Raw genomic sequence first — 113,278 nt, 5'->3', positions numbered from 1 at the left:
ATTAGTCAATGGGCATAATAATGTGTGTGGTAAGCTGTGAAAAAATAAATAAACACAATTATATATACATAATACTATGTTGAAATGACTTGACTATTCATACGAGATATTATTTGAAGAATTGATATCAAATATAAGCAATTACAATGGATTGTAATTAAAAATTGTCAGCTATTTTCTGATGAGCCAATTTTGACTACACACAAGTCAAAGCAAAACACGAGTAGTATATCAATGCAGTGTGTTACAGCAGAGTTACATGTCACTGTGCATGTGTGTGTTCCCTGTCTTCCCATAAAATGTAACTCAGAGCTGTCAGTGTTGGAGCCTTCACTTCTTTTCCACAAGACAAACTGCATGTCTTTGCTGCAACAGACAAACATACAGCAGGCCAAAACGGCGGCGCCAATGGGCTCAACGAGGCAAGTGGTTAGATTTTGTTTAGTGCATGAACTGAAGAAAAGACATTAAATGCAACACTGTTCCAGTTGGAGTATATATCTATCCCTGCTGTACAACTGCTGGTCACAGGAGACTGAAGACTATCCCACCTGACCATGAGTAACACAATGCACACCCAGGACTGGACGCCAGTCTAGTGAGTTTGTCAAATCATGCGTGCTCCAGACTGCAAAATTTTTATGGCCTCCAAAATGACAAGCATTTGCCAGTAATCTCATTAGTCTGGAAAGAAACACAGCATTATTGTTTCATTTTGATTTTACCCAAGGAAATTCAGATTGCTAACATGTTTTTCTCTAAATGAGGTCTTTTAAATGTGAAGATTTTCATTACAGTATGTACTCAAATGTATTTGTATTTACAAAGTTGTGAAAACTTGGCATTGCCTGGTCCAACCAATATAAGATCAGATAGGGCTGTATGTGGTCACTAAACTAAAATGGCACCTCTGCTCGTTGCCCATTTCTTTTTTGCAATGGAAAAACAGAAAGTATGAACATTGTCAATAGGACTGACCATCGTGGCTTATCAAACCCTTTCAGTCTTGCTTCTTGGCCACAGGTTTGTTGTGAGTAAAACACATATGCGGGTAAACAGATAAAAATGCACAGGACATATGTTGAGCACTAAAAGTTTACGCCTGTTTAAATTCATAAATAAATGCAATTCAAGCTTTATGTAGCCCTGAGACATATCAAATTGCCCAACCTGCATTATCATACTGGCTGTCACTGCTTTCCAACATGACCTGAACAGATCAGATGCTGAGGGAGAGTTTTTGTTACTTTTGTTAAAAAAAAGAAGAAGCTCCAATTAAAAATAATATGCAACTTTCATTAAAGTGGGTGCAATTACAAGCACAAATTAATGAACTTGTGGATCAGCACGCATTGAAAAGAAAAAGTTTAACACTTGTTTGAAAATGGAAACAAACGTCACTCTCCCCTGATAAAATTCGGCATTTTGTTGACTCATCATTCCACTCTGATCTCCTTTCCTACGCAAATTATGTGGCCTCAATTGGATCACCTCACTTCCTTCTCTGCTCTCATGATGATTACTATGCCCACTGAAGTGGTTTGGCTCAATAAAATATGGCTCTGGGTCATAATAAGCTGTGTATACAATTGATGTATGTGGTCGCTGTTTGTGTGTTTTATGGGAGGACAGCCTCTGTGGGCTTCATCTCCACCCTGCTTCTTATTACAATATTACAAGCCAATTGTCAGTTTTGTACACAACATATAATATATAAATGCTTATCACGCCCACTTCACTGTCACCTCATCAAACTGTTGATGTTTCATTTCTTCTGATCAAGAAGGCTATGAGTCGCCCTCCAAGGAATTTCCATCTGTGTGTATATCTTTTGAATATGTGTGAAGCTGAACTGACAGCAGTTTGTTCCACAGCTGCCTGTCAGCACATCTGAAAGATGTTCATCTGCTTCAAGCGCAACCTCTGCTATCATATTTTCCATCGTTGTGTTGCTGTGCTCTCCACATAAAACCTATCACCCTTTCTCAGTTGGCCATTTGAGCCCTGCTCGCTGTCAGTAAGCCCAGCATGTTATAGACTCCTGGAGAGTATTGGATTTTAATTGCGCTGCGCCTGCGGTGACACAGGTATTAAAGAGGCTTTTATTGCAAAAATCGGTGCATGTGTGTAAACACAAACACGTGCACTTTGCATTACTTCCAATTCCCTGCTAAAACCAATCACTAAGAACAAGATACATCAGTCAAAGCATGCATATTTCATCAGTTGGGTCAGTGAAACTGGAACAAAAACGATTCCTCTCTGGTTGTAATTGTACTTTTTGTGGTAATCACAGTAATTAAAGATAGGGCAACCTTTTTTTCACTTGATGTATTATTTTTGCCATGTGCTATTGTAATTTAACCACCGTTTGGCTCATGCACTCTAGCGGTAGTATTATTTCCAGCTGGCACAGTTACATTTACATCAGGAAATGTGCACATGCAGTTTAGGCAGCTGAGGCACCTGTATGGGTCTTTAGGGGCCCTCAGGCTACAAGCTATTCAGTAGACCAAAGTGTTTATGCCACGTAGCAATGCCTCAGCTGCTGTTGCTATTACTGCAGGTGAGTAAAAATTGCAAATACACACAGTTATTGAGTGGAGTATACGGTAAGTATCACAGTGTGTGAAAGCGTCGCGGAAAAAATAGATGCCCATATCAACATGAATTGTAGCGTACACGATAAGCATGAAACTGCATTTGTAATGCTCACGTGTTTAATAGTTAATGAAAATGAGCTGTGTTAGTTGCTTGGAGCCTAATTCAGTGTGAGCTATGTTCGTCTGCCAAGTAATGTTAGCATTATTGTGTTCTGGACTTGGAATATGGGTCTGGTCTACTGAATTATTTTTATTCCTGGGTGTTAGTGAAATCTATGCCCTACGTGTTCCACTCACAAACACTCACGCAACACTGTGTGCCTTACAGAAAGCAGTCATTTTGGTTGTGCACCTCTACTTTTATCAGTACTGATATGCTGATAGACAAACGTGTAATTCCGACCCTCTTTCACCTCAGTTGAAAGGTGGATTTTTTTTCTCCCTCAATATATAATTTAAGGAAAGAGTATGTTTTTAAGTACATATTAATAGAAATAAAAGGGAGTTGTGTTGTTTATATTAGCAGACTGTTTCATTTATGGCCTACAGAAAATTGCAATATCCTGCTTCATTGACTCCTTAGTAATATTCAAACTGACTGACAACCACACTGTTCATTACGTTTGTGTTCATATGAGGCTTGAACCTTCTTGATATAATGAAAATAATTCATGTTTCTATCTCTTAATTCCTCACTATCCTTTATCACAACGTATTGCACATTTAGCGCAATTTCTGGTAAACAATTCCAATCAGAAACACTTTACCTGGTCACAGCGAAATGCTTTTTATCATGTAATAATGCTTGAAACAGATCTAGTGCTGTTTCTGTAATTGTGAAAAAGACATATGAAAGAGTTATGTGAAAATATATGTTCAATTCAGTGTCTCTGTTGTGCATAACCTGACACCCAACCAAAATCCAGTATATTTGTTTTTTACAAAAAGATGTTAGATAAGATTCAGTTGCATATATTTTAGTGACAGACATGTGATTGTCTTTATACCAGTTTGTGCTCCAAGAACACCGAACAGATGCAGAAGTCATGACTAATAAACAGTTCCACACACATGCTAATGAATCACACAGGATAAGTTTACCACATCATCAAGATTATGAACCCAGCTAAATGAATAAGAGGCACATGTCTTCAGAGGAACTGAGATATAAAGACTTTTGGGTTTAGATCAAGGTCAAGATGAGTTGTTCTATCAGCACCTCCTTTCAGTAACTGTCCAGGGAGTAACTCTCAGCAGCAGCCTGGGCTGTCCAGTTCGGCTCAAAGTCTGCTGTCAGCACACATTAACACACGCACACACACACACACACACACACACACACACACACACACACACACACACACACACACACACACACACACACACACACACACACACATACACACACACACACACACAATGTCTCACCAAAGTACAGAAACACAATTGCACAGACTGAGACTCACATACACAGCACACATTAATAACCTCCCTGCTGTCACTCGGCGACAGGGGGGCTTTCACACTGAAGTTTGTGGCGGTCATAAGGCAGTAAGAAGAGGAACAGAGAAGCTGAAAGAAGGGATATGAAGAGGAAAATAGTTTAAAGTGTCCAACTTAGCCAATATTTCCAGATAGATTTAGACCGCTGTGTTGTTTTTTCTTTTAGTATCTCAGAGGGATTGAATGGAGGGGAATGATGTTTCCGGAGTGTGACTGCCAACAAAAAGAACTTCTCACTACATACAAAACAATTTTTTTCTTAAATCCAGGATAGTAGCATTATCTCTCTTTGCAGCTGCATTACTAAATGATGAGGCGCCATACAAAATACAACATTTGGTGTGGCAGTAACTGGGCATAAGGGAGACAGAGGCAATATCAAAGGAAGGTTGAACCAACAATCTACGGACAAACTCAACATGTTCCTGACTTTCCTGACTGTTATACATACTGCTTTGACCATAATCAGGACAGGTTACATCTCAGCTGGCAGCTATTAGTGAGTACCATTCAATAGCATTTAGCACAGAGGTATCACATGGGAATTGTCTGAATACTGCTTTCCTTTACCTCTCCTCTCAGACATCTATAGTAACAAATCTCTTTAAAGGCCTCGGTCCAGAGTCAGGTTTTGATTTGTCCAGGCAAGGCGACAGTAGAAACATCCAGCACAATACAAGAGAGGGAGAAAAAAATGCACCTCATCCACTCACATAGGTTCCCACAACAGGGGTCTCCAAATCGTTGATTGTGAAGGTAGTGCATATAGAAAAATGTGTCCCATCATCTGATGGTTGGCCAGTTTGAGATCTCTCCTCCTCTAACACACAAGCCACAATGTAGCCTATTGGTTAAAAGCAACGATGTCCCAATGACCATTTGCCACTTCTTGTTTTAAGTGTCCGTACATGTTATCGCCACACTGTTGCGCAGCTTCAGTGGTGGAAAATGTGTTTCTCTGAAACTCACTGTCAGGACAGCAGGACATATTGGAGATCCAAACGCTTCAAAAGCTTCTCGTTCACATGGTTTCACTACAGATATTTTTTGGGGGGTGCTTAAAGCAGCAATTAAAGCCTCTCTCCGCCAGCCATTTGCTGACAACCACATACGCACCACAAAAAAGAAAAAAAGACAAATTGTGATGGGTTCAGTGGTTTTTGGTGAGCATTTTGTTTTGGTACTCTAAGCAACCATTCATGTAGCTGCATTTATCACCAATGTGGGTTTATCCAGTTTAGCTTTCATGTAATCTGGAACTATTCTAGATACACCCAAGAAGAACGCTCAGTACATTACCGTATTTACCGGTACACAGAGATAACTTATCTCACAGAATTTCACACCTGAGGATCATTCCAATCAGCCTGTCTCTAGATTGTTGAAGAAAGCCGGACAACATCTATGCAGCCACAGGGAGAATATGCAAACTCCCCACATAAAGTACAAAGTTTACAAAGGAACCTTTTCGCTGAGACGCCTCCACACTGAGAGGAGTCTGTTAAAGTGGTTCAAAGCATGGATTGAAATAGCCAAGGGTCTGCTGTAGGCCTTGTATGTCTTTTATTTTATCTCTGGGTTGGCCTTGGAGGAGCTTTCGGTCCCATGACATGCTGCATGAATTTACGGTGGGCTAGGTTGTCCGGGTTTCTTCTCTCTTCATCATGCCATCATAACCCCATGTGAACCAAACAGGATTAAAAATATAGTCGATGGATAAAATAATGATCACTGACTAATATTCTTCATTCAGCCATGGTTGGTAGAGAGGGTTATCTTCAAATCTTAAGGTTGCGGTTTAATCTCTCACCTTAGCCTGTGTAGATGTCGACGTGTCCTTGAGCAAGACACTGAGCTTCGTGTGTTTGTGACTGTGTGTGTGGGAATGGATGAATGTGAAAAACTGCTAAACAAATTAAATCAATTTTCAATTCCTCTGAGTTTCTAAAGAAAATTAATGAGTCTATATGATGTGTCATACCATATCTTTTTGTCCTCACACAGTTTCATCTCTGTATGACTGCATGCAATTTTTTTTTTTCAATTTTCTTCTTTTCACCCACTTTACCTCACACTTGGCGGGTTTATTCCCAGAGGCTGAAGTCAGTGTTGTGTTGAATGTGAAGTTGTTTGGATGAGCAATTCTAAAGATATCAACAGAAGAGAAATCCATTGTGGACAGGTATTTTTTTTCAGCAGGCACACTCTCACTCTTCTGAAAACATACACTTTCTTACTTTGCTCATTATTTTGTATAATACTTTCATAAACATTTATTCAAATCGCACATGTGGAACAGATATCTCATCTTTCATGGGTTTATTTTTGTGTGTCTTCCTGTGTGTTCTCTGGCCTGATTGTTTTTCATGATTATCAGTAAGTACTTCACGGACGTCATGAACGCACGTACGTACGTCCTGCCTGTCAGGCAAGCGTTTTCTGGTGGACTCCGGCTCGCCCTCCAGCCGGCACAGATCTGCCGGCCCGGGACACAGGACCTCCGTTCAGCGTGGCCAACGGTTCCCCATCTCATCTTTTGGCAGTAGGTCAGCGACTGTATGTTTCCACAGACGCCAGTTTAAGTGGGACTTTGTGATCGCCTCCATTGCTGTTCCCATTATCGGTGCTGATTTTCTCTTTGCTTATGATTTGCTGGTTGATGTCGCGAACCGCCGGTTGATCGATGCAGTGTCTTTTGCTACCTTTCCGTGTGAGACCGGGGGACCTGGGCCGTTAACCCGCGCTAATTTTTTAGCATCAGAGAATGTGTTTCAGCGTTTGTTGGGGGAGTATCCGTCTTTGACCAAGCCTGTATTTTCCACCACGGTGACGAAGCACGGCGTCGAGCCTTTCATTGCTACCATATATATATATATATATATATATATATATATATATATATATATATATATATATAAAAGTGGTTGGATAGCTCAGGTGGCAAGGCAATGGACTGGTACACGGGAGATCCGGGTTCGATTCCCGCTTGGGGCACTCAGCAATGAACAGCATCCAGTGTGGGTCCTTGGGCAAGACCCTTCACGCTACTGCCTACCTCATAGCATGATGAGTGCCGGCTCAGACGTCGCCCGGCCAAACAAGGTCTGCGTGAGGTGCTGGGGAACCACTGCTACTGGAACAAAGCACAGATGGGCGAGATGCGTGAACAAGGCTCTGTTGAAATGCTGCTACTCACGTTACATGAAAAGTATGTGGGCTGAATGGTTACTTCGAAACCCACAGTTGACTGCGAAACAACTAGTAGCTCAGTTTTCCAACATCCACAAACGGCAACTGCTATCACACCTTGAGATTGAAGAGGTACAACACAAATGGAAGGGGGAGCCGGACACCAGGTCAGAGGTCATAATACCAACTATTGGGAATGGAACCAACAGCGCTGAGCAAGGCAGCAGCTGACCTGAAAGATAAGATCATGACTAGAATGAACACTGACAGAGGCCCAGAGAGGTGCAATGAAAAGACCATTCCACAAGAGGTACACCCAGATGCCCATACTTGAAGCACTCGAAACTGCCAAACAAAGGCTCCAAGCCTTGGCCAGCCGCCTAAAGAGGTACACGAAAGACATTGAAGCCAGGCAAATAAACAGGCTGTTCGCAACGCAAACTGCGAAAGTGTACGCTCTGTGGCAGGGTAATAACAGCAGAGTAGACCCACCAAGGCTGGAAACTGAAAGGTACTGGAAGAGCATATGGGAAAAGGAGGCAGCACATAACATCAGTGCTCAATGGCTGGTGTCTCTGAGGGAGGAACACAGCAACATCCCTGAACAGAATCCAGTTACCATCCAAGAAAGTCTCAGGTATGAAAAACTGGACAGCACCAGGCCCTGACATGATCCAGCTAAAGAAACTCACAGCTCTCCATGAGCGCCTGGCAGCACAAATGAACCAGCTGCTCAGAGATGGGACTCACCCAGAATGACTAACCGAAGGGTGAACAATCCTGATCCTGAAGGGTTCCACCAAAGGTGCAGTCCCATCCAACTATCGGCTAATAACCTGCCTCTCCACAACATGGAAGCTCATGTCAGGTATCATCGCGGCTAAGATAAGCAGGCACATGGATCAATACATGAGCAAAGCACAGAGGGGCATTGGTAGAGATATCAGAGGAGCCAAACACCAGCTCATTGTTGACAGAACAGTCGCCCAAGACTGCAGGTCCCGTAATACCAACCTGTGCACAGCCTGGATTACAAGAAAACCTACAACTCGATGCCACACACATGGATCACTGAATGCTTGGAGCTGTACAACATCAACAGGACTCTATGAGCGTTCGTTGCAAACTCGATGAGGTTGTGGAAAACCACCCTCAAGGCCAATGGTAAGCCACTTGCACAAGTGTCCATCAAATGTGGCATATACCAAGGTGATGCTCTGTCCCCACTGCTGTTCTGCATAGGTCTGAACCCCCTAAGCCAAATAGTGGGAGCTAGTCACAGTGGGAGACACCCCCAAAGGTGGTGGAGAATGACCGGGCGAAGATTCTGTTGGACTTCCAGATACAGACAGACAGGATGGTAATGGCGAACCAACCAGACATTGTAGTGGTTGATAAAGGGCAGAGGAAAGCCATCATGGTGGATGTAGCAATACCAAGTGATGGTAACATCAGAAAGAAGGAACATGAGAAACTTGAGAAATACCAAGGGCTCAGAGAGGAGCTGGAGAGGGCTTGGAAGGTGAAGGCGACAGTAGTGCCCGTGGTAATCGGAGCACTCGGGGCAGTAACCCCCAAACTGGAGGAGTGGCTACAGCAGATCCCTGGAACAACCTCGGACATCTCAGTCCAGAAAAGTGCACTACTTGGAACAGCAAAGATACTGCGCAGGACCCTCAAGCTTCCAGGCCTCTGGTAGAGGATCCGAGCTTGGAATAGAAAAACAACTGACCGCCCGCGGAGGGCGAGAGGGGAATTATTTATACACACATTACATTAATTTTTTTTTTCTTTGTTCTTTTTTTACTCTGTGGGAGTGTTTGTTCATTTCTTTCTGTCGAGAATGTGGTTCTTTCACATTTCAGTACAATACTTTCTTTGTATAAAATACATTGAAAAAGTAATATCTTTAAAATAAAAAAAAAAATTCAACAGATGTCTTGTGAAAAACAATAAACACATAATTGGATTGCAGCGCTACATCCTGAGCATGCTTATTTGCTGCTAACACCTTAGATTTCCTTTCTTTTTAACATTTTTTATCCACAATCCTTTGCTTTTCTCATGCCAGTTCATGTTGAATTCATTCATGCTGAGCACATTATTGTATAATTTTTTTGTCGTCAGCGGAGCCTTCTCATGTCATGCGCACCCCTCAGCAATTCCAGTTTTTCATAGGTTTAATTCACTGCAATAATTGAGGTTTTTAGATCACCTGAGGACCAGATGGTTCAGTTTATGTGAAACAGTTGCTTGTAGTAATGAAAATATCACTCATTTAACTTTACTGTGTTTTAGCCCCATTGAGTTTTCTGCTTTTGCTCCAAATATGTTGTTGGTCCACTTTCAACACTGTTTTTTTTTTTTTTTAACATTAGCAGGTTGCTATTTTCAGAAAGTCTATTGTGTGGTAGCTGCCTTTCAGCAAAAGGCAGACTGAAGAGATTACCATCCATCGATGAATATAGAGGAATGCCTAGTGCATAAAAAGACAGTGAAAGCTTAAACTGAAGTAGCTGAAATGTTAAATCAGAGTGTTGATTCAGTGCTGTTTCAAAGTGGGTGAAATCTCGATGACAAGGATAGGACACTTTGTGGATAGGACACTTTGTTTAATCATTTTTGCTTGGATAAAGAAAAGCTGGTTTATCACTGAAATAAGTTAAACTTGTGAGGTAAGTCCTTCCAAACCACACTAAAAATTGGTCCACACTTATTTCAGTTTACTAATGGACTCAAACAGAATGTCTCCCGGGTAAGAGTCCTGCATTCGATCAATCTGACTAACAATGACCGCTTTACCATGCAAATCTTCTAGCTTCTTCACAACCTCACTTGACTTCCTTCTTTGGGCGAATCAATGAAGCCCAAGGGCACCATGTGCATATCTTCTCAATGCTGGCGGCATCGACAAAATGGAGGCATTAGACAGTGAGTGAATGAAAGTGCATTGGCGGATTCATCAGGTGGCCAAAAACATGACTACAAATGGATTGTGAGGTTGCTTTGCTTGCTGGATGAGTAAACAGAGCACTGTTTGCTAACAAATTGGATGTAAACAATGAATTCAGACCAAAGGTAGGCCTGCATTAAAGCACTACACTGTTGTGCTGATTGGGGTCTGCTGCAAGACAGTAAATGGAATCTGACAGAGTGGATACCTATAAGGCAATAGCATGATTTTTTAAAATGCAGATAGAAAACTGCTAAGTTGTATTTTCTGTCACAATGACTGATGAACAGTATAGTCCCTCAGTTTAAGAAGAAAAACATCCCCCTGGAGTGTATGGGGATGTAATTTCTTGGGAAAGGCACACTCAAGAAAAAGTTTTTGCAGAGCAACCATGCTTTGGTTTTTCAGATTGCTGCATTGGCATTCGTCCCCACTGTGAAGATGGATGGTAACCATTCAATTGAATGAGAGCCGCATTTTATTATGCAGCGCTAGTGTTCATCTGACAGTTGCACTGTGTGAAGTGTTAATATATTTGTGTTGTTTTGCTTCACCCAAATCTCTACATTGTACTACATGGCAATTTCCTTGCTTGTGACCACCCAGTCAAAGTGTTGGAAAACAAAACAAGACAAAATGGGTGAAAAAACACAAAACCCTTTATGTGTAGTAGTCTAGTAAAGTTAGTAAGTGCACTGTATGTCTCCGTCCAATTGTTGATGCTGCATGCTCTGACTGGAGCTCAAGTCCAGGTTTAGAGGTTGTTCCTCATGCAAAACTTGCATGTTCTCCCTGTGCTGGCATGAGTTTTTTTCCCCCAGTGCTCTGGTTTTGTGTCACAGCGCAAAACCATGCAAATGAGCCTAATTTCTGATTCCGGATTGCCTGTTGATGTTTGCTTGTGTATCTGTCTCCAGGGTCCCGCAACCCTGAACTGGATTAAACAGTATAGACAATGTTCAGAACGATTTACATCAGCAATTGCAGAAAGGAATAAAAATAGCAATAATGAATGATAAAACATAAAAACGAAAAAATGAAGAAAGAAAAAATTAAACAGAATAAAACCTGAGTGTAATATAAAAGTTTAAGACACATTACTGCATAAACTGAGAGTTTGATTTACTGAATGGCAGCAGCACAGATAATGGTATTTAGCATTGTTTGAAATTAATTCATCTGCATGCTAGGTTCTGACTGGGAACAAAAAGAAGGAGTGATCTGAGAATAAATGTACAAATTTGTTTCCTGAATTCCGGGTGTAAGATATCAATCTTAAACACTTAATATGACTCAGCTCAGAATTCATAATCACACTAAGTTTTCTGGCTTTTAATGAATTGTTTTTTTCCTTCATCGTTTGAAGTTGAGCACAAACTGGCTCTAAAAACATATATTTTTTTCTGTCTTTGTTATGCTGTAGAAAGTTCTGTCTAATCCAATTGTTGACCTTTTATATCCGTTCATTACATTGTGTCACCTTCGAATAAATGTAGCCATCCTTGTTTATAGAGCTCACATTGAGTTGGCTGTGTGGTCATAATACATAATCCACAGGAGACAATAGTCCATGGTTTGTTTGGGAAATGGGATGAAATAAACCCTGATGCATATCTTTTTGGGATACTTTAATTGCTCTTGCATGTGGATTGCACATCATTTGACCATTACTGCATCTTAGATGACTTAGGCCCTGTTTACATGACAACGTTTCACGTGACAACACCTAATCCGTTTAAAAAAGGGGAGTGTGTTTACACTGCAGCAGCGGACACAGAGACAATGATGTAGTTACTATGCCGGGCTACGCGAGGGCGCTGTTGCTTGATTTTGTAATGAGACCACAGACGTGTGCAGAAAAGAATATGCTATGAACGTGAAGAGAAGCCTCTGATCAAAGCTGGACGCTGCCTTTGGGTTAAAATGTAGAGTGTCAGTATCATCAGCCAATCAGATTTTGGTGCATTATTGACGGAACCCTTTAGGGCAAGCAGAGTTTCAAGCGTTAGCCTTGGTGTCGTCATTGAAATGAGTTTGACCGATTGGCCCATGGGTAGGTGCGTGACGATGCACTGTCATTATCTGCTAATCTGGAGGTGATGGCGGCTAATTTAACAGCAAGATCGGATGATGCGATAGCAGACCTGCTTCAGGGACCTTTTTCAAGGCGCGCATTTGCAGAAGAAATGCAAATTGTGACGAGAGGAAGACTGACGCCAGAAATGAATGGATGAGTTAACGCAGACCAACAAAGGCTTTATGCAGCATTTTACAGCACGATGGATTTAATCTACAAGTGATGGTGAGTGCTAGTTTTTTTTTTTTTTACTTCTCTTGATTAGATTGGCACTGCTGTTGGCACTTGGAGCTGTTTTGTTATTGTAAATAGTTTTTTCCCATACAATCATGCACACAGACAGACAAGCACGTATGCATGACAGTGGTGTGATTGAGACTTGTCGGACGCTGCGACCTCCCCCACCCCATCTTCGTGCAAACCTGTGGGAAACACTGGAAGATGATCTGATGGCGATGCTGCACAGTGGTGTCTTGATGTGTTGCGGTTGTTGATGAGATGTCATGTTGGAGTGGATTAAGTACTGATGCATAATAGTGGCCTGACATTGGATTCGGATTGTGTATTTACTGTAGGACATAATGTGCGGCGGAGGGGGAGTTGTAACTGCTGGCCCTGACTGAAACCCCACTGCATGCTACTGCTAATACCACCGCGGGTCGTCATGTTTGTTTACAAAGGATAGAAGGGGAAATGGGGGGGGGGGGGGGGGGGGGTGCGCATGTGCAGTAATAAGCTCTGTAGCCTCCGGCAATCTCTGCAGGAGGGATTAGTGGCTGTGAAAGAAACTTTCCATCTTGCGAGCTGGATTAAAAACTTTGCAGATACAGTGCATCCGCACACTGGTGCCATGTAAATAGACCCCCCAAAAGCTCTGATGGTTCTCTATGGAATTCTACACTGAGAGAATGTGATTGGTTCATCTTTTGTTCTAGGACGTGACTTAGAATAACTCCAATCACTTAGTGCAGACTTGATATTACTTAGTGAAACAAAGAAGTTCCTGTGTTTTAGACAGTCGGTTGTGACTAGGAAGACAATTTAGTCAGTCGGTGGCCTGGTGAGAAAATAAGTCAGACAAAGACAAGTGAGATTTATGCTTGTTTTGTCATTGTTCTTTTTCACAGCCACAGTTATGCATCTAGTCACCAGGCTATTGTCCACAGCAAATCAAGTTATGAAAATCAAAAGCAGGTTTCCATGTTGTGGAATTTCCTTTCCCATGATGCAACAGTATAGCAAATATTCTAACTGTAAGCATCCCATGGGCCTCAATTTAGCTAAGGAATGAGTGTGTTGGAAACACTGTGATTATGGAGGTGTTGGGAGGTGGGAAACTATTCCAGATGAGATTTACATTTTTAGTATATCCAATCGTGCTCAATATAGATTACACACCAACATCAGGTTGATCAGAATGAGAGCCGTTGATGCAGTGATGACACCTCAGAAAACTAGATAAGCATTAGAAAGACAAAGAGGCATAGAAAGTCAAGTAAACATTTCTATTAGGTGTAGAATTGGTAAAAACTTTCAAGTGCAGGATGAGTCATCAAACATTTAACATAATGCAGCACATACTGTATTTTATACATGAGATTTCATTTTCAGATGATTCATTGATCAAGAGATCAACGGAAAACAAGTTCCTGGACACGAGATAAAACATTATGTAAATGTTTTATCTCATTCCTTCAAAACTCTGCACAGCCTCCTCATGAGGCACTGTGCGGTAAGAATGTTTACATAAATCTCAGCCTTCAATAAGAAGCTGTTGTTGCTATCCTTGTCAGTCAGTCGCGCGAGTTGTCTTTAATGTAAAGCAAAAGAAACTTGCTGGTGATCAGATGCTTTGTTATCTGCAATGGTGTGTGTCCATGTTTAATCCACTTTTCACATTTATTCAGAGGTGTATGCTCTCTCTCTCTCTCTCTCTCTCTCTGTCTCTCTCTCTCTCTCTCTCTCTCTCTCTCTCTCTCTCTCTCTCTCTCTCTCTCTCTCTCTCTCTCTCTCTCTCTCTCTCACTACACACATACCAATGTCCCTCCAAAGACTCTCACATCTGACAGCTCTAGGTCGGGCGGGTCAAGTTGATTGCTGCTACAACAGCTTTGATCTCAGACTTAGTGTGATAATTTCCCCGACTGAGTTCTACTGGTCTGTGTGGCTCATTGGATTCCACAGTGTACCAGGGACAAGGCTCCTCCGCACCGAAAAATGTGACAGTCCCAGTTTCATTTTTGTCTAATTCCTCTCAAAGGTAGCCCTGCCATACTTGTCATTGGACTTTCTGGATAGCTGGTTTGGTTTCCAATGTCTTTTTGATAGGCTATAATCAACAAACGCATAAATAAAATGTCACAAATTAGCAGTCATTTTATTGTTTACTCCTTTGTTAAATAAATCATCTCTCATTGAGGACCAATTATATGTCACATGTGTGCCTTTTAGTGTATGTTGCACTTGATGTGTGCACTTTTCTGAATTGGTTTGAAGTAGACCTGGAGAAAGTCATCCTTCTTTCCTTAGCTGTATCACCATGGGCACTTAACGTGTCTCTGAGTTCGTTCTCTTACTCTCTGACACCTCTGTGTCAGACCAGTTTTATAAGTGACACTGCATGATTTGTCTTAGTATACAAATGATATGACAAAAGCCGCTGATAACCCTTAAGTACCATTGATCTTGTTACGTTACCTCAGAAAAAAAATGGGTTGAGGACAAAAACTGTTCAACATGTCTGCAGCATTACAAATTTTACTGAAACAAAGAAAAAAAATGTTTTCAATACTAATGTGAGCAAGAAAAAGGACAAGCATGAAAGCACCAATTTTTAAAAGGTAAGCAGTATTAGAGTGCTTTCGTGTCATACGGTCCAAAAACATCCATCAATTCATCCATCAAGGGGTCCATCTTCTTAACAGCTCAATCCATTTGGGGTCACGGTGGCAGGGGAGAGAGCAAAGAAGCCCAGGTCTCTCTGTTCCCTGCAATTTCCTCCAACTCTTCTTGGTGGACCCCCAAGTCATTCCCCGACCAAGCCAGCGATATATTCTCTCCAATGACTCCTGGGTTGACCCTGGGCCCTCCTCCTACACAAAAGATTGTGTTCCCTGCCCGAACTACGGTCACCGGTACACACCCCTGGAGCCAGCCCCTAGGGTGGTATTCACTGGTGAGTGCCTGATGACCGGCTACCACAAGTGTCCTGGTAAGGCACTGATTGAACAAGCAACATGAGGAGGCTATGAGGGTCAACCACATGCGAACGCCAACATAGGGAAGTGGTGCAATGCTTATGCAGCGAGCGTGATGGGCTCCTGCTACAGAAATGGGCTCCTGGGACTTCTAAAAATATTAATTTGTGACCATTAAATGTCCATTGGTCTGAATGTCTGGTACTGTGTAAACCACCTTCACACATTGTTTGTTTGGGATCCACTCCAGCACTTTGTAATGCTGAACTGGATAAAGGGGTATAGAAAGTGGTTGGATTGATGCATGTGATCAGATGTTATGGCAAATGTGCAGTGAACTGTTAATTTACACCAGGTGTGGCCACAGCCATCTGCGGACTACTTTTGTTTCCACCAGAAGCACAGTGGAGAATGAACCACACAGAAAGTAGCCACAGAAGAGACACAGCAACTCCATCTTTTTCCAAAATAAATCATCTCTCATTGAGGACCAATCTCATTTCACATCTTTATTTAACATTACATCATACCTCATGGCAAAAAGCCAGGTGTCAGGGGCACAAAAGTAAAAAGAAAATCCAGATCAAATATTCCAAATGAACAAGTCTCCGTACCTGCATGCACACGCATGTGTAAATGGATGAATGTGACAAATCATGTAAAGCACTTTAAAGATTGCTGATGCCTTAAATATTTGTCACATAAGTATCATCCATTTACCACAGCACTGACACGGGAGAAAAGCATTAGTAAATTACTTATTTATCATACATGAGTTGCAAACAATAAACTTTGTCAGATGTGACATCAATAGCACCTTCTGACAAACGATTCTGTGTTTTCTGTATCTAAGGACATTGTGAAATGAGCTGTCACATCCTGACTTACTTCATTATCAGTGTCTTTCCAACTCAGCAATGCTGTCAAATATGATTACTGTTTTGCTTTCAAGAAGTGCTTTATTCAACCTTGGCTTGAAGTGGAACGAAAGCATGATGATATGCTGTAATCTCTGGATTTGGATATAGCAGCATGGTAACCACGAAAAACATTATATTTCTGTTCTTTTCACAAAAACCACAGATTCCAATATAAGCCTCAAGCGCAGACAGCAGTATTTATTCAGCTACTGAATACGTTTAGAATCTGACACTTGACTAGATTCACAGAATGTGAATTGATTACGACACAGATTATGTCCTTTTGTATCTTTTATGTTTATTCTGTCATCACTCAGCATGTTCCAGCAAGACTGTGGATGGCACAATGCGGGAATGTAACAATGCTGATACAATCGCAATGTTTGTCTTAATCCTGAGACTGAGAAGAGATTTAAATGAACAATGTCAAAATGTTAAGGCATGTCTTTAAGATTAATTCCAGACTGATTTACATCCTGGGAGTATCCCATGGTTTCATTGCGGTAATGCTGTTTTAATTTGAGGTTTAGGATTTTGAAATATCAATGTGAAACTGTATTTTGCAATATGCCTGCCGAGGAGATGCAAAGCTGACTCCTGAGGTTAACTTTTTGTGTGGCGGTCTGTTTTCCGCAAATGGACATCAGAGTGTTTCAAGTGACGATATTTGTCTCAACCTGCCAACAGGACCTGTCGACCACTGCTGACATTCCTGCTCCTCTATTTGAGTTCACGTGCTGTGTTTTCTACCCACTCTCTCTCTTGTCTTGTCTTCTCCTCTGTCCTAAGTACTCTGACAGGAGACATGTTTACTTTACTTGACTTTCAACATTGAGCACAGGCATGAACAAATTGTTCATTTCTCCTATTCACTCTGGGTGTAACAGAGGGCTTGGACTCTGGAATTTGTTTTTTTTTTTTTTTTGCTTCTCTGCAGCCAGTGAGCATAAGCTGGGTCGTAAAAAAAATTAGGCAGCAAAGGTCAAGACAGCATGAAGGTGAAATACACAGCAGTGTGCAATGGCAGATTAGTTAACACTCATTTCTGTCTATCTCCTCTGAGTATTTAATTTTATAAGGCTCTGGTTGACATGGAATCCACTCTGGCGCTTTATGTAAAACCACTGCCCTCTAATGTTCCGTAATGAAAGCACAGCAACATCTATTCCTAGCTATAACCCCAGGTGGTGAAGCATACTTGTTATTTTTAGTCATGTTCAAAAGTAAGGTTTTTTTTTTCCCGTTTCTTTTTTCCCAACCCAGCCAAATTTTTCAAACTGCTCATCGCTGTCTCAGATGCGCACTGGATTGGAAAGCCCAAGATTGAAAACACACTTCCCAAGATAAAATCTTCTGCCAGTTAACTTGCTGGGGAGTCACTGCACTTCCATAGTGTTTTGAAGAGTGCTCTGGTTTGATAGCACAGCTCCTTGAAAGGTTTTTAAAAGTTTGCCCAGCCATGCTTGTCAGCAGCGGACGGATGATAGCCGAGCTTGTGCACAGATGTCAGTCGAGAAAACCTTTCAACCGCAGGCCTCAAAACATGTTCGATCACTTTGCTTTGAATAATTGAGACATTTGGCTGTGGGGTTTAAATGCTAGATGCTGGGATGTTCTCTTAATGAACATCATATCTCACCACTTTCCCCTTCTTTTTAACCCGTTACCGCCCCCCCCTCCCACACACACACACACACACACATACATAGACAAACCTTTTTTTTTTCTAAAGAAGTCTTCCAATGATTGAGTTTATTCTCGAAGCGGTGCCACATATATTTCAATTTGCTGTATTCCTATGACATCCACTCTTTTCTAACTCTCAATGGTTATTGCATCAGAAGAATGAATGAGCGCACAGTGGTGGTGAGATGGGGCCCAGAGGAGAAACAGTGCTGCTAATGGGGCCTTAATGAAAATCTCAAGTCTGCTCATTAATATAGAAATATACACACATTGTGCACATGGGCAGGGAAGCTGATCAAGTCTCTGTTGGACACCCATATGCAAACAAAAAGAGAAAAACAAATGGGTTTATCACAACACCTCACATTCTATGGTCTGCCTTTATCTCTCCTCTCACACACATCACTTAAAGCAGTTTTCTGTGTAATTAGAACGGAAACAAATAATAGTTTGTCCCCATCAATCTCTGGATAAATGATGATAAGACAGTTGGTATAGGATTGCTCCTGTTCTCTTTGCAACCCTCCTGGTTGATTAGCAGGTTGTTTTCTTAAAAAAAAAAAAAAAAAAATTCTATTCTACTACTAATTGATTCCATTAAGTCAGGCATGCTGGAGGAATTCATTATGCTGATTAGTGTGGTGCAGGTTGTTGGGATGGAGTCTAGAGATCACACAGTGAGATGGTCAGAGAAACAGAAAGCTAATTTGTCACAATTCTTCACAGTCAGATGCCTTGATGATTTTTATCTCTTACAGGACTGCAGTGGTGGTGACCCAGTGGAACCTGTATTGGATCCTCTGGAGTAATGGTGTGTGTCATACCACAGTCTTCATAACACTCGCAAAAGGGCAAATCTGAAGGAAAGCAGAATATGAGTATTGAATATAAATGCTAGTATCTCTCCGTCCCTTTTTTGTGGAGTTTTAGAAAAAGTTGTACACCTCCTGAGCGATCAATTATCGTTTATGTTTGACTCAGCCTAAAGATGAGTTGTCTACAAAACGGCCTTTCCACGGTACAATGGGGCCATCTAGTGGCTAAATCATAAACGTCGTCATCATTATGAACCCCAAGAAAATTAATTGTCACAACTCTGACAACTAATGGGGATCCTGAAACAGTAAAAAAAATAAACATACTGACCTTGGAAATTATGCTTTGAAACTGTAATGCATGGTTTAGATGTTTGCATTGCCTTCTCACAGTGTTCATTTGTGAAGTTTGAATGTTTTCCTTATGTATGGCTGAGTTTTCTCTGTCAACTCCTACTTCTTCACAGCGTCCAAATGTATTTAGAGGTTAATCTAGGTCTCAAAATAGGCTGTACATTTAAATATGTGTGTAATATTGTCAGCCTCTCTGTGTTTTCTCTGTGATGGACTGGTGGACTGGTGGGTGACCTTTCGCCGTCGTGCCTTCGCCTTGCTCATCGTCAGCTGGGATTGGCACCAGCCCCCAGTGACCCTAAGTTGGATGAAGTAGTATAGAATTTGAATGAACGTCTGAAATTCTAAGCCAGTGCTGTCCAATCAACAGCCAATCCTGGCCCTGGAGGGGCATCAGTCCTGCATGTATTTGACATTTCTCTGCTCTAACACTCTTGGTTGTAATGAGTGACTCATTATCAGGCTTTCTGCAGGGCTTACTTATGACACAGTCATCAGATTTAGTTGTATCGGAGCAGTGCTGCATGTTAAAATGTGTAAGCTGTGGCTCTTCCGAAGTAAGCGTAGACACCACAGTGGGACAACATTAACTAATTTTTCATCTACAAAAAAATATGTTCTTTTATATATCACGTTAATACTTTACTTTTTTTGAAGGACATGCTAACTGGCTATAATCTGAACTTAAAAACAATGGTTGAAGAATAGAAAAACAAACCTCACTAACTTTGTCTACTACCCAAAAATCTAAAAGATTGGAACAATATGTGAAATAATAATAAACAAAGATGTGTTATGCTTTAAAATTTGCATAATTAACATGAATCCATGACATTCAGGACTCTGTAAACAAGACTGTGATACTGGCTTATTTGCTAATTAACTGATTGAATCACAAAATCCTTCTTCAGCTGTTTTATTTTTTCAGTACCACTGCATTTGAAGCCTTTTGTTTGCTCAGTCCAAACTTGTGTAATATTTGCTGTTGCGATCACATTCAGAACAATCCAATACTATTTCTGAAATAGTGTTATTTTCAACAACTGATGTATCTATTTCAATGGATTTATGAGTATCACAAGTCATTGCATCCTGTTCAAATTCATACACACACCATTCCAACATGTACTAAATCAAAATCCTTGAAATAACTGCCTGCTTTCATAAATCCTTTCTGTAGAGAGCTCTAAAAATGATGCTCTATTTGCCCTGAATACCAGAACATTCAACCGAACACAACCCCAGATAGCCTGTTGCCATGAGATAACCTACACAAAACCTCTGGGAGTTTCTCAGAAATAAAATAAATCATGAAACAGCTATTAGTTAATAACCCTTTAAAGACTCTCTCATTTGAACACAATTAATCCTTGGAAGCATATCTAACAGAACCATACTTTTTTCTCACTACACCTATAATGAATATCTTAATTCTCCCTCAAGCAAGGTGTTGCTCATTTAATTATTTCAAAGAATATGGCATTATTCTATTCACAATTTCATTATATCGATATTTTCCTCCTAAAAAAGCACCAAACCAAAAATACAGCCCCAAGCTTTAACTGAAAAGTGATTTTAGTTAATAAATGATACAAGACAGTTAATTCCTAGCACATTTACTCTGACATATTCATATGCTTTAGATAGACTTTATTTAAATTGCACATTTTACTGCTGCAGCAGTAAGTTACACGACCAGTCTCATTCACAAACACATGTATTCACACCCTCACCTCACATAGCAGCAATGGGTGCTATGTGAGGTGACCTGGGAATCAGTGTTTCGCCCAAAGATTCTTTGACATGGTCCAGTCGGAACGGGAATCGAACCGTCAACCGTGACATATAGCATACAGACTGGAGGCTCCCTGGATGAAGGAACCAGACTTATATGTATACCTGTAGAAGGTTTATTGTCACCTTATAGCCTACACAATGATTGTGGATGCTGTCGTGCATACAGAATCAATGTGATCAGAATGAGATCATGCAAACTCCACACCCACTGAATCCCACTGAACCAGCAGACAATGGTGCTCACCACTGCATCACCAGGACACTCTAACACAACTGAAACTGCATCACTCAAATAAGATCATTATTTTCTTTCAGGAATGTTTTACGGATCACCCTATTAAGACTTTAACATAGTCTAAAGTAACACTTTGGAATAGATCACTTGTCAGCATGATGGACATACACCCCATTGTAGTGACGACCAGCTCATTTGCATAAGTCCACAAAAAGTGCCATTAATTTATTGGTCCATTAAAAAGGGAACTCATGGTGTTCTATCTAATTCTTCAAAAAGTCTTCTGGAGGCACCATTTTGCAACTATATTTACTTTATCTGGTCTTTGTAATAAAGTTGAAAAGAGCTTTCTATTAAAGAATTGCCCACTGTTGGATTCCCTGAATGAAGTCTCCATTATTGTCACACTCATCATAAATCCAGGTGCCTGTAAATGATAAGCTATTTTGACATCTTTTCTTTTCCACGCGTTCATTTTTATCAGTTCCATTAAAGGTGTTACAGCTTGACTATAGACATTTTGTGAATGTAAATTAATCTAACTGAATTAATCAAACTAAATATTTTTTTAAATGTTGATAGAGCTTTGAATAACTTAAAAAAAAAAAAAAAAACTGTGCCTCTTCAGAAAGTGTCACCTTTCTTCAGCTTAGTTGAATAATATTTTTCAAGTAGTTTTGATAGGTAGGCAGTGAAACGTTTTTCGTGGATGTTTCCCACTCATTTCCCATTAAAATAAAACAAAAAAACATTGTTACTGAGACAGAGAGAGACCTGAGTTTGGTTCACAGATCAGGATGTCACCTTCTGTCAACCACCTCTTAGTGGTCCATTAGTCACTTTTACAGCTCTTGAAAAGTATAAAACAAGTATTCAAACTCAGTCAATGTGTGTGGATTTGAAGTGAATATTGATATCTGTGTGTAGGATTATATAATCGAGGGAGTCTGTGTTAAAGGTGTTTGTGTATAACCCAGTCATTGTTTCCGTGGAAACAGGTCAAATTAATTGTATTTGATACGATGCCACAATGGTCAGCTTACTGCAAACTGAAATGGCACATGCACATGTGCACATAGACATGCACAATTAAAGCCTAAATGTTTCACTGAGCATAATTTTCAGATAAATAAATACTTTGAACTCACTTCTTTTTTTTTTGGTATAAAAAATGCATCGATAGTTGGGAGCAGGTTTGTATTTATGGATGTGCCACATACATTTCTTATAAATGAACCTTGGCTGCATATACCTATACCATATATACACTCATTTCCACACTGAAAATATTTTCATTTCATAGGTTCCTATTCAGCTTTCTGCATATTTCTCCATTTATCAGTATCTGGACCAGAATAATAGTAGTAAACCGAAAGAACTAACTTGAATTGCTGATCATGATTCACATTTCAATAATATTCTGAAATCCTGTGTGACATGGTGCAATATTACATTTTCTGTCTGAATTATAGAAATCGTATTATTTCTTTTAAACATTCATTTGAAGGTAATTATGATGTGACGAATCCTGGTGGCAGATGTGTTGCAATATGCCAGATACAATATAAAGCAGAGACCTTGGTTGCATTTTGCTCGTGTTGCATTAATCTTGGCACTTTCTGTCCAATTAGCGGAAAAATTTGAATATAACAGTGTTTTCAAAAAATGTTTGTGCCGTGCTACTAATACTACTGGAGGAGTGTTTTGCAACCAATTTGCTAATTGGCAAACAAACAGTAACATGATTTAAAAAACAAAAGTCAGAGAGTTTCACTGGTGAAGATGGGCAGAAGTCTGGGAGGTAGAACTTTGCATCTGCTGTTGCCACAGTGTATCAGGTAATGCTTCATGAGCAATTGGGAGTTATATATGGTTACCACTGTAACTCACTTATTATAGGTTATATGGTTATATGTCAGGTTATATTTAAGAAATTGAAATTGAAATATGTTACATTCTGTATGGACGGCATGGGTCGGTTTGTAGAGCAGTGTTCTCCCAATTTGAAAGTTGCAGGTTCGCTGCCTGTCTACATGCCAAAGTGTCCTTGGGCAAAACACTGAACCCCAAACTGCTCCTATTGGAGTGACAGCTCCTTGCATGGCTGCAGCCTTCAATGGAGTGTGAATAGGTGAATGTGATGATCTACATAAAGTGCTCTGGGGCTGCTTACACAGCTGAAAGGCATAAGTGAAGTCCATTTACCAGTTTTTGAGTAGTTTGTACTAAAATGACTACCTGATCTCAGAAACACTTCAAGGAAGCACCAAGGTCACCTTGAAATCCACATAATTCAAATAGAAGTACCGTTTGAAAACCCTCACTTGACACTGATTTGTTAAAGAAACCATGCAACCTTTTCCTAAGCAAAATTGAACACCCCTTTTCCAGCCCCAAACAATAACACACAATATGCATCAGCTAAAGGTGATTCAACAGACTGAATTCACATGTACAATGTGTAGCTGTTGTCCCTGAGAGACAATGTCTCATTCAAACTTCGTGCTGCATGAATCAATGTTTGCATATGTTGGGAGGTAGGCAGTTTGGTGCATGCATAGCTTCTTCCATAAACAGTGCTGACCTCAGCATTCATCAAACCAAATTATCTTTATCGACTGAACACCACTCCAAATGTAGCCATCTATGAAACTTTATTTTATGTCCCTACCGACTCAGACAACAAGATTTGTTTAAACTACTGACAATTTCTTAGTGTCTCAACCGTGATAGATGAAGATGTGTGTCTGTGCGAGTTTAAACGTACAGGTTGGAATATATTCAAAGCTTTTTTTTAAATATGTTCATAAAATAACACTCATGATACAACTGTTGGTGTGAGAATTATCTGAGTTTGAGGGTTGTGAACATGGTATCACAATTTTATTAATGAATCACAATTAATATATATAACATAATGATGTTAAATTAGATTTTATGCTGGTTTGATACTTGTTATACATGAGTGATCCATTAACTTATCCACTCATACTGTACGTGGCTATTTTTATTGACATCAGCAAATTACACTTCAATTCTGAGTCCAATTTCGAAACCAACATTTCAACAACCATGACATGCATGTTTACAATACTTTTAGGATGCTTCACCCCAAAGAGCACTTCAGCAAAGACTTGAGGGTCGAGATATTAGGAATTCATGGCACAAATGACTCATCCTTCTTTTCCCCATTCAGTTTTACTTCTCTATTTTATGCAAATACAATCTCCCATCCCATTTCTGTCTCTGTATCATTGTGCCAAGTACTGCTTCATTAATATTTGATGTGACTTAGAATAATGATGCACTCAGACACTCTGTCTATGTTTGTGTGTGTGCGTACGTGCGTGTGTGTGTTTGCAGTTCTACAATTAAAAGTTACAAATTGTGATGAATTTGGGATGCATCTCCAGAGACCCGTAAGCAGTAGACTAATATCAGAGTGCCTTGTGTATACAGTAACATTCATGTTTTACATATGCCCATCATGGTGCATTATTAAGAAGGGTATTTGTATAACATATTGCAGTCATCTACCAGTGATTGCTTGCATATTTCATGGTACAGATCAATTGCTGTACAGGCACCATGAGGTTTCACTTCATAGCATTCCCACGGTTTCATTTTCATTTCAAAGCTAATATCGCGAGATGAGTGATTTATTAGATGCTGTAAGATGACTGTAATCCTCAAATCAAATGTACTTACCGTACTTCATGAATTCTTAATGTTTGTTTGGCTTCTCAAGACTAAGTTAAATGTCCCTTGAAGTAAACAAAGCAATAAAAGTTGATGTTAGATGTTCAATAATATTGTTGTTTTTTTACCAAACATGTTTGCACGTGTTATTTGACCAAAAAAACCACACCAAATAATGACAAAAAATACAATACAGTTTGTTGAATGGGGGATTTCTTCAAGTAACCCTGTTTCCTTCCACAATCACAAGCATGACCTTAAATTGCCCTTAGATATGAATGTGTGTGTGTGTGTGTGTGTGTGTGTGTGTGTGTGTGTGTGTGTGTGTGTGTGTGTGTGTGTGTGTGTGTGTGTGTGTGTGTGTGTGTGTGTGTGTGTGTGTGTGTGTGTGTGTGTGTGTGTGTGTGTGTGTGTGTGTGTGTGTGTGTGTGTGTGTGTGTGTTTGTCTATCTATGATAGACTGGCGATTTGTCCAGCATAACTGCTGTGCTCTGCCTGCAGTTTGCTGGGATTTATTCCAGCGACCCTGAACAGGATTAATGATCTGGTTACGCACAGGTTTTGTCATTTTATTGAAACACAATACCACATTAACTTACACATCCATGGAATAAACACTGCAATGAAAGTAACTGTTCCACTTTATACAATATTGTCATTTTTGTTTCTGTGTTATCATCAAGAACAAAACAAAAAAATCATCAAAAAAACTCTGATGGTGTTCACCAACCAAACCCTACAGATTAGCACAGCTCTGGTTTCCTAAATCACCTGCAGGTATGAATGTAAGTATGAGGGGTTGTTTGTGTCTCTGTTTGATATGTGATGGATTGGCCACCTGCCCGGGGTGGACCCTGATTTCACCCATTGCCAAGTGGGATCGACCTAAATGCCATAAACTACATTTAGTTGAATACACCAGAGATAGGAATTGAATGAATAATGTTACGTTTATATTTTTATGTAAGCAATTGACTCACCCAATTGTTCCAAACAAGCCCTGACTGATGAAAAAAAACTAGATTTTCACTTAAATCCTTACAAATTTGTTTTATAATCTATGTGTTTTATTCATTAATGTTATGTTCATCAAGATTTAGCTTTAAACAAAGGCAGAGAGTATTTCGGTATATTCACAATAACTCATTGTACATCCATATAAATTCACAAACATTTGTGTCTAATTTTTCATATTTCTTTGTCATTGCATTGCTTTCCTTTTTTATGGATGTCTATTCCTTTCTATCTCTCCTTTCTTCTCCACCGATGATATATGTGTTTAAAGTCTTTGTTCCAATAATAGGTGATGGGTAGTGATGATGGGAAGTGTTTTGACAGAGCGTCAGTTTCCTATTTCCTGATAGAGCCATTACTTTTAGTTTAATCCTCACCAATGCACTTATCTGAGACATATCTTTAAAGAGCTGTACTCTCACCTTGTGGACACATGGAAAGAACTATGCGAACTATTGCATGCCACACACACACACACACACACACACACACACACACACACACACACACACACACACACACACACACACACACACACACACACACACACACACACACACACACACACACACACAAAACTAGGTCACCTTCATGTGTGGAGCTGAGCTCAGCTGTGTGTGTTTTGATGTGCACGTGTTTATACAACCTTGTGGTTTGTGTTTTTGTCCTATTATAGTTCCTTCATGGCCACATGACTCCAGAGAATTGACTCATTAGACTGGCTGTAAATCACTTAGCTCAAACTAATTGAATTGCAGGATCTGAAGGGAGATGCACTTACATTCTTGTTTGCATCTACGTCGATACAGTTTTTTTTTTTTGTATACAGACAAAGCAGAGCATCCACAGTTAGTATTTAAGAATAATTTACACTGAGTGAGAGGATGTGTAGTGTAAATAAATGAATACAAGCTGACATCCGCCTGTAATTTGCAAAGAGGGCGGGCATCCAAAAATCTATCAGCAATGATAAACAATACACAACTCTTGAAGGTTTCTTTTTCGCTCTTTAACATCATGAGTATCACCTTGAAACCATCTAAACAGAATGAAAAGTCCGTCAGCATTAAAATCCTTGAACACCACACGGAAGATGGGACAAGGTCAATGCCACACCAAGTTACAGGATTTGCAAGTGGACATGGCAGCATACAAACGATCATGTATTCTTCAACTAAGGATTTTAAGTTTATAATAACAACTTTTTAAAAATCAAATAACAATCCCTTTATTATCTCAATCAAAGTTTTATTTGGGTGGTAAACTACAGATTTTTAGATATGCTTTCTTTGCCTGTGGTGTGCAGAACAAGCAGAACAAACAGAAAACTGGCCTTACTTTCAACCTTTGTCCTCAAACATCCATTGCAGGTGGTCACATGACACCATTCAAGCCCTATCTAATTTATTTTCTTTATTATATTACAGCATTCACATTTAGTTTCGTGACTCAAGCTGGAGAATTTGTGAAAATGCAAAAATGAAATATAATCTGTTAAAACCGGTTCGTACACACACAGACATTCTCTTTACAACGTCATTTTGTGTACAAGTGAGGATGCTCCTTACATAAAAGCAGATATCTGCATTGGAGATTTCCTTTTCTTTTTTCTTTTTTCAAATTAATTGTTTTTAGGTAAAAGTCCCTCACTTGGAGAAGAGGTGAGTAAGAGTGTGTTAATACAGTATTGGACACACACACACACACACACACACACACACACACACACACACACACACACACACACACACACACACACACACACGCACACACACACACACACACACACACACACACACACACACACACACACACACACACACACTTGTAGTAGTAGTGGGCTGCCTTTGGCTCAGCCCCCTCCAAATGATTTCCGTGAAAGGAAACGGTGATGACGACAGCGCGTAAAGTCGGCATCTGGAGAGGTGCTCCGGTTGCCCGGTTTGAACGGTGAACACCGCCACCGTAGACCCAGAAGCTCCTCATCCAACAGGACAGGACCCGGAGAAAGCTGCGGTTACGCGCGCGTCCCCAGTTGGATCGTCGGATGTTGCGCTGTGTCTCTCTCACTGTCGCCACTGGCTCAGTTCTGTTAACCCTGCTATGTTTGCTGTGTAGTTTACAGAGCTGTAAACTTTATAACCCAACGGGTGGTCAGATTCGAGCAATTAAAAGTGGATAATATACCAATCCGGGTGAAAATGTCCACGACGCACCACAGCTCCGCGGCGCCGAACAAGAGCCACCTTTCCACGGACACCTACGGCGCGACAGACCCCTCCGGGAGACAGATGCGCCTCTTGCTTTTCGGTCTGTGCCTGGCCATCGCCGCCGTTACCTTAGTCGGAGGTGTGTATTCGCTGCTCTCCCTCCTCCGGATGAGGAAGAAAACCTCGCTGTGTGTCATCGTGGCATCCATGTCGGTGGACGACCTGCTCAGCGTGGTGCCGCTCTCCCTGTTCATGCTCCTGCAGTGGGAAACGGATGGAGGTGAAGGGTCGGCCAGCCTGTGCACTTTATCTGGACTTCTCTACGTTTTCCAAGGCGTTTCCAGCAATATGAAGGCTTGTCTTATAGCAGCCTATACTTTTTATGTCACCAAGAGGTTCGGTGTGCTTCGGTCCGTGCGCCGGCCGCTCAGGGTGATGTGGGCCGTCGCAGGTGTGTGGCTGGTCAGCCTGGCCGTCAGCGTGTTGCCTCTGTGTGGATGGGGCAGCTTCACGCCGGTCTCTCTCGGCTGTTTTCCGGAGAGCGACAGTTTTTACATTCTCCTGCTCTTCTCTTTATACTCCCTGTGCTTTTGCGGCTTGTTGTTTTTCTTCACCCCGCTCACCTATCAGCTGCTGTGCTCCAGAGAGCCCCAGAGGACTCTGCTGTACCCCGGCTACATGGACATGGCGCAACGAATGAGCGGCTCAGTTGGCCTGTGCGATCTCCAGTCCTTCTCTCGGGACAGCCTCAACAGAAGTTTCGGTGCGTACAACGAGCTGAGCCCCAGTTCGTACGAGACGGAGCTCAGGGAAAAGGAGGACGGCGGTCTGTCCCTCGGGTCGGGCAGGGGGAAGAGGGCGGCTGCTGTCGGAGACACGCCGGTGGTGTTTGCGCAAAAGCGCTTCTCCATGATCCTGGCTGTGGTCAGAGTTATTCTCTGGATGCCAATGATGGTAAGCAGCGGGATGGAAATCAAATCTTAAAATTTTAAACCTCAAAGAAATAGCATCGTAACTTGTAGAAATGAAGGGGAATGCATTTTCTGTTTACACTGCTCTTTATATGTGATATGTTTTTGTGTCTACAAAACTGAAGAAACATAAACATCTAATTGAAAGGTTACATTTGGGAGATATGAAAAAATTATTGAAGTGCGCCATAACTTTCATTACTATACAACAACAACAAAATAAAAATAAATCCCAATTTTCCTCCTCCATAAATAAGTGTAATTGTAAATAACATGGAATTGACCCCCTTCCCAATGGGAGAAATACTTCTACTCTTTTTCAAACTGGTAACCTTCCACATGAAATGTGTGAATGTTAGGGCAGTTATGGAAAGTCAATCTGGCACCAAACAACAGAAGGATGTTTGTAATTTCATTTGAGAAATTACATTTATGAATTATTTGACAAACCAACCAGCCTCCGTTCAAGTTAGAATGGGTAGATTTCATTGAAATGGTACACATACTAAGCTACCAACAATAAAGCTTTTTTCGTATGTAGAACTGATGTCTGATATCTGTGGATGATAATAAACTCCCAAACATCTGTTCATCCTTATATTGGGTTAAATTGCTCAACTTCGCCAAATCATAATATTCCCAGTGTGTCCTTAATCATAGCAATTGAATAAAAATGGGAGCTGTACATTGCTAAATTGAACCACTAATAGCTCACTTGTTTTTGTATAAGGTATATGTGCCATATTTATTTATAATGTGGCTAAAAGTCATAGATGATAGCATCCTGAAATACAACCAGGTTGTAATTTCAAATCATTTTATAAGAAAAATGAAGTCAATAAATTAAGCAAATTCTCTAAACTTAAGTACATTTTCAGACATGAAGAAGCCATTCATGTCACTTTAAGAATAACCATATGTGGAAATATCTCAAATAATGTGATGTCTTTTCAGTTTATAAAATATTTAAATGTCTCATGAAGGTTGAAAAGAAGTATTGTAGTTTTTTACTTCCAGAATTTTATGAAATACTACTTCATTATGGCTGTACGAGCATTCACAGTCAGGTTTTAGTTCACAGGTAAGCGTATTTCTTTTTGAGATGCATTCAAAAACACCTTGCTTTAGTTATGTGCTTATCTTTGCCATTTTTGTAAGCAATAGAGGTCGAGCCAACATCATGATATACCATATATCAAAAATACTATAGCAATCCAGAAAGCTTCTCTGGGTCTTTTCCCCATTAATTATACTGTTTTTTGATATTGCCTTTACAAACTGAATACATTTTTTTTTTATATCGCTGGGCTTTTGTTTCTGAGTTCATAACAAGAAAAATGCTTGTCTTGTTGCTGAACTTCAACATAACAGAATTTTCTAGTGAGAAATCTACAGTACGTAATTGTCTTTTGACAAATATCCATAGCACAATATTTTAAATCCATTATATTTGTATTTTGTAAGACCACTGATGAAATTGAATATAATACCCCCCAAAATTAAAACCCCCTAAGAAAATAGGAGGATAAAAAGCCCAGCATGAGTGAGCAGCGTGCGTAATTCCTTTTCATGCAATTGTCTCCCTCCCACCATTTCCCCATGTATATTAAATTGCTGACTCCTGGGTGAATTAATTTCCCCTACCCTTTCGTTCACAGACTTTGGTGCTCGTGCGCCATACAGTGAACGCACACAGCTCTTCCCTGGAGACCCTGAGCTTCTTTCTCACTCTGCTTGCCCCTGCGGTCACTCCTCTTTTCGTGCTGTCGGAGCGCTGGATCCACATGCCATGTGGCTGCTTCATTAACTGCAAACAGGATCCAACACAGGAGCCCTCAGGTAGATGATGACGATGATGAAATACACATGTAGTAGATATATGCACAGAAAAACCTTGGACCTTGCTTTCATTGTGTTGCTGAGTGGGAGCTAGAAATACAATAATTTCTATGAGGAGGCAGTAAAATTGTTCTTTCTGTTTACAGTGATGAAAAGAAGATTTGAGTTCAACCTTTCTCTCCAACAAGGCTATGGGGTGTATAAGTTGTCACATGCCACCATGTCTCACGGCAGCCCTACTAACGAGAAGACTGCTTATCACAGCCTTTTTAACTGTGACTTCCCAAATCCTCGCCTTGATGCACTCGAAAGTGGTGGTCTCGCCAACTTTGGGCCCAATTTTGATTTCAGCACCACCTGCCCGGTGGACAGCTCCTCTCATGCAGACCTTCTTATGGAAGCGGTGGCAGGTGGGGGGGAATCGCTGGCTGAATGTCCTCCACTTCCCCATGAGATCTACAGAGATGGCGAGGATTTCCACTGCATCCCCTCGCTGTCCTCTCATCACCGGGAACAGGATCACAATCTCATTGACACATCGTCAGTGTTTGAGGGGGCAGAGAGGAGGCTGTCACATGAAGAGTGTCGGAAAATTGAGCTGACAGACTGGGAATGGTGCCGGAGTAAATCGGAGAGAACACCTAGACAGGTACACCACTGTCCAGAGCAGTCGGTCCATTAGTCTTATCTCAAACCATTTAATTAAGTCATTTGTATCTGTCATCCTGAAGTTTATGGCTGACTTTAACCTTTTTCCACACTCTCACACTATTGCTTTCCAGAAGTAGCCAGTCGTGGCAGTGTACTTCAGTTTTGAATGTTGATGATTTTTTAGTCTTGGTTATTCTGTTTAGACAGTAAAAAGAAATTAAATGTGGTTTGATTACAGTGCACCCATGCAAAGAGGTAGGCACATACAGCAGGTATATTTATGCCTGTGTGTTATCATTTTGCTGTGAGTTCACTTCAAAGAAGAGATTTAAAGAGAGAGAGGAGACTGAGTGTCTGTTTGTTGGTCTCTCTTTCATCTTCTTATTACCCTCTCTCCTCTCCTCTCCTCTCCTCTCCTCTCCTCTCCTCTCCCATATCTTCATCTGTGCGATGGTTCAATGGGTTCTGACTAATAGAGCAAGTGATCGAGATACTATCAGATGCTTACCCTATCTTTCAAAAAGCAGCATGCATTCTTTGCTGCTTAACAGAGCGTAAACTCAGACCATAAAGTTCAGTTTTATTCATTGGTTTAGTCTGTGGAGGGCTGTTCAAGGCAGTTTTACGTAATACAGTAGTTTGCAGTTTCAGTAATCATGAACTATATCCACTGAAGGTTGGTGTCAATGCTTTCGAACAAATGTGTCATTGATTATGAGTCCAAATGAAAACAAGATGAAAAATGAAGAGGCTAGTTTTAGATTCACGCTTTCGTTAAGATTTAATCAGACACACATTGTATTCAATAATCAGAATGAAGCACTGTCTGTCTGCCAAGACCTAAACTTGTCTCATTATTCAATCATTAATTCTTCACTTTTTACAATGGTTGCTAAATCATAAAATGTAAACAGAGGAGCTCAAGACAGTTTGCTACAGACACACAGACCTCGGTCTTCTAATCCATTTTTAATCCTTTTTTTTTTTCTTTTTCGTTGACATTGTGTGCTGTTGTAATACCACAAGCTTAATTCTCTTTGTATTTTGCTACACCCAACTGAATTGTTAAACAAGGACAAAACAGCAAAGGCCTAATGATTAATGTATCCTGGCACGGGAGATACCAGACACAGATGAGAGAGTAGCCTTCACTCTGCTCCCTAGAAACAACAGACAGGCATTACCTTTCAAAGTGAATTGTGACGTTTACAACAATCGCACGATAAGGTTTTGTTGGTCTCGCAAAAGCTTAAATGGGATATGAACAGATGTTTCACTCCATCTCTGTCCCTCTTTTTCCTCTTCCTATGCTGCTCTACTTATACGTTTGAAATGTTTTGGTTTGAAAATCACCAGAGGGTGGAAAATCCATGGAGCATGCATCTACACTTGGCTTTGGCACTCATTGTGCATCATGTATAAGTCTGAGATGTTCACTGCTGTTGTGTGTGTGTGTGTGTGTGTGTGTGTGTGTGTGTGTGTGTGTGTGTGTGTGTGTGTGTGTGTGTGTGTGTGTGTGTGTGTGTGTGTGTGTGTGTGTGTGTGTGTGTGTGTGTGTGTGTGTGTGTGTGTGTGTGTGTGTGTGTGTGTGTGTGTGTGTGTGTGCGTGTGTGTGCGGATGTGCATGCTTCCCACATGGAAAGAACCTATATAAACATATATGTTTTAATATAGGTTTTGATATAGGTTTGGCATATATGTGACATATATAAAATTGGCCGTTTTCCTATATGTTATGTACATATATGTATGACAATGTATGGGCTGCATATATGCACATATATGACAATATATGTGCATATATGCAGCATATATGTGCATATATGCAGCATATATTGTCATATATGTGCATATATATGGTCATATATGTGCATATATGCAGCATATATGTGCATATATGCAGCATATATTGTCATATATGTGCATATATGCAGCCCATACATTGTCATATATGTGCATATATGCAGCATTTATGTGCATATATGCAGCATTTATGTGCATATATGCAGCATATATATGGTCATATATGTGCATATATGCAGCATATATGTGCATATATACAGCATATATATTGTCATATATGTGCATATATGCTGCATATAGGTTTCATATATGTGCATATATCCTCATATAGGTTCTTTCCATGTGGGTTGTCCTACTTCTATGTATTTTAGTTGCAAAGTTAGTTCAGTATATCTCCTCAGTCTTTATTTATTGATTGGGGTATAAAGAAAAACAAAGTTAATTATGAGTTTGTAAATGCATCAACACACCGCATGTATAGCCGGACAACTATAACAAAATAATAAAATTAATATCACTGTACCCACAAGCCTCCAATTCCCCACAAAGCAGCTAAAAAAAACAAGTAAATTCTACAGTACATACACGAACAGAAATCCAAACAACAGATGAACACACAACTGAAAGACTTGTAATTTATAATGTTTCCTGCCTCTGTTTTGTTCCTTGTTAGCAGACCAGATGTCATTACTCAGCGCCTTTTCTCTTTACTGTTAGACCCTCTGGCCTTCTGCATCTACAGGGAGAGGTGGAATTAAGGCTTAAAGACATCTTTACCCTTTCTGTGACTTTATTGTCTGTTAGTGAAGCACAGAGCTGGGGGCGCACTCACAAGCCTTCTCCCTAAGGGGAAATGGAGAGCTAATGTGCATTCAAATGTAGAGACCAGAAACCCACTCACTCTCCTGAGATCACTGTAAAATAAACGTTTCTCTCATAAACAAGACTAGAATGTATGCAATTACAACAACAAATATTGACTTTTGAATAGAGTCAAGAATAGCACAACCTCAGTCAATATACAACAGCCTCAATAGGATCTGTAAAAATCAACAGAGAATACCTTATGGGTCTGTAATTATCATTGTTGTTGTTGATGTTATTGTTGTTGTTAGTTGTGGTGTGCTTTATGTTGGCATGCTGATACACAAATTAAAAATAAAAATCACAGTGGGTGAAGCAAATTAATTTAATGTACTGTATGCCATTTTGTTTTGGGAATTGGCAGTGATATCTTGGAGGTAAGAGAAATGAGCATATTTTCGGAGGTTTGTGGGTCTGAATCTCACTGCCGACTGGTTACCACTGTGGCTCCTTGAGCAAGGCACTTAACTCCACTGCACTACAGCAGCCGACTCCTCCTGATATGTGTAAAGGTTAACTATGAACATAATGGGTTAAATGCAGAGAAATTATTCCCAAGGGGATCAGTAAAGCGTCTAAAATACACACGTATAACCCAACAAGGAAACATAGGATAAAGTGCTCAGCACTCACGTCACAGTGAGAAGAAACAAAACAAAAACATTTGGGTTTGCATGTTCTCCATGTTGCCCGATTTCCTGCCTCAGAGTCCATAAACGTGCAGTAGGTGAACTGATTGAATTGACTGCAGGAGTGTATGTCTGTGTGTGTCTGAATTGATATACAAGGTTGTACTCTGGCTTTGTGGGATCACATAAGATCAGCTACAGGCCTCCAGTGACCTGAAGTTTGACCGAGCAGCATAGATAATTATAAATATCCAGCCAGGAGTGGGTACAACTCATCATGTCAGCTCCTCTTCAGATCTCCAAAATCCTCCCAGGGCTTAGTGAAAAAGGTTTTTCCTAAGCTGCACCTTGGTCATGAATCAATTTGAAAGACTCACAGCAGCTTTTTTTTCTCCACATTTTTCTGAGCAAATTTTAAATTCCATTCGCAATCTGTTCCATTCTCAATCTAATAGAAGAGTTTAACTGCTATTCTTAACCTGGTATTAAATGTAGATGCCATTGCCAAATCTTACAGCAGTTCGAACAATACTTCCAGACACACTTCAGGTATGACCACAACTATCAACCTGTTGGTAGCTCTCAATGCCAATTTAGAGGCTCAGGGATTTTTTTTTTTTTTTTTTATTTGCACACCATGTCATTTAGTGTTGACTTAGCTTTAATGGGTTGCTTATTTTACTGGATGACAAGGCAGTGAAGAAATCACTGTGGGTGCAAGATCAGCATTATAATTGTGCTTGTAGTGATGAAGTTTCTAACATGAACCATGATTGAAGACTTTTCATAAAGAAACATGTTGATATCACCACCACAATCAACTGGACTGGCCATTTGGGGAACATGAGTGCTTGATAATTTTATGATCATTCATTCAAAACATGTCTCTCAGTCCCTCACACATCAATACTGTAAACAGAGACAATGATTATCTTCTTACCGTGCGTGCTTGTTTCAAAATAGCTCACATTAGTGCAAAGTTACATTATATAAAATATGTTTTGGATAAAACTCTTACATCAATTAATGTCCTTCCCACACTGACAGGTTCAGAATATTATTAGATTTACTTGACAGTTTGTTGTTGGCTCAACATCATAGCTTCTCTCTCCCTCCCCTCTCACAATAAGGCCAACAATGACAGGGAAATAGACAGAGTCAGAGAGAACAAGAGATTGACATCCTCTTTGTCTCTATTGTGCGTCATAGTCCCAATCAGATCATTACATTGAACTAATCTAAATAATTTAGAGGCTTGATGAGACCTGCCACAGTTTCCCCATTGTTGCACCGCAGGATGCGTCTCCCTTTGCCTGCTGGCTTAATGTATTTTTACAAACACATTTCCTTGACAGAGGCTCATTTTGAGACACTCCACAGTCGCTTAGTCCCTATCAAACATTTTTTATAAATATGAGGAAACTCTGTACAATGATTAAAAATGTGCCCAATATAAATAAATCCTCTCGGAAGAAATAAGGTAAACCAACACGAAACCCTGATGAAAATGGGATGATGCATTTGCATCAAAATTCTATTATTCAAATCAAATTACAGAATGAAAAACTGATAACAGCTCAGTGAGGAATCATTCATGCCTCCCAGGTTTTTTTGTTGTTGCTGTGAACCTGAGAGATCTGCATGGATCCCGACTATCTAATTTTAGCTGCAAGGCACTGTATTGGTCTCTTACATGTAAGCCTCATTAACTCTTGGGATGGAAACGACACATCCATCTCGCTGCACTTGACATCATGTATGTGATGCATCTTCAGTTTGCTCAAACAGCTGTAATGAGCTGCATAAGAATCTATTCAATGATCTAATGCATTACACACGTTCCAACATGATCAACCCAGGAGTAGAATAGTGTGTTGAGGTATTGTGTTCATCCAAGTTAATGTGTGAGGATCTTGCTGAGATGTTCTCATAACATTTTCTTCCTATCGTTTCTTCTGTGCAGAAATCGTCAGGTGGTCTGTCAATCCCTCTATGTGCCTTTCAGGGAACAGTATCTCTCCAAGCACCCACAGGGAAAACACTGTCTCTTTCCACCTATGAGGTCAGCAGTGATGGGCTCAAAATATCCCCAAACAATGCCAAGAAGGTAACGACTCTCACAACACTGCTTCTTCTTCATGTCTTTTCAAACACCAGTAGTAACTCATTTGTAAGGCAGATCAGCAAAGTCCTACAGAATAAAAAGTTGTTTGTCTTTGCAGTAAATGCAGCCATTTTTGCCGCCATCTACCAAATAAAATTTGTCTGAAGCCACAAAACATGTTCAACTCTTAAGCTGAGGATAGCAAAGGTTCTATATTTCTACTATAAAACTACATTTTAGGTCACGTTTATGATTTTATTTATGCCTAAAATTTTTAAATGTAGATAGTTTAATACATTTTTACTTATTTTTGTTTTTGGAGCTCAATTTAATAGTTTCAGCAATGTTGGCCATTTTAGCAGTTTTAGCTGATTTAGCTTTCTGGACTCTTTTAGATATTTGGTTTCCTTTTTAGACTTTTAGGGAAATTTCTGCTTCCTTGGCTGTTTTTCCAGCTGATGTTTCCATTTCTATTGTTTTAATAATTTGGAAATTTAGATAGTTTGTTTACATTTGTATGTTTTATTAGTATTTATTCTATTACTATATTTCTTTAATTTCTTTGTAAAGCATTGGGAATTGCCCTGTGTTTGAATGTTGCTTTATAAATACATTTCCCTTGCCTTGCCTTGTAGTCTGGCAATAAAGGTCCATTCGAGAATGAGCCGAGTTTGGAATAAAACAAGATTGAAAATAAAGTCAATGTAGACATTCTGAATGCTAACGGCACATGTGGCTCCAGAGTTGTGGGTTACAGACTCCTGCATTAGAATCATAAGCAAAACAATGGTGGTTGTGAAGGAAGAGTTCACATGCAGCACATTTTTATGTAAATGAGGCTGGAGCAGTGAAAAGATAACACGCTATATATGCACTATCGGTCAAAGTTTTTTATTGGCAGTTATCAGTTTAATGTTCCAGTGTAATCTTTGATGAAACTCATTAACAAATAAGCAATTTGGACTAATCAAAGTAGCCACCTTTGGCAGATGTAACAGCTGACTGCACCCGTGATCTTCTTTCTACAATAGAAATCAAATATTATTCAGAAAATTCGTCCTTGTTGCAGAAGCTCAATTAAATGTGTGGCACTTATAGCTTGTTTTGCTTTAACACTTCTGTCCAGTTCCTCTCAAACCAGCTCGAAGGCGTTTGAATCTGGCCACTCCATGTTTTCAAGTTGACCATCTTGTTCTGTTTTTCCTATCTTAGTTCTGTCATAGCTGTGATCTAGAGCTTGAAATAAAGTTGTTTTACAAAATATAATTATATTCCTTTGATTGTCACCTTCAGTTAAGCTAAAGATTAGACTAAATATCAGTAGATACAGTTGGATTCTTGACTGGGGAAAAACTGCAGAAAATAAATAAGGACATTTATTTTATTGGTCATGGTGTAATTATTGCTTTTCACTTTATTCCAAGATAAAAGACTTACAAGATTTGAATAATCTGATGCTTAATTTAATTTCATTGATAATGAACAGCTATTTAATTTCACAGTCATCATCAGTTTTTGCATTGCTCATATTTTGCCCTTCTCTGCTTCAAAGGTTGAAGTATATCGCTCCAAGTCAGTTGGACATGAACCCAGTGCAGATGATCCAGCATCAGGCGGCCAAGCCGGAGACGTGAATGTCAGCCACGTTGGGGTGGGGATGGAGATTGGAATGGGGATGGGGATGGGAGGTGGGGTGGGGGACACCAATGTCAAGATCCACCTGGAGGTTCTGGAGATCTGTGACAACGAGGAGGCGATGGACAGTGTCTCTATCATCTCTAACATCAGTCAGTCCTCCACCCACGCCCGCTCCCCATCGCTGCGCTACTCGAGAAGAGAGAACCGCTTTGTCTCCTGCGACCTGGGTGAGACAGCCTCCTACTCCTTGCTCATTCCCAGCAGTGGCAACACAGAGGCAGAGACCATCAACATATCCATACCGGACACTGTGGAAGCTCACCGGCAGAACAGCCGACGACAGACACAGGAGAGCTCAGGGTATCAGGAGGAGATCCAGCTACTTAATGAAGCCTACAGGAAGCAAGCTGGGGAGAGAGAAGAGTGACAAAATAACAAGACGTAGGCTCTCTTAGGAGGTGGACGGGGAATGCTGCTTGATAAATTTCTTAGTCATTCCATATTAACCTCTCTCTGGTCATTCCTGCAATGGAGTTGACAGGTGACCTAAGTAGAGACTTAACTCAAGACTGTTATGAAAATATGTTTACCTGCTCTTGTACTTTCTCTTAAAGTCACATCTTGGGAGCACCCCAATCAACTGCTTTTATAGTACACAGAGATAGATTAGCTTGTATGAGGACAGCTAGTCATAGTTTGTGGTGAACGCAAGAGAAACTGAAAAGGTGGGGGAGGGTCTTTTACCACTGTATCTGTGTCCCTGCTGTGACTCACCATATGGCAGCCTGTCATCACGGAACAGAGACAGCACGAGAGGAAAAAGAATGACTTCGACGTAGAAAAGGAGGAGCTCCGGCCTGATCATGTCTGATATGGAACAGCTCCAGCAGACTACATCATTGGTGACTCAGCCGCGAAGGGAGGGGTCACCTGACCCATGTATCTGACTCATCCGACTGTGTGTTGTGCTTTTTAATGTATGAGAAGAAGCACTGCCCGTAAGAATGAAAGCCTACGTATGACAGCGATGTTTAATAATGTCACTGACCTGAATGAAATTTTGATGTTTCTCTCAAGCAAATGTGTTGAATCTTCATATATTTATTAGAATTGTGTTTTTTCCTTGCACCGATCTCTTATACCTATCATGTATTACGCAATTCTTGTCGCTACTATCAAATTTGAGATACATCACTCATACCTGTTGAAAATCTGAAACATTAGGGTGGAAAATAGATAGGAAGGGAACTTATTTGAGAAAGAGGTTGAGGGGATTCTTATGCATGACAGTGTTCTGCTTCGTGCACATTTGGCGCGACTGAGATGAGTGACTGTGCATATTTTACTCCAGCAGACAGCATATGAATGTACATCTCAGAGTCACTTTGGGGGTTCATCTCTCTGCTCACCAGGTTCATTTTCCATCCAATCAGCAAACCACTGGGACCTCTCATACGTGCATAAATACAGGGCTGGAGTTCAATGTTCTTTTCTGGTAATGTGCACTTCACCATTGTTTTACAGGTAACATGGACTGTGAACATCTCTCAGATTCATACAACTCTTTATTCTACTGGGCAACAATATATTTATTATTACTTATATGAACATTTACCTTGTCAATTGTGTACTGCAGGAAAATGATTAATTTTAGGACATATATGTATTTACGTTTGTTTTATGGAGGTGTGTCCTATATGTCAACAGTTAGGCTAGAGCTTCATCATCAGCACTGTGTAGAGTTTATTTGTACAAGCTTTTGAATTGTCCCTTAGCAAGACCACAAGATTAACTGTGACAGCTCCCATCATCCTGAAGAAGCTTATCATTAAAGATTCATACCAGAAAATTGCCTTCAACAATATTGTGATGTATTTCTGTTCCCAGTGCCCCCAGGCAAGGGGCACATAATGTAGAAGCATATGAATGACGATGAATGAAAAGTTGTATTGACTGTCAACATTTCAGCTGCTAATGGTGCCACAGGTTTACAGCTGAGCAGTGTTTCATCTCTGCTGCCTAACAGAGTGAAAATAATTCCATTATCTGCTTTCTCTCAGTATTCAACATGAGTACAGTTCAGATTCTGGTTAAGCTTTCACACAAACCAAACTGATCGATTAACTGTGATATGTCTTGCTTTATGAAACATGGGGAGGCACATCAGCTGTAGGTACTATTTTTATTCGGGGAATGATGCATTACTGCAAAGCAACTCATTTCGCCAGTAATGTGCGATAAACTGATCATTATGCATATTTAGTTGCAAATGCTGGTGTTTCCACAAACTCTTTTTGTATTTTTGACACACTTTTGTCATAGAGGAAAACAGTTGCAGAGCTGCTGTCTCTCTGCCTGCTTCCAAGACAATGTTTGAATTTATTCACAGGCCGACATAAAGGTTAGCTTATAAATCTGGATTATTGGCATTCCCCTACTGTGAGTTTATCTCATTTTTGTTACTGCTTTTTCAGTTTCAGATGTTATTAACAGCTATAAGCACTCCATAAAGGCATCCTAAACAAGAAACAATCAAAAGTACCAAGTTATTTATCCTAGTGATTAAACTACACAGAGAAGTAGGGCATGTGTTATATGTGTATTATATATTCTTTTTATGCTATAACTGCTTCTCACATCACTGAAAAGCCTGCTTATTTCTTTTAGAAATGGTGCCACATTGCCAAGAAGTATGTGTGGGATGAACAACAGCTGAGAATTGGGCCCATGCAAAAGTAGACAAATCTATACTAAAAGAACACAGATGGTATTTGCTTTTGAGTCTTGTTTGATGAATTGCATGAATAAAGTCTAAAGAAACAAGGCATGTTGGCAATTGAATGGTTTATCCATTTAACAGGCAAGAGCCTAAGTAGCGTGTGGAAAGCCCATATAGAGACACAACAGACAGGAACCTTGTCTTCATGGTGGTCACCAGCCTGCGCACACACTGGTGTGGACTGTTCTTCAACCAGCATTTTGTGGAAAGTCAGCGAACGTGGTTGTGTTGGTCATGTCTGGTCCAATTATAGTAGATTGAAGTCATCTTGGAGATGAGCACTTGGTTCTACACTGTGAAGACATGAACTGGTGGATTCAGAATCTCATCTTGATGTCTTTATTCAATGATCATTGATTGTCAGCACCAGATCCTCAAAGAGTCAATAGCAACAGCAAAGAGAAGCTGGCATTGCCAGGGGCTACATTTTCACGGGTGCTAAACGCACATCCAGTTTCGCTGCTCCTCCAACAAATGCATGTTCCTCACAAATGTGGCAGTATGCAAAAGAAATAAACAGGCATTCTAGTGATGTTGGCTTTTATTACCAGGAGGTATCAATACAACAAAAAAGTCATCTATAAAACATGCATTGCGTTGCTTTTATACGTAATATGAGCCAGATATCCCAGAACAACACTGGTCGTTGTGCCCAGACGATCACAGTATTGTCACCAATTCAGTTACTATATGATTTTTGTTTTTTTTGATTAGGTGATATTGTATAAACTAGGTAGTAAAAGCCCATCATTTTCTTGTCTTTGAAAAAAGGACCACTGGAGAAAAGGCCAGCCATCAGCAGAAAGAAATTATTAAAAGAAAACTGATAATACAGTTTTGACCAGCAGCAATTGTTAAAGTGTTATGATTTCTGTATGATTCAAGGACTTTTACCACCCACTCGCAACCTCTGATTCTCTGATTAGACCGTAGCAATCACACGCTTGTGAGCCTCCATCTAAATGTATAATCAGTGCTACTGCTTATGTTGACATTTTTTCCCCTCAATTTATTTGTTGAACAATTTCGGCTAAAACACAGGGACATGAAAAAATGTACAAAGGTGTATATTTGTGGTGTATGTGTTACCTATATAACCATATAACCATATATATATATATATATATATATATATATATATATGTTTATATATATATATATATATATATATATATATATATATATATATAGTCTGATTATACAGAGTTTGGATAGATTGCAAGTAGTCCACAGGTATGACAGTGAGATGTGGAAATCTGCTGCTTTGGTGAGAGAGAGCATTTGCAACACTTTCCTCTCTTTTAATATGAATTTGTTTTCACAATCCTTCCACTTCCCCAAAGGCTTTCTTCTCACACATCATCAGCTTTATTTTCAGCCTGTTCCTTTTATACCTTCCTAGCCTATTTTCACACTATTTTCCCACTTTGCTAACTCTCTGACACCGGTTCATTTCAAATCCCTCATCTTCTCCTGTTAGAGCATTCAACTGAGATATTGGGACCACGCGCTCATTTCAAAATAATGACACGGATTAGATATTGGCAGCTACAGGAAAAAACAAAAAAAACAAAAACACATGAGTCACTGTAAACTCAAACAAGGTTCACCTGATCACTGTTGATGTGTTTCTTCTTTTCAGGCTCATCTCAGCTCAAAAGCACAATTTTATACAGTATATTGTTAGAGTTGGACATTGGACATTTTTTAAGCATGTAAGCAGATACATGCAGGGACTGATGAAAAACACATTTTCAAAATACATAAATAAAAACAATAAATTAATTATAAATGAATTTGACTTTATTTTATTTATTTGAAATAATGTTTTCTATCTAAACATGTGATTCTTCTAAACCCTGTGATTTTTTTTTTCTACCACAGTATCTCTGCAAATTCTCTCAAGAACACAGCAGTTGGAAATCGGCACACTTCGCAACCTTTCATTTAAACGCATTGTAAAATAAAACATTCCACAGTCAGGATGATGACGGGTGTGAAAAGAAGAAGTTCATTTGAAGGTGATGATGTGGGATATTTCTCGACAGCAGCGCAGAGCTGCAGGGTGAGATTTATACCACAAGCTCCCAAGAGCATCATGCATGAACCGCTTTCATAATCACTCTTCATGTTCTTTCATCTGCACAATGCCCTTCACCACTGTATGTGTATGGATTTCACCTTATTAGGCAAAGAGAGAAATAGAGAGTTGTGTAAAACAGTGAAAAAGATACGAAATAACCACAGATTTTGATCATTTGGTATTTCAACTTGTTTTTAAAAAGAGAATTGTTCTGATGGTTGCTTTTCGGACAAATAATCAATAGCAAACACAATCTGAAGAGCCAATTCCCCCACCTCTTTATAAGTAAAAAATGTGTCATGAGCTGAAGAAAACATAAAGCCTACAATTTGAATGTTGCACAACTTATATGAAGCATTCTGATAATAATACAACAAAATATTGAAATATTCTATTTGTCACCTCAAATTTCTTTTGTCAAAATAGAACAAAATAAACATTCATGAAAATCTACAAAGCTCCAGTTCAGTGTGAATGTAGAAGTGAATACTTCTCCTGCAGAGACACCAGTCAAAATCCCTCAGCAAGGAATAATGCACAGAATGAAATTACAATAAAAACAAAATTTTCTTTGAGAGGGTCTCACTCGGGGACCTCAAGTGCATGTTTTTGGAAATGTGGGAAGACACCCACACACAGGGAGACCATGCAAACTCCATAAAGAAAGGCCCCTGGTCATATTTGAGCCCACAACCTTCTTGCTGTGAGGTGAGAGCAGAAACCATTGCACAACCATGCCAATTTATGCTATGCCATGTATTATAGGTGGCCATGGAGAACTGATTGCTGATTATTATCTAAGTGCATTCTCATTATCACAATTTCAACATAAAAGCATCTCATGAATCTGTTGTATCTGAAGGTAGAAGACAGTTGTACCTGAGTTCCATGATGCTTCACAGCTGAAAACCTTTAAGATGACAGCTTCCAGCCGTCATGGTGGATCTTTTCTATTGGCTGTAACCTTTAAAGACCAAATAACAGGTCACTCTCTAATGTTCTTGTGATGTCAGAGTGAACATATTGCAGCAGCTGCATTGACATCACTTATTGCCTTTCCCTGTGCATGGTCAGTACTCAAAAAATCCAATTGACAAACATCTACAGTGTGAGATACTTTGTATGAACCGTTTGATGAACTCACATTTGATTTATACAAAGCATTTTTAACACCTCTCTGAACAAAGGTGTTCAATTGTTGAAACAGATCGCAAGGACAAATCACATATGCGCAAAAAAAGGTCAAGCAGAGGGCCATTCTGTTCATTAGATCACCAAAAACTCAAATCTTCTTCCTTCCACAATTGAATACATTTGAAAATGTTCGGACATAAAAATTGTTTCGATGAGAACTGAAAGCACACAGGCCAAAACTGACAGCAAAATCAAAACAAATTGGTGGGAGAGAACAGCAAGAACTCTTCCAATATCAACAAGAACTACTGGATAAGATTCATTTCACAGAAAGGTGTTATTTCCTACTTATATAACTCTACTGTCTAGTGTTGCAAGATGTTGGAGCCCATCAGGAATGACACGCTTGTTACATTTATTGCCACTTTCATAGTTGCCAAAATGATATTAATTCCCATGAGAAAAACTCAAATATCCAGTGAACACCAACACTGGGACAGAGAAAATATGGAAAGTCCCCTTAAAGTTAAAAGCTTCTGCTTTTGAATGTTGGACTTCTAACCCTTCCAACTTTTATGCCACTAATTTCCTGATATCCTCTTCAGAATTGCAGGACATCCATCCAAAAATGTGTGTGGTGGTTGTGTCTGTCCGCAGGGTGTACCCTGCCTTCGCCCATAGTCAGCTTGGATTGACTCTCACGCCCTGGGACCAACTTTGTTGTTGACTCATTCCAGAGTCCAGGCTCTGCAAATTGTCTAACGTCCAGTTGTTCAGGTCTGGTGGCCAGCCTACCTGCAGCAGCACATTCCTAATAATCCTCAGCAGACAGAACAGTTGAGTGTGTTTTGATAATACAATGATGAATACCATGAAAACAATTGATTTATATACCCTGCACTTATATATACACTGGACAGGTCGGCAGTATGTCACAATTTTAGACCTATTAGATATAAAATAAAATGTTTCTCATTCTATTTAATTTTACCTTAGAAATCAAGGAAAATAATATTATATTCAGTAACTTTCCAGTTTACATGTAGCATGGGTATAAATAAATGACCCATGATTCCATAGTCTCCATGCTGGAATTGCGCTTCAATAACAAAACGAACACCCAATCAGAGAGCTTTACGCATTTAGTCATCTGGCGGCTTGTCTGACGTCATTTTCACGCGACGGGTAGGATAGAAAGGAGTATTCTGAGCATCCGTAGCTATTTATCATTTATAACTTTATATTGCTGTTTAATGAGTAAATTAGTGCTTCCGCACTCTATTGCTGTCAGTAAGACATCCATCGCTCGCTGGATACGCGCGATCACGCATTTTTAATGACAAGAATCTGGTGGATAGAGGGTGTAGCTCAGTACTGTTAGCACTTAGCTACAAGCTAACGTTAAATAGCTATTGGTTATCCAGTGCGATCACCGGTATGAGTTATGGATATGGCGGCGGGGGTGGAAGGAGAGGAGGAGGAGGAGGAGGGAGAAGAGGAGGTGGTCGCGGAGGAGGTCGTGGATATAGGGATGGCAGCAGAGAGAGATGGGATAGAGGAGGAGATGGTGGTGGTGGTGGAGAAGGAGGTCCAAGGGACAGCAATTCCGACTTTGATCAGGACCGAGGAGGAGGGCCACGGGACCGTCCTCCTCCGCATCTGAAGGGTCGAGAGATCGGGTTGTGGTACGCCAAATACGGAGCTGTGAGAAGAAAACAAGCCGACAGAAGATCGGTACGGAGCGGGTACAATCTTAATGCATCAACCCGATGTGTTGAACTAAGAACTGAGAGTTTAGCTTTCGCAATGCATATTAGTTTTCTCTTTATGTCACAAAAAAAAACAAAAAAAAAAACAGTCCTCTTCTCTGAACTTGCAAAACTCTGCACATCACCATTCAATCTGTAAAACAGCAGCCTTATATGCAAGTGTCCATGTTGTATCTTATTCTAACTGGGCAGTTGTGTAAATTTGTGTTCATATGGGTCAAAAGATTATATAATTTGAAACTGGTTCTAGATACTGGCTTCTACTTTTTTAGTGTTGTACATGCTGATCTTTGTTCAAACCTTTTGTGAGCCACCCAGATTCTGAGATTTCCTGTGTGTTAATAATAATAGTAATAATAATAACAATGCAATATATTCAGAAGCACCTTTAAAGGCTCTCAATTCCATCTTGCATAAAAGCACACAAAACCTTACAAGCATAAATATAATAAAATACAATGAAGTCAGAATGTGATATGCTACAAGGGGTAACTTAAATTAAGGTGGAGATTATAGAAATTGGAGTTCCAATGGTGGTGCTTTCCAAAGTGTGGGTGGAGAGTGGCTCAAAGATCTCAATTCTATAAAAGAGAGTTGGACATGAGGAATGGTGAGAGGGACCTGGTATAATTATTTTTCTGAATATTGCCCATCATATAAGTGGCTACCGGTCTTCAAGATGTTGGCATCATTATATAATGCTTTCATGTTTCATCACTCTTTGAAGAGAGATGCATTCATGTCTCGTGGGGCCTTTTGTTTGAGCAATCTGAACAAATTAACCGCAAAATGAAGTTTACACCTCTGTTTCATTGATACTTGTACTTGTACTTGTACTTGTACTTCACAGTTCCGGTGGGACAATAGTGGATTTAATTGTGGTTTCAGTGTTATATTGTATAAATTACACTCCAAAACCATGTTTCAAATGTATCCCAGTTTAGGTGCAATCAGGTCGGAAATTTCTCTTTTGTCTTTGTTTATTCAGCGGGCAGTCGTCCAGATGGATGAGGCCAGAGAGCAACACATTACTAAGCTGCTTTCCTCCGTCCAAAACGACCAGTCCGGCCCACGGAGAGACAGTAGGGAGGGAAGAGCTTCTACATCTGACAACTGGCAGACGGCTGCCAACAGTAGTGGTCATTGGTGAGAACAGCTTGGATAATTCTTCCATTTTGTGGCTCGCATGCTGTAGATTTAAGCTCACAGTAGGATAAATGGGAACAATTGAAAGTATAAAAAATTCTGCCCTCTCTGATTTTATTTTTCTGCTCTAACTGCTAGCAATTTGACTTTAATATGTTTTTTTGTTTTATTTTACCATCAGTTATTTTGATGGGGACAAGCCTGAAGAGGTTAAAAGAGAAAATGAGATCCATTCTGAAGATGAGGACAAAATGAATCAAGATGGGAAGAAAAGTTCTCAAACATCAAAAAGGTAACTTTTAAGAAAGAGGAAATGCAAACTTAAGGAGGTACTGTATCTTATAGCAAACAAAACCAAACAATCCTGGTCAATAATGTATCCTGCCCAAGAACAGTGTTGTCAGATAATTACCTTAATTATGGATAATAAACCGGAAATGTGTTTTAGATCCTCGAAAGCAGCATGTAAAGACGAGCCTCCAGAGGAGTGGGATCAAGAAGAACTGCAAGATGAAGAGAAACCACAGCCAGAGAGAATGGATAAGGATGCAGAGTTTTTATTCCACAAAGTCGTCAGAGACAAGTCACTGGATGAATACTTGAAGATCGATCAGCAAAACAGGAACAAGAACAATGACATGTTGGTGAGTGTGTTGACTTGTCTAAAGTTTGATCTACAGTGGCTTGCAAAAGTATTCATACCCCTTGAACTTTTCCACATTTTGTCACATTACACGCCACAAACATAAATATATTTTATTGGAATTGTATGTGAAAGACCAACACAAAGTGTCACACAATTGTGAAGTACAAAGAAAATTATACATGACTTAAAAAAATTTTCGCAAATAAAACACTGAAAAGTGCAGCGTGCAAAAGTATTCAGCCCCCTTTTCTCTGAGTGCAACCAATTGCCTTCAGAAGTTGCCTGATGACTGCTGACTGATTGAATGTTGACCTAATGACTAAATAGAGTCCACCTGTGTGTAATCTAATCTCAGTACAAATATAGCTGTTCAGTGACGGCCTCAGAGGTTTGTTAAGAGAATATTGGGGAGCAAACATCACCATGAAGTCCAAGGAACACGCCAGACAGGTCAGAGATAAAGTTGTGGAGAAGTTTAAAGCAGGGTTAGGCTATAAAAAGATTTCCCAATCTCACGGAGCACTGTTCAATCCATTATCCGGAAATGGAAAGAGTATGGCACAACTGCAAACCTACCGAGACACGGCCGTCCACCTAAACTTCCAGGCTGAACAAGGAGAGCACTGACAAGAGATGCAGCCAAGAGGCCCATGGTGACTCTGGATGAACTGCAGAGATCCACAGCTCAGGTGGGGGAATCTGTCCACAGGACAACTATTGGGCGTGCACTCCACAAATCTGGCCTTTATGAAAGAGTGGCAAGAAGAAAGCCATTGTTAAAAGAAAGCCATAAGAAGTCCCATTTGCAGTGTGCCAGAAACCATGTGGAAGAAGGTGCTCTGGTCAGATGAGACCAAAATTGAACTTTTTGACATAAATGCAAAAACTTATGTGTGGCGGAAACCTAACACTGCACATCACCCTGAACCCACCATCCCCACTGTCAAACATGGTGGTGGTAGCATTATGCTCTGGGGGTGCTGCTCTTCAGCAGGGACAGGGAAGTTGGTCAGAGTTGATGGGAAGATGGATGGAGTCAAATACAGGGCAATCTTGGAAGAAAACCTGTTGAAGTCTGCAAAAGACTTGAGACTGGGGCGGAGGTTCACCATCCAGCAGGACAACGATCCTAAACATAAAGCCAGGGCTACAATGGAATGGTTTAAAACAAAACATATGCATGTGTTAGAATGGCCCAGTCAAAGTCCCGACCTAAATCCCATCGAGAATCTGTGGCAAGGTCTGAAAACCGCCGTTCACAAACGCTCTCCATCTAATTTGACTGAGCTTGAGCTGTTTTGCAAAGAAGAATGGGCAAAAATCTCAGTCTCTCGATGTGCAAAGCTGGTAGAGACATACCCCAAAAGATTTGCAGCTGTAATTGCAGCAAAAGGCGGTTCCACAAAGTATTGACTCAGGGGGGCTGAATACTTTTGCACGCTGCACTTTTCAGTTTTTTAATTTGTGAAAAAAATTTAAAGTCATGTATAACTTTCTTTGTACTTCACAATTGTGTGACACTTTGTGTTGGTCTTTCACATAAAATTCCAATAAAATATATTTATGTTTGTGGCGTGTAATGTGACAAAATGTGGAAAAGTTCAAGGGGTATGAATACTTTTGCAAGCCACTGTAAATAAAATTAACAGGTCTTCAGACTGTCCTACCTGTTACTTTTCCCTGATAGTCACAATGTTGAATGAAATAATTGTGTGCTTTCAGATTACCCAGTGCCATAGGTTTTTGATTTAATTATCTAATCTGTATTAACAAAGTGGCTCATGAGGCCATACTAAAACAAGAAATTAAGTGGAGAGTTGCGTCTTAATATCTGTGTTTTTCCACCAGGATAATTTCCATGCTGACTATTTGCCATTCATTGCTTAACTGATGGGTCTGTTTACAAGTCTAAATGGTTTAGCATGACAAACAATGTGGCCTATGCATCACAAATATGTATAATAATGACATATTTGTCTATATACTTTCCATAACCAAGAAACCTAAACTGTTTGATATCCGGAAATTTCAAAACCATGTGAAAGCAGATGAATAAAAGCTTTGCACTCGTATACCAGTCACATCAGTATTCCCTTTGGATTTCACCTATATGACAATACCAGTGTCACCCAATAGTAACATGAGCTCCCCAGTAGCATTAAAACCACAGAGTAGTATTGAACAACTGCCAAATAATGGAAGCTGAAATTATATATTAACAAAAGGGACAGTCACTCATTCATTGCACATATGTTTGTTTATTCTACAGCCATAAAATGGAAACGATTCGAGGCGTGCTAGTTGTAAGGAGGTTGTATAGGTTGTTTGATTAACATGCAATTTTTTCACAGTGTAACAACAGTGCCATGCTTATTTATTTTTCTGTGCAAGCTAAGCATGATGATGCTAAAGCACCCAGTTGTTGTAATGATCAAGTCTTAAAGTCAAACACTGGCTCATAATTCTTCTTAATTTTATCTTTGATTTTGTTTGACATTTACTATTTTCTCTTTCAGAAATTCAGGGAAAAACTGCCATCGTATGCTAAGAAAGAGGCAAGTGTTTGATTTCATACTATAGTTCTTATTCAAACTTCATTTTCTATTATCTTTTGCCATCTCATCTATAATCACTCATCCGCTCTCTCTGCTTTTGTACTATCTACATTGCTTTTGCATTTTTATTTTACTTACACTTTGTTGATGAAAAATGTAGTACAACTAAACGAGCTTTCACTTTGCTTTTCTTTACAGGAGCTCGTGGAAACGATTAATGCGAACCGTGTCCTGGTGGTGAGCGGTGAGACCGGATGTGGAAAGACCACTCAGGTCACCCAGTTCATCCTGGACGACCATATAAACAGAGGCGTCGGCTCAATGTGCCGGGTGGTCTGCACACAGCCTCGTCGCATCAGCGCCATCTCCGTATGTACAATTCTGAACCGACTTAAGTTTCATTCCATAATCTGTGTGTGATGGTGGATATATTTCCTTCGTCTTTCATGATGATATAACAGAAAATCACAATACCAATGGTGTGTTCATGTGTGTGTGTTTTGTCTCTTGGCAGGTAGCAGAGCGTGTAGCAGCGGAAAGGGCAGAAAGTGTTGGGAACGCAAACTCTTGCGGTTACCAAATCCGCCTACAGAGGTAAGAAAGTCTTGTCAAACACCTGCTCATGCATAAAATGGAAGTAAGTGTGTTGCTTAAATATGCTCACTGTTCAACTGGCACCCAGAAACTGGTTTTGTGCTTATGATAGAAAATAAGATAGAAAATAAAAATTTATCTTCTGTTTAAAGTCCACACTAAATGTTGCACCAAAAGTTTATTAGATAGTTGGAGCTACCACAGGAACATTTCAGCTTTTCTCCAGCTGGTGTAGTTTAGTCTATTTTTCCTGGGCTGACGAGACACATATTTGAGGGTTTGACCAGAGGTTCTCACTTAACTTAAACACTCTGCAACCACCCAGTCTCCCAACCTTTAAACCTTTTGGGTTGAATGCCAAAATCAGATGCATGACACATCACATGCTAGTTGGATATTTTTAATGGGAAGTGCCCAGTAAATCTTGAAATATCAATTAGACCGCATCTTGTGGTCTAATTGTTAGTGTCACAATACATTCTCTTTCATAATTTTAATCTGACTACACCCACTATGAATTCAGTTGTAAGAATGTGTGCTTTATTAAAACAATTCATTCTTATTGCTTTTTTAATCTGATTTCTTCTCAAATATTTAAATAGACACTTGGAGGTGCTTGCTCAGGTGGTCACAGTGTGACAAAATTGAACATTGAAACTTGCAAACATTTGCAGTTATTTCAAGATTAAATTCTGTCATACCTGAATTACGTTGCATGTAGAAGAGATAGAAAGCTTGATGGACTCTCACATTTTAATGTGAAATATGCCTCTGTGACCTATGGCAGCTCTTCATTACTATCAGGACTATCTGATTTGGTTATCGAGTTTCTGAGTGCAAATTGGGGTAGATGGGGGAAATATAGCATGAATTAATTCCACAGGAAATTGTTTTTGAAGAAGAGCTGGATTATTTGATAGGAATTGAAATCTGAGAACACGTTCAGGAAGAGACGGACAAAGTCGTCTGCAGAGAAAGACGGCGACACAATCTGAAATGGGTTTTGTACAATGGACTTGCGGGGTGGGAGAGGAAGAGGGAGAATGAGACACATGCAATTGGAGGAGAGAAAAAAGGGAGAGCCGGGTCTAATAGAAGGGGAGATTGATGCCGGAGATTAGAGGCGAAGAGATGGGAAGAAAATGATTACTGTCGGAAGAAATGGTAAAGGTGATAGACCGAATGGAGTATCATTTTCCACATTTTCTCAATCTTTTCCGGAGCTGCTGGGTTTCTTTTCTTTGCATCTCGCTGCAATACTTTCAATTCACGGATCTCTTGTAAACCCATAACAAAAGTAATACTCATTGTTATCGTCCATTTATTTTAGATCAGCTTCAGTTTTTTTTTTCTTTTGTAAAGCAGTGCTCTGTGAACCCACTCTCACTGCCAACTAATAAGACCAGATCTTTTAGTGAGTATATGCAAAATGGCATCACCTGTCCAAAAGTTTATACCTCTAATTTTATTGTTTTCTTCCAGTGGATTACAACTATATTCAAATCGGGCCCAAACTTAGCCATAATTTATGTGATGTGCTCTCCTGCAAGCCTAACATGCACTGACTCCTTTAAATATTTATTCCAGGTCATTTGTTTTTGCATTATTGTAGAGAATTATTGCATTATCTTTAAAAAAAAATTTATTTAGATGTCGATTCATTTTTACTCTCCTCTGAGATTTGAATGGTATGATGACGTAATGATGAATATCACAGTTTAAGATTGGTTATGACAATAAACACATTTTGTTATTGTGTGAATGAAATAAACTATGTAGATGCCATTCTCCCATCAGCCAAATACAGGAAATAATACATACGGATGGTTATATTGATTGTGAAACATGATAAAGAAATGTCTGTAAAAAAAACAAAACACTTATATTATACTTGGTTTCTTTACATGACCATGAAAATATGATAGCAGGGAGGAGACAAACAACATTCCAGTTTATAAGCACTTCATAAATGGTGTAAACAACCCCCCCCCCCAAAAAAAACAAACAAACAACCAAACTGGTTTATGGGTTTCTGTCAAATTTTGAGTTCATACATATGTAATGAGTAGTGGTCGTGGTATTTATACTGCTATGTTTGTTGTCTTTTGCCTTCTGCACCCATCTGATTTCTGAGTCACCTCCAATCCCTCCATTTTTTAATCTTTATTTTTTTCTTACACATGCACTGATGTAAAAAGAGGACTAACAATAACAAAGTCAACACCTGGTCTGAGAAAAAAAAAAAAAAAAAGATTATGGCGCATGTGTGTGGTGGCAATTAGGTCCAAGAAGATTTTACTTGTACTGCTATTTCTAGGTACAAATTCTAAAGCACAAAAACATTAAGAACTTCAGTATTTGTCTACTTTTTGCAAGGCGTATTGCAATAGCAATACTCCACAACATTATCTCATATTGTGGCAGGGCGAAGGATGAGGCAGAGCCGAAGGTAGGAACACGTCTTTATTTAGCAACCAACAGAACTAGACTGAACAGTCCGCAACAGCCTGGGTGCGGGAGAACTCAAACCCCACCCCTTTTCCCTTAATCCTACTGGGTGAGAGGCCTGGATCCTAATGGCCGCCACAATATTACATATTTACTTGCTACCCGAGTTAACAAATATAAAGGCAATAGCTGCAGGTTGTCCTGAAGAATTGGTTACTTTTACTTCAGTTTAAGTTGCAGTAAAGAAGAGAGTCACTCGCATCAGCATCAAATATTCTGTATATTTGGAGTGTCGAGAAACTAAAGGCTGCTTCAGCTGGTGTGATTTTGATCTTGAACATGCTGCTGATGGGGTTGGTAGTTTTAGGTACAAACATTTAGAAAAAAATGTTTCAGTTCATATATCAGTACTTTCTGATTATTGTGGTAAAGCAGCAATGAAGTCAATGACCATAATCATTTTAGCCACTCTGATGTAATATGAAATGTGTGTCACTCTACAGACCACTGATCATCCTGGAATGACACCTCATGATGTAATTTATGAGCTCACATTAACTAAAACTCCTCATTGCTGCCTTGTAAGTTATGCAATTGCTCACATAGTAATGCGGGGTGACTGGGGTGACTCAGGATGTCCCAGGTCAACTTACCGACCAGAGGCCAGTGCTCTTCCTTTCGTTTATATTTTCCATTGAGGTCTTTTGAAGCTCGGCACAAGTAGTTGTGGATTGCATAAATTCACGTTTCCGCCGTAATGCCACGTGTGACCATTATTAACCGCATTATTTCAGATGCGACTGCAGTAGAGCTAAACTGACTTGGGGAAAAAGTCAAGAACAAAATCGTACTTCAAAGCAGATAGTTTGCGTCTATCACTAAAAACTCTCTCTCTCAAAAATGCTCCTCTGACTGTCTACACACCAATCAGGATCTTCTAAGTACAGGTAGGTCATTTTCCAAGAAATCTAATTGGTTAGGATGAGGTGCTGTTATGCTCATCGATATCTTATCCAGAACATAACCTGCTCCAGAACAGGTTAGTCGTTCAGCGTAAGTCGTCATGGTGATTTACCCCGGTAAGAAGTCAACCAGCATTGTAGTATGGAAAACCCTGAAGTTACCTCAATAAGAGAAAATCCCACTTCAGGCCTCAAGTGTAGCAGGCTGCTGTCTCAGATCTGGGAAACTCAGTTCTGTTTGTGAGTAATTGAATAACCACAGAGCAGCAAATCTATCTATGAATCAGCTGTGTGTTTATCAGGAGAGGCTCAGCAGCTCCTGTTTGTCCTCAGGCTTCCCAGCAGCTTGATAGCACCTAGCCCCTGGCAAAGCTGTCGTGCAGTGCATTATTGACTTTCTCATCCCGGCACAGACACTGTTAAATGTTAAAAATCTATTTGGGTATTAGTATAATTCACTGAAATAATTGATGTTTTATATTTATCATTACTGCGTTATTGTGTCACCTGTGTTTTACGCAGTCTCGGAGGCTCACTGTTTGTTTCACAGCTCTGTTTGTTTTCATTTTGTGTTGACTCTGTTGAGCAGTTTATGATTCTGTTCTGCACTTTCTGCCTCATGAAACATTTATGTCAGTTTTATCCCCTTTGCTATTTGTCAAAGTTTTCTTTTTAAAATATCACAATTGCATTAATTATACAACAAAGCCTTTGTTGAGGTTCAGTTGTTTGTGAAATGCTTTCCCCCAAGGACATTCCTTTTGTTTTTTGGCCAGAATGAACCTCATTTAAAGTCTTTCGATTATAATTTGTTGGATGATTGTTCTTGACTGATGAATCCTGAAGCTAAAACACATTATGACTATGGTTAATATATATAAGGATATTTTAGAGCAATACCAGCCTCAGCTTTATGCGATAGGATCCCTTTCAACGTTTAGCTGAGAGAAAAGAATGTTTGAACAGAGTCCACCAACTCCTCACTGTATCTCAACCAATTAAAAAAATACAGAAAAGGCAATTACACGGTTTACAATTTTAGGAAAAATACAGAGATTATCAGATGAACCCTGCTGTCACGGTGGTAACACATTCAATCACATTTAACCTCATCTTAAATCTGTGTCATTTGAGAAATGTAAAATCTTTTCCTCCTATTTCTTTTTTTTTTTTTACATTTTTACAGCCGGTTACCACGGAGACAAGGTTCAATCCTGTACTGTACAACTGGCATTATCCTTCAGTGGCTTCGCTCAGACCGGTGAGTCTTCTGCCCTCCCTGCTTTCTCATCCTCATCACATCTTCTGCATTTTTTTCTCGCTCTTCCTTTTCATACTTCCATTCCAGCTGTCCTTCCTTCTTCCCCCATTGATTTGTAGCAGATTCTACTGAAAGATTCATTAGTATGGGTTCCCATTGACATCCCGGAGAAATACACACACACACACACACACACACACACACACACACACACACACACACACACACACACACACACACACACACACACACACACACACACACACACACACACACACACACACACACACACACACACACACACACTCCCTTTGTTGACTCATCCCTGCACACTCATCCTTGCATTCAGAATGTCTTCAGAGTAACAAGAAACAAAGCATAAACTAAGTGAGAGCATCAGCTCTGCCTTATTGTCTTGTTGCTTTGCTTCATGCTCTTTGAGATACCATATTTGGCATGACTTTACAGATCTATTTTAGGACTGATTGTCAGGCACATTGCACGTTTTTGACTAGGTGATTTTACACCGAGCAACAAAAAAAAAAAAAAAAAGATTATCACAGTGAATTCTAATTGCCAAAGTGAATCCTCTTTGTCAAAATACTGTTTCTCTGATATCCTCCTCTCCAACACCAATTGCCTGTGTACTCTTACTCATTGCATCCATGAATGTCATCACTTGCCCTCCTCAACTCTTTCTCTTGTCTGGCAGCTCCATCCTCTCAGCTTCCTTTTCCTGACACATGACTACTTTCCAACCAAATCTTCAACCTTCATTCAAAGAGGGATAATCATGTCCAGTCTGCTCCCTCCCTGTGAAAACCTCCCCATCCTTTGCTCTGCCACCCTCAGCCCTGTGTCTTTTGGTCAGCACCACCATCACTAAACCATACTATCATTGTTTTTTAATGCCTGCCAGCCGTGAGATTCAAACCTCAAATCTCAATATTTTTTGTTTGTGCTGCAATCTAAAGTGTAGGAAATCTGGGGAAAATACTGAAGTTTTGCGTGTTTTCCTTGTGAGTTTTAATGGTGGGTGGCAGAGAAATTTGCAGGTGGAGTAATAGCACCTGGAGGACTGTAGTTTGGCAGAGTTAAAGCTGCTAAAATGCACACTCCATACCAGACGTGGGCAAGTAACAGCCCACGGGCCACATGTGGCACCTGCATCCATTTTGTGTTGTGTCACAGCCAATTTCCAAATATCAATATATTATTGGTTTCACAGGAGATCGGGGAGTATGGTCAATTTAAGCACATGCCAACAAGATAATAAACGTTGTTACTATGAAAGGGCTGTAATGCTTTTGTGTTACAAGGGGGAAATGTTAGGAAAATCGTGTTTTTGTCTCATGACGAATGATGTGTAATTTTGCAGTCTGAGTTTCAAGGATGGCCGATGTCTGCACTTTTGGAACCTCTGTGCTGCTTTTTGTAAACTTGAGAGTCTATGGTGCAGGAAGCACATGGATCTTTCTCAAAACAATTCAGCCTTTAGTAAGGCGCTGTCCAACTTCATAGTTAGACAAGCTCCTGGACAATCATGCAAAGGTTGTACTGTGACATTGTCTCTTCTTGCAAGAATAATGTAATAAAATTGTGTTAAACTTTTTAAATCACTCTGTCTAATTCCTGTGTATTCTGCCTGAGGTTTTTACAAGGAAATTCTCCTGACAGGAAAATTAATGTGTGCTGATTTATTCGCCTTATATACATTGACACAGTTGTTTTCACAGGTGCTGATTCAAATATTTGCCTCATGTGGGGAGGAGAAAATATTTGTGCTCCTCACAATGATCAGAGTTGCCTATTTTTCATTTTGACATGTCTTTGTACAATGAACTGGACAACAAAAACCCAACAATTTGTGGAATGGATCGAGCGCTGGAAATGCTATAGCTTAGTTATATAAAAAAAAAAAAAAAACTCTTTGTCAGAATGTTCCAGAAGTTAAAATTATGTTACTGAGGATTTCTAAAAAAAAAAAAGTTATTTATATGGTAAGATGACCCCACTTTTTCAGACTATCAAGAATAAAAGCCTGTCTTATATTCAGACCAATTTGGTATTTGACATAAGTGTTCAGAGGAAATACATCCATATGTAATACATATTAAAAAAAACCAAACAATCCATGTTAATTTATTTTACTTGGAATTGTTTTTTTAGGTCATTAGCCAGTGTCAGTCACTTGGTGTTGGATGAAATCCACGAGAGGAATCTGCAATCAGACGTTTTGCTCGTCATTGTGAAGGATTTGCTGAGCCTTCGGGACGATCTCAAGGTCATTCTCATGAGTGCGACTCTCAACGCAGAGAAGTTTTCCAAATATTTTGGTAAGTAATCCAACAAATTGCATATATTCTCTGCTGTTAACTATGTTAACTATTGCCTGAGTGCTATCAAAATAATTCTACTAGACAGACTTCAGCAATATATTGGCACCACTGAAGAGCCGTTTGGCTGGAAAAGTAATTGTGGAACATATCTGTGTTTATATGCTCTGAAAGAGGCTGTAAACAGCTACACAAGGTAGAATTCCACCATGTTTCTGTGCTTTTTGGACGCCTCCAAAGCATTTGAGCGAATCAACCTTGGGAAACTATTTGAGAAACAAGAGCAATCAGAGATTTCTGACTTCCGTCAAGGGTAAATGTGGACACGGGCAGATGGCACATATTCCACATCCAGATCAACGGCCTTTATCATTTATGTAGCTTTTCACAATTTGCAAGAACACAACATAAGACACTATATTGCGAATTGAAAATTTTCAATTGTTACTTTGACCTGGATCACGTATAAAATTTGATGGATTCTTTCTTTGATCAAAATGTACCTGTGTACCACTTTTAATGAAAATTAGCTTTTGAGATAGCTTGTTAAATGACATAAGGACAAATAAATGCGGGTTATTTTATAACCTCCTTGGCGGAGGGAATTATATCTAATACGGGCACTGCATTTTTGGTAAACAAACCAAACGCTGCATGTTAGATTGGGGCAAACAACTTCTGAACCTCATCAAGAGACAAATGGAGTACGACAGGGTGGAATTCTGTCCCCCATGCTGTTTAATCTCTATATAGACAATCTCAAGTACTAGGACAATGTAAGATGGAATGCATGGTGGGAGACCGACTCCTAAACTATCTTCTTCATAGCACATGATCTTGTCAATATCTCACCAATTCTTCTGGGCTACAACAACTGCTCTGTCTGCTTTGAATATGGGGAACAATTTGACATTAAGTTTAACACCAAAAAGTGTGTAGTTGTGATTGTGCCAATGAAGGAGAAACGTAACATTGTGTTTCCCGCATTCTATCCATCTGGAAGTGAGCTTCATATTGTGGACAAAATCACGTACCTTGGTCATGTGACCAGTAATGAGCTTTATGATGATGAGGACATACAAAGACACTATGGCAAGTTATATGCACAAACTAACATGCTGGCATGTAAATTTAGCATGTGTACTGATAACGTTAAAAAAAAAAAAAAAAAAACTTTATTTAAAGCCTTCTGCATGCCACTTGTGGTGTAGTTACAGAGGAGCCAAACTTCACAAACCTCAAGTTGCATATAAATGATACACTACGTTTGCTCTTGAAGGTCCTATGGTGGACCACTGCAACTCAGTTGTTTGTGATAAATAATGTGTCCACTCTCAATGCTGTGATCTGAAATCTTTTAACATGAGTCTCTTTCCCTTCAGGAAACTGTCCAATGATTCACATTCCTGGTTTGGCGTTCCCGGTGGTAGAGTTCCTACTGGAGGAAATTGTAGAGTTAACCAGGTAAAACTACATGACTCCTGAACACACTTGTTTAGAAAGGGCAATAGCTTAACAACATGCACGATCTCACAATCTGGATTCATGTAATGATGTCTGTCGGTCAGATATCGCCCACAGAATAAGGACTGCCGCTCCTCATGGAAGAGAGGATTTTGGCAGGGTCGCCAATCCAGACCTGAGAAGGAGCAGAAAGAGGCTGAATACAAAGAGAGCTGGCCTTGTTATGCCCGAACACTGCAGGGAAGGTGAGTTGATGTGAACAGCAGGCCCGATAATTTGGTAGAGCAGCTGCCAGGTTGATGGAAATGTTGTTTTTGTGGGAGATGGGACAATTTGGCTCTGACACTCACATTTTTTTATTTTTTTCAATAAACAGCTTCATTTTCCTTTGAATACAGCATTCCAATTGAGCCGATTAAGTGTGTAAAGGTTGAGTGCTGCAATTATTGTTTTGTCCTGCAGAAAGTGCAGAGAGAGTAGTTGACTGTCTGGTAGGTTTGTTACATAAACACTTTGTACATAAAGCAGGTCTAATGTGTATATAGGGTTGTGCCTACACAATATGCACCTGCAAGGTCTCCTGAAGGATGAAAACATTATTTTGTAGCTTACTGACACCAGCATGAGACGATATCACTTTTTTTTTTTTCAAAACTGTCACCATTGTTTAAAAATGGTAAAAAAAAAACCCCAAATAGTTAAAGGCTCTTTTTCAAAGAAAATCCTTCACAGTCTGAAGAAAACTTTGCAAATGGAAAAATTAATTGGACCTATATGACATTTCGTGACAGATAAAGAAAGTTATAGCTCTACTAAATCGAGCGTTCACAGTGTAATTTCAGAATCTACAATAATTAAGTTGCAAAAGTGGCACATTTGAAAATAATGTAAGCAGTTGGTATGTATTTTCTGGAACAAAATGCATAGATCAACATTAGTAGTTGACAAACTGTTGGGAAATGTTGTGTCGAAGCAAATCGCATCGATTCATTCACTCCTTTTTTAATGCAACTTGCAAAGTAGCCTTGGCTTTTTATGTTAGAGGGCCTTTCTGTTGCAGATGGGATTTAAACCTGACTCCTCCACTCAAGATTGCACCCGATGTGCCATCAAGTTAAAATTCATAATTGTGCATCCCTATTGTGATAAAACAGGTTTTCATACTTGTGTGTTCTTTTACAGATACTCTGACAACACCATTGAAGTATTGGAGATGCTGGACGGCGATGACAAGATTGACCTGGAGCTGATCCTTGCTCTGATTCGTCATATTGTGCTCAATGAAGAGGTCAGTGTAACTCCGTGTCTGCCTTCATTGCAGCAACCTGAGATTGGCAATTTTTATGAAAGTAAATTTGTACTGAGGATGGAAACGATATTTCAGGGAGCAGTCTGTGAGCTCTGAGTCACAGTCACTTGAATACGACTTTGAAAAAGCAAAGATCAGTGTTCTTGAACTCAGAATTCCTTAACATTTAGATCATAGACTCACAGAGAGCTACGGTCTATGTGGAGGATGGCTTGCGATGAAATGAAAGTCAATATTTGACACAAGCATTTAAGCCAATAAAAGGAGAGAAGTACATTAGATTCTTAGGTAGAGCAGATGGAAGGAACAGGAGGGATAGCTTCCTAACACTCTGACATTAGATCAGAGGAAGTAACACCAATCCTGGCAACAGATCTGTGCTAATGAGTGATGGAACAGATGCTCTCCCAATGCACACCCATTCCCTTTTTTTCTCTGGCCAATTCTTGTGAACGTCCCACTTTTTCTAAGCACCGTTTCCGTTTCCTTTCCAAGCTGTGGACATGTGAAATACAATGTCAACTAAATCAGATGAAAGGGAGAAACACTCTGTTTTAGTGAATCATGTTGCAGTATGTTTGCAGTGGTTACTAGCCTGGGGCCCGGCTCTCGGTGTGTCAAGTTATAACACCTGCCTTAGAATGCTGTATACAATCAAAGTCTATTGGTGTGTCTACTTGGCTTCATATGAATTAGTTGGCGAATCAGAAACCCAAAAGATGGCCCCGGGAAAACTCATGTAAGCCAGTACCAACTTGTGCTATCTGCAAAAGCACATTTATAAACAATACCATTCAATAAAGTGTATTTTCATTACAAAGAGGTGGAGAAGTCACCTGACGTAGTGCCAGACTGGGTTTCCATTATAGTGGTCCCATTCGCTACTGTTCACACGTTGAAGTGCCCTCAAACAAGAAACTGAACCCAAAGCTGCCCTCAACAGTGTGTGGGATCCTTGCATGACACCCGTCACCATCTGTGTTTGTGAGTGGGTGACTATGACTGATTATGGGTGACTATGACTACAGTGTACAGTGCTTTCCAGTGTAAAGCACTTTAAAACAATTAAGGGTACATTTGCTTTCCAGAAAATTTAATTCATTGGAAACACAATGTCCCCATAATTTAATTCACTCAATTAGATTTCCGCATATATTTAATTTATATTACATAAACTAAAATCCACTCATGGTTTCAGTTTATAAGTTATTCAAAGAAACAGCATCCCTCAGAATGGCACATTATTTCTTAACATGTTATGTTTTCCCTATTTTTATAATAAATATAACAAATGCTGGAAGCTTTATAATATATTTGTTCTGTAGGAATAATAGATGAGTGAAATCTATCTCAGAAAAGGAAAATACAACTGAAACATCTGCTGTCACGCTACAAAAATAAAGTCCCAACTAGTCCATGTTGTTTGTGTTAACTTGTTTGTCGCCTCATTTGTGACAAACACACAGCAGAGAGCAGAGGAGAAAGACGGTCCAGTCCCAGAATGAGGAGCGACTAACACAGACCGACAGAATAATTATCCTTTCACCATATGAAGCCATATCTCCATCAGTCACAGCCCCAGTGAGCCAGTCGACCAGTTGATTCGCTGTGGCACTGGCACACGGCTGAGAGCGAACCGGCTGATTTACCGTGACGGGGCTCTCAAGCGAGGATCTGGAGCGTCTGCCAGACCCGCGGCTGTGATGATTGCTTAATTATGTTGCGGGGTTCTATGATTAGACATCCAGGGGGTTGACATGAAAGCAGTAATGAATGCTTGCTGGGTACAACTATCAACTATATATGAGGGTATGTTGCTATGTCATTGGCTAACACCGCTGAGGTTACTATAGTGTTACCTAATTTTCAATCAGAATTGACCCGAGCCTCCTCCTATAGTGCATGGGTGCAAAACCTATTTCTGTCCAATAGGATACCTGTTTCTTGCTCCCTTTTCTCTTTCATAAGACATTAATGTCCCTTGTGGGTGCCAGTGGTTGAGCGTTGGTAATAATAATTAGTTTTAATTTAAAAGGCAGGAGTGCTCAGGGCCACTTTACATGTCCTGTGCCATTCAGCTTTTTCTATAAATGAATTGAATATTTATTTTTATAGAGTGATTATTTTTTGTCAGCTAAATTTTAAGAAAATGGGTTTGCTTCAAATGCATGTCATGAAATGTAACCGTGACATTTTGATCATAAAGATAGTTCACATATTTCCTGAGACTCTTCAGGAGTGCTTGGGCTTTTCCTCGAACTCTGTGACTTTTTAATAGGAAAACGAACACTACACTTAAGAATGTCTTCAGCTCAATATATTTAACTCTGAGAATACCATAAACATCTGTGTGGCGTTTGGATTGCCTTAATGTTTTTATTACAATATTCTTTACATTATCTTGAAATGGTTATTCAAAAACATTTGTCTAGATCATGTAAAATCATGATCATGCTACAAAGCTGTTAATGGCATGAAAAATTATTAGCATTGGTACCTATGAAGACTTGATGGCTGTTTAGCATCTTTACTTAATTAGAAGATGTATTACTCTGATTTTTTTTACTGCTTTTTTTGTTATTACAGAATTTATGTAATGCATATTTTAAGTGCATTTACATTTCAGCACTCTTGATGAGATAACTCTTTGTCAACTAACTGATTTTATTTTCTGTTCAAAAATTGACATTGGGAAACTAACCAGTCTTTTTTCCCTATGGATTGATTGAATTTTATGAGCTGCCATTCAAAAAAGATAATTTGTCAAACATCAATAAGAAAATGATTTAAAAGTATCATGTAAGAGGAGAAATGTGTTGAAGGGGGAGGAAAAATGATAAAATTTTACTGTTTTTATCAGTACTCTATGCAATTTTGTATTCTGAAAGAGACACTGAAACCTAATGGCAAGGTTTACTTGATGAAAACACATGCAGACTTGATATTGTATGCAAACACATGTGGAAGCAGTGCATTGACAGATGGAGAAAATTATGTAAAATATCCAATTAAAATTACTGTTGAGGGAGAAAGTCTCCCCTGGTCCTCAACCTAGATATTGTATTCTATCTGATCCCAGTCTCAATGAAATTGTGGACTTCTGTAACTCCATGGGTACAGTGGGTTTTCTTCAATCGCAAGGTTTGATCCCACATGTTCACCTGCCTGTATGCTGAAGTGTCCTTAATCAAGACTCTGAACCTGAAGTTGCTCCCAATGGATAGATCGAGTGCCTTGTACGACAGTCATTTGTGTGTGTGTGTGTGTGTGTGTGTGTGTGAATGGGATTACCAGTGTAAAGTGCTTTGGGGACAAATGAAAGAATAAGCACTATATATGTGAAACACATTTGCGAACCACTTCTTTTCAATGATGTGGGCCATAATCGAGTGTAATTGCAAAAGGTAGACCGGATTGAGATGCTTCATGCCGATGTTTTGAGAAAAATGGCAGAGCATAACCGATCAATACTGAAGATCATATTGAAAGTTTTTCAACTAGTCAAAAAGCTTGAAGGACATAAGATAGGGTTTTGCAGTGTCAAGAGAACCACAACAAGCTTGATAAGTCGAGCTCACGAATCCATCTTAAGCCCTGAAAAAGCTGGAGTGGAATCATGTGCAAAGTATCATGGGACTGATCCTCTTGACCAAATCGGGTGATATTCTTTGTGCATATAAAAATATCTGTTCACTTTATTCAGCTTTTCTTAATTTCTTCTGTCGTCGTTTTTCCCCCAGCGCATTGACATATTGGCAGAACATCTTTCTTATTGTTTCTTATTTCCTTTTCCTCCCCAAATTCTGGTTGTTTAGTTGCGTCTCTCCAATGTGTTTGTTAAATTGCCTTCCAACATGTCTAAATCCATGTTGCTTGAAATCACTTAGCTCTCCATCCATTCATCCAAAAAACCTTATTTAAGTCACATGTTGTCACTTCTTACTTTATCACAAGCAATCCGTACAGTACAGTCAGCGTTATTTTAGTAAATGTCTGTATATGTGTATGCAGCCAATCATGCCAAGCTTTTCTCACCATAGATGGAATACCAATAAGTTATTGTATTCAGGGATTGTTTGTTTTTTTTTGTCCATCTTTTTGTCCATCACAGCTAGCACTTGCACATGTGTACTTTTTTATGGGACTAATTGGTTTCATTATTTGTTTCTGCCGCGTTGTTCACTCGGTTCAGTCGTGATGTCATCGCTTTTTTGCAGTTTGTTTCTCGTTTTGTTACGTTTCTTCTGAACAGATGCTGCCTTGATGTCTTTCATCTTTGTTCACGGCTCAGTTGTTGTCGTTTTTTTTTGACAGGAAGGAGCGATCCTGGTTTTCCTTCCCGGCTGGGACAACATCAGCACTCTGAACGACCTGCTCATGGCGCAGCAGATGTTCAGATCAGGTTTGTTATCAGGGCGACACATGTCGACAACATTTATGAGTGAAGCACACACCATCGACTCACAGGGTAATAAAAGCTGAATTTAAAAGATCCTTACTCAACTAGAGTGTGTCTTGTAATTATTTTTAGTCCCCTTGCACTCAAAAATGTTTGATCGTCTACTTACCTCAATAATTGGTTCTTAATCTGCAGAGTTAGTAATCGGGGGAAACCCTGGAGGATCGCAAATGTTTCTCTAAGCTCATATATAAGCGCATAAGCACAAGTATGATCTATCAAAAGCTGGATAATCCCAGTCCAAAGTGCATCTTTACTTAATAAACATATTAAGGCACTCAATTTGCTCCACTTCAGGAGGTCCTTTTGTTGTAGCAGTAGTTATTTCTGTCCACTAATCCAATTATAATGATTCTATAATACAAAGCGTGACAACAGAACATTTTATGTTTTGATATCAGGTTTCGGTTAATTGAAACTGAATGTAATACTTGCATTTGCAGATTTAGTATTCAAGAACATGCAAATTCCATCCTTTTTTTCTAAATAAGTGAAATGAATGGAGTGTAAAGTTCAAACAGAATTTGTTCAATGTTTGCATGTAATTTTGTAGTTTGAAAAAAATGTCTGCCAAAGTTTAGTCGCTGCAATTGAAATCCTTTTGCGTCTTACCTTCATGGTGATATCCCTGGTAGAAGAGATGACCGTATGCAGCCTCATGCTCTCGTAGCTCTGAAGTGTATTTTCTGTGTGATGCTCTGTTTCAGATCGGTTTATTATCATCCCTTTGCACTCCCTCATGCCTACTGTAAATCAGACGCAGGTCAGTATCTTTCGCTTTCTCTGACTGAATCGGTAACTGACGGTTGTCCCGCTTTTTATTCCTTTTTCAATATTGGAAGAGTCCCGTCTCATCTTTCTCTCTACTTCATCTCAGGTGTTCAAAAGGCCTCCTCCTGGAGTCAGAAAGATTGTGATCGCCACCAATATAGCTGAGACCAGGTGTGTAAGCGTGTGTGCATGCTGATTTTCTTGTCAGGCCTATTCTAATCTAATCTGATTTGCTGCATTTGAAAATGTATTTTTGGCCATTTCTGAGTCGAGTTTAAGAAAAAAAAGGGCACAGGACGTTCTGGTCACATTTAGTAGTGTGTGTGTGTGTTTGTGTGTTAGTGTGTGTGTGTTGGTGTACACGTCATTTTCTGTGTCGCCATCATTAATGGAGATGGTGAATTTGGAGCAAATTAGCATATACTTCTCGGATTGATTGCAAACAGTGTAATGCTAGCTTTGATGGTGACTGGTAATTTGGAGACACATTCACAGCCTCACACACGCTGAGTAAATTAAGGCACTGCCTCAGCTCTGCACTCCCCTCACATCACTTCACTAAATATAGACTCTAAATCTACCAAAGTGCTACATTTTATTTTCTACTTCAAAATGAGTTTGTGTGTGAGTCTTGCAGATTCTTAACTTAGCATATTTGACAGACTGCTTTGAAGTAGACTTTTTTTAATTATTTTTTTTATTCCTTCTGTACTATTTGACCCTAATTCCAGCATTTATGTTTTCCTCCTTTCTCTCCACCTTTGTCTTTTCACTCATCTTCACAGCATCACCATAGATGACGTCGTTTTTGTGATAGATGGAGGCAAGATCAAGGAGACCCACTTTGACACCAGCAACAACATCAGCACCATGGCAGCCGAATGGGTTAGCTTGGCCAATGCTAAACAGAGAAAAGGGCGGGCTGGCAGGTGTGTTTGTTTTCCTTCACCTGAGCTTATTTGGAGCTATATTTAGAACAAGGGCATCCATGGAAGATGTTACTCGTCGCCGTCAATCTGCCCCTTCACCACTCTTTTCCTGCGCTCCCCATCTATAAACACTGAGGAAGTGTATCCACTCCCCGGTCGCTCCCAGCCTGTGACTTCAGACTGTTCTGTTGACGGTGCTGACATCAAAAGTGTAGCAGGGCCCAATTAGCAGAAGCTGCTTACTGTGTGCAGTTTCATCCCACTGATTTTAAATTAAGCCCTTGTTGCAAGTCTGATGCAGCATGTAACCTCTTTTTTTTCTTCTTCTTTTCTTCCCCTGCATATATTCAGAGTGCGTCCAGGAAAGTGCTATCATCTGTACAATGGTCTCCGGGCCAGCTTGTTGGATGCCTATCAGTTACCTGAAATCATGAGGACGCCGCTGGAGGAGCTCTGCTTGCAGATTAAGGTGGTGCATGAGGGAGGGAGACAGAGAGACAAATACATGCAGAGTAAAGAGTTGAGACGAGGATGAGTTTGCTGTGAATGAGGTTTTTCTCTCTCTCTCTGTGTGTGTGTGTGTGTGTGTGTGTGTGTGTGTGTGTGTGTGTGTGTGTGTGTGTGTGTGTGTGTGTGTGTGTGTGTGTGTGTGTGTGTGTGTGTGTGTGTGTGTGTGTGTGTGTGTGTGTGTGTGTGTGTGTGTGTGTGTGTGTGTGTGTGTGTGTGTGTGTGTGTGTGTGTGTGTGTGTGTGTGTGTGTGTGTGTGTGGTGGAAGAACGGCCTACCATTATTGCACCTGTGCAGAATTGCAGCCTCTCCTGCCTAACGAGAACTCTAACGCAGCCCCCCAGGCTGACTCATGCCCCCGGCTTGCCACCTCTTTCTCTTTTTTGCTGACAACATAATCACTCCTCTCACATAGCTTGTTTTCTCACATAAACAGGTGTTTCCTTCTCTGCTGGCTTCATTTGTAAATTTATTTATAAATTTTTTTGTACGCAATCTCTCTTTAAATCCTCACGCTCCCGTTAGACATATTCCAACCAATGCTAATGGAACATTAAGCCAAAGGTCGCTCATATCTAGTGGTAGCCGTGATTGTTCTCACCAGTGGTTTTATTGGATCTGCGTTTTTTTTCTTTCAAGCTTTAGTTGGATGTATTCAAGTATGTGTGTAATGTGTTTTTTGAAGCTTGTGGGTGAGAGGCGGACTGATGCATCAGGCTGTCCTTAAAGTGAGAGAAACACTGACAACATGCTAACTCTCTAATGCACCAACACTCAGCCTATTAGTCACACACGGAGATGCAGAGTTGTTTCCTTACTCTGCCGTTTGCCACAGATAGATGTGTCGTGTATTTAAAGTCTCTTCACACGTTGTAAATATGGCTCTTTACAACACATTTATTCTGTATCCAGTGTGAAGAGGTGCATGTTAATGCAGTTAACTCTTTGTTTTAGCCAATACTGTTGGTGTGCCCTGGTATCTACCGTATATATGTTCTCAACGGCAATTTGAGAGAATCAAACCTTCCATCCATCTTCCCCACAGCTGTATCTAACTCCGACTATGGAGTGTATCCCAGCTGACTATGGGCAAAGGCAGGTTACACTCTGGACGAGTCTTTCATTTAGAGACACACAAATAAAACATGTGGCTCTCCACAAATAACTTCACCCAGTCTAAGATTGAACTGCTATTTTCACTGTGCAAACCACTACATCATGCATATTTTAGTTGGTTTTTTTAAAAGTTTTTTTAACCCTCAATTATCTTCTGTCTCATCATCTCAGTCCAATATTTTGCCTGTGAATTGGTGTTTGCAACAAATGAGAGGCCAGTCTTCACACTCGTGCTGCAGTTCTTGGTGCAGACCAAAAAAAATGTTTTTCACGCATACTGACATCTTTAACAAGTCAAAAGATATAAACAGACTGCACAGTGGATGCTCCAGTGATATTAGGTTTGATTCCATTTTCAAGTTATTGCTGCATTTTCTCAATTCTTTTCAACTTACATCCTAACAACAACTTGTAAACCTATGTAAAGGAGGAGAATTGTAAGACGTGAGTATTTCAGAAGACATTATTCTGTGTCTGTTTAAAGTTTTTTGTATTGTATTCTGTTCGAGGTTTGTACATATATATAAAAAAAAAAAAAAATTGACATGTTTTTTTTCAATGTGATGTGTCATGTCTAGATATTGAAGCTTGGATCTATTAGTCAATTCCTGGAAAAGGCCCTGGACCCTCCGACGCCACAGGCGGTCAGCCTCGCCATCAAAAACCTCACTGACCTGGTAAAAAAAAAAAAGAAAAATCCAGTCCAGTTTAAAACAATTGAAGAATCTACAATGTCATGCAAATAGAAAGTCCTGCAACAATTCTCAGCAGCCTTTAATGGTAATATAACCTTAAACATACAAAGCATTTGTGCCGCCATTGATGAGCAAATAGTCTACTCAGTACTACACTCTTGGATGATTCTAGGGCCTAGAAGACTTGTGTTATTGTCTTCAGACAGCATCTCTATTTCCATCAATCAGTTAATTAACTTACTAATTGTTTTACCTTTAATTAAGTCAGTCGACAATAATCTGGAGCACAAGTGACAAAAATACAATAGCCCTGAGGGAAGCTGGAGTACTTTTTAAAAGAGAGAGCATCCGTTGACCTGAGTCTGTGGTGTTTATAGATCTGCTCGTTCCAGGGAGACCATTTTACTTCTTACCATTTATGGAGGAGGCACATAGAAATCAGTCATCATTAAAGAGAGCATAAAGATTAAAATGAGCAGTATTTCATGCTAACAAGGTTAAAACATGATGGATTTCAGTGCAACTGGGAAGCCTAGTTTGTATCTGACAATAACAAAACTCAGTTGATTTGCTTCTGGGTTTTTAATATCTTTAATATGATTTTCTAATTAAATAAGACCAGTTTGTACGGTCAACACACTTTCTTGGAGAGCAGTTCTCCCTTTTAAACTTGTTTCTTTTTCAATAAAGGCTTTAGTTTCTATATTTGAACCAAGCGCTACTTTCTAAATTGTGTGAGTGTCGTCGAGTTTCCTGTGGATGCGCTTTAAATCACATTACGCTGAGTCACAGCTGATTAACTGCCGCATCTTCCTTCCTTCTGGATGTTGTAACATCGTCTTGATAGAACGCTCTGGACCATGAAGAGAACCTGACAGCGTTGGGTTTCCACCTGGCTCGTCTGCCCGTGGAGCCTCACATCGGTAAACTCATCCTGTTTGGGGCTCTGTTGGGCTGCCTCGACCCAGTTCTCACCATCGCCGGTTCACTCAGCTTCAAAGATCCTTTCTTCATACCCCTGGTATGACACAGAGTTCACAAACATGAAAAGATACATAGGCAACGACACAAAACACATCTTTGCTTCTTTTTGAATGCTCCTTTTTTCTTCAGGGTAAAGAGAAGATGGCAGACATGAGGAGGAAAACGCTTTCCAGAAACTCAAAGAGTGACCACCTCACTATCGTCAATGCCTTCCAGGTAGAACGGCCCACACTGGTCATGCCTTGAATTTCCTTCATCTCCATTATTGATTTAAGCTTAAGTTATCATGCATTGAACGCACAGGGCTGGGAGGATGCAAAGTGGCGTGGTAGCAGGTACGAGAGGGAGTTCTGCTGGGACAACTTCCTGTCTGCCAACACTCTCCAGGTGAGTCAGGCTGGTTGTGTTTGTGCTCAATGTTGCAGTGAATTGATTCGATGGGGGAGGCTGTGCCTTTTTAAGCAGTTATTTGTCACGTTCTCATCCAGATGCTGCACAACATGAAGGGCCAGTTTGCAGAGCATCTCATGAGCACAGGATTCGTCAGTAGCAAGAATCCCAAAGACCCCAAATCCAATGTCAACTCTGGTAATTAAAGCTTCTGTCCATTCATTCTCAGAAATCCAATAAGCAATAAAACATGGTGTCGGGGCATGTAAATATGGCAGTCTTCATTTATTCTTTCTCTGCTCTCCTCAGACAACGAGAAGTTAATCAAGGCGGTGATTGTCGCTGGTCTGTACCCTAAAGTGGCCATGATCAGGCCGTCTCACAGCAAAAAGAGGCCGGGGTGAGTCTGGACAGGGATTAGCATTGACAGACAGGACAAGGGCTGCACAGTATGATAAACATACCCACAATCATTTCCATTGATGTCTTCACTGAGAAATAGGTAGGAGTTCTGTAAGGGTCCTGTAACTGTTAGCTGAGGCTTTGCAGAGACCATGCTAGAAAAGCAGTTTTAAAAAAAAAGGCAGGTTCAGATCAATGCAGTCTTCATAGAATCACCCCAAGGCAGCTGTCCTAGACAGTGGCTGTGACCTGTGTGCAGAAGTCTGACGCACACATCAGAGAGACAGAGACGCAGTCATTTTTGTTCGTCTTTGACAGTTTTAGACGAAGGTGCACAGTGAAAATCCCAGTGTGTTTTCCTCCACATGAGGGCAAAATAAACAAAATCCGAACCCACTTTAAAGGCTCTACGTCCACGCCCCAGCTTTTCATGAATTCGCTGCTCAGTTAAAGACTTTTTCTTGTCACTGAATCAGACGGCTGTCTGGTTCACGTCGCTCCCAGCAGTCAAGCAGTCGGTTCAGTCAGGCCGACACACGGCCGTTTGGAACATGGTGTTGCTTTCATGTTAGGAATTATCAGCTAACTTGCATCACAATTTCTTTTATGATGTTTCCGTGCCAAAACAAATGGCAGGAGGCATTCTGTCTGCCTTGTTTTAACAAGCCAACAGCACCTGACGTGTTGTTTCGAGAACAAATTTCTGTCATTCTGACAAAATGCATTCCGACAAAGGTGCATTTTCAGACAACTGGTCGAATAGGAGGAATAACAGAAGAAAATAAGTGTATATTGGAGCGATTTACCATCGTACTGTTCAGGTTTGACATGGTCATAGGAATAAACAGCTCAAATCATCACGATAAATAGAAACGTGTATTCTGCTTTTTGTTTTGCTCACCTGAATTGCCTACAATGGTTATCGTCCTGGTGGAACCTCATGTAGTCTTGAGCATCACGCAGAGCTGGGTAGATCGATACTTACAGATATCTGCAGTTTGTAAATAACTTTTTTTATTCCAAATAAAAAAATAAAAATAAAAAAAAAACAGGAGTCCAGAACTTTAAAAGGTCTTCTTCACTTTTTGTAGAAAAAAAAAAAAACATGAACACTGTGTATTTTAGCTTGATGACTGACTATTTTCAAATAGTTTTTCTGATGGTTATCCTTTATCTATTTTCAAGTTTGCATCTTTTTTTTTTTTTTTTCTCATTTTGTGCCTCTATAGTCCAGTCACTTATGATATTATGCCATAGATTAGTGTTTAGTAACAATATCCCTTGTGCAAGCAGATTCGGTTGCAGTTTGCTTCTTTTTTTTTTTTTCTCAAGCATTCGAGGTCAATTAAGAGTTCTAAATTGCCCCGAGGTTTAAATTTGAATGTGTGTGATTTTGTTTGCCCTGGAATGAACTGACCACCTGGGATTGGCTCCAGTGCACCACAACCCCCGGGATATTTAGATAGAGTGGCGAGGAGGATCAAAGCAGAATAATTTTTTCACAGAATTGTAGGACAAATGCCAGAATAAGTCAGAAAATAAGGCAGTTTCCCCATCATGCTGTAATTTATTAAGATATCAGTACATGTAATGATTTTCAGTTATGTATGCTTGAGATTCTAAAAGATTTCAATTCTGCTGGATTTTTATTTTAAAGGTTGTAAATCGCAGTGGTGTCTACAGGAATTCATTACATGACAGATGTTTCAGATTTTCTTGCTATCTCGTGTATGTTGGTGGTGTGGCGTTTCCCTCTGACATTAACACCCTCTAGCATGTTGTGTTTGTCAGGGTGAAGGTGTACACACAGGCCGACGGAAAAGTGTGTATCCACCCAAAATCTGTCAACGCTGAGGAGACGGACTTCAACTACAAGTGGCTCATTTACCACCTCAAGATGAGAACGAGCAGTGTGAGTAAGCAAAAGGATCCCAGAGCGTGCCGCATCCCGCCTCGACGTAGCTGCATGTTTTTTTTTTTTCCCCATTGGCGTGTGTGTTGTTGGATGGGTTTTTTGATCTTGCATGTCTCCCTTCGGAGGGTGCATGCGAGGGGAAAGAGGGGCCATTGGTTAAAGGTTGGCGGCGGTGCCACACCAGCTTTGCACTTAATGAATATTTGATTAAAACACTGCTTTTCAAAGGCTCTTGTGCTTCAAAGCTTCCAGACACAATGCAAGAGGCGGTTTGGGGGACTGTAAAGTGGTCAATGTGATTTCCTGACTGACGCCCTCTCCCTCTTTCTCTTTTCATTTCACCTCTCTTTATTTTTTCCTCCCTAACATCCGTTCTTCTAGCGCCTTCTCTTTCAGTGAGTGCATCCATGCTGCAGAGGGAAGAAAAAAAAAACACCTTTCATGTCCTCTCTGATTGCTTCCTGAGTCTTTGTCTCTCACTTTGCTGCTTTTGTCTTTATGAAGTAAACTGTTCAGCCTCATTTCGCTGTGATTATTTTCAACCATTATGTGGTTTGTTTTTTTTTCATCTTTGTGGCTTGCACAGTAAGCAGTAAGTGCTTTTGTACTTGATGATGGATATTTGTCTGTGTAGACATATGACGTGCTCAGAGTGCAATATTCTCAAGGTAATTTTTTTTTTTAACATTAAATGTATTTTTTTTTCACTGAGAGAAGCAAACAGAAAGGCTGTACAGAAAAAAAAAATTAAGAATGAAAGTGAGGAATGACGTTAAAGTTCTCTGACGCACTTGCCACTGGTGGTTCAGTACATTACACATTCATGGGGTAAATGTAGTTATCACGGCTTACTCTTTGCTTATTTTTTCCTGCCCACGCCTTCTACCTTTTTCTACCTCTTCTCGATGATGCTTTCCAACACTTCTGTCTGTTACCTTCAAAGCTGAATGAGGTTTTTGTTTGACCTCACGTCTACTGCTGATGCAGTCTCTGTGGCTTTTCACCTTAGAACCAAGCAGTTTTACCGACTGTGTGAATACGGATGATGGGATAGAATAACACTGTTAATTTCTGTGTAAGATTCTAATTTTGGGGCTTCAGCTCTCTTAAATTGCACATTTAAATTGACAGGGATACTCCCCCATACACACACACACGCACACACACACACACACACACACGCACACACACACACACACACCAGTGTTGATGGCTGCAGTGTGTTGAGGTTGCACACTGTAGCGGTCCCTCAGGGTTCAGAGTCACACCAACAGGTTGGGATTGGGGGTCGAACCACCAACCATAGAGAATGAAAGCTTTACCAGCTAAGCCCCTGTACTTTGTAATTCAACAAAAGAAAAGAAAACTATTCAAGCTCCTCGACATAAGCAGCTGTCAGTGAAGTTCAGAGAAGTGGAACGGTCGACGGTGTAACACATTATCGAGATGGGGCAGGATGACATTTCTCGTGACTCTGGAGGCTCTGAAACACGTTTTCCTCGCACAGCCTCTCGTCACTAATGGGACACTTTCAGCCCACACCGCAGAGTAGCTGTCGGGCACGGTGTGTCATAATGATGCCGTTCGCTTTCGCAGGATGTGTCATTGTGTTTCCTCGTGATACTCCTGTTGTTGTGTGTCGGTCACATCTTTGTGCCTCCACCCCCGCCCCTTCAGATCTTCCTGTACGATTGCACTGAAGTGTCCCCGTTCTCGCTGCTGTTCTTTGGCGGAGACATCACCATCCAGAAAGATGACGACCAGGAAACCATTGCGGTGGACAAGTGGATTGTCTTCAGATCCCCAGCTCGCATCGCTCACCTAGTCAAGGTAAACAAAGCTCACTCTCACACCAACAACTCCCTCACAATTAACTTTTACCCCTCTTATGAAGGTATTCAAGCTGTCTGGATTTACAAAATAAAAAAAAAAAAATTTTTGGAATTGTGGATGCTAATTTAATGAAAAAGACTATGTTGTTCATTTTAATCAGCAAGTATGTATTTGATACATTTGCATTAAAATCAACCCAGTTATGTTGCAATTTGCCCATCTGTGGTCTTGGAGGTATGTTTCAGTGAAGTACATGATTGTCATAAGAGGTAAACAACCCTCACTTTTGTCTTTTCCGCAGAGTTTAAAGAAAGAGCTGGACTCTCTGCTACAGGAGAAAATCTGCAACCCGGCCCCTGTGGACTGGCAGAACCGTCAATCCAAAGACTGCGCCGTGATCACTGCCATCATAGACCTCATCACCACCCAGGAGAAGCAATCGGGAGGCAGTCAGGGCCACAGCAGAACGTGGGCGTCTGCTCCGAAAGGATCCCACACGTACTACGATGACGACGATGATGATTAGAAAGGGGTCAGGGATTGAGATGGCTGTGAAAACTTGTCCCATCCTTGATATAATCATAATGAGCAGCTGACCTTCTGGATGGTTGCGCTTGGATGAAACCTCTGTGCTCTCTGGGTTCAACCGAATGCCAAATGCAACACACCGCTGTATGGAAAAAAGTTTCTGCACGTCAAAGGTTTTGCTTTGTTATTTAGGTGTTACACGAGCATCTTTACAATTAGGGTGTAATGGAAGTTATTTTTTCCATGATTTATTTTCTCACTATTTTTTGTTAATCTTGTTTTTAGTTTAGATGTTCAAAAACTACATGAAAAACTGTCCGTGATCAGATGTTTTTTCCTTTTATTTTTTAACTGGAAGCCACCCTTATTAAAATTATATCAATTAAAATTTTGAATTTTGAATTTTTTAGTTCATTCATTGCGAGTCGAAATAATTGGCAACAGAAAAGAATCTTATTCAAATTGTTTGCGATGCCGCTGTATTTTGCAACACAGCTTCCATGTTCTTTTAAGTTTGTAAAACAACAATTTGGGACAGGTCAGATGCTTGTTTCCAATCAGTGTCACTTAACAGCTTTAACAATAAAAATGAAGATGCACCATCACGTTGCCGAGATTCATTTGTCTGATTAGGCTTGAGAAATCATTTGTGTATCTTTTTTTGTCTGCTCTGAAAGTTCAAATTGAGCACATGGCTAGTTCATCATCCCAAATGTTACTGCAGGAATACAAGGGAAATCATTTTTTCTTGGCAGTGAGAATACAGGACATGACGAGCTTCAATCCATTAAGATTTTATTAACAGTGGAGCAAAACATTTTTTTTAAAAGAATATATACAGGGCATGAATGAGTGACAACATGCACGTAAAAGAGGCTGTTTTACATATTTACATCCACACAAATGCTTTACAATATGTACAAGGAGACGAAACGATTGAAGCAAGATGAGTCCATGCTGAGATGAGTGGTATGAAATAGCCCATTTTCCCTGAGAGCTAATGCAAATGCATCGTCCTGTGAGTGCGGTTTCCTGGTGCCGCCATGCCTCAGTTTGTTTTGCTCCACAGTTGTGGTTGTCATCTGGGCCGGGCTCAGAGTGCTGGGGCTTGATAGATGGCGTTATCATGGCACCATGTCCAAACCATTCATTCCCTTTCGCTGAGCAACACTAAAAGAGATGACTCACGCGGGACAATCACATTAAGAAGGGGGTCGGGCGGGACCGCTCATCTCTTCCGCTCCTGCCATCAGCACACAGATTAATTTCAGCATCCTTCTGTAACATGACAAATAGGAATCCTAATGGGGAGGCATTTATTAACACACTCCTCTGGGTAGTGCAAATCATGGAGAGGATTATGGATATTTTCACACTGGAATGATGGCGACATGATATATAATAGACATTTGGCACCTCTGCTTGAACCATGGATGAAATTCCAGATTATACTTTTGAAATTGCTGTAAATCTTATGACTGACTTTCTATTCACACAAAACACGTCATATAAGTAGCTTTCATGGTGTTCTTCCTTCTTAAAACCAGCTTGCAAGCTGCCATCCTCAAGGGACCAAGGCTCATTGACTTGTGTCCACTCCACTTATTGCTATTATCTTTTTTTTTTTTTTTAAAGGACATCGTGGACCTTCTAGTATTGTGTTATACTAGAATGGTGGACCCCACAATTCAATAAAAATCTGAAAAGAGACATTGAATAAACCTTTCTAGCCGGACTCCCAGGAGGGTTTTGTAGTCTGTATACACCAGCTATATATATATATATATATATATATATATATATATATATATATATATATATGCAAATAAGTGTATGTGCACAATGATATTTGTCCATTGGCAAGGTCCTTAAAACGCTGCTTGCTTACTTCATACATAAAAACCAAAGTAAAAGAGTCACACTGGCTTGAACGATACACAGGTTAATCAGCTGGTGAACTAGAACATCGGTCTGCAACCATTAAAATCAAAAAGAGCACCCCACCCTCTGTCACTTTAAAGAATATCAGCCCGGAGCTGAAAAACTGAATTTAAACTACTGAATTAAAATACGACACACAGCTCAGGCTTTTTTCCCCCTAGAAATTACTCTTGGTTAGTTACCTGAAGGCTGTGGCCCAAAACTCAACACTGATCACCTGCTGTAAAGTGTGCCATGCAGGTTGGAATCACACAGATGTGTTACACATTTCAGTTGGGCTTTTAAACGGGCTTAATTGTTGTGCGTTTACTGTTTGGCAGCAAAGAAAGAGTGTAGAACTGAAATACAATAGAAGTGAGTTTTACTTAGATGTAGATTTAATGCAGCCTGAGCAGCAGATGTGGGTCGTGCAGTATGGAGACCCATCGTCTTCACCAGGGGAGCACAAACTGCAGCCTGTCTAGAGTGGCTTCCTGTAGCTTCAACAAAATTACACACTAAATAAAACATTCAGCACAGCTGTGGTGTGACACTTGAATCGTCACATCCTCCTATGTCACCTGCAGATAGTTTATTTGGTACGATGGCGTCTAAAAAAGACTTCATTTTTAAGGTTGCAAAACCCCTGATATCGAAAAACAACCCCAGATGCATTTAGTAGCTGAATTATATCTGCCATCATGGCAGGAGATTAAAGAGTTAAAACAGAAAATGCGCAATAGTCCCGGAGAGACATAATGCTCAGAGAATATTACATTCACATGACTGAGAATTGAAAAGCTATCACATAATAAACTAATAGGGCAGTTAAGCCACGTGTTTTAACTTCATTCTAAAGCATAATTCCAAATAATATAACCATGAACAAATCTCATTAATCCAGAAACACGCAGATTTTTTTTTTTACACGTAATGTTGTGCAACAAAACTACACTTAAACATACACAAAGAAAGCTGCGTGGATGGTATTCACCTGCATATTGTGAGGTTTTCTAACGGTGGGAGGAAAAGCCCCCACTTTAAAAGTACCGTATATATATATCTATATCTGATAAGGCTTTATATATAGGCTGAAAGTTACAATAACGGTTTTGCTCTGGATTGTGTTATTCTCAATTACAATTCCATGAAATTCAATTTTAAAAAGTAATACATTATATCTTTACCCTCCTTTTGTTTGTTTTTTTAAATCATGCTTTCTCTTAAAACATTTTGCAAAATTAACTCTGCGGGGAAAAGTTCCCAGAGCTTCCTCCCTGCTACTGCTGTCCCTCTGAAGCTTTCTGGTGCCATTGATATATGGAATATATAAGCATGTATTATTTTCAAACCATCACCACCTTAAATATTGTTGAAGCAATGGTGTTTCACAACAGTAAACGAGCTGCCTTATTATCACCTTCACAGTCAACATCTTCATAGTTTCACTGATTCTGGCGAAGCGCCCGCCTACATAGCCCGAGCCTCGTTAACAGAGCGTTCACCAGGCTGCCGTCAATTACACACCGTTTGGTCTGTTCCGCCTCCTGCAGCGGTATCCAGTCATTACACCTCACATCACTTACGAGGAACCAACTGGAAATACTTTTTTTTTTTTTTTTATAAATTTCAAACAAAGATATATAGCAGATTGTTGATAGCAATGACTTTGGAGGTGGGTGTAAAGTTTTTTTTTTTTTTTTTTAATCCAGCCAGGGAGTTAATCAATGTGACAGATCCCTCTGTCAAACCATCCCGCCCACACAGAGACCAATCAGTAATTGAGTATATTCTCTGTTCTTCTGCCGTGTTTGTTCTTAACGGTCTCTACTTTGAACCTCGCGTCGCATGCCTGATATTTACTCAACGCTGAGCAGAAGTCCGAATCACGGCTTCATTTCCATAACACACGGCAGCCTCTCCCATCATGGCCCACTTGCTCCCCGACGGCAGGTTGCTGATGCTGTTACTGAACTCATTTGTCTGAGTTCAGTGCTTAAAAGGCCAGGGTCGCCTGCGTGTCGAGAGGTCGGCGGCGGCTCAGAGGAGCCCCTTCGTGGTTTTAAGCGTCCAGCTTAAACATCCCGTCACACATTAGTCTCCAGCCCCTGCAGGCGGTCCAGACGCTGCATGTTGCGTTCAATGGTGGTCTGGCATGTGATTGGTTCGGCGCACTCGGTCAAAAACCATCCTCTCTCTCCGTCACGCAGCCGCTCGCCCTCGTACCAGCCTGGAAGGAAACATTATGTTCAACACTGAAAACCGGAGAATGTGTTTTTGTTGAGTTACTGCACGCAATCCGCTGTCCCATCTTTTTTCATGCCATCTCTTGGTCTTCCACATGAAAGTCAGTTGCTATGGACACCAAAAGGTTGAATGACCTTTGGCTTTTGTGTGTGTTTGTGCAGATTTAAAACCCACATCTTCAAACAGACATCGTGGCCATTATGAATGATGAAAGGGGAGGCAGGAAAATGAGAGGAATATTAAAGAAGGCGAAAAGGAACTTACTAAATAGGATATACTGATAAGAAGCGGCGAGCGCCAACGTACCATCTACAGTCTGTGAGACCAGCACCACGTCCGCCACCTGCAGAGACAACTCGTCCGGCTGCTTGGCCGTGTAAGTACGGATCACCTCGACCTGCATGACATCTGGAAGAAAGCACAAGGAAAAAGTCACTAAATGTTAGATAAGGTATATCATTTTCTCTTCATTAACATCCATCTTCTATAAAGCCACACACACATACACTCAGTGAGAACATGCAAACTCCCTACCAAGAGGCCCCATTAGTTTGAATCCGGGACATTTCCACTAAATCCGCTTAATGAACATTTTTTTTCCCCCTTAAATTTTTAAGAAAAATAAACGTGGTTTCTCTGAGCAACCACAAGGTGGAGCCATAGATTAAGAGTTCAGATGACCATGAAGTGTGCAGAAACTTACTGGTTCTGTCCTGATTCTTCTCATTATTGACGTTATGGCCCAGAGCGCTGATCCATCGAGCACGCTCATTCCTGCAGACACACGGAACAGAACAGGATTCATTATGTTTCTCTGTTACAAGAACAACCCAACACTGCTGCTCACATATGAGCAACATATGGCAGGAAGCTTCAACTCATACAAAGGTGGAAAAAAAAAAAAAACTGTGAAAAACATCATCGAGTTTGCTGGACCTGGCGTCTGTATATTTGTTTTTACTGGGACAAGCCTGAAACAAGATTTGCCGCTACATAAAAGGTGCAAACAATTAGTTCTCAAAGTGTAAGAGGATGAGGGCGGGAAGATAAAGAGGGTGTTTGACCACACAGAATTGTGACGTGAGGGAGAATTAACACATTAAACACATTCTCTGTGCATGGCTTTGTCAAGGAGAAACTTTCTAATGATTACTAGAAGAGGAAGAGTGGCCAGGAGAAATGCTTGAGGAAAGCAGATGAATATGGATTTTTAATTTCACCATTTTTAATTAAGTATTTGTAAGGAAACACTATAATGGGTGGGCATCTGTGTCCTCTTATAGCAAATCCAAGCATTCCAGCATGAAGCTTGTTGTGACAGTTATGCGACGAAACTATCTTGTTAAGACGCCTTGTGCATATTTGCATTCATTACCATAGCTTTCACACACCTGTATGTTCTAATGATTACAGCCCCCCATCTTGTAAAACAGCTGCATTTATTTTAATCACTCTGATACTGAACGTACCAACTACAAGGAGTCCTGAAACTTCCACAGGATTGAGATAAACCGATAATGTGGTTGCCGAGCAAGTGTTGAGTTCCCTCCCTCTTTGTCCTCCAGACAGAACTGAGGTGTGTTTTCAGCCTGAGAGAGAGCCGAGGAGAACAAGCACAAAAGCCGACTCTGAGGAGAGGACAGACCTGCTTTTTGCTCTCGGTCTCTCTGACGTGTGTGATTCATGGGAAAAAAACTGAAGTGGGTGGGGTTGCACAGGTCAGATTGCATGAAACTCTACCTCTCATTTCACCTGCTGGATTTAGAGAGAGAGCCAGAGCTGAAGGTGGCTCAGGAAGTGAACCATAAAGGGGAGTGGGGTTTGGGGGGGGGGGGGGGGGGGGTTCGCTGACTCAGCACTGTTGGTCTGCATCATGCAGATTAGCACAAAATGGACAATCGCACTCTGAGAACAGCAAATGTGGTGACCCCACATCACAAAGGCTTCAAATGGGCCTAAACAACAGAAGTCTCTGAGTCAGAGCTCTTTATTATTCACACATTGGAGACATGTTGTTCAGATCCTGAACGATGTCGCCCCTCGACAACAAATAATAATGAAATCCTTTGTAACCTTTGCTATCAAACCTTTATAGAGCACAAGTGTGTCCTCTCGTTGCAAAATGGTGGCTGGGAATGTCTGACCTTTGAAATCAGGAGATATATTTTATAATCTCAGTTAACACATATCAGACCAATCAACTTTCAGTATGTCCAATAACACGTCTGAGGAAAAAGGTCATGGTGAGAAAATAATGACTGTAGCGATAATGGAGGTTTGTTTCTTGTGTGTGTGTGTGTGTGTGTGTGTGTGTGTGTGTGTGTGTGTGTGTGTGTGTGTGTGTGTGTGTGTGTGTGAGATGTGGAATTTCTACAAACATATTTAATTCATAGCATTAACTGTGTTGTAGTTCTTTCCTTTGGGAAGCATGCACTGTTTTTAGACTGTTATAAAGGAAACCAGGAGGACTTTTATACTAAATAGAGACTTTTTAGCAATAATATTTTAACTATACCGAGTTGGAAGTAGCTAAGTGTTCATCTCGGGTGGGGGGGTCCCAGGTTCCAATACTGTTTGCAGCAATTTGCAATGAAATGCTGTGGTGAATTCTGTATGAGGAAGCAGCTAAATAAACAATTCTTCCATTGGAGTGGAAGTAACATAACTCAACATACTTTCAGTAGTATTTGTTGGTACTTGGTACAACTGAGTACACACACAATGATGTGTTTTGAATGACACCTGAGGCAATTTAGCTACTGCTCATACTACTTGAGAATAATTGGTGAAAAATATGTGGATAGGTCAGTTTGACATCTTTTAGATGATTATATTTCTAAAGAAAACATATAATAATGCTGGCTATTCATGCATTTTGGAGTAGTGTTGACCCTTCATGTTTGATAGTTTCAATCCCACTGCTGATGGGTCACCGCTGTGGGTCAGTGAGCAAGACCTTTCACCCAAAACCAACTGCTCAGGTTGCATTGGGAAGGGCATCCAAATCAAAGATCACATGATCTTCTATGGCATCTCCAGAAGGGAACAGCCTAGATGCAAACACATTACTGCTCACTCCAAAAAGTCCCAGATAAATTGAGTTATTCAGTAAATTAGTAGGTTGAAAATATCCATTCTCCATTCAAATGATCAATAAGCTCTTCGTGGTGGATAAACTATTGCTTTTCAAATGCATTTATAGAGAAACCCACTCTCAGAAAAACCTGATTAGTAACTTCCTTGGAATAGATGTGCACGTTCTTCACATTCCTTGAAGCTGCTCTGTGGGAAAAGGCAGCTGGTACGTGTTGCTGTGGACAGCTGGACATACATGCCAAAAGCCAAGATACATGTGCACAGTCATGACAAGGTTCTCTTCTCAAGCTAAAACAGCTGAAATACTTCACAGAAAGCATGAACGTCTGTGCGGTACATTCACATATTCAGTCGCCAACCACATGTGGGAGACACACCTAATGGTTATCGGTGGACTCTCAGGAATGCACCAAGACATTTTAAATGACTGTAAGAGTGTTTACATGCAGGCATGTAAGTACTGCACATGGACCAATGGCAGGCTTTCGCCCTCCTCCTCTCTCGGATTAGTGTATTCACGACTGTTAAGATCCTTTCTCCATTAACCATCCCAGAGAATGCAAAGAATCATAAATCCATTTGTCAGCGGTTCTTGTTTCGCCTTTGAAAAGTGTTCCACTGCAAAACCTCTTTCACATAAGCAGATAGAGGGTGATGACAGATGCTCTCTTACCATCATTCCTCTGACAACTCAGAATTACCAGCAGGCCGCTTGAGTTATCTCGCTTCAGATTCTTCCCCCAAACCTTTTCTCTTCTTCTCTCTTATCAGTGGGTTTATTTTAACGAGTCCCTCGCTCCACATTACACAGAGTGGTGTTTGGGTACAATGCATTACTTCTCACAGAAGCAAATTGCATATCTGCTTGAAGAAAAATCAACAAGGGAAATTCCCAGGGAGCTGGAGTGATTCCCATAACTGACTTTAACATTATTAGGAAACAAAAGCAAGACAGAAAGAAAGAATCAAAACAACACTTTAGTGTGCTACAGGGGTACAAACTCTACTCCTCCGTCTGCAGCTGTTACATAATCTGCTGCTTTGTGTCATAGCTGCATATCTGACTGACAGAGTTGTTTTGCTGCAGACTTCTGTGGCCGCTCTGTTCCACTAATAGAGAAGCACTATTCACTATGGACGCAGCATTAAGTTCACCGAGGTAGGCAGGATGACATAGACATACCGAACAAAAGGCAGTCACAGGAAAGGGAAAGGACACAGACATGGATGAGGAGAATCACAAAGACAGTCACAATTCATCCACCCTAATGTTTGCGTGCCATCTCATGTCTGTGAGGCTTCCTGATATATGACAACACCACCTAAAGGTCAAGGATCACTCGGTTATCTGTGTATATTTGCCTCTTCGACCTTGCTCAGCCATACAAACACACAACTGAAAATATCAGCCTACATGATCCTATAGAATAAATAAAAGCAGCGACTGCTACAGTGGCAATGTGAGAATAAGTATTTGTGTAAAAGTTTCATTTCCACAAAAGCGAAGGCACGTCTTCAGTGAGTATGTAAGGAATTTCACATTGAAACTCTAGTTAAATTGAATAAATTCAGTGGTCAGGTGAACAATATTAATATATTAAAAAAATATATAATTCTGCTTTTCAGTGAACATACTAATAAATCCCTAGCAGGATGCTGTGTACATTTGCTCTAACACTCATTTAAGCAAAGGAATTATGCAGGTCTGCTTTTTTGTGCACTTTGCTTTCTGAACTGTGAGAGCAACAACAAATCAGCTGATCGTGAAAAAAATGGCGGGAGTAACTTCGCACATTTTAGAAACAATGGCAAATTACTGAATTAATTAATTTGCTATTTATTATATATTCTTGAGGAATTTGTGGGAGCTGGAATACTTCAAAACAAAACTACACTGTTATTTGTCACCTCTATAGTTTAGCCCGAGCTTAAGTTTTTGCTATGAGTATAGGGACTACTAGTATAGCTATACTAGTATAGCTACTAATACTAGCATAGTGTCAAGCATAAAAAGTAGCCTAATGTACAGTGCAAGTTGCAAAACCATGCTGTTGTTCCTCCTGTAAATTAGAGCAGCCGAAAATGAAATCAAAAACAAAGTGGAAGATAATTGATGGTACAACTTGAAAGGTTCCACACATAAAATTTGTTTTTTTTTATTCTAAATAAATGACTGAACTAAACTAAATCTGATCAGATAATCAATCAACAAGCTGATTTGGCAGACAATAATCATGCCCCATTGTGAGCTTAAATCTAGTGGTTTGAAAGTCAGGGTATGATTTGTTTCTGTTGTGTAACTTTCATAATCATGAACTTGATTACTCAAAGGAATTTGTCAGAAAAAATAATAAATCAATTAGTTGAATAGCCAATATGTCAGTGGGGGTAATTCATCAACGAATAAGAAACATATTTCTTGTTTTCCAGCTTCTCATATAGAATATTGAAAATTATTTATGCATTATTTTTTATTTTATTCCATATGCCAATATCACGGTTAAATACTAATATGGAATCATTTTTTTTGAAAAAGCAAAACAACTGAAAAAGACATCTGTTGTTGCAGTACTTTCTGAGACAGACTAAGCGTTGGTCATCTCGACTCCACAGAAACAAAACGTCCAGGTGTCGTGTCGGGTCAGCTCTCTAAATCGGGATGAATGGAAGGAAGCTATTCTGCGGCCATCCAAAAACAAAGAGCGGACCCCAGCCCTTCCATCTCAAAGACGGAGCACGGGCCGGGGAGGAAGCATCAGTGAGAGTACGGCAGCCGGCGTGCTGCAGGGGGAGTCGTGGGAAACGGCCCACTTAGCGAGGATCTGTTGCTAGGCAACAACTTAAACAATGCCCAGCAACCACTTCAACTGTGAACACTTTCCAGCCCGCTCTCCGACTCTACTCCACTCATTGAGTACTACAGTGAGAAGCTCCACACACATCGCTACAGCTCAGCCAAGGGCCCCAAATACTTGCTGTGAAAGGAGGGAGACGAGGGGTTTTCCACAACCACTCACACTTCATGGGGGAGTCATCTAAATCCCCCCCGTAGGGGGGGGGGGGGGGGGGTTGTTCACTTTTAGCTGATGTCATAAAGACAGCATTCAACACAGGTCATTAATAATACTAGTGGTTACACACTCTGCCATTTTGGCCAATCGTGACGACATCCAACGTTGAGACTTGAAATCTGTGATCTAGTGGGTTTGTGGTTGCTCGATGTCACGGTTATGTGACCGCCGAAGGCCCGTAATGACAGTCGGACTGTCAGAAATTCAATGATGGGCGACTCACTACACTACACAGCTTCCACCTAAGGCCACTCTCCAACCAACCAATTGATATGCTTCAGAGTATGACGCAACACTCAAACTGAGGGCTTCTCAGCCCTAAATGTTGCTGTAATTTTGCACATTTTTCTCTCTCTTCAGCCAAAACATCACACCAACTAATTGGAATTTACTTTCAGATTGGTGCATTTTCATGGTAAAATGTTTCCATACTGAATGCAAAAATATGGCTGATGTAAATAATAACAAAATCATAAAAATCATACATATTTCAGCTTAAGCAGCAATGTATTCATACCATACTGCAATAAGAAAAGAAAAAAAATGATCATGGCAGCTGTGGTTTTATCTGTGAGCCTGGGGAAACAAACTTCCAAGGTCATACAGTATATACAGTTTGCACAGAAACCAGAGTCAGATGTGTTTTCTAGGATTTATTATTTTATGTTATTCTCCACAAAAACTCATTATGATATAAAATAATAATCATTTGAAATTACTAAATATTGTATTAACATACTAATTAAAATAGAATGCAATGTTAACGCACTGAAGCAGAAACATGAGACATTTTTCATAATATTAATATATTATATGTATGAATATGCTGGTGTATTATGTATAAAGTATATTTGTGAGATTGTGTGTATATATATAGTATGGATATTCTCTTCATAGTCATTATATATTTTGCAGGCCTACATACCTACCTACCATACCTACTCAAATGACTAACATTTCAATTAAAAACTTTCTAATTCAATAATGTGTCATACCATCAGTGGATCCAGAAAATAGTAAATAACACAATCCTTTCTTGTGAAGTTGCAATAAAAGTCTGAATATTTCAAGCCAGTTGTATTATCCACGAGGTTGAAACACCTGTGGTCTTATATTAAACATGCTGAAACAAAAGCCAAACACTCCCCTGTAGAAAACCCTAGCTGCAGTATAAAGCTACAGTCTTTGTGATGAGAAAACAGAAGGACCCTGAACAACACAGGGACGGGGAGGAACTGGCTCCATGCATATGAAAACACTTCACAGCAAAGCCTTGAACCACCAGCAAATAATCACAGTTAAAACAATGTGTGCGCTTGTGAGCTAGTGAGTGTGTGAAGGCACAAACTGCAACTCCGAGCAGAACAAATAAACCCTGTACGAAGCCCAATATATGGTCGATCCCTTTTGTTTGTGCGGGTTACATAATGTGAGCATCCTCGCTTTTCACTCTGTTTGCGCCACAAAGAGAGGAGGAATTAAGGGGGCAGTCTCGCAAACTGGAGCAGGCATGAGTTTCAAGGCTTTACCAAACAGCTGACTGCATTTCCAGGACTGAATGGAGGAATCATCCTCTTGGCACATGCAACACATTTCAGCAACAACCAACTTTAGGCGAAGAGAGTTTCCTTTCTTAGAAGAGGATGTGCTGGAAGACACTCAAGACAACACAATCTGAGACAGACTGATGTCTGTTTTACAGTACGACTGCTTACAGCATTACTGTACAGCAGAAAAACAGACCATTACTTAAGAACTAGAAGCAACAAGAGAGCCGATAAAACTGAGTGGAGACTAGATGTAACTAAATATCCCTGTGACTTGTAATGGTGGAAAAAAAAAAAAAGCTATGAAATCAGAGCTCAGGAAAGATGTGTTTGGGGGGGGGGGTGTTCTTACTTCTGGTTAAAAGGCATATTGGAGCACACACAGAAAAGATAAGAGAACAGAAATCTGCCCGAAGCTTTTTCTCGAAGAGGAAAATTCAGCTAATAAAGCAAAGCAACCAGGGCTCATAATGCTGCTTTCAACTTAAATCCAACAGATCACACTCAAACCATATGAGTGCAGTGAAGCACAAAATGATTTACAGATGCCTTCGAGGAAATACAAAACAAAAACAGCACAGGGGGAGGAGAGGATAAAAGGTGAAGCACTCACAGCAGCTCTGCTCCCAGGATCATGGGCACCTTCTCGTCTGAGTGGTTGCTACGAAAACACAGTCGGAACAGGTGGTTGGCGCCGGGCTGCCGTGAGCCCAGCATGCTGGCAGTGGTCCGGACCGGTGACAGGTTGATATCCTCAGGCTGACAGGAACCGACCCAGATCTGATCCCTCAGAGCGTAGTCTATCACAGAGTAACTCTCTTCGCTGTCAGAGACACAAAACAGAAAGTGAACTTCAATGATTTTGCCTTCAATACAGGGTTGACACCCACATAAAGCCAAAATCAGTCCACTGCGGGGTGACCATTAGATAAGATGAAGAAGACACACTTCAGTAAGAGTAGAGGTCATAACAACATTGAGGTCAAAATCTTAGCAGTGAAAGTTGGCTAAAATTTACAGCAAGCAAAAAGCATCAGCATGAAAAGTATCAATGAAATGCTGTTGCAGGCAAGATTTCAGATTCTTCATCATAGTTATTCTACAAATTGCATCAAAAATCCCAAATTGCAGGATGTACTCATCTTTTCCAACCAAAACACAAGGATAGTGTGAAAATTTAATTATTCCTAGATTATTAGAAAAATCGTTTTACTGGTTTGGCCCAATAATGATAAAGGTATGAATAAATTTAATTAAAAGGACTTTGACACCTCTGCCAGGACGCTACGGCTTAAAATCAACACAAATAAAGTCAGATTCCTGAGATAAGTAATTGGTTTTGTGTAATTAAAAGTTCCGTTTGCATCTTTACAGCTTTGAGCTTTGAGACGAAGTAAATAAGATTCACATACAGTCATTCAACAAATCACAGCACATGTTATGAATCACAAATACAGTGAGAGCTGTCAGAGTCAGTGAATTATGCACGAAGCTTCAGACTGAATGTTTTTTCTTCCTCATGCAAGCGTGTTGTTATTGCCTCGGAAAACTAACTGAAACTGGATATGATTCTCATAGTTCCTGAAAAGCACAACTCGTGGATATCCTGAATTATGTTCCACAGGGTGAGATACAGACGGCACCGTTAAAAATGAATAAAATTAATAAAGCCCTTCTGTATGGAGGCTTCATGTTCTCCCTGTGCATGTGTAGGTTTACTGCAGTTACTCCAGCTACTCCTTACAGTTTTTCTTTTTTTGCTACATGGAGATGAGAAAACTTTAGTAATATGTGTTCATTTTAAAATATTTAAAATATTACTAATTTTGAGTTTCTAACATGTAATAGAAAATTAAGTATTAAAAAAAAAAGTAAAAAAAAAAATAGAATTAAACAGTTTGTATTTTCTAAACTCAATCTGTATATTAAAAAGCTTTTAGTATCTATTAAATGTTAATTGTGGCCCGCAGTAATCTTAGAGGCTAAAATAGTAAAGAATAAACCAAAAATGGTTTAAATGTTTCACATTATGTGCAATAACTGTGACAATGGAAACAAATGAGGAAAAAAGAACACATTTTCTTCCTTCTACTATCTAGATAAGCACTTGTACATAAGAATACGAGTTTGAATTTGAAGAAAAAAATAAGAATACTATTGTGCACAATCAATTGCTTTCTGAGCACCCTGCATTGAAAAAAAAAAAAGGAAAAAAAAGTGATGCATTGTGATATAGGGCTGATAAATCAAATCTCTCCAGTGCTGTGCTGCAAACATGCAGGTGTCATCCCACTAAATCAGCTGCCCCCAGTTGCTTTAGCGCATGCCTTCACTCCCCATGAGCAAGACCCGACCCTGCGTCCAGCAGTACGGGAGTAAGGTAGACACATCTGGAGTTGATTGTCTAATGTGGCATCGAACACAGAGGAAAGAAATATGTGTGTTTTCTTACTGCAATGCAGAACAGGAGCTCACATGTGTTTTATTAACCTGAGATTGAAAGCAGCCACGTTAAGAAACTATGTGCGGCTCGTGGCTTCTAATCAGCCAGTATGTAGATTCGTGTGGATTTACTTGCTGCAAACGTACACACAGACATGAGCAGCAACAACGGCAGTCGAGGAGAGTTTCAGTCCCTCTTTCATTTACGCACTGAAACTCGAGAGGTCACGACCAGCAGAGAAAATCCAGTCGCTGTCAGGAGATTCTCAATAAGGTTCAACTGTTGTCCATCAGCCCTGATTATCCACTAATCAATCAAGTTGCTACACAAATTATAAGCACAGAAAATGTTTATTTTCTATTTTGCTTAGAGAAAGAGAACATGGGTTGAAGTTTGCTTTATGAAAAGAAACTTTGAAAAGAAGAACCTGAGCTGGCTTCTATCCACCACAGAGCCACAAATCAGGTTTTTACCTTCTGGCTTTTGCACCGATTATACAAACAAAATGGAAGGTTAATCATTAAGCCTTCAAAGCACTCAAGCGAGTTGTCTTCATTGTTTTATGTTTAATGCTAAGCAAACCAGTCAGCCCACCATCTCCATCTTAAATGTTATTAAGCATATATATTATTATTATTGATAAGTTCATGACAAACAGGTGATACCCTAGTGTGCCATACAATATAAAGGACAAACTATGTATTCTCTTTCAGCTCAAAATTTCATTTCCACCACATGTTGGCGAATATATTATTTTATTGATGGGTTGATAGCCACGTCGTGCACAGTGAAAATAAAGCTTATCATATGGAAAGTGCATATACGTATTTGTTAACCCCTATAATTCTTTCCATATTAAAAAGAACCCCAACAACAGTACCGGTATTTATTATTTAATATACTGCTCTGAAAACTAATAAAAGTCACAGTATGTCAGTTGTCAAACATATACACAATGTGTGTACTACATCCTACATTGGGTGTGCTTTATTACTGGAATCCCAAACAACATGTCAATTCCATATAGAAATGGAACGGAAATATGCCCTGCACGTGTTTGAGAACCTCTGACCTTCTATACACTGCCACTGAAACAATCCATCTGAGATGTGCAACAAGTATTTATTCTATCTACTTCATTGAGTTCCTATAATCAGGCTGAAAATGCAGTTTGGGTACAGGTTTATTAAGTTGTAATTTGCAACAACTTCAAAAGAGACAAACACATTTTCTATTTTTTTATTATGCAATGGGACATTTAGCGGTAAAATTATAATAATCAAATCAAACCAAGTATTTGATTACTGCTAAGAGGTGGAGTGAAATATGTTTGTTTTAATATCACAGCTGGACCTTCGTATCATCAGTCCTTTGACTCCTTATAAGCCTTCAGGTAAAATGCCTGGAATACCATTAACATGACACAAGGAGTGGGATGGGTGGGGACAACGCATATTTGCCGAGTGAGCAGTTTGGATTATTGCTAAAAGATTTGAGGTTGGTCACAGTTGAGTTATCCTCTAGAAATGTAAGTGAGGGAAATCATAAACCCAAATATTCTGAGGAAAAATACCGGCAGAGCCAACAAATGCAACACGTCCTTGATGGTATGAAAATCACTCGGCTGTCAGAGATAACACCGGCATCCACTGCACGATATCACGACTCTGCCAGTTTCCGCATTTCTAATGTACAATCAGATTTTTTTAGCAGGCAAACCTCCAGAGAGACTATGAGATAGCGTCTTTCAGATGTACGTGGACACTCACACTCACACACACACACACACACGCATATTGAAAGCTTAACTGTCAGTTTTAAGACACTGGAGCAGAAAGTGAAGAGGTCATGGGTTGGAGACAGACACCCACAAAAGAAAACTGCACAGAAACAGACAAATAAAGTGGTTACAAGAGAAAGAGGAAGAGATGGAAGCCTCCATAATAATGAATGTTTAGATGATGCCCAGCATTCACACAGGAAAAGGGGGGGGGGGGGTGAAGATGAGAGAGGAGCCAGCTGGTGTGTTACGTAAGTGTTCCTGTGAGCCAGAGAGCAGCAGACCAACACTTTTCCGCTGCATGACAATATAGTCCTGTCCGACATGGGCTGGGTTCACAGCAGCACCAATTTGGATCCAGTACAAAGTCAATAAAATGTGCACAACTGGTCAACCAAGAGTGCAATAAAAGTCTTATTCAATGTTTTATACAATATATGAAACCTAAATTTGGTAAGTGACTCCAACACAAACTTTACTTTCAATTTAATGCCATTTCATGCCAACGACAAGACACTTTCCAAAATATCAAGGTTTACGATTGAACAACACAAATTCTTTGTTTTGAACATTAATAGACCTATAATCTCAGGGTATAGCTAAGTTTATTTTTCTACTGTTTAACGGCTGTGGGCTTGACCTTTTCACCCATTCCCCTCTGGTTTAGATGGTATTCCTAGGAATGAAAGTGTGTGCAAATGAAACAAGAATAAGCTGAAATCATAATCTGAGTGCATTTAGCTGCTGGTAACACGCATGCATGCACGCACACACACTCTCCAGGTCATAATGACTATTGCTCGGTTATGTCTCGGGAAGTTTGTGACCTGCTGGAGCCTGGCTCGCCCTGCTTGCTCTTGGTGTGTTTTTGTTTTGATTACTACCGATGAAGAGCAGTGGAGTAGCGTGCCACAGCAAGGCTCCCCACTTCCCCGCAGTACAAACCAATATTATAACAGCTTCTCCCATTCAAATGCACACACACACTCCGATTCGTGAGCACTCCCATTTCTCAATCCTTCCTCCAAACACATGCCCGACACCACACACTGCCGAAGTCTGCCTTCCCGGATCAGATTCCCAGAAAAAATATCATAAGGAATGTTTCTTTTTTTCATTTCTTTCTTTTCTTTTTTTTTTATTGCAGCGATTCTTAGGAATTCTGTGTGTGCAAGTGGCGGGGCAATCAGTTCCAGACACAGAGGAGATGGACGGGAAGGATTGTTTTTCCTTTCTTCTTTTTCTTTTTTGGCAAAAATAGCAATGCACACACCCACACTACACACAAGCAAATGAAAACCACATAATTTCAAGGAAGCGGCCTTTATGGTTTATGCTTCGAACTAGAGGAAACAGAGATCGGGGGTAAAAGTGGATTCGGTGACAGTGTTGACAATGACCAGGTCTGTTCAAGCATAAGACACGTGGGCCAAAACCAGTCAGGTAGCAAGTCCAATACAGCCTGCTGGATAATGTTGCAAATTTAACATTTTATTTTAAATACAAGTAACAAGTACTGTTTGTATTGTACTAATGTACTGTATTAGCAGGGGCGAGCACAGTTTTACTAAGAGCAGTGAACACAACACATCACCGAGATCTAAGCTGAGAGACCGCAATAAAAACTTGCAGGGTCACATAAATATCAAAGCTATATTGTCTGAAAATACAATATAAAAGGCATATTGAAATAAATGTGAAGAGTTTCATAATGTTATCATGTTATCTTAAGGTTACCTAAATGTTCTCATTTTATTCGTGTGGTCCACTCAAGATATAACTGGGATTTATGTCACAGGTTGAGGTGATTCATAGCGCTGGGGCATCTTAAAACTTTGACAACACGCAGGATAACAGGTGGAGCTCAAGGTGATTAATGCCAAGTTGCAGCAGGTTCGAGTGACTACACCTGTTCAGGTAAACACACCCATGAGAAACTGGGGGAGTGTGAACGCTCCTTCTGACTGGACAGCTCATCTATAAATAGTGACATCATAAAAATCCTGTTTAAAGCTTTACAATGTGATTGAATCAACCTTTCCTCTATTTGAATGAATAATACTTTCATCTTTCCATAGACAGCAATTCTTCTTTAGATGAGCCTTATTTGCCAGAACAAGCTCAAACACGATGACAAATTACACATAATTACAGACGTTGTACTCTGAGCCTGGATGACATATGCTTCATACTCATGCATGCTGCGAAAAAGCGAAAGCTTGTGGTTACACTTCCATCCTTAATATGCCGTAACAGGCGAGTTATGAGCAAAGCCTGTGAACAAAACACCACAGTCACACCGGCTAAATCAAACACAGAGGCCGCATGCTCCCGGAGAGACGCACCTCTTCTTCCTGGTGACGATGAGGACGTCATTGAAGAGGAAGAAATACACTTGCTGTCGCGCCGTCCGCTTGAGGAAGATGCCGTTCTCCTCCACGAATGCCGTCAACTCTCCTCTCTTCACCATCCATCTGGAGGATGAGACCAGGGGGAACGGCTGTAGGAGAGGGAGCGAGACCATATGAGGATCTGACACAGTGTGTGTTGTTTTCTTCATGTGCTCTGATGAATTGTTAAATCAGAGTGTGTGTGCGTGTGTTAACAGGCGGCAGTGCAGATTGAAAATATGTTCACTAAACATCTGTGAAGTCTCAATGCACCAACCGTTCTTTTCAACATTAATTAGCCAAGCTTAAGCTCTGTCTGCGTTTACGCATCTCTGAAGTAGCAATGCCAGCAGCAGTAACCTGGACTGTTTGTATTACTATTCATACAATAACTGTTTTAGCGTTACTTGTTATTATCCACCTTTTTCATTACCAACTGTACATGACTGTTGAAATGTGCTGTACAAATGAAGCTGTCTTGCCTTGCAGGGGAAACTTGTGTGACAATGGCCTGACAGACTTTGCAGTGGGTTTTTGTATCCCCCATTTTGTACAAGTTTATATTAAATCTTGAAAGATATGAACTTACAGTAAGCAGGAGGGTTGCTGCAAGCAGATTAGAGGTGAAATATGACTAAATTCAAGTGAAAAATTTGATTTTTTTAATTTTTTTTTTATTGTGTTGAAACACTGACTCAGTATGTACCAGTTCCATGCGTTTCATATACACACATACCTTGATCTTGAAATCCAGCTGAGAGTTGATGGTGTACATCATTTCTGTCCTCTCCATTGTGCGAGCTCCTTCATTACACTTCCTCACCACCTGGCCACAGAGAAGAAGTAATTATTTGTATAAGACGGGCTCTTCTTTTCAACTCCATCCACTGATTGTAACATGAAAGCAATGCTGATAGGCCATAGCTTAAAGGATTTGTTCATACTCATCAGCAACAGTGAAATGTGTTGATTTGACCTGTAAAGCCTCTGCCTCACTGGGCTGCAACAATTCAGTACAACTTGGAGACATATGCATGCAAGAAAATAACCAATGTTCACTGCTGAGTTGTTACTTTGCGTATGTTGCACAATTGTTGCAAGAATGTCACACCAAGTCAGAGTGAAATTGGGTTAAAATTTGGCCTGGAGTTTGTATGTATTTATGTATGTATGAAGTTATTTATGCAATAGATGGAATAGTTATGGATTTCTGGTACTTGTAATTGTCTTTCAAAAGATGCACAATTGTTTTGTAGCGGTTACAGAAAAGTTACATAGCGATAGAGAATTCTGGACCATATAAATCTGAAGTCTCTTCCCTGTCCACCGATCATATTTTGTTAAATGTAAAGCAAAATGGATTTCATAAAACAAGAGCAGAAGCTGCTGAATATGGAACCGAGCTTGTATTAGGACCAAATTGCCATGCTAATAAGGCTTACTTATGATTTCTTACCCTTTCTAATTCATGGAAACTAAATTGAGAAGGGGCTTGTAAAAAGGTTTTAGAAATCGTTGTTGTGTATGAAGCTATTATGCAAAAATGAATAGTACAATTTTTTTTTAACATGAAACTCGTCTTTGTAATTAGTCACAGCCCAGTCATGTAAAAGTAAATATAAGCAGCAGGATGCCTTCAGCATTTACCTGGTGAAATGACCACTGACCTTGCTGACTGCTTGTAAAGCTCTTGTACACTCTTCATACTGTGTCGAGTCTTTTGGTGTCTTATGACAAATTGTCTGTAAAAACAAGGAATTAATACATAAACAATTAATTGATACATGCAGACTAACCAACAGCAGCTCTTAATAAAAAAACAAAAAATAGACGGATAAAAACATTGAAGCTGTGGGAAGAAAAGAAATGAAACCAGACTTTCTCAGGATGTGAAAGCCTCTGCGTGTACAGTCATAAACCTCAGAGCGCCTCGAGAGACGCTGACCGAGAGCAGGAGAGAAGGGAATATACGTCAACCAAGAAGAAGGACGAGAGGGAGGAACAGTAGAGACATGTGGTGCCAATGTAAACATGACAATTAAAGAGAAAAAAAAAAAACATCTGGGGAGGATAGAGGAGTGAAATCAGTTAAGGTTAATAAGAAGTGATGTAAGGTCACATGCATATCTTTGAGGTTAACGGTCATCTGAGGCAGAATAAGGGCGGCAGGAAAAAACAAACATGTTGCGTAAGAGGCCGTCTTATCATCACAAAGTTTGTGCTACTGTAGGTCAGTGCTGTACTCACGTCCATGAGAAGAGGCAGGCGAGTGATCCTCTGCATGGGCAGGATCAGGAAGGAAATCATGGGGAGATTCCTGCAGTCTGGGTGGCCCTCGATCCTGGTCAGTACATCCTTAAAAGCTGGATTCTTAGACCTGCTCGGAGGAAGACATGGGTTGACTGATGATGAGCAGAAAGAGAATCCAAGTGGTTCTGAGCAGTGGAAGATCCAGGCTGGATCTAATCCACGGATGACATGATAGGAACAAATATGTCTGTGTCTTTTTGTGATCACTCACACCAGCCTCTGCAGGGTTCTCTGTTGGTAAACCTCATTGGAGCAATACGTGATGTATGGGTCAAAGTTTGACTGAGCATGTTTGCAGACGATGTCACTGATGTCGTCGATCACGATATTATGCTCGTGTCTCTCCTCCAGTTCTTTAAAAAACCTAAAGTGAAAGACAGTAAGAGATGAAGAAATTCCTACAAAGCAGATCTTCAATTCATGGCCGCTTGGACTGCGATCTGATCTCAGCTGACTCCGGGTGAAGGCCAGACAAGTCAACAGCTCATCACGGGGTAAATACTAATGGGCAATTACGAATCTGTAAGCTTAAATGTATGTTTTTAGATTGCGATAGGAAAACAAGAGTTAGAGGGGAAAAAACATGCACACACAGGAAGAATAAGCAAACTCCATTCAAACAGGCTCCCAGGGACAAGCCCTTCAACTCCGAAGCCACTGCAAGATGACAAAAGAGGAACTCAGCACCACTTAAAATAGACACAGTCTACCATTAACCATAACACAGAGGCTTTTCCTCTTCCTGAGACCCACCAGATGGCCGATTTAATGGCTCCCCACATGTCCGACATCAAGAGACGAAGTGTTTTTGCGTGCGTGGACTAAGGTGACAAACAGGAAACTGTTACACAGACACAGGACGCTGACCTTGACCGGCTGTGAACTTTATCCTTTCTAATGAAGGCATGTGCACACGATAACAATACCCGCACAAATGGTGCTGCTTCTGAGCTTGATCAGGTCAAGGCTTCAACCCAATGCTGTCATAGGAAAAGAGCTGAAGTGCAGAAGAGATAAACCAGATTTGGCATTTATGTGCAATGTTTTATGTTCTCCCTGCACATCATGCATTTGACAATCATTTTGACTATAAACCTGAGGTTTTAACCCATATAATTTTAATTGAGTAATTCTCAAGAATAATTTACCGACATTAAATTGGTTCTGCGAGCTTTCTCATACAAGGGACAGACCAATATATCTTCCCCGCAATTTGCCTAAAGCATGTGTGTGTTTTCTGTCTCCATGATGGACTGGTGTTCTGTCCAGAGTGTATCCTGCCTTCAAACATAGTCAGTTGGCATTGGCAAGCCCTCAACAACCCTGACATGGATAAAGTGGTACAGACAAGTAAACAAACACAAATATTTGAGACTCATCTCTCATCCTGTCCAGCTATTAAAAACCATCCAACAGTCTTAAGGCCTACAGTCCCTCTGTCTATGTACTTGAGTAAGGAGGGTATATCTCCCATTATTGTGCCTGGCCTATACGTCGGAATGACAGATGGGGAGTGAGATGGGCTGCAACATGTCTGAACAAAAGCACAACAAAAATTGCTGAGGAATTTCCTAATACCACCATTCATACAAATCCAAAGCCTGAGAAAAGGGAGTGCTGTCAATCCACTGGTGCCTAATAGCCTGGGGAAAGTGAAGGGTGTTATCGGATAACACCAGGTTTTCACAGTTTAAAAATGAAATGTACACAGATGACGAGCTTAATGCAGCTGATGTTTTTGGTGTTACAAACTCCTTGAGCATGTCATGAAGAAAGGACACTAGAAAAGGCAGTGAATTCCTAGAATATACGCAAACACATTTTGTAACTAAACCACAATAAAGTAACACTGGGTTTGAAAGAGAAAAAGAAAAAAAAAAAGAAAAAGAAAAACTCATAAAAAAACCTCTTTTCACATGTGCATTTTTGCCTGGGGTGAAGTAGCTCCCTGGGTAACACTTAAAGGGTCGCGTAAACTAATTTCACGCTTTGATTTATTAACCCAGATTCTGCTGCGGGGCGTCACACTGGAGCACAAAGTTAAAATGTAAAGAAAATCTTGTTTTTCACTTGTCTCTGTTTCTTCGGGTAAATATGATCTCAACGAAGGACTTACTGAAGTCAACTAGCATGCTTGACTTCAAGGTAGAAAGGCTAATAAAAGTGAAAAGTAACTTAAAATAAGGATTTTTCCAATTGAAAATGCCGATGAAGCAAAACAGATTTTCAGTGAAGTCTGTTCTCATGGAAAACACCTGAAAAATTATGTCTCAGATAAATCCCAGAAAGAAACTGTGATCATTTGTGAAAATAATGGAGTCTGGCTGAGCACAGAACAGCTGAGGCACCAGTTCTCTGAGGTTTCAGTTTTCATGGCTTCAGGTCCGTTAATGTTTCCCTCAGTTTAAACGTAACCCGTAGAAATCCATGACAACATGGACATGAATGTTAATTAACAGTCCATATCGTATAGTATCACTAAAATGGACAGCTAAACTCAAAGCTATTTTTGAGAAAGACTATACTTGAAAATGGCAAACTTTTGTTGCATTTTGACAATTTGTTTCCATGACAACAGTGTTGGGAATCTCTGAAAACTGTACTCCTTCAATATAGCCAACAATCTTTCTGAAACATGCCTGCAATAATACTGTATCTGCACATGTGAGAGTATAGTCAGTAATAACAATAGAAGATTCCAAAGTTCTTGTGCTGTTTTCTCCTTTGAATTTGAGAGTGACACTGAGTAGGTCCATCCAACAAAAAAAGACGGATGGATGGATGGATGAATGCTTAATTGCTATTCTCTGCATGCATGTGTACATGGTTATTTACAAAAAAAATGGTTGTGAAACAATGTGTACAAGGTCTTATTTGTCCTGGCTGTTGAGCTGTTTTCACTATGTTTAGCTCTTGAACATTACCACTTCTTAAGTTTATTTAAATTAAATAGTCTTCCACTGAAACTCAACGTGTGAGAAATGTATCAGGCCATAATTCAACCTCAAAATCTCCACTCTACGAGAATTCCCAAATGCACCCAAAACTAACACATAAAATCCAAACATTTCTCATAATCCTTACACACTAAAACACCACAATGTAGACAATTTAATATATCCAGGTATAGACATGATACTGTTTACAACAGATAATGATTATAATTGAGTCCCTCATACTTTTTGCTTGCCTCGCAGACATCGGTGATGTTCGAAAAGAGGTGGTGATGCTCGGTCTTCGTCATGGCCTCGATGAGCTCTGCAGAGTTCTTGAACATGCGGATGAGGATTTCCAGACTGTGAAGATAAGAGTGCTCCGAGGAGATCACCTCAAAAATGGCCTGCGGAAGGAAACGAAATAACGCAACAAAAGCTCATCAGGAAAGGGCGCCACAAATTCCCGATTCATTAGTTGGTCTGCGTCATAAACATTTCTGACATATTTGTGAGCTCCTGTCATGTTCAGCATGTAAAGAAACAAAGCCATGAAAGTTTAATTGTTCATGAGTCAGTCTGTCTTCCCTAGCATGCCGTGCAAAACTGTGTTTCATGCGTCCTCCTGCTGAATGAATTTCCTCTTGATAGCCAAACGGCTCATGATGCAGGCTTCCTCTCGTACTCTTAATGGGTTTTTATTTGTTGTGCAGAGAAAAACAAGCCGCTTGACCTCCTTAATACTGGCTAAGCCTTCACGAAATGATATGAACCAAACAAAATGGAAGAATATGACGCCTACCTCTTGTCTTTTGCGCTCCTCCTGACTTATCACGTCAGACAAGCCACTTTTCTTAACCTAAACGTTGAAAAAGAAATTATAGAGAAAGAGAAACAAGGGATGTTTCAAGTCATGAAAGATTCCAAACACGATGCACACTGGTTTGTTGAGGTCACAAGCCATCTGCAATTATAGTATGGGTGCAGCCTGTCACTTGTTTTTGATTGTGACTATTGTCCCGGCACACAAACAAAGAAGCACTTTGCATACCAAACTGAGCCCATGAGGTTGATGACGAAAATGACAAAACAACAATCTTCACCAAATACAGCGGATGAGTACATGAGACTCTAATCCAGGGGTGTCAATCATGCAACATTAAACCTTACAAATTCTAAAAATTAGCCATACATTTTGAGATTTTCCACTAAAAGTACGACTTGCCTATTCCTTCACTGGGGATTGCACCAAGAGTACGAGCTATACGACAACAACATATCAATGATGCCGCAGTGAAAGCTTGCTCTGTCATTGACAGACTAGTCAAGGGAATTGCATGACCTTAAGAGTGGCAAACCATCTCCCAAGACATAGGACCAAGCCCAGATGGCCGGATTCAATTACTCTGCAAAGTAATGGAAGTCAATTCAAAGAACATACTATGAAGGTGGATTCCCAACAACAAACAAAAAACATCCTGAATGAAAAATATGAATGCAAAACTTGTTTCTTATGGTCTTTTGCACTGTGGTGACCAGGATGATTGACATAATGCTGAGAACTTATTTTCCTCAAAACATTTCTTCAGGTTTTTAAACAATATTGCTTTAAATGTAAAATTGTCTTCATACCTTTTTGCCCTAAAATACATTCTCATTAAAATGGGCTTTTGTTGAACTTGTTTTGAAAATGTAGTTTGGCTGTAAACATAAAAAAATAACTAGGGCCCAGCCGTTGGCGAGGTCCCTAAAAAAAAAAAGTCTTCCCACAAGGCTGCAGATTAAAACAAAGCAATCTTTTATAATGGATTGTGTGTATGGAGGCCGCTGAGTTAATCAGTCTGTGAACTTTGTTAGACTGAATATAACCCAATAAAATGCAATCCCTGTTCTCATGTTTCACTATATTTAACCAATGCGGCTGCAAGGGCAGATTTTATTGTGTTAGACCAGCTTATGCAAGCAGGTGGAAATCCTGTCCTGGCATTTTCCTTGTTTCCACCAGCTTCCTATCCGGCTTTGTAGGAAAGGTAGGAGGAAGTGATACAACACTCCCAGAGGAGCAGTATCACTGCTGCAGGAGTATCTGCCCTGCCGTGTTCAGCAAACAATCAGAACAAATACATGCCGCAGATCAAACATCTCAAGTGGTTTTTCAGGTTGATTTCCTTCCCACTGACAGACTGAATTTCATTAGTCATTGCACTCCCTTTCTTTTCCGTGGAATCCCTGTAAGTCTCTAGCAGCGAGTAGAAAAACACAAGTTTTTTTTCAGTGTGGGTGACAAATTAAAATTGAGTTGAATTGGGCGTACCGGTAACTGGAAAACAATCAATTATTTATTACTATTCAAAGTCAATTCAGTGGCACAAATAACATGAGTGAAAGTCAAATTTGGTGTTTGCTATTTTTAAACAGAGCGAGACGATCCAAAGTTCACAGCTTGAGCCCAATAAAAGATTTTAATTTATGACTACCACACCACACCTTAAAAATAATGATCGGAGCACTAGGATTTATTAAATGTTTTGGATGTGATGATTCATTAAACCTTACACAGGAGACACAAGCCTAAAGAAGGTTTGTTGAAGGCACCATTAATACATCTGATTGTCGGACTTTATTTAGAACGGAACTTCCTGCCACACCAGGACAACGATTTTCATAAAAAATAAGGTATAAAGTCTGAATGAACAGCCATGCCCCAACATAGAAACAAAAACGCTACTGTAATGAAAAGTGATTATGGAAAAGTTATTCTCAGAAACTGTTTGGTCAGCCTGAAATGCTGGACTTATCACCTTTTTCTTGGTTAAATAAACAATAACACAATTATCCTTGCTTTCAAAGTTTCAATCTAATTCCTAATGTGTGCGAGCCTGAGGGCATCCAGCCAAATATTTCAGACGCAACCACAGCTGACACTTTATGTTGCAGTCAGCCGGTCTTCCCTCGGACGTCTCCAATTGGTTCAGCTGCCCGACTGCGAACTGGAACATGTAAGAGATAACGCATAACTCCGATCGTGGCTTCCCCTCCACTGGCTGGTCGTGCATTTTAGAGTTAATTTTAACATTCTCATATTTTCTTTTCAGATCAGCTGCTCCTGAAGGTGCTGAGGTGTAAACCGAGGTTCAGAGGAGACAGAGTATTTTCTGTTGCTCCTCCTAAGTTATGGAACGAGCTATCCCTGCACCTCAGACAAGCCCTTTCACTCTCCATTTTTAAAACTCATCTAAACGACCCATTTTTGTTCCTTGGCTTCTAACTCAGCCGGAGACTCTGCTTGTTTTTATTGTTGCCGTTTTATTGTTTTTATAGTTCACACTTTATGTTTCAAGGTTTTTATGTCTATTTATGTACAGCACTTTGCTTCAGCTGTAGTTGTTTTGAAAGTGCTACACTATAAAAATAAAGTTGAGTTGATTTGATACTCAATGACATCTACTGCCTGGATTTGCTCCTGCACGTTTTCTGCTAAGTGAGTAAACAATTAAATAGGAATACCTTAGCGGGAAACTGAACGAGCTCCTCTATACTCCTTTTTTTCCCCCCATTCCAAGCTTCAACTAGATTATGTAATGCAAAGCCACCACACATTTCCCGAGAAGCAGCATTTTAAGCATATTTGCAGTCCGACAACTTCACTGGATATGCCAACGCGTTGGCATTAGTCCCAGCGGGGCTTCCAAAAACTTCCTGTGGGTTGAGCTGTCTGCCTCCCAGCCTGCTTGAGTATGAGAAGAAGTACTCCCCGCAACGGGGCAGGGGGGGCAGGGGGAACACAGAGACAGTGGGAGGATGGGTACGTAGAGTGGCCAAACTGGATATGACAGCATTCTTTAAAGCACTCGCATTCCAAGACCCAACAGCCAGAGCAAAAGATATATGTAGAGGAATGGAAATGACCCTCCTCGTGTCTGTGTGCATGTGTGTTATGTCTAACCACACTGAGCTGGCTCCAGGAGGTGCGAATGGGTCGGTACTGCACCACGATGCCGTCATCAGGTTTGGCCTCTTGGGCATCGGGGTCCTCATCGGAGTCATTATGTAAAGCCTTCTCCTGATAGTTCTGGTACAGCTCCTCCTCTGAAACACACAGAGAAAGCTATCGTTAATGTGAGAAAGAGCTCAAAATAAACAGTCAATAAAATGAGACTGAAAATGTCATGAAAACCAGACCGAAGCGAGTTTCTCACCCTCGCTATCAAACGTCAGCTGAGTGGTCAAGACCTTCTTCCTGTTAGGACTCTGAAAAACAAAAACAAATCTCAGTGTTACAACATATGTGTGGCCATGCAGATACTTTTTTTTTTTTTTTTATTTAAAATGAAATAAAGCTTATGAACCTCCTGTCACCTGTCATGACTTGCCTCTGCTCTTTCTGGTAACCTCACTCTATGACCTCGTCTATTTACAGAGCCACTGTGTGTATATGTGTGGGCACCGTGTCACATTACGTCATGTCTTCTAACAACTACATTAATTGTTTCCTTGTAAGGCTTTGTCCCAACTTCTGCTGCTGGTGCTGCCAAGACTGCCTGCCTCGTCTGTTCCACAACACTCCATCTCTGTCGTAATTTTACTGTTCAGACTTTAACCCCGATACTGAATGTTCAGGTCACAGCAATCTATGAGCACAAGCAAATATAAAAACAAAAAAAAATTATCACAGTTTATGAACTCATAATGGATTATAAATCATAACGAAACGAATAAAATGCAATGCCAACATTCACAGAGCATTCCTAAGGTTGCTTATTGATGTGGATGGTTAGCTCACCACTCAATCTCAACTGACCGTGACAGAAAGAATTGTACAACCGAGACGGGTCAGCAGTCCATCAAAGGTCAAACACATTCACATTCACACCTACAATTTCTAGTCACTAAATAACCTCAAGCCCATGTGTTTTGTATTGTGGGAAGAAACCAGAGAAAAATTACTTTATCAAATAGCGTTAAACATAGGTTGTAGAAGTCCAACTGAGTCGATTCTGGAAAATTCACCACTTTTATCCGCTGAAATAAAGCAGCAGTTTAGAAGAGCTACAGTACGTATATGATCAATTAAAGAGGCTTCCATATTCTAATGGTCTAAATTCTTCAAATCCTTTTGACTTGAAGACATCCTAACAATGGACTCTTTGAACACTCAAGTACATTTACTGCACAAAAACACATCCACCCACCTTGTTTTTCTCATCACTTTTCAGCTTTTCCAAGGCAGGACTGACAGCCTTTGAAACCTTGTCACTGACGGAGTTCGGTGTCTCGGGCCTCACAGGCTTAGCTGCTCCAGGTCTAGGGAGGCTTCCAGTCCCTGCACTTGCCGGGCTGAACGATGAAGTCGAGTCATCCATATCAGACCCTTTGATATCGAGCTGGGACAGCTGAAGTGTCCTGGGATCCACTGTTGAGACCTCTAATTCTACTCCACTAACAACAGCTCTTCTGTAGGATGTGCTCCTCAGGCCTCTCCTCAGCATTCCAGAGCTCTCACTCTCCCCCTCTGCGTCTTCACTATGGCCCCCTCCTGTAGAGAAGTAGGCCCCTGTTTCCACCATGCTGACGGCTCTCACCGCTCGCTTGGAAGGATCCAACCCCAGCAGCCCTGCCATACCTTGTCCCTGAGAGCCAGAGGCAGGCACCTTTGTCTGCCGGACATCGGACGCTAAGCCCTTGGGAATAATCTGCTGGGTGCCCATCTTCAGGGCAGCGGGGCTGTGGGTGCTGAGGACAATGGAGGGTAAGGGAGAGGTGGAAGGGGAAAATGATGGTGTGGGGGACAAAGAGGACACGGAGGAAGATGAAGAGACATGTCTGGTGTCTTGCGAGGATGAAGACGAGTTTATCTGAGACTGTCTGAGCTGTGCCTGCCCTCTGTCTGCAGGTGACGGGGAGCGAGGGGTCGGGGGGTCTGAGGAGGTTAGGGAAGAGAGAGAGGGGATGCTGGAGGTGGAACTGTGGGAGGGGGTGAGAGTACGACGGGAAGGAGGAGAGGAGCTGGAAGCGGATGACAGGGAGGACAGTTCACAGTAGTTGTTGTTGTTGTTAGGCGTGCGTTGAGAAAACACAGGTGAGGACTGGTTAACTGAAACAGAGTCCAGGGAAGCTGAATTTGTCCCAAATGCTACCTGGTCTGTTTGAGAGTGCAGAGCGAAAGGACCAGACACACATTTCCGAAGGGCCTTAAGATGTTTCTCAGGCCACAAAGTGTCTCCATTAGGGTTTTTTCCCTTGGCACAGTCTCCATTACACACTCTGTTGGACAGTGAGGCTGATTTGTTGTCATCAGACCTGAGCTTAGACAGAGAGAAGCGTCCACTGGAAAAGTGTCCAATGCTGATGCTTCGAACAACTCTGGTTTTCCTTGAAGGTTTGTGTAAAATGTGCTTTAACACTGTGGTGTTCTTGCACGGTGATGCCACCACCAGCCTTTCGGCAGGCTGGCTCAAGGTGAATGAACAACTGTTGTCCTCCACGGGGAAGTCCGTCGTCATGACCCCATTCATGTGGTAACTGAGGGGCCGGGTCTTGGGTTTGCTTGAGCCCTGAAGACTTTTACCATTTTCTGGCCGCCGTCTCCACAAAGGGGTGATGTTATTATTGGACAAATCCACATCATTGCCAATATCCATGGTTGTTGTTGGTCTGCTTCTCGTCTTTGTACGTCCAAAATCGCAGGTCACAGTGTGAACACTGTCCCCTTGTAAGGATCTCACTGTTGGAATGAACCCCAAAAAATAAATCATCAGTATCACAGAGCTTAGAGAAGGATTGTCAAATAGATTTTTGTCAAACACAGCACAACTTCAATAAAAGTGCCAGGGACCAGCAAAATATGAGCATACATTTTATTTAATCCAAACTTTAACACAATTGTATTTATTTTTTTCCTGATCAGCACAGGTCTTAATGTTGTGCTGTGTCTCCTACTCTCACTGAAACAATGTAATGCCTTCAGCACAACTGTTACTTTCAAAGACAGATCTCAGTAAGTGTCTTTCAAACTTCTGCACTTTATTGGCTGGATTGGACCTTCTGACTGGCACATTTGTTTTTGTTGGGTTGTTTTACCCAGGGCAGTACGTTTTGACAGCCCTGGTTAAGAGCCTCTCAAAGTTTACTCATTAACCAGGACAATGCAGGTCCTGGCAGCTGGACTTAAAGAAGCAGGGGGACCATTTGGTGAAGCTCCAACACGAGGCAGCCTCAGAGGACAGCTGAGGCTCCTTTTGTATGTGCTCACTGCAGTGAAATGCCCCAATTACCACACAAAGCTGTCAGGATATTGTTAGCTGTGGAGAATTACTGTAACATTACAAAAAACAATCACAACGAGTTCAGAGTTCAGTAATTTACCATTGTTTTTTTTTTTTTTTGTTTGTTTTTTCATCACGTCAAATTTTCTGCAGGGGCATGTCACGGAGAGTCTCTGCAGTGGAGGTGAGCAGTTTTTTTTTTTAACAGGTTGTTGAGTCAAACTTACCTCTAATCGGTAGATCCGCCGGAGAAAACCCGTCATCGTACCCGTGCTGTCAAGCGCCTTTGGCTGAACAAGTTCTAAAATGAATGAGTTTTCCTGCTCATAGTGTCTAAACTTTATTGGAGCTCGTGGAAGCGGACACGCAACTCGGCTGGAAACTTGCGCGCGTCTGAAGCGCAGCGGAGCGCGCAGGAGTCCCAACCAGGAGGAGGAGGAGGAGGAGGAGGAGGAAGAACAACATTCCCAAGTTCGCGTGAAGTTAACAACATATTCCTGATAAAAAAAAAAAGGGGGGGGGGGCAGACATAGGATCAATGTGCATTTCAGTGAACAGAAAAATTATGTATATTGATCTTGCATTGAAATGTTTGAAGAAAGAAATGACGCAACTCAACAAGTAACATCATTGAGCTTCCGCAATTATATTTTGTCTTTCTTTTATCAGACAATGTCGTTCTGATACTGTGTGACTTTTGGTTAGATTCAGCGCTAAACCTTAGAATCAGCTGACCTGATTTCTTATTAGTCCGATTAAAAAAAATATATTTTTTTTTCGACCATTCAGCCACCAAAGAAGCTCCTCAAGTCAGTTTTTTTTATGTCTGTAGTTTGGGATTCCACTTCATACGGTTTATTTTGATGCATTTAGTCACACACTCATTTTCGTCACCCAAGAGAAAGTGTGGTTGTTGGTTTTGTTTTGAACGAGTAGTTTTGGTGACTTTGGCCTGTGGTGGATGTCCTGCTGTAAGATTAAACTGAAAGGTCCCCGAAAAACCGTCTTTCTTAAACAATCAAAAACGTTTTCAGTGAGCTGATGATTAAATTTAACCCACTCCTCCATGTAGGCGATGAGAACTGAGAAGTCACTTTCAAAAGCTTCAAAAACACCTGTGAATAATGTAATCGTGTTGCAGCTCGTTGGTTGCGAATTGACCTGGTGATCTTGTGCGCCATCGCGTGTTTACTGGTGAAATTACAACTGACCCAGACACTGGTGTATAAGATGGGCTCACTAAACTCAGCATTTTGTTTTAAAGGTTACTTTTATCCAGTGGGTGGTGGTATATTTGTACATGCTACAAATGTATGTGGAAATTAATACAAACTTCTATCCCATTGCTTAAATGCTTAGACCGTACTCAATTATAAGTTGTCTAAATACACAAAAGTATTTTGATTAAGAAACTGCTTACGTGATCATAAGTCATTATAAATAACAAGTATATGATTAATTTTACCCATATAAATACCTCAGATCAAAGGAATTTTCCTAACTCAAAATGCCTGTTGTTTGTTTGCTTGTTTTTTTGTTTTTTTTGTGAGTAAATATGTGTAGAATCGATTGTTTCCCTATTAAAATTATACATTTTGAGGCAATACAAAAATTTGCTGGTAAAGATATTAAACATTTGTTGAACTGATCATAGACTCAGTGGCATCTTAAAATAGTAGATTTGTAAAAGTAGATTACAAGTAAATTGTATTGAAGTCACAAAACAAAAACACTGCTGCTTCTCAGTCAAAGTCAGTAAACAGGAGGTCCAGAACAATTTTAAAAAACTTTTTTTTTTTTCCCCAATTAAGTGTTGTGCAACGAGTGACTGGGTAATTTCAGCGATCCTCATTTTCCTTTCATTTTGTAACTCGGCCAATGTGTGAGGCAACAGAATGTTTTCATGAGAGATGAAAATATGTAGTAACCATTTTTCAATTTAAAACATCTGCTTCAAAGTGGATGCCACTTGTTGCTCTGGTTTTAATCGTGGATAAGGCGTGCAAATCACAAAATAGTTGCAAAAATCTGCAGCACTTTTTCTATTTGACCGCCAGAGAGCGCAACAGTCATGTTCACCATATAAATCACCCCTAAACCAGTGTAAATCAGCACACAACTAATTCAGAAGTATGTTGGGATATTTTTACTTTTCTGACAGACTGATCTGTGGTTAGCAGGTTCAAATCCCACAGCTGACGGCAGCTTCTTCAACATCAAAACAGCTAGTTGGAGTCAAATATGAATAGGATCTGTTAAAAGTATAGAAATAATTCCCCAGAAAGGAATCACTTTTTAAACAAATATCTGCTTGACGTGTCATTTTTTTTCAACAAATTGACATGTCTGTTTAATTGCATGTTATTAATATAGAGACAACTTTTGCACAGCTCTGGACTTACTGCATGTGTTTCAACTGATTGTATAAGTAGAAAATGCATATTTTTCATTTTGCAAAAGTTGAATGCAATGCCATTCTTTTATTCTGTTATCCTATATAACAGATCCTATATATCCTATATATATATATATATATATATATATATATATATATATATATATATATATGATCCAGGATAACAGACCGTCGTGAGACAGGTTAGTTTTACCCTACTGATGATGTGTTGTTGCAATAGTAATCCTGCTAAAGTTGGATTTAACTTGGGTTAAATCCTACCCACATTCTCACCTTGAATGTGGGTAGGGTCTCAATTACCACATGACTTGAAGATGTCATTTTTTGTTATTTTCATGTACTATATGTGTTATGTATGTAACATTGTTACATTTGTACCCTGTTACTGTTTGTGTGTTACCCACAGATATAGATAATATGAACATTGTAATCACCAAATATCAAATGTCACAGTAAGCTTTTAATTACAGTTATAAATAACTGCTTTAACATTTTTCTGTATTTACACTCTTGTATTTGTCACACAGACACTATTCAACTCTTCCTCATTATGTTCCATAGAGGAAGTGCAGCAGTCTATCCTGTTGTATTGTTTGAAACAAGCTTAATATTTCCTCCATGTTGTCTGGCTGAAAAAAAAAGAAAAAATAGACAAAAAGCTTTTTCTAGTCCTCTACCTTTTCTGACAGGAAATTTTAAAGGCTGGATCCCTTTGTTGATCTGACCCTGATCAGGACTTCCACAGTTTCTTTAGGTACAACTTTGTTTCATTTGTTTGTGTGTGATGGCAAAAAAAAAAAAACATTTTTTCATCCACATTTAAAAAAGAAAGATATGAAAAGTATAAAGAATAACAGGTATATTTTTCAGTAAAATGTGGATGATGAAAATCTTTGAAGCATAGTTCTCCATACCTACAGTATTTGTCTATCTTTCTGTCTATCAAAGACTGATCATCACATTTCGCTGTTTTTTTGTTGTTGTTTTTTACACTGCTGATAAACTGTGTCTTCGTGGCAGTAAAACGTACAAGAGAAAAGATGGATGAACAAACAAATGAGTTTATTGTCTATCGTTGTCTGTGATTCATTGTTTTTCTGGTATGTGTAACCTTTATATAACATGTACATGTTTCACCAAATCAGGAATGTGTTAATTGTTATTAAGTGGAACAATGAGGTATTGCTGTATGATACTAAATAGCTGAAATAGTTTATTTGTAGACATGGATAAATTATCATACAGAAGAAACTAGGCTTCTAAAGAACAAAGTCCACTATGTTGATACCTCGCAACTTTCCTTGTGACTCAGAAGTCAGAAATAGTCATGCAAAAGTGTTCTACATATTAAAACGGTTTTGATTATAACAAATTAATCTTTCCAGCAGTGATTGCTGGTTTAAAAATATTGTATTCTAAAGGGATTGTATCAACACTGTTTTCCAAAATGTTTATCCCAAGGAAAATGAATCCATCAATCCATCCATGTTCTATACCTCTTTATCCAAATCAAGGTCACAGTAGGCTGGAGCTGATCCCAGTTAGGTTACATCCCGGACCCTGCACCAGTCCATCAGAGGCCAAACACTGAGAAAGACAGTCATACACACTTATATTCACAGCTACAGGCAATTTAGAGTCAACAACAACCAAATGTATGATTTGAACAATTGGAGGAAACCAGGAGAATAATCACGCTCACACAGGAAGAACATCCAATTTCAAGAGTCAAGAGAGTGCTCACCACTACACTGATGTGTGGCCCTGGACTGAATATCATGAGCAACATATGAGCAAAGAACAAGAGACATACAGTGAATGTTATCCAAAGCAGCCAACTCTGATCTTGAGCATATTTTAAAGAGAAAATTAGATTAAATATGTTCAATACAAATACAAAAAGAAAGTAACAGAAAAGCTTCGAAAGGCTTCCAGTGCACATTACAGAAATGAAAAGGATATCTTGTTACAGCAAGTGCCAAGGATTACTGCATTAGTCCTTGTTATTTTGTATATAAGCTGCTTAACCTGCAGGGTTTAACGTGAAATGTTCACCACGGTTACACTGTGTACATCTGCATAGCACTGTGACTCCACTGGAAAGAAATGTTGAGATAGCTCATTGTGTTGAGGCATAAGGCTGTGTTTTAGACCACACTGGTAATTTTTTTTACATGTTTAATTAAATGAACCAAACATATACTTTAATTTGATTCACAATTGTTATTCATTTTCCTCATGCTTTCCTTGCTTGAGCTCATTAGTTAACCTAATGGTAGCACCAGGAATGTGAACGTCTATAGAGAAAACCAAGGTCAAAATATTTAGTGGAAAAACAGCAAAAACGTTTTTGAAAGTGGACCACAATGAGGTCTGTGAACTATCCAGAGTAGAGTTTCTGAAGCAACAGGCTGCTGTTTAATTATAGATGTCATTTTCTAAGTCTTTGAACACGACGCATGTAATTTCATTCATCTCCATTGTACTTGGTTGAGTCAAAAGCCTCAGACTTGATTATCTCACAGGCTGTGAGAAACGACAAGCAAAACCATTCGCAAGTTAATAGGCATGTTTTCAAGTGTAAAAGGACAGAGCACAGTACATTTGAATACACCAGGAAAGAGATCATTTCTAAGATGTTTACATGATCTAATTCAGATAGACTTTCCATCCATCCATCTTCTATACCACTTTATACACCACAGAGGAGACAGACAGACAGCCAGAAACACACTAATTCACACCAACGGTCAGTCCAGAGACACTATATCACCTATTACGTTTGGGGAGAAAAACTCATTGCTTGCACTGGGAGAAGAAGCAAAACTTCACATGGTAAATACCCCCAATCCCAGAAAATCAGAATCAGGGACATTCATGCTGTGAGGTGAGACTAACCACTGCACCATGGTGCACCCCCAGATGGATTAAGATAGACTAAATCTCAGCTCTGGTCACTGTGCAGGCTCCACTCTGGGCCTGAACTGACTGGTCTGACCTAAACAGGATTAAAACTGTACTTGAGCAAAAAGGTGAGGATGATCCAGAAGGCCAGAAGTCAGATCTGTGTATGAATAGCTTGGATTACTGTGGTGGCTAGTATTGAGTAAAGTGATTGAGCAAAGCAGCGAAGCCTATAATTCAGATGATTTAGTCATACGCGTTGACAATGGCTATGACAACACGGTTTCTACTTGCAGCACTCGGGAATGTGGAGATCAGATAATTCCACATATTACCGGCAGAATGGCAGAAGAATCAATGAATGAGAAAGCATGAAGGATATAAAGTCAAACAGTTCTGGTGGAGTGAACCACTCAGAGTGTCCCATTATCTATCAAACACAGCCTATTTAAATGTATTACAAGAATAGATGTGCACACCTATGTGCCATGTCACACATTTGTGTGTCTTGCTTTGATTGAGTAGCACATTCTCCCTCTTGCTTTCTGTTTTTTTTCTTTCTTTCTTTTTTTTTTGTGAGTTGCATGCACAGCTCCCTTCTGGCCAGATTTGAGGATTAAAGCCACTACACATAGAGATACACTGCACACAACATTCCCGAGCTTTCTCAATCTTCTGGCATTTCAAAAAAGCCCTCCACACATTGACCTTTTCTCAGCACACCTCTCTCTTTCCCTCGCTCCTGCTTTTCCTCTGACTCACTGCTCATTGTACCTCTCCTACTCAGTGGTGCAGTTTGCTCGCTGTCCTTGCTTTCCCTCCCCTCACTCTTCACTGCCACCCACACGTCTCTTCACCCATCCTCTCAGAGAACAATACAAAGGAGAACTAACGACTGTAATTACCATTGCAGAAAGCATGCACCATTCAGGGAAGTTGCCAAAATGCATGCATTGATCATGTAGGCTCATGTGAGAAAACGCGAATGACAGTTCACAATTTGTGGTGTTGAGCAGATTGACCTCAGTTTATCAAAGCTCAGTGGCCCTAAAATGTGCATACTCAAAGTACAGTATCAGTGCGACGGGCATTTCTACGCACAGGCATGCATATGGAACCAACACAGGGGGCATCTGCCACATACATACATTTGAACCCAGGCGAATCACCATGGTTACAGGCCCTTTGGC

The 113,278-nt window shown here is 40.1% G+C and overlaps 3 protein-coding genes across 4 annotated transcripts; 2 read left to right on the top strand and 1 right to left on the bottom strand.

Annotated features, from left to right (window-relative positions):
* Window positions 1-28,243: 28,243 nt before the first annotated feature.
* On the top strand, window positions 28,244-39,178 carry LOC308144053 (putative G-protein coupled receptor 149; the record flags this gene model as incomplete). The annotated part of the gene is made up of 5 exons (XM_080515065.1): window positions 28,244-29,206; window positions 30,882-31,062; window positions 31,209-31,711; window positions 36,973-37,116; window positions 38,666-39,178. 5 exons carry the CDS (start codon window positions 28,244-28,246, stop codon window positions 39,176-39,178), a joined length of 2,304 nt encoding a protein of 767 aa, XP_080371191.1.
* A 7,006-nt stretch (window positions 39,179-46,184) lies between these two features.
* dhx36 (DEAH (Asp-Glu-Ala-His) box polypeptide 36) lies at window positions 46,185-76,359 on the top strand (the record flags this gene model as incomplete). The annotated part of the gene is made up of 26 exons (XM_080513928.1): window positions 46,185-46,481; window positions 47,505-47,662; window positions 47,844-47,954; window positions 48,111-48,306; window positions 50,825-50,863; window positions 51,062-51,232; window positions 51,378-51,457; window positions 56,054-56,128; window positions 58,298-58,464; window positions 59,847-59,928; window positions 60,033-60,173; window positions 61,111-61,216; window positions 65,552-65,639; window positions 66,404-66,459; window positions 66,574-66,638; window positions 67,253-67,396; window positions 67,748-67,865; window positions 69,598-69,696; window positions 70,562-70,735; window positions 70,828-70,914; window positions 71,002-71,085; window positions 71,187-71,286; window positions 71,398-71,488; window positions 73,282-73,402; window positions 75,083-75,235; window positions 75,540-76,359. 26 exons carry the CDS (start codon window positions 46,185-46,187, stop codon window positions 75,762-75,764), a joined length of 3,228 nt encoding a protein of 1,075 aa, XP_080370054.1. The 3' UTR covers window positions 75,765-76,359.
* A 219-nt stretch (window positions 76,360-76,578) lies between these two features.
* Window positions 76,579-107,117, bottom strand: LOC308134791 (rho guanine nucleotide exchange factor 26-like). Of its 2 annotated transcripts, XM_080502583.1 has the most exons (15): window positions 106,996-107,117; window positions 104,696-106,227; window positions 103,703-103,754; window positions 103,450-103,592; window positions 100,306-100,362; window positions 99,750-99,910; window positions 96,782-96,934; window positions 96,508-96,637; window positions 95,928-96,002; window positions 94,997-95,086; window positions 94,216-94,370; window positions 88,261-88,470; window positions 80,637-80,707; window positions 80,240-80,341; window positions 76,579-79,916 (listed from the first exon to the last, which is right to left on the bottom strand). In XM_080502583.1, the coding sequence occupies exons 2-15, from the start codon at window positions 106,142-106,144 to the stop codon at window positions 79,774-79,776; spliced, it is 2,991 nt and encodes a 996-aa protein (XP_080358709.1). In that variant the 5' UTR covers window positions 106,145-106,227; window positions 106,996-107,117; the 3' UTR covers window positions 76,579-79,773. The 2 variants fall into 2 exon arrangements, with proteins under 2 accessions (XP_080358709.1, XP_080358708.1); XM_080502582.1 differs by lacking the exon at window positions 106,996-107,117 and having other exon boundaries at window positions 104,696-106,323.
* Between the last annotated feature and the right edge of the window lie 6,161 nt (window positions 107,118-113,278).

Source organism: Blennius ocellaris (genome assembly GCF_963422515.1).
Source record: "Blennius ocellaris genome assembly, chromosome: 2".
Lineage (NCBI taxonomy): Eukaryota > Metazoa > Chordata > Actinopteri > Blenniiformes > Blenniidae > Blennius > Blennius ocellaris.
This window is presented reverse-complemented; position numbering and strand designations above follow the sequence as displayed.

What these genes read in the sequence shown, in the direction of transcription:
- LOC308134791 (XM_080502582.1), bottom strand. Translation starts at nt 106,258, where the DNA reads ATGATTTATTTTTTGGGGTTCATTCCAACAGTGAGATCCTTACAAGGG. An exon ending in CTTTACAAGCAGTCAGCAAG is followed by an intron (nt 95,087 to 95,927) that starts GTCAGTGGTCAT and finishes CTCTGTGGCCAG; the next exon opens with GTGGTGAGGAAGTGTAATGA. An exon ending in ATCCTGGGAGCAGAGCTGCT is followed by an intron (nt 80,708 to 88,260) that starts GTGAGTGCTTCA and finishes GTGTGTCTGCAG; the next exon opens with GAATGAGCGTGCTCGATGGA.